General features: G+C 41.0%; 6 protein-coding genes and 1 long non-coding RNA gene across 21 annotated transcripts in view; 2 read left to right on the top strand and 5 right to left on the bottom strand.

The window, feature by feature from the left end:
• LOC111252452 (uncharacterized) overlaps window positions 1-16,735 on the bottom strand; it is a 26,919-nt gene extending 10,184 nt beyond the window's left edge. The window contains exons 1-2 of one of the 2 annotated variants that reach the window (XM_022810373.2): window positions 15,049-16,735; window positions 860-961 (exon numbers count right to left, since the gene is read on the bottom strand). In XM_022810373.2, coding sequence (XP_022666108.1) covers window positions 860-961; window positions 15,049-15,051 — 105 coding nt within the window. In that variant the 5' untranslated portion in view covers window positions 15,052-16,735. Of the gene's footprint in view, window positions 1-859; window positions 962-14,441; window positions 14,664-15,048 lie in introns of those variants that run through there. The other variant, XM_022810372.2, reaches the window with a different exon arrangement.
• A 23,654-nt stretch (window positions 16,736-40,389) lies between these two features.
• Window positions 40,390-56,837, bottom strand: LOC111253033 (uncharacterized). 2 transcript variants are annotated; one of them, XM_086993778.1, is made up of 8 exons: window positions 56,704-56,837; window positions 46,871-46,903; window positions 45,435-45,656; window positions 44,752-45,126; window positions 44,124-44,326; window positions 41,914-42,206; window positions 41,120-41,236; window positions 40,390-40,638 (listed from the first exon to the last, which is right to left on the bottom strand). In XM_086993778.1, the coding sequence occupies exons 2-8, from the start codon at window positions 46,883-46,885 to the stop codon at window positions 40,577-40,579; spliced, it is 1,287 nt and encodes a 428-aa protein (XP_086849904.1). In that variant the 5' UTR covers window positions 46,886-46,903; window positions 56,704-56,837; the 3' UTR covers window positions 40,390-40,576. The 2 variants fall into 2 exon arrangements, with proteins under 2 accessions (XP_086849904.1, XP_086849905.1); XM_086993779.1 differs by lacking the exon at window positions 56,704-56,837 and adding an exon at window positions 55,219-55,353.
• Window positions 55,522-82,138, top strand: LOC111252624 (centrin-1-like). 9 transcript variants are annotated; one of them, XR_015330695.1, is made up of 7 exons: window positions 56,733-56,995; window positions 57,956-58,199; window positions 58,334-58,384; window positions 59,350-59,452; window positions 59,852-60,104; window positions 77,433-77,491; window positions 81,757-82,138. XR_015330695.1 is itself a non-coding variant. In XM_086993782.1 (5 exons), exons 2-5 carry the CDS (start codon window positions 58,017-58,019, stop codon window positions 60,013-60,015), a joined length of 501 nt encoding a protein of 166 aa, XP_086849908.1. In that variant the 5' UTR covers window positions 55,522-55,661; window positions 57,994-58,016; the 3' UTR covers window positions 60,016-61,173. The 9 variants fall into 9 exon arrangements, 6 of the variants coding, with proteins under 6 accessions (XP_086849908.1, XP_022666559.1, XP_086849910.1 ...); XR_015330696.1 differs by lacking the exon at window positions 77,433-77,491 and having other exon boundaries at window positions 81,757-82,136; XR_015330694.1 differs by lacking the exons at window positions 77,433-77,491; window positions 81,757-82,138 and adding an exon at window positions 60,879-61,173.
• Window positions 61,481-89,747, bottom strand: LOC111252623 (uncharacterized). The gene is made up of 3 exons (XM_022810823.2): window positions 86,004-89,747; window positions 66,974-67,697; window positions 61,481-66,562 (listed from the first exon to the last, which is right to left on the bottom strand). Exons 1-3 carry the CDS (start codon window positions 86,367-86,369, stop codon window positions 65,502-65,504), a joined length of 2,151 nt encoding a protein of 716 aa, XP_022666558.1. The 5' UTR covers window positions 86,370-89,747; the 3' UTR covers window positions 61,481-65,501.
• A 1,114-nt stretch (window positions 89,748-90,861) lies between these two features.
• On the bottom strand, window positions 90,862-134,702 carry LOC111252772 (uncharacterized). 5 transcript variants are annotated; one of them, XM_086993773.1, is made up of 28 exons: window positions 133,671-134,701; window positions 113,555-113,666; window positions 112,966-113,090; window positions 112,526-112,609; window positions 111,978-112,246; window positions 111,020-111,131; window positions 110,416-110,522; window positions 110,105-110,192; window positions 109,690-109,948; window positions 102,872-103,067; window positions 102,411-102,579; window positions 100,695-100,769; window positions 100,334-100,516; window positions 99,987-100,155; window positions 99,556-99,715; window positions 99,295-99,396; window positions 99,036-99,075; window positions 97,607-98,787; window positions 96,454-97,330; window positions 95,729-95,932; window positions 95,293-95,481; window positions 94,662-94,885; window positions 94,323-94,451; window positions 93,983-94,104; window positions 93,778-93,857; window positions 93,286-93,513; window positions 92,891-93,040; window positions 90,862-92,689 (listed from the first exon to the last, which is right to left on the bottom strand). In XM_086993773.1, exons 1-28 carry the CDS (start codon window positions 133,975-133,977, stop codon window positions 92,571-92,573), a joined length of 6,060 nt encoding a protein of 2,019 aa, XP_086849899.1. In that variant the 5' UTR covers window positions 133,978-134,701; the 3' UTR covers window positions 90,862-92,570. The 5 variants fall into 5 exon arrangements, with proteins under 5 accessions (XP_086849899.1, XP_086849898.1, XP_022666916.1 ...); XM_086993772.1 differs by having other exon boundaries at window positions 90,862-92,770; window positions 96,454-98,787; window positions 133,671-134,702; XM_022811181.2 differs by having other exon boundaries at window positions 96,454-98,787.
• LOC147754959 (mitochondrial pyruvate carrier 2-like) lies at window positions 106,326-107,470 on the bottom strand. The gene has a single exon (XM_086993785.1). The coding sequence runs from the start codon at window positions 107,318-107,320 to the stop codon at window positions 106,943-106,945; it is 378 nt and encodes a 125-aa protein (XP_086849911.1). The 5' UTR covers window positions 107,321-107,470; the 3' UTR covers window positions 106,326-106,942.
• On the top strand, window positions 124,155-136,411 carry LOC147754958 (uncharacterized). The gene is made up of 2 exons (XR_015330712.1): window positions 124,155-124,529; window positions 133,495-136,411. It is a non-coding gene; the product is annotated as an uncharacterized LOC147754958 (long non-coding RNA).
• Window positions 136,412-144,179: the final 7,768 nt, after the last annotated feature.

The following is a 144,179-nucleotide window of genomic DNA, read 5'->3' as shown; positions in this document are numbered from 1 at the left end:
TTCATATACCGATAATAATAGCTGCTGAGCGTTCGGCAGCCGATTGGCGATTTTGTCACAGTGATACCGCTACTTTAGTGGTCGGCTACAGTCAAGGGTTGGCTTGACGATTTTTCAATCCTGTATACGGATCGCGTACATGTGTAAATTTCAAGGAAGTCATTTTTTTTCTATGAATGGTCGCCACCAAACGAGAAAAAATTCTGCATTGCAGAAGGACGCTATAACGATTAGCTACAGTTAATAGAAAGCTGGAGTGATTAAGATAGGGGAATATAGTTTTCTCTTGTTATCTTTCTTTCTGTCCCTTTCGATGATTCCTGTGCTGATTGAAAAATGTTTGTCCTAATAGACAAAAAGACCTTTTGATACGCTTTACTATAACGAGTTTTATCGTTAATGGAAATATTACAAGCGGGACGTTCAAAATGTATACAGGTTGTGCCAAAAAAGCCATATGTTAAAAAGGAAATCGAAGGTTAGGTGGTAGTGAATCAAAGGAAAAGGCGAGTACTCTCAGTATTAAGTACTCTATGTAAGCCATTTTATACTGTGTAATGGATAGATACCTATTGATGGATGCTGTCTGTCAAATTTTTTTGATTTGACCTCCAATTTCAGCTATACGAAACAACGTTTGAAAATCCCTATTGAATATGTCAAGCTATTTCTATTCACTCGACTTATAGCGTCACAACGTCGTCATGTCGGCTGAAAATTACAGGATTGTCCGAACAATGGGCCTATAGCTATATCTTTAATTAAATCTGTAAAAAGAGAATAAACGGTAATTTATAAGGCTTTGATAAGATTTATCCACTATAGCAAAATATATTCAGATCATGTCGGCTGCACTGACATCTTGAGATCGATGTTGGACGCTGGTACTCCCTAGACGATCTCCCTGCACTCGAGCCACTACGATCACAACAAGTAAGACAGTTACTTCGCTTAATAATTCCTGCAATCACAAAATACAATATCGAGTTAATTCTAACAATCTTTAATTGGACAGATAGGCTACAATGGATGCGGAGAGATTTCGACTGCTTTGATGCGATGCAATAAAGCCTACGTAGGACAGTGCCTTCTTCCAAGGCACTTTCGGAACACGGCCGTATTCTATAATCTCTGATTATGCATATAGTTTGGTTCATGACGAACATTACGTAGGTACACAGGGTAGCCTCTACGTGCTTCCCTAGTCACAAGTCCTAAGTCACAAAGGACAGCTGGTGGAATTAAGCTATAGTTAAACCGACCCAGAACCTGCATGCAGGAATCGATATCAGATGATACTTGGATAATACGCAGTAAGTGGCTATAATCTCAAAGACATAGACGGATCGAACGACCTGTTCGTAGAGATGTCATTTTACCAATTTTTAGCGCGATTTACCAATCTTATTAGTACCAACTATTATTGTTATAGGTCAGAGCATAATCGGTTGTCACGCAAACATCTGCCAAACATAATACAATAGCTTAAAAGATGCTTTATTAGTCGGTATGCTCCTTATCTTATTAATACATATAGCCAAACTTGCAGTTAGAAACGAATAATCGTTAACTTGCCAAGAGATCACTCGTTAGCTAAAACGCGAATGCCCTGCTTTAGAAGCGTGTAATTGATTGCAGTTGTGTCAAAAGCCTGGTGTAAAAGTTTACAAGCCACTCCGAAGACTTCTGATATTCCACACGAGGGTCAGCAATTTTCTAGGGATCGACTGCCAATTTTAGAGGTTTGCAAAGCGTCTGCAACTTCAGCAGAAGTTCAGATGCGACTGTCTAACGTCTAGGCGAAGTATCATAAACCATTAGGTTAACCTAAAACAATTATGCTGGAAATTCATTCACATTTCGGCCACGCTGTCGCAGTTACCATAATACATTGTTTAATATTTTTTTTTAGCGTTGTTAAAGCTTAATAATTGATGGTTTTTAAAACTTGCGTTATTGATATTCCCCGGTTTATCCAGGAAATTATCTAGCTAGCTATAGTCAACCATAAGGACAACAAACAATATCTACGGTCTATTCGAAGCTATCAGCTTTGTCTCACATATGCGACTATAACAATGGAGTCCTAGTGAAATTATTTGAATGAAGCCGAGAAGCATATATTAAATTTTAGCAAGGATTTACAAGAAACTCCGTAGTTTTGTTGTCTCAACATCGCAATAATCCGATCAGTCTAGTCTGGCTACCGAATCGTGCTTGTCCTAGCACGCAAGGTATAAGTCACCTTTCCACAAACTTGTATTATTAAGGTGTTGGAAGTTAGCCAACAAACTAGAAAGCCTTAATGGTGCAGAAGAAGCATTGCCTGGACTAGCCACACCGTGACCATCGATTCGAGTGGTATTTGTAGCAAACGTGATTCATCTCATCCCACACTATTAGAATTACATGGCCCAGCAACAGTCCGCCACTCTGTCTCATCTTCGATAGATACAAGCAAAAACGCTCAGAAATAGCAGCAACGGTTATCTTTGAACTTGAAATTATGCGTTACAGGTAGCTCGCTTGAAGCGTAACGATAGATTGAGAATTTCGGGTACGATTCGATGTACCAGTCATCTTTGCTCAGTCAGGAGTTGCCACACCTGCTAGGGTTACGGTTCGTCCTGCCCAGGAATCGTTAGCGGACGCCAATTTTGAGGCCGTTATTATTGAATTATCAAAGCCATTTGTCCAAAATGTAAAGAGTAGACCGTTTGAAACCTGTCACGCAGCGCACATCGTTAATGACATATTTATGTAAAATTCAAATGATTTCAGAAATAGGTTTTTATAAGTTCTGCTGAAGTATTAACAGTGACTGTTATAAAAATTTTCGAGGCTTTGCTCTTTTTCCAAGGCTTGGCAGAATTGTTCATTGTCGCCTCTGTGTTTCCTCTGAACTATCTTATAATTATTGTTGTACCACTCGTTCTCCAATCAAGTTCTGATATAAATGGTATTTTATACGTTCATATTATGACACAAGTCCGAGTATGTTTCTGGCTTATTTTATTCTGGCAAACCACACAACTAATCCCATCATTACAAAAATCGCATTAGCGAAAAGTATTAAACACGAAGCGTTGGACAAAGGAAAGACGCGAATACTAAAGGCTGTCTCTAGTTCAAGTATTTCTGATGTGTGAATCTGCAGTAATCAACTTCCTTCTTAAAGGATAAGAAGACCAGTATGACCAGTTTAGGCCTTTTTCAAGACGAGGTCAGTTATAATGGAAAATTTCCCGTACGTTGTAATCCAGGTCGGCCTATGTCCGCCTAATTCGTTAAACATATTCACTGAATGTTTCGCTACATGAAGATCTAGTTTGGCATATTATATTGTCGCTATCTATCGCAACATGGCATGATAAAAACGGCGCTAAGGTTTCCACATTGTTAATAAAACATAGTAAATATCTGATCAGCGTCTCATGTAATTGACATCGTGCCTAATGCGGAACTATGTGATTTCATTTTTTATTTCAACCATATATACAAGGAGTGTGGGCAAACTTATTGAATTGTAAATCATGCAATAAGCTCCATTTACATAAAGTCAACATTAAAGATTCGACATTTCTCTAACGAGCAATAACGCAGCTAACTTCAGGTAACCCAAACTCTCGATCACGCATCGATTAAAACGTTTAAAGCTAAAACGACACTAGCCATCTTCTGTAAGATATTTCTATTGATTTGAAGATTTGCGTTTCACTAGCGATTTGTCATGTTAACCCATGAAATCGTTTCACAATCATAAGTTGAGCTATCAACTGACATTTTGAATCGGCCGCGCTTTTTGCACGCTGTTTTAGCCGCAAATCAAGCTCCGCTCTGTACGTATTCATGCGACGAATGTCACGAAACGTCGCTACTTCTTATGATAGCCTAACATACAGGCCCGGACAGATACAGGCCAGTACACTTGTGCTCCTATGTTGATAAGTTTGTTAATAAATGATGCGAGCATTAGAAGCTGCTCTGATAATCTATATGTAATAATAGTTACGATGATCAATGCCAAAGCGCAGGGCCTTTGTGCTTTAAGGCGACAGAACTATCTTCTCATTTATCAATTAATATAACCATGCACGCTTAACTATTCCGGAAACTGCTAAAGACTGACTACGAAATGAGGAATTTGATAAAAAAAAAGAAGGTCCTTCTCCGACTGTTTAGAATATTAGGAAACGGGTAGTTATGATTAGTTTGTTTCTCATGTGTTGATATATATATATATATATATATATATATATACCTATGTCTTCAGAAAGTGTAAAGGGGTGACCCGGTGGGTCTCGAACTATGTATTTACAGTACACTCACGGATAAAATCTATTTTAAGGTGTATCCTCTCGTGAGCTTTATAAGAACGTCTCGAACCATATGCGATGTTATTTGATTCAGCGGATGCTTTAAAATATCTATCTTCATTTACTACGTTACGAGAAATTAAGTGTTGTCAAAACTGTAGTTTCTTCAACAGATTTAACTTTGTATAGTAGCGTTCTATGCACATACATATACTAGAGAAGTTTGGTCTGCAGATGATAAGTCAGTAGTTATTCGCCTAGATTATATCGGCGTCACGCATGGCACCTAACTAGGCAGCGGACCCTCAACCTTCAAACAGTGAAGTTCCTACTGGGTCTTTCAGCCGCGCCGGCCGTTACAGCCATTGAAGTCCAAGATTTGTTAGATTCCACAAGTTATATTTGATGTTTGATTTTCTATTTTTTTTTCCAATTCGGAGTAGTTCGGCTAACCACATGCCATATAGCACGTATGTGTTAACAGTACATCTGGCCCAATTAGCACCAAATGGGCTAAAGCCATCAACGAATGATAAATAGAACTAAACATATAATTTCTTTCCAGTGCACGTTCGTCGTCTGCGTTTTTGTCCCCGTCAAATACAGACACCGTGCCGACAGTAACGGCATTACACATCTGCTGACGTGAAAAAAATACGGCAGAATTTTACAAAAAAAGAAATCAGATCAAGAAGAAGTTTCTTTGACGGTATTTTTCTGTGCTTTGGTACGCTTGCGTCATTTCGTTCTTTTTCGTGGAAAGTTTTCGGGTACTGCCATTGCTGTTCATTATCGCGCTGGAGCAACTGCCCCGCGGCCGCTGTCGATTCGTGCAAGCTGCTGTTCTGTTACAAACAACATTTCTTCCTCACAATGCGTTCAACAGTCAAAGTAATGAAACTTCTCTGTCTGGTCGAGTGACCCCGACCGAGTGCAACATCTGGCGCAGAAGCAGTAGCAAGCAGGAGAAATACAAACGATAACCATTCATAATACAACATGGCCATTCTTCAGGTCTTCACGATCACGCTCTATTGCTGCAGTAGTGGCACCAGATCTTGATACAGCAAATGGAAAAGCACCAGTATGCCGATACAAAAACTCGTGAGCTTTGTGCTGCTTTAAGTATATATATATTTTTTTTGTTTAAGGAAGACTTCAGCGTCCCTAAGTAGGAACGTATCTTCTGGAAGTATTGAAAAAAACAGGACCAACTAATGTATGATGAGTGAAGGGCGACAAAAACTAAATTATAGTACGGGTAGATTCGAAAATAGCTTCAACTAAGCATTTCAAAAACGTTAGCGTAAGGTCGGAACTATGATGCGTACGGTGCTATAATTGTCGTCGTGAAACGCTACACATCGGGAACGATACAATTGGAAAAGGTAATAATGCTTTTAAAGAGAGGTCACGTAGTGATTCCTACCGAAATTTACTTTTGCCCTGCGTAACGGAAATAACGGTCAGCGACCATGATCGCAGAACACGTGACTAATCAAGCAGTACGTCAAACATACTACTACTCGTATTCGTAAGCGTACAAATAGCGCTTGGGTGCTTATCGTTTCGCGCATGTGCTTTCATCGATAATTACGTAAGTTGTTGGGAACGCTCTAGACCGGAAATTGTAGGTTATACTAGCTTCCTATTTGAAAATCTATGCATAGGAAGCACAGGCGGTATATATTCATACTTTTCTAAAAACGTGTAAAACGGTCTCCAGCGGATAGTTTGATGTTGTTTATTGTGACGAAGCAGGCGTCATGGCAGATTTGATACTCAGATATTCTGACCCACATGTCCAACCGAAACAATCTTCTTCTCTGTTCTCGTAGAGCAGCATTTAAATGCAATAGACTTCCATAATTTATTCGAATATACACTTGAATTCTGGCAGATTATAGACCGTTTCACAGAAGTCAAGACATGTCCTGTCTAATTTTACGAACGAACCTCATACAGAACGGGGTTGTCTGAATACTCAGTTACACAGGGCCTTACAGTGTATGTACCTTCGTACCTCACTGTAGGCCGGCTAGAAAAATGCATTACGCCCCGTTTTTGCAACATCATATAGCAGTTAGATTATGTATACACGGAAGCAAGAGCTGGCTATTGGACTTCACGTAAACATAAGTCAAAGTATTCGCGCTACAACAACAGGATATCCAGGTAATGTCTGTGCAAATACATTACGCCACCCAGAAAAAGCTGTTTTCTACGAAGCTAAAGGTTAGGAAATAACATGCCTCGTACGAGTTTTTTTCCCAAAAATATATGTTTGTTTCACAGATAAGTACCAGGCAGTAACTGGAAAGAAGTAGAAGAAAAAAAAACGAAGATAGCAGACCTGCGCCAGCATTTTGCTGGTATGAAGGCGATCTCGCGCCGGCCATTCGAGCTCTTCTCGGTGGGTTTCCTGATCATTTGGGAGAAAGACACAGTGTCCCTTAACCCGCCCCTAATACGACCATTGGCGCGATAGTGGCAATGCTAACTTTTACGAATCATGATTGAGCAATGGCAACAGCTGCCATCAACGTCGACTCTGTCGGATATTTATCGTCCGGACGTAAGAAAACAATTTACCATCCAAATTATATCGGAGGCCCTATAATCGATAGGCCTTGTATACCGCTCGAGTGTCATATTGCCAATTGATTAAAGTAGATAAACTAACTTAGCTGGAAATCAGTGAAACACTCCAGCCATTATCCAGGCTCAAGTTGAATGCAGCACAATCTTCTGGTGGTTACAATATTAGCTACGCTATAATGTTTATGATTTTGATCTTCTATAAAAATGAAAAAAAAAAAAACTTTTTAATAGTTCTGTAGAGACGTCTTTTCTGCCAGCATTGCACGAACAGTTTGCAATATGCATAGACAGAAAAATAGGCCAATGTAATCAAACAAGCGTAAGCACATACACTCGTTCATTATTTCAGCTAGCCACTAACAAAATAATAACACACGTTTTTCCTATACACATATATCTATGTAGAATATGTACTGAAGCTTTTTGACCCATATAGTAACGCAGCATTACACTGTTTTCTGTTGGTCCTAAGCGCAGTCCTTCATTACACTGCCACGTCGCAAGTTTCTGAATCTCAATCAGCAGCGATGAGTGGCCCATTTGTTCCCTTTTTTTAACGCTAGTGGGTAGCTCGTCGGTAAAAAGGACCTGAATTCATCATTCGCGTCTGGTTGGTGTCTTAGGTACCTTTACGCTGCTGGGGCGAAAGCGACTGGATTAGGGTGCGATCGAACATTATTTAAATAAAAAGTAAACAAAGGGCGGATTCTCGTATATAGGGTAGTGGGATATCTCCTGATCGTTCGCAAAAAAAAAGGGGTCTTTAACAGTCTTCATTTTTTGTTACTTTCAAAATAGGCGATGGATGTGTAACAAACATACGAGCAAAAGTGTTTTTTGCCCGAACCTATATTATGATCTATGTCTTATTATTGACACTAACTGCTGGCCGTCCACTCGTAAACTAAAATATGCCCATAGTAAAGCGTATACAGGTGCCAAACGCGTGTGTGCACAAATCAACAGAGACCGCTTCATGATTATTGCTAAATGTAAGCGGGGGTATATAATTCTACATTTGTATTTCGATGCAACGATAGCCCTTCAATAGACTGTACTGTTTACATGGAACTCGAAAACCCCTTCCATAGATAACCTTATGTAGATTATGCCGGATCATGACGGAACGACTCTGCATATATGCACAGCTAAGCAGATTCTTGCATTTCGATTTAGCTAGAGGCTGGATAGGTATGGTTTTCTTTCAAAGACAAAAATTGACGCCATTATATATGGTGTCAATTTTTGTTGGAAGTAATTTCAACAAGAAAAGAAAGTGATTATCTGTCAGTATAATCATAGAACAAGGTATTCGGCCCGTTGCGTACCATATTGAGGACCAGCTAAGCTCCTGAATTTTTCGAAGGAAAGCTTTTTAGCAGTATTGTTTTACACTCTCTAAAAAGAAGTATTTCGAATAGAACTACTTTTAGGTAACGACACAAAAAAGGAGAATTACACTTAAACGTACACTTTAGACAGTGTCGGATTCATTAAAACCTTAAAGGGAAAACACGTGCTGGACCTGACCCCTTTTCTTTGTTTGTTTTAAACAAATTATATTCATATAAAAAATTAAATAGGAATTTTCCTTTAGAACCGTCTAATTTCGGTTAGTTGTTCCTGTGGTTACCTAACATTTCAGATCGTCTACACCTATTCCAGTCATTGACCGATCTATGTTTTCAACGTCGAAGTAATGGTACACCAACAGGACGAACCTAATTCAATATTCTTCATAGTTTATTATGCATTCAATTAGAGGCTTCGCGAAGTATCTTCTCGACAAATAGCACGCTAATTTACTACTAGGATAAATGATCTACGTAGCGTAATGTATATATACTTCATCAGTGCACAGATCGGCCCTAAACCATGCGCATAGAAAATGTCTCCTATTAATATAAACGTCCTCCCATTGGACAAAGTCTTTTTGTACTTCAAGATATCCGATGACTATGACTCGCGACGAATGCCATACTGGCTTCTTTTAGCTAGTTCATTGTTGATACAACAATGGCTCTGAAACAACAGAAATCGATCTGAGAACCATTGTTGTTCTCTGTTTAAATATTCTTTTTTTTTATATCGTACAACTGCCCCAAGTAAATGCAGCTTCATGAAACTGTTGACACCCTACTTCATATCGTATGGCCGTAATCTAACATATAAGGACATGTTTACTACGTGAAAGATCTATCGGATTAAACGACTCCATCAACTGACGCGTACTCTGAATAAATATGAGATTCTAGTTGAGATCAAATAAACTTACAGAAATGAGGAAATTTAATGACGTCTGAGAAAACGATGAAATAGTTACCATTGAAAAATACTATGATGTTCAGGTTCAACGATTTTAATATGTTAGATCCGTAATTTTACCGAAAATTACATTTGTAATTACATACATAATAAAACACATAATCCATACCCGGACTCGAACATTCACGTACTAGCTGAGTTATTATATGGCTGTAAATTTGCATGTCATGTACTTCATGGTAAAATGTACAAGCCATCCCGTTTCTAGCACTTCAATCACACAACTTAAGTTACCTCGTATTGATCATTTAAATGCCCTGATTGAAAAACTGCGCCATGGGTTCTTAAATGTCGTGTTTTGCTATTCTTTTAACAATCATGTAGAAATCACGAAAGCTATTCGTCGGCTCGGATATTCGGATACTTCTGTCTGTGTAGTGTAGAGAGAGTAAAATTTGTACTCGTAAGAAAATCCTCATCGATGCGGTTTAACATGGTAATGACTGTGAAATTGTATAATTGCCAACGTCAACAATTAACGAAATAAGGCAGAAAAATTCTTGAACGCGGCTGCGTACTTAAGAAGAGATAACAAAATAGTTCGTGACAATCAAAACCATGAATACAAATTGAAAAAAATATGGATTTAAGTATCTTCCTAGGTTAGTGGAGATGGAAAGCGACGTACAAATCGATTTTTTGTTTGTTTTTTTTTTTTTCGCAAGTACAAAATTGGAAACAAGTGGAAAAACCAAAAGGAACACTTAAGCCAAATAGGATTGTTTACTTTAGTAGGCTGATTGTGTAACTCTAGACGAACACCGGACGTTTCTGTAAACAGACTTCCGTTAGTGGGCATCTAAGAGACAAATCGATAAATATACACCGCCACTTCGTTCACGCACAGCCTATTTAATACATACAGCTATAGTGTAAACAGTTAGCGAAGTAGGGAGGCCATCACACCGGACGCTACAGCACGCTATCCAGGCACCCGCCAAATGATATGTATCGCTATTATGAGACATCTATCTTATTTCATTGGTATTAATGCGCCATACGGTGGTCGGTGAAGGGCATATCAGTACGACTGAGATAATGATTGAATGTCATTTTAACGAAAATTAGAGCACCAATCGCGAACAGACGTAGCGAAAACAGTAATTGTAGAAAATGAAGAAGCTAAAACGAAATCTGGTGACGAGCTCGAGTTCGTATGAATAATCGATCCAATGGCACAAAGAGTATTGTTCAGGCCGAAATCGGCACCGGAACAAGTACCATATATCTGTCGATATGTGATTGATACAAGTGAAGGTTTGAATCCTGCTTCGGGACCAGCCAAATCCTTGTTTCCTTTGGACAGCATAAAACAAAGGCTGTAGCTAAAGCTGTAAAAGTCCGCCTAGGGCTTTGAAATTAAAAGCGGCCTTAATGCAATCTTTTCGGCAAAAAACATGATATGCAAATGAGTGAAGCGCAGCTTTTTGCGAATGACACTCTCCGTAAATTCAATGATCAACCACCGTACAGCGACGTATACAGTAAATTGACGTTTCTGGCTGATTGCTATTTGAGACAAAGTTACAGTTTGACAAATGCGAAGATATATCCGCAAGACGCGTCATCCGAATGAGGCCATCTGCTCCAAAACTCATCACTACCTGTATAGGTCTCTTTTAAGGTATTATAGCACCAAAATCGAACGCCTGTCTATGTGAGTGAGACGTCCCCCATCCTGCGAATGTTTGTTGCATATTAAACTACCGTACGATAGCGAACCCTCGTTCGAAATCCGCTCACGGAATAATAGGCTTCACTTCCCACTCATACGATTCAAATCCCAATTATTATTTGAGGAATTGTATTTGACTGAATCGAGTGATCGGTTACAGACGGGGGCGATAGCCCCTCGTTGCCCGAACAATGTTCATACGGACCTGTTATGGGTGAGACGAGCATTTTGGTACTATTTTAGGCTTTATTTATTTAGTTTGCGTATTTGTCTACTGAGATGCTGCGGGAATTTCAAGCGGTCAGGTCTTGCACTTGTAAAATTGTCAATCAAGTTAGAAAGAAGGATCAGCTCATTAGAACGGATCCGTAATTGGCTGTCAAAATCGAGAGGAGGCTTTGGGCTCTGATGTGCAGTAGGTGAACGTGGGCTTCGGAAATATCGGTGGTGTCTCATTTCTATAATAGGTGCCAGTGTTACAACAGAGAATGGCAGTATATTTTGATATGACGAATACTTTTTCATGTTGAAAGAAACGACCCTGAAAAAAACGATAAATTTCTCCGTTCAAAGATTTTTATAGCACGAGTTAACTAGCTTAAAAATAGTTAGTTACACAAGACAAAAATATCTAGAAACTTAATTAGTAAACGACCAGTGTGTCCACAGGCTTCTGTCTGACAGGTCTGCTATCAGTGGCAAACTTCCTATTTTATAAATCTTTTTGCGTGTTACCCGATTTTGAACAAGTTCACAACAGACTGCTATTTTCTAAAGTTGTAAGATGGTTACTTTATTAGCATAAATCAAAATTACAGTTGGGTTCGTTGATGTTATTATATACCTCGTTATGTTGAAGGACATTGTAATGAATCCTTACCCCATTTTCGACTAACGTGTGACAATAACGTTATGAAACTGGGCAAAAAATGACACTATCCATGTATCGCACGTCTTTCTATCTTCGATTTCAAATTCAATTAAATCAATTCGTTTGCCTTTGTCTTACCCTCATAAGAAGATAACTCAAAAACTCGCGGCGAAGCAATCTTCATTTTCTGTTTTTAACTAAATGGACGCCTTTCGAATATAGCGAATGTCCGTGTTTAAATATACATTGGGCCATTGTAATAGAGTATTGTTAATGACTACGAAACAAATCCAGAGTGAAGAAAAAACGTGATATAAGCCTCACTGGGCTAATACGTCACCAAATCTCACACAACAAAAATGCCATGTTCATATTAGATATGCAGATAGACACACCCATGTGCCCATAGACTGCGACTACCCCAACGGTTCCCGGCAATAGAATTCTATATTAGTACCACCCACGTATCGAGGGATACGGATCAAGTGCGCCAATCTCTTCGTTCTGTGATGCAAGGTATTGAACGAGCTAGTTACTACTGTATTGTGTTGCCGAAATCATCGTTTGTTATTTCTACTGCTGCTCGATCCCGTTTTTAATAATGGTCCATCAATTCGTGCCCAATGCACTAGCGTGACGTTCACTTCTAAATATTACTACGGTAAGATTGTACTTAATAGATGGGGCAGTTTGATAGCATTATGCAATCGTATCTGACCAAGTTAACAGCAATTTATGGGAATCCTGAAGTTAAGTTCTCACGGGACTGATGTTGCTACTATCGCCCGTTATTGCACACTCTGTAATGGATATAGCTACCATCGGTGAATGCGCCGAGAAAAATCAACCTAGTACAAACCCAAACATGAACGTTTCTCTAACATTTTCCATTTGTAAAGCAATTATTAAATATTTAGACATGTGAAACTGTCTAAGTTCAGCGTTTTGTGGCGGGAATGGTCGAGAAATCTAGTAACTGCCGGAGTTGAAGCTGGGCCACATAAAGAGACAAATACCCATTATTCGCGCCTAACGTTTAACTGCATAACTATAGCTTAATTTTGAAACGTATTGAGTAGCAACACGTATTGGGACTTTTTTTACTATTAGTTACCCTACAAACAAGAGCAGATTCAATTTTTTTGTTTCACAACTTCGGGCACTTGAACAAGTGAGCTATAAGTTTCGCGAGTAAAGGGATCGCATGTAACTAATCGAGGTTACCGGCGGATTAGGCGGAAAATGCAGGTTTGTCTATCGCTGATATTTTAATTTTCCAGTACTTAGTAATCGGCATGGTAACCATGCTTGACCTTGAAAGTAAGGGGTGCGGCGGTACGTTCATACCGACAATTTACGTTGGCTTAAATATTGCATTTCGATTTCCTTCAATGCTTCAAGATACCGTACATTAATTTTGGCTAGAAACCACTTAAAAAAGACTATACATGATAAGCTTAATACCTGTTTTACAAATGTAGGCCCTTTTATAGTTTACTGAGAATTGTGCTAAAACAGTGACATTCCTAGTCCTTTACAGGATCTCACGGTCAAATTTCGACCAAAAGAATTTGTCTTTGTCCCTGACAAGCTTCGCACAAAAGGATCCAGAATCAAGGTAGACTGAAATATTTTTCGGCCCTAAATACTTCAAGCACATTATGCTATCGATCCACAGTGTGAGTTCCTGTCAATTTAGCGTTTCTTCAAAGCGCCAAGCATAGATTAAAAAAAAAACGTAAATTTTACTATTAATTACCATTTAAAGCAGCTCCTATAGAATATATATATATATATATACACAAAGGCAAATATGCATTTTATGACTAGCGAAGCTGACGAAAAACGCGTTCAGATGTGTCAAGCATGGCCAACTAAGATATCGTTGCAGTGTCGTTGAATAGTGCAAGCCCTTTTTCACTTGGGCAGATAAATCTCAGCTTTCAGTCCTCCATTGGGTTGAGAAATGGCCAACCTTACGTACGCCTACATACGAATGTACCGAGCATAAGTAACTTATTGAATGCTATATGTATATTGTAACCTTAACAGACCTTGGGCGAATCTTGTCTCGATTACCCACGGCGCATCGTAACAATGTTAAACAAGTTCTGTAATAATGCAACACATTCTCGTACGAAGTAGTCGTTACCTTGTGCTTTCAACCTCTAACGCTCTTCCAAATGTCTCGTTATGATCTAAATAACTAAAAAGGCCTTCGACGACGATCGTTTGAACTGTTATTTAGAGCCGTGACATCGATCCTGTATCCCGAAAATTATTGACCTTTCGAATCACCTACGTTCTATGGAAGCAGAATGCGTCGACAGGCGTAGATCGGTTTAGGAATACGTCGGGGTACTTTTTTGGGGGGTAGTCAACTTGAATGTCGAAATCTGCAACGTTATCTTGGCGCCTCGTGAAGTTATGCGTGTATTTATTCGCACCACACAGACTGGAACATCTGCGTTGTAGCGAAAGCTATGATTAGACATACTAGTGTAACTACGTCATGTTTTTATTAATCTAGAGCTGTAAATGTGTGTAACTTAATAGCGGCATGTTCATGCTGACTGCGGTAAAGGCCAACCTCGGTATAGGACAACTTGAGCATGCAGCGCTATTAACGATATTGAATCGTATCTGTACTAACATTCGAGAGCCAATAACGTAGCCATGCTGGGCCACAGATCCTCATCTTGTTTCCCGATCTAGCCTGATTAGCGTTTGGGATCTGGCGGCTATACAACTGCCTCCAAACACCTTCCAACACATCCACACTTGCTGGTAAATGATTATCTTAAAACGATGTGTTCCGTCTCTCAGTGCTTAGCTGTTCGCAATCGCTCTACGACTTCACTCGGAATATAGCTTCGACTGGTTAAAATATTAGTTTGGAAATTATTCCTCCCGCGTTGTTCTCGCTCTTATCATATAATATATAATGAAGTCCATCTATGCGTACCTGAACGTTTCTCAGGTACTAAGGGTGAGCGCGTCAGACTGAGTTGCTCGCTACCAAAGACAGGCAAGCGCAATCACGATCAAATGCGAAACGTGCGCTGACGTTTTTTCAAACGGCTATTTTATGCCTGGATTCCTCATTAAGCGTTGCAATTTTTACCAGCGATTGTTAAGTCCTCTTACACGCGTCGTTCGACCTTGGTATTCATCAAATATATATATACATCCATATTTTATGCTTTCATACATTTCGCATGCATTTTTATATGAAGTAATGTATAGATAGACGTGCCTACCATATTAGCCTTATACGTGTTTATCTGACCGATATGTAAGGTTGCTGATTGGCGCGTCGTGAATCGTGTCCGTGTTTTCCAACACCAAAGTTACTTCACCACGACGACGACGACGACGACGACAGTGAACACGCTGACGACAAAACGAAAACACAGGACTCTCGTGCACATACACACACACACACACACACACACACACACATACACTGATACACAATTACGGATGTACAAGTAACGATTTTTACAAAAACACCAATACACCAAAAAGCCAACACCTTAAGAAATCCAAAAGCAGTAGACAGCCAGCGATTTCGCTTGAGTCGACGAGATTGACGTAGTTTCCCCTTGAAGCACGGGCCAGTTGGATTCACTTTTAACGTTTTTCAATCGCTCGCACAAAGTTGTTGATCTAAATATCCCGGTGTATGACTGGGATCACAACAACAGTTGGTCAGTAAGTAAATTGATTCGTCAGAACTTCCTGTCGCATGTGTGTAAGCTCCTTCTGATGCTTGTTTTCCTCGTTTGCCTGGTTGGTGCTCGTTTTTCACGCTAGGTCTACATCAGACCGACAGCCCCGACAAGGCATAACTACTATCTTTAAAATCTATTATGGTAAGTTGTTGCAAAAACCGTGGGCACGATACGAGTATAAACATGTTCGACTAGGGTAGCGGGATCTTAACGGCTCACATGATTTGCAGACCCAGCCGGCGACAGGTAGCAGTAGCTCCAATGGCTTCACCTTTTAACCTTTACCCTATGGAGACGCGCACCGAACAAGGCACTTTTTCCTAACAGAAACCTTCCCGCGTAGAGCTGACAAGGAAAATAGTCCTCACAGAGGAAAGGCCAGTCACCATAGTTTTTCCCGGGAGGAAAACGCAGCTGTCAAGCATCTGTAGGCGTATAAGGTTCTCGAGGGCAACAAACAAAAAATCTATTGTTTCGTTTGTGCTGTACGTAGAGGGCACAGTGGGAACAGTCACACATAGACAAGAATCGATGTGTGGACAGTAAACACTGCAGAGAGATAGTAGCTCGCGTAGATCGGGTGGAGTCGCACGGTAGAAGGGCTTCTGTCTATCTGGTTCAGCGACCGTTGTATGAGTCGATGGAGTCCCTATCGACGCGCGCGCGGATCGCTAAACAGCTGACTCGCCGAGGCGCGCCCCTCTATATACTATAGACTATCGACTGCGGCAGTGGCAGCAGCAGCAGCAGCAGCAGCAGCGACACACTATAACAACCACTATTACACCTAGTAGCATGTAGTAGCAGGGGGTAGTTTTGCCACACCACTCTATGCCAGTGGCGATGGCCGATGCAAGCAGGCAGTGGGCAAGCAAAAGCAGCTGTCAACAGAAGAACAATCGAACGCAATTGGGTCCCCTCCCGCCGCCTACGGGCCCTCGCCCTGACCGCTCCCAACAGCTGATACAACACCGTTATGCTGCAGCGGCGGTAGCAGGAGCAGACAATTGCAGCCAAGTTGCCGATGCAGCTGGAGCTACAACAAACAACAACAGCAACAGCAGCAGCAACAACAACAACAACAACCATGGTGATAACTGTTTCAGCCTATGATCTAACAGCGGAGGGGGTTTCTTGTACGGCGTGCGAACGTGCTCACTACGCGGCTCATGCGCTGAAAGTTCAACAGGTGACCATTGAAAAGTCGTTGAATTGCTGCGGAACTGAGCGGGTTATGAGGGTAACCATCACAGGAGTGACGTTATACCAGTACCTTCGCGCCAGACCGAAAAATAGCCCGCGCCCTTTGTATCGCTCGCGTCAAAGTCACGAGCGGCAGCAGCATCCATGTAAAGATGCCGCTACGCTGAACAAAACACGCTGCCGGACGTGTTTACTTTGGCTTTTTTTTTTTTTAAATCCAAGTGCCTAGAGTTTTTGGCGTAAAAGGTTTGCAGTAGATGAGAAATAGTTAGATGAGGGTGTTTTGGTTACTGAATTTTAGAGGAGTAGCCATTCATTAATCAATTTGTACAATTATGAAGTTCGTATGTGGCATATTCTGTAGGAATAGAAGGCGGCTATTTACCGTCAAATAAATACGCTGTATTCTGAGCAATACGTCCCATAATAATTGTTTTTTCATCCAAGCTGGACATTGTGACTGGTATTGGATTAATTAGAGCGCAGATATTTTATTTGACTCTTGATCTTCAATTATTAAAAGGTAAGTAATGTAAAAATCATTGTTAAGTCATAAATCATTCATTCTATATATATATATATATATATATAGACAAGAGGTGGCAATATTGAACCCTGGAGATTGTTAGCCTGTAAACTTTGGTCCTGTACGGTCACCTAGGCATATAGGTTATAAAAGCTACGTATATAGAACAAGAATATTGCGTCACAATTGATACACTCCATTTGGAAGGATACGTCCATCTCCTTATTTCCAATGCAAATAGTAGATTACCAAGGATACACGAAGCCTATCATCACGTGATAGAGGCCTGAAAATCAAATAAGAAACGTGTGAATGAGTGTGTGAAGGCCGCGTTAGCTTTCAGTGCCTGTTCTGACGTTAATTAACGTAACTCTTATGGATCAGCGCTATGGAGGGAAGATCGATTAGCTATTATGTTTGGGCAAGAATCATCCATCTCTATGACGGCAAATAATTTTACGACGACATTTAAATTTAATCTTCAAACTCATATACGGACACAGTCATAAAGAAATACTGTAATCGTTTTATCGAGGATACAGCCAAAATAGTCGCTTGTATCCCGTATGTAAAAGATTTTCAATAAACATAAACAATTTTCAAAGTATTCCAAAATATCTCACTGAGTGTGGTTCGGCTAAAGTAAAAACCCAGATCTACTTTTGAATTTTAGTGAGTTGATACTTTGTCGGAAACGCATCCAATTGCCAGCTTACTACCTCCAATAACGGACAAAAAAGCCGTAGTCAATTTACCTACGCTAAGATAAAACAGGAGCCGGAGATCGGTAATGAAAATTGTACGTCGATTTTAAAGCTAAGTGTCACGAGAGAAACGGCGCAAATCGCACGGAGTATAAAAAAAAAAACAGTAAACCAAATAGACAGCCAATCCAAACAGCGTCCAATCGTGCGCATTAGTAAAATCGAAGCTTGGCCAGTAAGTTTATGATTTCAGGGGCCTGCCCCACAAGGTTCTTCTATTTGCTCATCAGAAGAAGCCTACCAATGTATTTACCACGAAAAAGTATATATCTTTATACCAAGACTTTGCATATGCCATATATGATGTGTAACATAATCTCAACGTTGCCGCAGAAATTGAACCGTCGATACGTATATCAACGACAACATGCTTGTTTTATAGCAGCAATAGATAAAACGATTGTTACCCAATCAAAAATGTCTGAACTCGCAACCTTGAATATATCTTATTAATTATTATGCAGAATTAATGGAGACTAATCGACCAACAAGAAAACGTCCTAGCCCCAGGTCCCGCTTTCCTATGCCCTGCCCACAGTTCTCCCAGCTATACGAAAAAGGCGCTCACAGTTGCTATTTCGACCGCTAAAGCCACCTGCCGAGATTTTTCGATTGTCAGCTCTTTGCAACGGATTTGCCAGAGGAACGCCATTTTACTGATAACCAGATGGCATTTATTTCTGGTAGCGATATTTCTTTTTCCGTTGTTGTAGAAGTGTTTCCCGCTGTTGTAAATGCTCGATTGGTTCCTCAGCCATTTCACGATTATTCAATTTTTATTGTTGATCCGCTGATATTTATATCCATTTGGCCAAACGGCTCTTATGGAATTGGCAACATCATAGGAATCGACGTACATTTAAAGAGATTGATCACTGTAACCTTTTACTAAAGTTCCCGCCCGACGCTGTACGCTAACTTGCAAGCATTAACCGCGTGTACTCGTTAATTGTGATAGAATTTATATTGACCATGATATGTATGATATTCGTATTAGAGGACGGGTTCGGATGTAGTTATTGTCTTGCGCAATATTGTAAGTTGTCGGAAGTCCTTCGAGCATTGAAGAAGGCTGAGAATCTTCGCACTGGAGCACGTGGTGCATATAAATAGCGGTGGAGAAAAGAAGAATTATTTTTTAGTCTTGATCGACAAGTTCATGAATATTTACAGTCTATCAAAAGAAGGTCGGATGGTGGTTAATAATGCGAGTCGTTTGGCCTCTAATCTAATAACTTCTCGGTCTATTTCGTTAGTATTCTAATAAACATATTATCTATCTTCTAAAAATTGACGAACTTTTTATGTCGATCCAGTATGTTAGTATCTTTATTGCACGCGTCCAATAAGCATCTCAACAAGCCCTATCTAACTGGCCCTTGGCTCCATTCCGGTACTGCTTAGGGCCTGACTGAAAAAAAAAATATATGTATATAGATTCGAAACTTCGACTAGCAAGTACGTAAGGTATAAATGGCATCGGATCCTTTATAACAGGTGTGGAACTATCATGTATGACATTAACAGCGTTCCATTGTGATGCCGAAAATATTCTATCGCAGAGCGTCACCGGTATAGTTTTTGGCGATTAATTTTGTAGGCCCGGTTCATAGATTTCAGCTCTATCGAAGCTTATTATATCATAGGGCTCTTTTGCAAAGTGTTTTTAGGCCGATAAGACGTTACAGTTTAGGCCTCTATCGATTTGAAGTGGATATCCATACGCGAATACGAATTAATGTGTTGACGACACTTTTGCGTTCCATTTGAACTCTCAAGAATATAGGTCACCTACGAAGAAATAGCCCCCTGCTGAAACAGGAAAAGTATTACAGAAAATAATACAAAACCGTCAATATGTTAGACTTTCATTAGAACTTCAACACATGACTTCATCATTGAGAATCGTCGAAATCGAGCTATTTTGGTTTAAAAGAAAAAATTTGGATAGCTGATCTTAATTCCAGTCTTTAATAGTTTTCATGCGAAAGCTAGCCGCTTCTGTAACAAAGTACACCTAACATTTCGATGTATCGACTGCCAATTTCTTGAACGAGCGACAGACACCGAAACACCGTACTGCTAAGAGCAGAACTATTATATTTACAGAAGAACCTGTCCACCTACTGAATAGAAGACTCGGCAAATAGCTACTGCATGGACCGCGATAGCAGTGCTTGTTTCTTACGGTGACTGTCTAGAGTTAAAACTTCTAGTTAAAACTGCTATTAGATCGTAGTCGATATTACCATTATGCAACAGCCCATAACGAAATTGCCCCCCTTATTCTAATCAAGGGATTGACTATTCATCGTGAATGTGGGACTCTGGAAGCGCTAGTGCCGATTATACCTATCACAGGCGTGCTTTTTAACGAGGACGTTCTTCGAGAACGAAAACTGAAAGTCGAAATAATTTACTTAGATATCGAAGTAACTTATTGTGTCAATCCGGACTGAGGCAGCAAATTATGTGGGCGCTATCCTTGCCAATAATCGTCCTAGCCTTTACGCTCTGTACACAAGTTCATTGAAGCTGTTTCCAAACGTCTTACAAGATTTACCCCATTCGCAGTTCCTTAAGTATATATCTGGGACGTAATGCCGGCTTTTCTCAATTCGTTTACGTTTCACTATCGAATGGTTCGTACACGGTCATACGTCTAATTCGGTAGCTGCAGTTTACACACGCTTTATCTACCGGAGGTCATTAAAAAGGGCGATAATACCGAAACTTTCAGAATGACGCAACGACCTGCCGGCTAAGAAGGCCTGGCGCAGAAACAAAGCGCATGTAATTTATATCAATGACCGTGCTCCCTCAGGCGTATAATCACAAACAACAAGTTTGCTGATAAGCCAGAATTCTCTGTAACTTTTAACTTTTGTAAATCTAGCATATTTTTTGCATCAATGAAAGTAAACAAGCTGCTGTAGTTCATTTGGACTTTCGTATTGAATCCCACTGAACTCATAGATCCATACACTGGACTCGTCTTAGTCAAGGACTTGCCTGCAAAAAAAGATATTTCGTATTGAAATAAATAGTCCTTAAGGAGACGAGAAAAGGCCTACGGCCGATTGTCATTAAGAACGCTCCTTTGATGCACCTTCGTGTATTGTATCGTCTGCACTGGTTTTTTTCGAAATTTATTCGTGGGCCAAGAGTGCAGAAATGTTCGCAACATTTGTCCTTCCTTCCTTCCTTCCTAGTTTCCAGGCCAATCTCCTTTATAGAAAAGTTTGTTATCCTCTATCTTAGACATCTTAGACTCTATCTTAGGCATACTTAGTACAGTACTTAAAGCTTGGTAGACATCTCCAAGAATAACCACTGCCCAAAATCTGAGTATTATAGTGACCCTAAGGAAACGTCAAAGAAATTAATTCTGAATAGTGACTGTTATAATTGAAGGCTTGTTTTGAAATCATGTCTTGATTGTAATGAATATTTTGGCAAACGTCAGGGTTAGGGAATGGTTGTGAGGAATATATTTCCTTGGAAAGTAGTAACTTGAAGACTCCATGGAAATGTCACTGTGATAACAATTCCCAATAAAGAAACATATGCATTGATAGAGCTGTTTTGGGTCCTCATTAATCTAGCTCAATGCAGATAGTACGCAGTCAATAAATTTGGTACTTTACCAGAGTGCGAGCATCACGTGTAAGGTTTCTACTGATGCTCTGTATATGTATATATAATTTTATACAGACATAGCTTGTACTGCTACATATATTAGCGATGTCGTTTATTATATGAGCCTCAAATAAATGATCTTAATAAAACCTCTATATGAGTATTGTCATTTTGAATTATGGTCGACGCCCAGCTCTGGACCGCTAGATATTTAAAAAAAATATATATATATCTATTATGAATCGTAGTTGCTAGCTCGCGTAGTACATGTATAACGCATTTTCCGTACGTTTTCATCCTCAGATTTCGATCTCTTTATACAATAACGTAGCGGAACTTGTAATGCAAATTTATTTTTTTCATACTAAAGCTTGTTGTGCGTTTATTAAGAGACAAGCATGAATATTCACTATTTTAGTTGATTGAATATGAGTAACGTCAGACACAATATATGGGAAGTTTTCGTTGGTCTTGGAGTCATTCTTCCTTCCGGAAGAATTTCTCCGGAAGAACTCGTTGGCAAACTTTGTAAGCCATTTTTAATTGATCAGATTGTTTTCGTAAAGGGTCGTAAAAGTTCCTATTTTTTGAGGTCAGCGAAAAATCTTTATTATCCGGGCCTTCCTAAGCAGCTAGCATCGGTGTCAAATTGTAATAAAAGAGAGCATTTCAAAGCTGCGTGACATTAGCGTTATTATTACTAGCAAGAGGTGATGTAACAAGTACCACTGTTCGAGGGAACAGCTGGGGACATCTTGTCTTCATTTAGACGCAGGGCTACACTTTTAGCTCACGTTAATTGCTTTAGCGACAATCAAGATATGAACGTTCTGTCTGTTTATTTTTGTCCGATGAAACGGATTCAGTTTGTTTTGTTACCATATTAGAGGGGCATAATCATTGAATCGTTATCATAATATCCGTGCGTTCCTTCTTTCCAACGTCTTAGTCGATCGTTTTTCTAGAAAAGGAAACTCAGCCTAAGGCAAACTAATCTTTCAATATTTACTGTTTTATTATTAGCACAGTTTAGGCTACCTGCGATTGATCCTAAGGGACTTTGTCTAGCAGTGGCCGAAGTAATAATTTTAGAGTACTAATAACAACAAATGCAGTGATACGGTAATAATTTAAATAAAAAAAAAAAAAAAAACGTCGCGGACAATGAAACGTTTCGTCGAATATAACATTGACCTGACAACCATCATTTCTACTTAGTGATAATGGATGTTACGTTTTATGGCGGCTTTTTTGTCAACATTTTGCCGTGTCCGGCCAACAAGACGTGTGTTATTACAGTCAATATTAGTACTCTTATTACGTATGACATTATAAGGACTCGCCAGTGAAGTGTCAGTTTGGCTTTCAGCCGTATCGGAACTGTCATCTGTCTGGACACACAGAGTGGGCGTCTCAGTCTGACGGTGTCCTGATTCGCATTTGGTGGAGGGTGCGCAACCCGGAGCGCGGCAAAGTTAAACATTTACAGTAGGAAAAACAAAAGGCCTCCGTCCAATAAACTTTTAAAGCGATTCAACCAACGGCCTCTGAATTTCTGACAATGTCGACAAATATATTTGAGTCCCAAGTGAGAAAGAATCGGGCACAAAAAATAACGTAACGGTGATACCTAGCTCTATCGGCAAAGTTCATAGGGACGCACGTATATCCACCAGGGCGTAATTGTGTTGTTTAGTGTATAATGTGATCCGGGCAAATTTGAGTTATTCTGAATACATAGTAAACTTCTACATTACGTTCGGTAATACGGCAAATGTTTGTTATCGCGTCTATTAAGTGTAGAATACACGCTTCGTATCCGCCATACAAATGTGAGCTGGTCATTACCTATGATAGCTGCGCTTCGACGCTTTTTCAAAAAGAAAAAAAAATTACAGTTTTACTTTCAGGATCAAAAGCGTCACTGAAGTTAGCGTTTGCTCTGCTATTAATAGAAACATCATAAGTGTCATACAGGCGAGCGTCTAATTCTAACATTTAACTTAATAAACCTGAAAGTTCTTTGGCTCAATTGAAAGCAAACCAACAAATACAAAATTCGGCATTTTTATTTTAATTGTAAATAGCTAAAATAGATTGCATATTTTCTATTATTAACGTGAGGAATGTTTATAAAACTCATTGATATCGCGCGTTTAATTTGTTTGGTCTTTACATAAAGGAGGAGAAAGAATAGCTTGACCCAATATAAACACGATTGGCAATGAACTTACAATAACTATACGATCTTTGTTCATCACGTTAGAAGATCGCGGTTAATATGACCAGTGTAATTTTTTTTTACAATTCTGTATTTTGGTCTTTGTCTATTGCTATATATTGTTGTTTATTGCTTAAATATTGTCCAGCCGCACCGGAAATGTCGTCGGGAGAACGACAGCGGGATTTCTGTGGCAGCGAACGAACAGCGGCATTGCAGTGGCTTTTGTCTGATGCCGCTTGATGAAGGCCACCCCCGGGGTGACGTCCTGTCTGGCGACAGTTCGATTTGACAGAAGTATATAGGCAATTTACAAAATACAATTCAAATGCAGCCATTGGATGGTGTTCGGTGTAGAGGCTCACTCCTATTTAGCATCTGAAGCAATTGCTCACATATCAGCTCAGAAATGAAGCTTGTGAGGACGAATATTAAGCAGAATGTCTCGGTCAGATACTTACGGATACATCCGGACTGATGACCAGCATGTGCAAGTTATACGTGGTTTGAAGAGCTGTACTATCATGTTGTCCTAGCGAACGTTAAGTGACTAACAAATTAAAACAAATTAATCGATAGGTAGTTTCATACACGGAAGAGGATGGAGAACAGCGTACGCGCACGTTGGCCTGTAAGATCGTTCATTCTCGTTACGATACAAGGTGGCGTGTCCTGGGTGGTCAACATGCATCTTTTTCGGTACGTTGTCATGACAAGCATGAACATGCAAGAGGCATGTGGCAACCACTGGCTCAAATATTAGTACTTAATCACTGGTGGGTTAAAAAATACCATTAATTACTAACACCAAGATTAGGATACAAGATGTGGCTCTTGAACGAATATCATGCCCTTTTATAGCTCTGCTAAAGAAACCCCATATAACTCCAACAAGACTTATTGAAACTAGATTATTTTTTTCATACTTCATCGAAGAGGTAATTCCGATGACTTGCTTTCACAAAAAACCTATCCGCTGTTTTTCAGAGTTACATTCTATAGCTGGCCTGTAACGCGAATAGTATTAGATAAAGATTTTTACTACAATATTAGGTACCGTAACGTTAGTAGACGCGAAAAAAGCACTGTACTCGTTAATTCCGTATTAATATACATTATATAGGCGTTTACGACATCTCTATCCAACTTTTATGCAAGAAAATCTAACAGCAGACAGCAAAGGTCACAGTAGACGCCCGCAACTAAAAACTGCTAGCTGCAGTCCCTATGCCGCTAAACAGAATCGCTACCATCAATACTCATAGCTAGCTAATGCCAATGAATAATCGCAGTCGGGTAAAACATCACGTTATGTTCATATTGCTTATTACTAGCACAATCTGTCTGTCTCCACGTATAATCATAACTTGTGATGAAAGGGAAAACACTTCGCATCGTTTTATTTGAGTGATCCTATAACTAGCGCGCATTGACTACCCTTACCTCCCATAAAAAAAACATCTGCAGCGTCCCGTCCAGTCATCCATTGTGGCTAATAGCGTTTCTGGTTTACCACCGCCGCCGCCGCCGCCGCCGCCGCCGCCGCTTCTTCAAACGTTGACTTTTAGTTAATCACGGGCCGTAAGCGTCATTTAGATGATGATGATGTTCTCGTTGTGGCTCTAATCGGAGCTCATATTTCTGCTTTAGCCAGCGCCACTAGTCGTGTAAAAGGCCAATGTGATTGCCTTGTGGCCATCGTCGCGCGTCCATCCGTTACAATTTAGCGCGTTATGAAAAGTTATTTAAAATGTGGCAGCTTATTCACATGCAGATAATATTGAATCGGCAAGATATATGTAACTTCGATGAAACTGTTGCAGGTATGGTGAAATCCGCTAAACGCAACATGGCCCAACGGCCCGTCAAGCTTCGATAAAGTTAAATAATGACTTTCCTGATCCGATTTTGAATCTCACTCCGATAAACTTGGGATTGTTGACTACGTCGCGACACTGCTCACGAGAGTATTTTAGTCGTAACTGATGATTATTGCAGTACACCCTATAGAAAATCCAGTTCACGCTATTCAATCACATTTTGTTTTGGCGCGCGTTCAAAATTTTCGAAGAAGTTCCTGCTTGTAACCACCTAGATTTTGCCAGGCTTCACCCCTAGTAGACTGTTATGTGCTCCCCATCGAGGTTTGGCCTCCAACCCTCAACCCTGTGAACGGTGGCCAAGGCGGTATGGAGCCAGTCACAGTAGAAAACGAGCGTGCACCTTATCAAGCTCTTTATTCCTCTCTTCCCTTGCAAAAAAAATCTAGGTTTATCTAACACAGATCGGCTAGAAGGGTTAATTTGACTAAAACGAGAAAAGCTGCGTCCCTGTTAGACGGAACGTCAATGCGCAAGTTCGCCGTAACAAGGAACACTTATATTTACACATATGGTGTTCTTCAGTCGTGCTTTACCACTTTAATCGAAGTTACACACCTGTACAGTCCCACAGCACGTCTCGTATGATTACATGCATAACTGTCAATAGTTACTTCCGCCGTAAACAAATGTGAACTTTTTTTATTTTTTTACGGAATAAGCTCATACACCCATACCATCATAAAAACAAAATCACTATTGTTTACCACACAGCCCATATAAGGCAATACGAACAATTAAAGTATGGCGTTTGAACTAACTTTAATTATTTGACAAAAAGAAAAAAAGTAATTTGGATTTAGCTGCTTGAATCACAGAACTATTCTGCGCTAAAGCTGGGAATAAACGTTTTCGCCTGTGGTAATGAATACCTTCAGCATATAAAATGGCTATGACCTTATAAATCGAAACAGAGGCAAATGACGGTTATTAAAAAAAATAATCTTTAATTGTATAATTCTTCGTGGCAGTTGCGCGATATAGATTGTGACATTGGTAGGCTCTCTGCACGGTATCATCCGCTGCACAACCCATTTCCATTTTGCACAGTGGGCATATTCTATTCATGACCACTTAATGTAAATGGTTGATTTTTTCCTTACCTTGTACATGGCAGAATCTGTTTAGATATCCGCGATTCGCTTATAGTCATCTATCCAGATCATCTAGATCTAGACAACTCGTTCGTGCGGTAAAGTCCACAGTAGATAACGTTGATTTTTATTATATCGTGCTGCTTCAGTTAGCAGATATGTCTATATGGACATACTGTTTGTGAATGCTGAACGATATATTCCTTTGCCCTCGGTGTTTTCCACTCCTACGTTTTTTTTTTTTTTTTTTTAAATATGCGTGCGTGTGTGTGTATAATATAAATCGTCAAGCATTTTTTTTTTGGCTTTTGAGTAAACGCTAATTCAAACAGAGAAATTTCGTAGTAGCGGAGTGATGCTTGTTCGGCAGTTTTTTGCAGGTTGTTGGACGCTGTTTTAACTTGTTGTTGTTTAAGCGGGTAGTTTAAATTAGATCGATGAGGCAATTTCGCATATTGTATCCTTACCAGCTCAACCATTACAATAAATAATATAGAAGGACTGCTTAAAACAGAAACACTAAGGGCGGAGTATTCGGTATAATTTACGTTGAGTTTTACGAAAAACAAAGCTTTTCCAGAAATTAATTCTGTTTTTAGTTCTATTATTAAGCCTTTATTATCTCTCTGTTAAGATGGGCTAGATAATTAACGTTACGCTGATCCTTGCATAGTACGACAAGCTTGGTCCAGGGGTCGATGGCGCTGAGATGCCAGACGTGGATAGGAAATATATGATATATATCTGATGATATTTAACAAGCTGTGAATAATCTAACATTTAATTAGAACAGACCGAAACAGCGCGTCTTGTACATGATTTTTTAGCTTAATATTCCATATAAAAAAAAACTGAAAACGGTTGTCGGTGAATTACGGTCTAAAACTGTTAGCCCTTGTTTCTGGCTTGTTTCCCAACACCCAGATTTAATCCCTAGGGTATATTTAGCTCGTATCGTCAACTCATCGTATACTGAATATAATTAGCCCATTAGCGATAATCGCCGAAGCCCTAACTGGCTTGCAGGTTACAAGTTTTTAGGCACCAAAAGATTTGGTTTTCTTTTTTTTTTTTTTTTGATAGAAAAAATGTACACCGGAAAGCTACGTTTAACAATGTATTTGTTAAAAACTTGTTGAACCTGATAAATCTCAGAATAAAAGTTTCGTGTGAAAGTACTGAGGACCCTTTCACACACTTTGGATTGGATATAATGAAAACTATCAGCGAACGGCAGAGAAACTGATTCAATGGGTAACAACTACTTTTCAGTTTCAAAGGTAAAGAAGAAAATTGTAAATGTAATGAAGGCGTTCTGCACAATGAAGGTTGAATACCGCAAGGTAAGAAAAAATCATGTGACAGTCGGTTATTACTACTGTTGTTGGCCTGCCAGCTGAAAGCATCCTTGTCACGGAACTCCAATAGTTCAATCAAACTGTTACAGCAACAGATCTAGCCAATTCGTACGGTAAGAGCGTGGGTCGGGAATACAAATCAGTCCAACTATTATTACACTTATAAGTAATAAGTTATGGTTTAAATATTCATTCAATCACTTAATCAACTTTCAATTATTCTCATTCCTCCTCGATCCATTTTAAGCACAGTCATCATTGTTGTTCGGTAGATGAACAATGACCTAGGCAAGCGCCGATACTGCTACTTACTCATAACTTAAAATCTTGACAGTTATTAACTTCACTAGAAATAGATTTCTGGAGAAATTCAAACGAAACCTATCCTGCACGAGTGTTCGTAGACCTGACGGTCGTGACAACGTTATCGGAACGAACAACCTTTCGTGTTGTTGAAGCACTTCGCCAGCTACCTTAAATCAGTGTTACTCCTTCGAAAAATCGCTTACTCTGTCTGCGATCTCAGTAAGTTACCTATAAACATCAAAAACTACTGATAAGATTATGACTGGCAATGTTGTTAATCCCCAATAGTCCTTTCCTTTTTTTTTTTCAGAATAGACTGAGAGTTTGACACGCGTTTCTTTTCCAGTGAATTATTTCCATTGACAGATGCAGCGGGTAACTGAATTGAAACCGATTTTGTCCAGATTTGTTTACAATCAGTATTTGTTGAAATACGAGCCCGCTTTTAGGCTGACACACTGGGGGGATACAATGGGAGAGGTTGCTCTCATGCGCTGTATAATAGAGATCCTTTTCTGGCTGGCTGGCAGGCAGGCAGGCAGGCAGGCAGGGGGAATTATCAAATCAACAACGATATTAGCGCGAACGTAGCATACTGTTGTTGACTCCTTGAACTATTACTAGCGATATGCAATCGTTTTTAGAGCTCTCTTAAATATTACGCGGCATTTACAATATACAGCTTTTCGTGTACTGCCGCAAGCCTTTTGTCCTTATATTTGGCTGTCTTTTTCCTGTAAAATGCAAGGGGGTACTTGTTGGCGTTCTAGGACACAGGAACTTTTAACCACTAGGGCACCACAGATATAGCTCATACTGTAATAGCGCTTTAGAGGGCATTTGGTCATCGTCTTCGTAAAGATATCTTATCGAGTCTCTACAAAAAACTAACAAAAGCCTGGAAGTCCACCATAACCATTGCGGATAACTGTGGTTATCAGTTAAAAAAGATTGCACCATTTGCTTAAAAAGACCGAAGCTGCCGTAATGATCGTGGAAATAAGTTAGCTCAGCTTAGTACATGTAAGCCTTGCGAGACGGCGGTTTCGCTTCTAAATCACGAATTCACTGCTATTCTCTGTAGAAAATTTAAGTAGATTCAGCTTGATTTTTGATATTGCAAAGTTGGCCTTTGCAATACCAACAATGGCCGCATGAAAAAGTAGGGTATAAAATGGAAGTAGTTATTCTCTTTTTTATAATTTGCCTAAGGTTTGATAGAACGCAAGGCGAAATCGAAAAGAATCTTCAAATTTTTTCAGGTTAGGTCGTCAGCCTGAATCGTACCAAATTAGCGAACTGTATGCATTTCAGAAATGCTAACATTTTTTTTAACCCACGTTTTCCCGCTAAAGGAAAGAAATTAACTCTTATAATTCCATCATCCTGTATGCATAAAACCTGAGTTACTTCCGCTACATATGAAGACCTTTACAGCTGAGAATTAGACTTTTGCTAACTGCATTGCTATATATTACGCAATCCTATTTGCTAATGCACATTTAATATTATCACTCAGTTTTTGCATTTAGAGACTGAAACGAAAACAATTGGTTGCTATTCAAAAGCTCTCAAGGCCCAATGGGTCCAAGTGCCCTAGATGACGGAAGTCCTGTTACGGATTCTTTCGAACTACTTGTCAAAGGAACTATCGCAGTAATCGCAACCCCGCATTGAATCAGCAATGGCCAAAGCGTCGTCCGTTCCAAACCACATCAGCGACGGCTGAACATTTTACCGCGGGTTATTACTGCACCGACTACGTCTGCTACCGCCTCCAGTTGAAGATCGTTTGCTCAAACTGTGAAATTCGCTACTTTGCACTAGCTAATGATCAGGAGCCTCGTGTTGTTTTCATAGCCATTCCGCGCTCGCTCTGCGACACGTTAAGAGAGGAAAATAAGACAATCGGACACCCTGGGTCCGGTGGCAAAAGTTTTCATCGCCCCTAATCACGATACTCGGTTGGCCTTATAAAACTTGTCCAGCTGCATTATATCAAATCTAGGCTTTAAGCCTGTCCTAATATTATTATTATTCAACAGTTTGCCAACAACGCAAGCTGACTTTAGCATCAAACGATGTAAACAAATCAATCGGTTTGTTAAGCCGATAAAAAGCCAATTTGTCAAGCATGAAAAAATTACGGCTAAGCACGAACATTTTCGTTTGCAGGAAAAGTAGTAAAGCTTCACAGATCTCACTTTTCACGTGATCAATGCTCACGAAAAGTACGGCAACAATGCCTCGTTATAGCGGCGATTTTTTTTCCTATCTCTCATTCTGCTTTGTACCTCGTCCACGATATCGTGTGCCTACTGCGCTAACGTTGATTGTAAGTTGGAGATATACGTTAGGCGTACGTTCCAGATGGAGCATGGATCCACGTACAGAATGACCATCTTACGCAAGGCTCATGGAAGCTGACAAGCTACGATATCACAGCGCACAGCAGTGTCCCGGCATCAGGTTGTGACAGCGCCACGATGACCAGAAAAAATGATCAAATGACGCAACCTCAGTTCTCCTGTCATTCGAAGCAATAGCAGGGAGGAAAGGACGACAGAAAATTGGTAGTGGACGCACTTCTAATGGAAAAATTTTAACATGCAGAGTTAGGCAAAACAGCAAAGAGAAATAAGCTAAAATAGGATATTTAAAAAGCCTGAAAGTCGCCTGAAAAGTCACCGAAGAACGAATGTTGAGATAGTAACTTCGCTGACCGCTGTTGCAGTCATGTGTAAACATGTTTAAGCATCTGAAATGACCTTGCTCATTATCAGTTCATTGATCAATATGTGCCACTTAAGGGAAATTTCACAGAGTTTCTATATTATCGGTGGAGGAAGGTGGAGCAACAGGTTGACCTGGGTCATCGTCTTAGAGTATTATCTTTGCCGATTTCAAAATGATCGAATCAACAGCCTAACGATGACGTTTTCGAAAGTTTAACTAAATAAGCACTTTTTTTTTCTATACTATGCTCGATTCTACGAGTATGCCGCAATACGCAAACATTCATCCGAATCGCGTGATGTTTCTTCTGTCGTATCTCATGTCGCAAAGAAAAATGTCATGTTTTTCTAGGCCAGCTTACTGAGTGTATCAATCAGTCGGACGCTGCTGGAAATGCATAACGCTCACAAGTTTGTTTACATGCTCATCCTGAAGTTAATGTACAGTAAGTTTATTAGAAAATGCGACAGAAGCACAAGTTCACATTATAAATCACAATAATTAATTTATTAAAAAAGCCTTTCGCTGAGAATCATCACTGCTTAATAGCTGACTCTTATCAAATATTAATAGCAATCTTTGACAAAGGGCAACTTCATCCCCAATTCGTACGAAAGATTCATTTCGTCCCGTTAAAATTTTTTCGTCCTTGATCTGGCGTAGTAGTACGCCAAAATAAATGGCCTATTTTGCGTACAATTATAGCATATAGATAAGTACGGCTATATTTACGAGTATTGGTTCTCCCGATAATTACACAAAAATAATACCTGGAGGGATGGGGCGGGGTGGGGTGGGAATTGTCCGCTCCTTACTAAGTACTGGTTGAACATGTGCCGTAGCGTAATAATCGCAGTAACATTTAAAGATATCTGGGCTAATTAGTTCTAATCGTAGACGAAGCCCATCTAGCCTTTCATGCTATTCTAAGGAACTAATCAGACTGAGTTCTCTGAAGATAAGAACGAGAACTTCGTACCGATCTGCGAAAACAGATTTTTTTGTTGTCTTACCAGGATAGTAGCGTGTTTCTACTACATCTGGCGTTTCAATAAATAGGAGCTATAAAACAATGGTCAATTCAGAAAAAAAAAAAAGATCAAGTTCATAATGGACAACCATCGTCGGTTACGAGACGCGTGTTACTGTTGTAGATGTGGTGTTCGAGCGAATTACACAGGTTACCCTATAAAAATCATTAAATATATATAAAGTATGCTTAAGTGAATGAGGTACCGTTTAATGAGACCTTGAGGACAGTGAACTTGGGAGGTTATAAGGGCGCTGGGCTCGAATGGCAAATGCCGTTTCGAATACCGAAGATCTGTACCTAACGTGAGCTCTATAATAACATATGTGGACTGAGTCACGCTTCACGCGTCATCACGTATGTTCATCGATTCGAGGTTGACATAAAATCGTGTGATTTTTATAGGCAGAATTACTTGTAGTAGGAACTGAAGTTGAGTGGCTCTATTGTCATATCTGTGCAACTGCTGTCCTAGCCATACATTTTGCCTCCCATTATAAGCCCCAAGCTAATCAAATTATGACCATTATATAACGAGGACGCGTATTTAGATTCCCCCATTGAAGTTCGGCACTAAAAAGTGCTACAGATGATTATTTAACTACGGATGCTTTTCTAATATCCGGTTGTGTAAACATAATATAAATTATGTTTGATTTTTCATTCTACGGAAATTGCATCTTGTTGCAGCGTCCTGTACGTGGATTCCATATCGCCGAGTCTCGAAAACGCTTATAGCAATATCATCTCTGCACTGGTGAAGATTGTTTGATATCATTGTCTTATGCTTAAAATTGTCAGGCAACACCGCCATCGAAACTTTTCCGTAAGTTAACTGTATTTAATGTACGTAGATATTATATCAATGGAGACGGTGACACTTGGTCTTCTATTATTTGCCAGGTACGTTACCTTTCGATTGCATACTCAAATGCGTACTTGCTACCGTGTAAGACAACAACATGATACGATCAGCACAGGCTAAGCACACTGAATGTACACACGTCCGAAGGGTCTTGCTTATAAATACACAAATTCCGCCCACAAAAATAAAACTCATATCTGAATTTCATCTAGGTAGCGTGTTCTCGTACAAGCACTCACGGTTTTTCAATTGTCAGTCGATCGCTAACAGAGAATGCTTTATTGCAGAACTAGGCAAGGACGTGGCCTATCATCAAACGGTCTGGCTATGCCTTTTCTTACATAGATCATTGCGTTACTTCAGCTGTTTTGTTATACATTACTGGATCTGATTTAGTCTCGCTGAATATATCCGAACGAACACGCTTTGGAAAACGTTCAGTACGCCCCCAACATAATCGTTACTATATTACCATTGTGTCCGACTTAATTCCTTCCAAATTGACAGCTGCGATACTCCGTTATCTACGTATGTCCAATCGATTAGATCTTCCCGACTAATTATCTTAGAGTTATAGGCCCTGGACATGAGGCAGCTATTCAGTTTAGCTCGAGGTTTAATACTCGATGGCACTTTATTATATTGTTGTTTTTTTTTCTTCCCAATAAACAAATAATTATGCGTGATTTTGTGATTATTACAATTTTTTATTAAAATTATGAGACGGGCTAGCCTATTATTTGTAGAGGCTGATGTTCTATCATTGTTGTTAGGATTATTTATCATATGGGCAGGAATATTATGATCATCTTTCTGCGCTTCGTGCCTTCGCTTATGCCTTTCTGTGCACAGCTCTGATCTATACAAAAACCTTTGATTACTTAATCGCTATATAGTTGGTATAATCGGATTGTGAAATGTATCCTTACATAACTGCACCATTCCTGATGCTGTTATTGTAAATATTATCATAACCATATAGTTCCCATGGCAAATAATAATAATAAAAAAAAACAAAAAAAAAAACGTTATAACAACGCCTAAATAATCGCAGAGCTCAATGCTATTTAGTCGGTAAATTGGTAATCATATGAATTTGCGTGCTACAATGCCCGACATAGGACGGCATTACTAAACATTATAAAGCAACGGTAATTTTATCTATCCATCAATATAATACGAATTATTACTATTATATAATAGAAAAATAATAGTATGGGATCAAACTTCATCAGTGGTATAACATATTCTCGTGTCGTTTGTTGTATTTTTATTATTTCATATAAAAGGCTTCACAGGTTACTTCGTTTTGGCGAGCAATATCGGCCGAATTTTCCCAAAGTTAGCGTGATATTCTTCTGTGTTGCCCTAGTAAGATTTTTGGCGACAGTAACTATAGCATTAATAAACATATAAACAACAAATATACTGTTAGAGCGTTACTAGGCATACGTTTCTATGGCGAGAGTTTATTCTGCTATATATATATATACACAGAATTTTCTGAAAGTCTGATGTGTGATACATTATACGGCGGCGCTAATAGTCATAGAAAGTAAGGCAGCAGTAATGACAGCTATACACTGTATGAAGAATAATTCCCGCGACTGCGATATCGCCAACGTCGCTGGTGTTTGTATCGATGCTCGTACGTATCACAAACATGATTGCGGGAAACCTGGCTATGTCATGTGATAAAATCACATTTCCGAAACCTTCCTCCAACAATTGAGCCTCACACCCACTACAAGATCACGTGGGCGCTGATTGCTGGCCCTTGCGTCGCGACCCGGCCCGCCGCCAGAGAGCCGCGAGGCCTAGCCTTGGGCCACGCCCTGGGCCATCGCCCCGTCAATAACGGAGCGATGAGAATCGAGTGATTTTTTGTTCAAAAAATTCTTCGCTCGTTCGTTTTGTTCTCCATGGGTAGGGTAGTTCGTGAGATGAGTTTATTGCTACTGTGACTTTTGTTGCTATTGTTGTTTGCGTAGCTAGTTCAGTAGTGACTTTAAAGATTATGTCCCGGGTACGACGGCACTCAATACTAGGCCCATTGGAGCGAAAGTGAGATAGGTTCTACTGAATCAATTCGAATAAGGTCATATCCTAGTGGCGAATAATGCACAACGAGCCCTTCCGTAAAGCTGTATGTTTGAATCGAGCAAGACCAGCTTCTCTTACGTAGCTGCTAAAACCCGTCCGTTGGCAACCCAATTGCACAATACCCATTCAGTCCAGGATAACCGCTTTTCTGGTTCTAGCCAGTTTTCTGGTTAGCCTGCTTTGGCATTTCTTCGACAACACGACACAAACAATTGTTTTGCTTCTAACTTAGTTGAGACATTCATGTGTCCAGATTGAAATGCAGCTTTTAATCTTCTGGATGTTGAGTTAGAGCTGAATGTTTTGTGTTGGGCGGTAGCTGGCATAGTGATAATCCAGAACAGTATAGTTAGCCTATAAACTAACGCATTTGTAATAACACAAAACACATATTGCAGTTTGGCCGCCGCCGTCGTCGTCGTCGTCGCCTGAAGGTTTACGGCTTATTTAAGAAAATTAGCTATTATTTGAATGTGACGTCAGTAACAATAGCACTTATGTGCTACCTAGTAACGTCTTTTGTGCGACTTGAATTAACTGAGCCTGAATTACGGATGACAAGAAAGAAAATGTCCTGAAATAAATTTCGCCGATAACTTGTGAGCTGAAAGATACCAAGCGACTGATCATAGGCAAATTTTTCATTGTCGATAATTCTAATTCGGTTCAAATCAGCCATTGCATCTTTTTTCTACGCTACATTCCCATATGTTGTATGTACATATATATATATATATATACAACCTTTTTTTTTCTAGATTACGCGACTTAGGATATTGTACCACCAACAACAACAGATTTTGCGTTCTATCGAAAAAGCTTCAAACATGATCATTAAGCTAAGTCGAAAGCAGCCAGAATGTGAAATTTATCAACTCATAAATAAAATTTACATATTACATTATTCCATAGTTAAATTTTACTTTTGACCATTATTCCTAAAAAGTAGCGTAGTCAACCAATCGGTGCATACGTATGTTAAAAAAAAAAAACTTTATATTTATATTGTATTATTGCAGCATAATCTATTTAACAGTACCGACACTATGTGCAATCCTAGATTATAAAGATAATAACAGAATTTTTCTGCGGACTTGGAATTTTCGTATCGTATTTTTTTCATTTAATTCCCCGAAAGCGGTCTACTGACCATTTACTTTGTTTTTTTTTAGCTTTGATGACGGCTGAACATCGCGGCCTATTGATAACAGGGGATAAGTGTCTTCATTTCGAGGAGCAGCAAAGCCCGATGTTATCAAACGAGTTATCTGCCGCGTGACTGGGGACGTATTTCACGTGATACACCACTTTCTAGTCATCACGGGATATTTTTTATTGTTAACAATAGCTTCATTTTTGGTTTGTGTTGAACTGGAACTAGAGTAATTTAGGTAACGTTAAGGAAAAATAATAAGCCAAAGTACTGGTATTTTTATTTGCTTGTGTCGTTTGTTCGTTATTTGTTTGTTGTAGTCGAACTGTTCTATGCAGTAGGGAGCGCGCTTCTTTAACCTTACTTACAGGCTAGGAAAGCTAAATTGTTTCATGTAAGACCACCATTAAACACAGTGGATTCTACAAAAAGGCATATATAATATCTATTATATAGTATCTACCAAACATTATACAATACCGACGTTATATGTATATATCTTGTGACGATCCAATTTAGAAACAGAGATATAGTGATACTGAAGATATGAAGAGCTGTACGACCCTTAGACCGATATGCTCGTTCTGGTATGGTAGTTTTTGCGCTTGCGACAGGTATGACGATCCATTCTTGAAGTCATTACTGCAGCGTATGGCTATAATTGTCAGAAACACGAAAAATACCACTAAAATGCCTAAATAGTTAGGAAAAATAGGGGGCCATAAAGCGAGATCAACGTAGGCCAACCGCAATTTGCTGTGAATTGTTATGTAGTAATGTGTATCATGCTTTTTTTTTTTAAATTTTACTGGTGTTCCTTAAAACGCGTTATACGAAGCAACGCCTGTGATGACGACTGCGATCGCGAAGAATTATACGTTTTCCTCTATTGACTGAAAATTAAAAGTCCCTCACGTAAATTGGGAACAGGCCAGTGCAACGTCACTACCGGCAAAACAATCGGACTTAATCCATGAATGAGTGCAGGGGGTTGGGAAAGGCTGCCGCACATCTATAGCGATGAACTGGACACTTGCACTGGCCAGCGCGGTCGGCCTTAGGTAAATTTACAGACTAAGACGAAATAAATGTCATTATACTTTCAAAATTATGAACAATGATATTAAGTACAATTATAGTGTCATTTTATGACTTCGAAGCCTTTTTACAACAAGACACACTTGGTGACACAACTTTTTTTGAGTTCGACTGTAGAGCTTGTCTTGAGAGTGAACTAACCTCTAAGTTGTTCTCATAATCGACTAGTTTACGTTGGCAGCGAAAATGAAATCTGTAAAAACGTTTTATATACACTACTAATTTGATTATTAAACGTTAATATAATTCGTCAGTACTCCCAGTCAGAAGCCCAACTGTTACCGTTATTACGGTATACAGCTGGGCTTCGTGTCATCTGCTGCAAGTGCTCTGAACACGAATGAAGGCAGCTTTCCGGTACATAATGGGCTGACGGGCCGCTGGGTCGCGACGACATCTTTATCGTTAGCACTGGCTTTGTCTCTCGGGTATTTTCGGGAAGCGAACTCGCGGTCGCCTCGGGTCTGCGACTTAACGTCCCTCAGCTGTCTGCTTTTATCGTATACGAACGAAAAAAAGGATAAACCAGCATTCACTTAGGAACTGAATGCCAATATTCAAACAGAGACCGGGTGGTACGTTTCAATCTGTTGGTGAAAATTCTTTAGCATTTAGAAAATTTTTTTGTGCCAACTAAGCTTACGAACGGACAAAGTGGGTCGAAATTGTAACTCACACGCAAACGAGAAGAGACCAGTGAGAAACAATCCGTTCATTTCCTTAAGGGCAAAATAAGTACAACTGAGAATATTAGAATACTTCATAGAATATAGAGTATTAATGTGTGTATAGGGCTCAAATCAATAGGCTTCATTTTCAAATACAATTAAATTGATTTTTAATATATTTACAACTTAGCTTCTGTCTAGTTAAGTATGCTATTTAGTGGTTAATGAAGAACTTACACCTTATCTATATAATTAATTAGAATATCAAAAATCAGCCTAAAAGCGGTATAAACACAACTAGCGTTCCAGTTGGATATTATGGACAATCCTTCGAGTTTTTAGATATATTTTATAAGCGAAACAAAAAAACCTGAGCGGTACTAGATTGAGGTTACAATTTGCAGGAGGAATGACGGGGCGTTCATGGTATCATAGCCGTAAACACTGACGATCGATAATATGCTCGTTTGCTCACTTGAAGAAGGCTCTTTTTATATACAACTTCCGTGAACGTTTTAGCTTCGCAGACAGACAAAAATTTCAATGTGAAACTCGTATGTAATCGTTTTAATAACACTATAACGTGGCCCAATCTGATTTTGGTCGCTCATAATAATACGTTCTACTCGGAAACTTAGCTCTGTGCTGTGACGATTCGGGTACAAAAAATCTAGTAATTAATAAAGTGGCTTTTAAAACTTGCTAGAATATATGGAAAAAAAAACCGAATATGTTAGGAATCAATAGTTGAATGCGCCAGAAATCATAAAAAATAATCAACAGTGTCTCTAGAATTTAGAAAAGTCCTTATACGACCAGCAGATATTGACTGGTCACATTTGCCTCTCTACTTCACCACAGAATGGCGGGAAAAACAATGAAAATATTTGAATATTTGGTGTATACATGATACGCGCGAGAATATATGAACCTTAAAAACTTACCATACATATAACTTCAAAGTTTAACGAGTGAAGGACATATTTCTCACATCACTAAATAGTCCACGATCGACTATCAATCGTATCAACTGATCGCAGGGACGTGTTTTAATGACAAATAATTAAAGTTTATTCATAGCAATGTCCGTCAGGTATCTCTACAGGGGCGACCACAATTTCATATTTGTTGCTGCGGATCTTATTGTTTAATCGGTATTTGTTTCATGATATAAATCAATTCTTCTATTTGAACGTACGAAATGGTCGAAGTATGTTCTTCAGTGCTGCTCACTTAATCGAAGTGAGATTTATCATTACAAGCCTTACATCAGCCATCTACTTCACTTACTTGGAGTGGTTCTGCCACAACTGATACAAGACACGTCCAACGCAGGAACAGAAGTTTTAGAACGTATTGGTTAATCAGAACTTCTCTTTTCGCACTAACTTCACAAGTTGGTGTCATTGGTTATACTGAGGATAGTCCTAGCCCTCAAAGGTTACGAACGAATCATGTTTTCAAATAGACATTTAGTTTGCTGGTTGACTTTAACACTTAACTCTGCTTCGAGTAACTTTCTATCATTTATCGGATTTTATTCGCTTTAAAATTAACAACAAAAAAAAAAAGCTGTAAAACAATATAATCGTCAGAGCAAGCTGCCTAACGATAATGGCAGCTGGCGTGCGTAATTTAGACCAAGAAAATGACTCTGCGTACATACATTTCGAGAAAAGGTCTAGCCGTTAGCAAGATAAGGCTCGTTCTAGTAAACGCAAAACTTCTAGGCTATATCGTATAGCAGTTGTGTTGATAAAGCGCTTTTCGCCGTGACGTTTGAAGCGAAACTTTTTCAATAGATTCCCGTATTAAATATTTCTGCAACTGTTCTTCGTTTAGGTCAAACTGATCTCATCCTAGCTAATTTCGCACAGTTATAACATGCTTTGAGGCACATTGATATCTCTGGACTCCATTGTACACGATCACTGCGAGGACAGCAAACAAATCAACTATCTGAAATCTACCTGCTATGCGTTTCTGCTGAGTAAGCGATTCCCCTTCAAATACGCTCTTCTGACAAACGTATGAAACGCTTGCCTTCGGTATAAGGAAGTTGATTATGGTATCGTCCCACCCCGTGACCATGACTCCTGCACGATACGATGTAACTTGTATAGGAATAATCGAAAATATGGGGTGATGTAACAAATCTCATGATGAGGTTTCTTCGCCAGTAACACGATAGATTTTTAAGGTTGATGGAAATGAAGAGAACTGAGTCGCGGGTAACATTTGGAGAAAATTTCATCGCCCAATAACCTTTATTTGTCGATTTCCGGAAAATACAGGAAAATAACGGGCTATATCTATGTTCTTTTTAGTGAGGCATTCTTATATATCAAAGGCACACACACTGTTGTGAACAATAGTCTCCATTAGGCAATCGCTCTGGGGTGATTCGTTTTCAGATAGTGGGTCCATCACCGTTTCCACGAAACCACGCGTTTTTGACCGGCTGCGCCAGCTCTAAAATATTATATATATATATATATATATATGTATATATACATATATATTACTATGTAAAACACGAATCAAGTAATACTGTTTACAAGTTACATAAAAAAACTTGCTCTTAGGCCTTTTTGTTTACATTTTTATTAGAATACTCTTTCCATTAACACCCTAGACATCTAAACCTATCAAAATGACAGTATCGGATAAAAACAAAACAGTAGATGTACACTAAAAAGTATATGAAAGATTTTTTTTGTAATACCAAAGTGATTTACTATTTATCGGTATGTTTTTTTTTTTTAATGAAAAGCCGTTGTTTTCTGTTTAGAATGAACGAAGTTATTTCTTTTTTAATCGTTTTGTGGTACGTTCAATTCGCTAAATATGACGCACAATCACCAATTTGTTCGAGTTTATCGGCCCAGACTTTATATCAGGTTTGGTAGCACGTAAACCGAAAATAAAGGTGTGATAAATAAGCAGTACGTACCGTAATGATCAGTCAAAGGCGTAGCATCGCCAAGGTCGACTATAAGGTGCTGAGAACGATCGCCTGATAATATCAACGGTTTTTCGCTGATCACCATTGGCAGCGGAAGGGAATGACCTGCAGAAAATAGGCCGACGACCGAAAGTGGCGACAAAGTATTAATTAGCTTGAGTGAATAAATTACGGAAATTAATTCGAATAATTTCCGATAGAATTGTAAAAAATACCTTATAACAGGACGAAAACTTATAAGTTTTCGTTTTGTTTTTTACAACGAGAAAATGACTGAAGATATGACTTATAAGTCATATCTTCAGTCATTTTCTCGTTAAAGAAACATACCTTGAAATAGTAACTGAAACAGTGATGTTCTACCCTCAACCAACAGCCCTCATACCCAGCACAAAATATCAAATACGTTAATATTTCAAGCCTCAGATCAATCGGGGCAATCTGAAGCCCATTCTGAGTTTAAAAATTCCGTTTGATTATTCGTGTGAAGGCAATCTAGGGTAAAGGCAATGGCACTCCTTCTTCTTATCTTCACCATATCTTCTATCTTCATAATAATAACGAATGTGTTTAAATAATTCTCCCAAGCGTTTTCAGGTTTGCAATATACGGAATGTACTTCCTAATAAATAAGTGATAATTTATGCCTGCATCATGTATTGTATGACTTCTAATATAGGTTGACCTTCCTAACTTTAGGCACAGTTTTTCCATTATACCTTATTAAACGAATCCATTATGTTACCCCAAATGTTTTACATTGTCTGTAATTAAAGACTTACTGTATTCTCCATGCATATCATTCGTAAGTTTCACAGGTTTGCCGACTACAATGTTCCTGTGTTTGTGGCTCATAGCACCATGATGCAAAATACCATGACCAGGAAGATGGCCGCTATGCCTTTGTACGGCCAGAAGGTGATAGTCAACCAAAGGATGATGGTGTTCATGTTTCATGGTACGGACAGGCAGGTGATCATGTCCTATCTGGCCTTTACGATGAGTTCCATGATGCGTCTGCGTTCTATGCTGTCGTTGCGGGCGGGCGTGTCGAACGACGTGACGAGGGCGGTGCCTAACAATACAACACATGGGAAGAAAAAACATTCGACGCCGTAAAACAGATATATAATAAAGATAGGTGGGAAAAGCATTTGTTCATAGGGCTAATCGATAACCCATTGTATTTAAAAAATATTTTTGATAAAAAGCGAGGATATATTTTTATAACTGAATGAGTAAGTTTATCGAGTCTAATTTGAGACACCTTCTGCTTCCAGACAAATATTATAGTATATATCAGATCTCTTCCCCACCTATCTAAACAAATTGATCACTTCGCAAATAATAACCATACCATTACTGTGGATAAAACTTCACTAACTTATGGAACTATAACAGCTTACAGTTTGGTATATTCGGACTAATCATTGTATCTGCATAAGTTACGGTTAACACACTGTACCGTATCCATTTACATATTTTGCAAAAATTAAATTAGATGAGAACGTCCCACAAGTAGTTTTCGATAAGCATGCATGAGCCATCCATGATAATTATCCGCGGTCAGTTCAAGTTAATATGTTTAATCATAGCTCTCTTTATATAACTCTACACCCTTTTCCAAGTCCCCATACTGCGTTATGCTATAATATATTACGCTTTGTATAATAATACTTATCGCTGTGGTTGTCATCATTATATATATACTATTTCACTAGAGTTATGTTATAGAATCGAGAAGTTGGAAAATTATCTTTCGAAAAGGCCTGGCTTTTAGTGCATATCTTCCCTGGACCTTTGTATTTGTAACGATTTCCGATTCTTTTCCTCTTCATTTTCTCTTTAGCCTTGCTCTGCTTCAACAACCTTTTTAAAGGAAACAATAGCCGACACAAAAAGAAATTCACGCGAAAAAATTGTTTGAAAAAGTGGCTTTTCATCGGCCTTCTATCGACCTGCTAGATTCACTGATACAGGCTGGTGGAAAATCCAGACAAAGATAGACAATCCTTTGATGTATGATAGATCGATGACCTAAATTGCGCCATGCTCCCCGCTACAGCAGTGTTCTTGCCAACAGCTAACTTAACTGCTATAGTAATGGTGGTACCTTTCCATGCAAACCCTTCTCGTGTCCTGCTATCCATTATAGTAGTAGACTGCGACTTATCTGATTAGGGAAAAAAACCTCTGAATAACGCTTGCGTAGCCCCATTCGCTGCAGCAAATCGACGTTGCTCATGGAACAAATATCGAAAGAGGGCTGTCTTTAGCAATACGCGTAGTATATATGTATAGATTACGAACAGAGCAGAAACAAACATCTACGCGGGCGTCTAGGTGACTGAAAGGTGAAAAAAACTACCAAACAGAAACAACTCAAGTATAAAGTTTGCAAGAAGTCACGTTTGGAAAAGGGATCTTCTTCAGAATTCGTTGACCGGTATAATGGTCATCCCCAACACTCAGCGCAGAAGGAATTGTGGCCAAAATTCACCGGCAGACTGGTGTTCCCTGTTCATAGGTAAGTTAAATGATCCACACAATCCATAACTCAGATGAGAAGACTGCATAGTGAAAAGATTACAAAGAACTAACCAATACAAATTAATGTATAGATGGAACTTTTTTGTCTAAAATGATACCGAGGTAAAACTATCGTCTTATTTTTAGAATCATTTTAATGTAAAACGTAGGCGAAAATAATTCCAGTTCACCGGCACGTCATAGCAGCGACAGCATTAAAAAAGTGTCAATGAATCCTTCCATTGATATGCTCCCTTGCAAAAAATAGTATAAGAAAGGCTTTATAAACGTCGTGGAAAAGCAATTACAATATATTAGCCACAGATGCGTACTATACATGAGCGTATATGTAGAAGCATCCATTTCCAACTTTCATAAAATTTTAAAAGCGTTGTTTGTTTCTACAAGAAATATGTAAACTAAAGGTGAATTGTAAGAACTAAATCTCTTAGGTAAAGCTTACCCTTGATGGTAGCCACGATGCTTGCCATGATCACCATGGTAAGGTCCCTCATATCCACTTGTTCTATGAGAATCGTCTTTTTCATGTCCTCCACAATGGTTGAAGACGCCAGAAGGCCCAGCGTCATGGTCTTCGTCGCCATAAATACCATCGCTATGTCGAGGTCCTTCATGATGACCTCCACCATCCATCCGATAAGGATGCTTTTCATATCAGTTTAAACAACATACATTTGTGTAGATAAATCTTAACTGATGAAACTCATCGCTATGATAGATTTTTGTACAGCACTAGAGGCTAAATAATGAGATTTGTGCAATGACAAAGAGCTGTATTAGTTGATTTACTTTTTCAAACGTATCTTACGCCAATACTAAATAAACCCAGAATTTTCAACTTTGTAATTCTATTAAATGGCAACTAGATTCCTCTGGCGAACCATAAGACTAAGTATTCAAACACAGTCAATTTATCCGTAGGGTTGAGATCGCACTAATCTAATTTTGGCAAAGGAAATGACTCTGTCCTACCAGGGATAGTGACTCCTCTGACACAAAATTTAATTAATAGTATCGGCTACTTGAATCAGTTTTAGAAAAGATTCTTCGTCCTCCTAAAGAAAACGCACCTCATTAGAGTTACCGCCATAAGCTCGATGTGGTGCATCGTAGTAGTCGTTATAATCGATTTCATTGGGGATGTCGTATCTGTGGTCTCCATCCGGTCTTGGTCCATAATCAGCTTCGTGGGGCTCTGAAGGCCCGTATGGTTCTTCTTCCGCATGTCCTTCGTCATGGCCAACCAGATCAGGGTTCCCCGAAGCTCCATCGTCTCTTCCGTGATGCCCACTTGTTCGCCGATTGTAGTACACGCGGTAGGCGCGATCATTTTCATGATCACCGTCATTTCCTGAACCTCTTGGACTTCCGTGGGGTTCTACTGCACCCTGGTGAACGCGATGTTTTGACCTATCATCTATGGAGATCTCCCCGTTGTCGCTCACCTAAAAAGTAAGTACGAAGTGCCACCAGACTTCACAAACATCCTAACCTAACCTAACCTAAATTCCTCTGATAGTTGTCGCCTAAGATTTGGTTGTTCAATTTCTTAACCTAATTCAACATAGCAATTATATATATATATATATATATATATATATACATATACAAAAGATAGCTCTATGGTAAAGAAAAGGTTTCGACTCATTATTTTTCTAGAAAGGCTTTGTCAATTCAGAATTGTTGTATTCTTACGCATTCGTATATATGGCTATGTCGAGACGCGAACGAAGATGCAATCTTTAAAACCTACGTAATTGGTACACGGTCCATCGCTGTGGTGGGCTGCGCGCAGGGGTATTTGTGGATGTGCATACCGCTGCCTTTGTGTCCCAAAAGAGCCTATGTAAGCGGGACTTTTATATGGAAGTATATGTCTGGGCTTATGATTTGGGCTTGAGATCATTAAGGCCCCATGATCTCCGTAAACCCTATGCTGGCTAAGTACAGCGTAGGGATGCGACAGGAGCACCACCTGATCACCAGAGAAAGAAACGAATGTTTGCCTAATATTTGTTATATTATTTTTTAACTATTATTTCGTATCGAAGTTGATTATGGAACCGATTTGATCAAAAAATGTAAAAAGGCAATATGCCTACAAAGTTCCATTGGGAATGATGCTGTTTTAACCATAAAACTCCATAACGTATCAATAGCTTATGTATACCGATTTCAGGTAATAATCCATATTCTACACAAATACATACCCATTAGGTTACTGCAATTTAATTTGTAATATGTTCGTTCACCAGTTACGCTTTTTAGGGCATGGGAAGCTCTATAATCACACGGATTTAGATCGGGAGAGTGGACGGATTGAAGCCAACGTTGGATATTCCTTTGCACAATTTAGGGAGTAACTGACGTCATTTATGGCATCATTTAGGTGGGGCGTTGTAATTAAGTAACCATATTTTAGATTTCCATGTCAACGGTTGGCGAGTATCTCATACCAGCAGATGCCCCTGATGTCCACTGCAAGTACTATAGTTAGCCTTCGCAGAACAACGACTTAACGATGATTTACGAGACTAAAAGAGGGTTCTTCTTCTTCTTCTTCTAAACGCATTTCTCCTCGAGTGAACTGAATCAAACAAATTTCTAAAATAATCATATTTCGTCTGCTAGCTCGAAGGTCATTTAATTTCAAAATACGCCGAATTCGCTTGTGACAGCCTAATGATATGAACCGAAAATACAAAAAAAAAATCTTCGAATTGATTAAAAATAGCTGCTCGATAAGCTGGATATTAGAAATTCAAATAGATCAAAAAATAATTGGATATCGTAGATCTTTAGAATCTGCTAATCATAAGTATCGCACACTTCTCATCCTGGTACAGCAGTAACTAAAAATTGCTTCGAATAATTTTACTAAAATGCACATATATATCTAAATGCGTGTGTACGTCTTGCTTCACCCTGAAGCGCACATAGAACTCTGTTCAGTAAGTATGAAGTCAACAATTACCCAAAAAGTAAGGTAATATTCTGACAAACCTCAGGTTTCTAGACACCAAACATTGAAACGTTTTTTTCTTTTAAACTTTTCTCATAGAGACATTTAACGCGTATTTAAGAACAGTACGTCGATAAGAAGCAAACAATACCAACAGCTAACTGAATCTTATCACGTTTTTAGAACCTTCGAAAATTTTAAAAATTCTTTTCATATCCTGCCCTTACCGAGAGAGCGAACATCACGAAGAAGGTCAAGAGCTGAAATTAGCAAAGAAAACATGAGATTAGACATACTTTTTCTATTGCTTCCATAACACAACCTGATGTATGGGTAATTTGACAAGGATAGGTGTAGAAATGTGTCAAAAGTAGCCATTACACTTCATTACATTACGTATATTGTCAATGAAAGGTAGTTTCAATAATTTTTTAAGCATACACAGGATGCGACACAGAATACGTTTGCATTGGGGTTCTGCTAACACGTTAGCTAACGTCAATAATAATTTCAATATTAATGATAACAATAAAAAATAAGCACAAACTGTTGGAGTTGAAATAGATACCAAATGGCTCATTTTCGTTAAACTACAATACGACATATATATATATATATATATATATATATATATATATATATATATACATTGTCTTTAAGTAGAAAAAATATAAGTTCCCGATTTAATTACGCCTAATAAATTTATTTAGTAAAAAAAAAAGCAAGAAAAACTGGATTTCCAACGAATCTCAACCACATCCTACAAAATGATGGATCGAAAGGCAGGCATCCGCGCTATTTACGAAAGATACCCAATCATATCGGTGTACCTGACTCAGCCATGTCCCATTATTAGTTCAATAGGAATGTATAAATCGAATTAAAAGAAGGCTTTAACTCGCAGCTGGGTCTTAGCCTTTATCTTCCGTATATTAAATCCGCTCGAATTTGATCAATACCGTATTACTACGGGAGCCACGGTATAACTGGGCCGACTTTAGTCACTGGCCAAAACTCAAGAAGAGCAGGCGCAGTGTCAAGCCCGATGTGAAGTAATATATGCCAGGTTCCTTGCCATCGGTCACCCGGCCTGTTGTATGGAACCCACTTTGCCTGTACCCCTTATGGACGACAACGTGTTTACGTTCATAGGGTGCACGGGTGCCTTGTTTGATGCAGTAGTTACGATTGTTGCTATTACTAGACGTGTGTAGTTTCATACATCAAAGTGCGATAGAAAAAAGGTTCAAAAGAATAATATGGCCATGCCAGATACTTATATATTGACATCATTGATTTCCCAAAATATCTGAACAACCGTGTTGTAAATATTAACTAATGCAATCACCAAAACCAGACATTGCGGTTGCATCTTTGTCATCTAGCTGATTCCTTGTTTCGATTTCGAAGTTCGGAAGACAGACATAACCGCACTAGATGTATCAACTCGAGCAAATGAAACCTCTAGAAGGACACGTTCATTTTTTCAATCGCTCTGTTGATACGCTATAACTGTATAAAGTTGGTCTCAATGATGAAGTTGAAACAAACCTGATTCGGCCTCTGTCTAGGACCTCATTAGGAGTGTTTAAATTATTGCCAAGTTTCTTCAAGTCAGGCCGGAATCTTACGGGTTGAATACAGGTCATCCGTCCAGCTAGTCCGCTACTCGCTATTGCATCCCCAAAGTAATAGCGAAGTCACGAAACACCTATTTAGCCAACGGGAAGCTGATATTGCTTATACGATAATTCGCGCAAAACTTAGCATAAAACGTGACGCTATGTTACACAATAGGATCGTACGACGATGGGTTTTGGCCGGCTAGCAACAAAACCCCTAACATCTGCTAGCGAATATTTGGAGCCCCTTCCTAATAGGAGCTGTTTGTAAGCGTTGAAAACTTCCCACCTCAGGGCATACTAGCGAGAAGGAAAACACCAGAGAAATAACAGTATCTAGCAGTACGATGCAAGATGAAGCTGCACACATCAAAACTGTCATCAGTGTCATATTCGGATGTGCTCCGCACCGTTAAAAGTTGGGGCCGTTTTGGGACACTGGGCGCTGCTGTTTTAATAACCGAATACCAGTTAATATCAGTCTATACCCTATTTGTCGACTCTGCAAAAGACATAATGCAGTTGCTTCCAGCCAAAGTCAAATCTGATGGTGAAAATACCTGTTACTGCCAATCTGAGAACTGGACTCGGAATCAATAGGCTTTCCCTGAATCTCTTCGAAAATGGCAAATTTGGTCATCGTGATTTGGCTAGACAAAAGAGTACTTTTGAGTGCAAACATTTTCTCTTCGCCAGCATTTCAAGAATGTACAACAAACGATCTTCATAACACTGCATATATACGACACAGATTGTAAACCCGGGATCCTAAGCTCATATAAGCCTCATCGGTCCTTAAAATAAGGCCAGCTCAAAAAACCTGTTTAACGTCTGGTGTGAGCGTTGGCTTGTTGGAAAAACTGCCGAGATTATTATTTATTTATGGCAGTGCGCACGAAGTACCGTAAAACACCTAAGCGACAAAAATTTAAGGAAAGCAACCATCTTATAACGATTGATTGTAATTCTATCACGATCGGCTAACTAGCTGTTAACATATAACGGTTTAAAATAAGGAAAGAGCTTGTGCACCTTCCAAATACATCCAGACAAACCATAGAGTGTAGTCAATGTTTGACCCAAAACGAATCACAGGCATTATCTAATATGGTCCAATCAAAGGAGGTTAGGTTGCGAACAAGTAAATGGAAGAACATCAAGTGTGCACGCAATCGTGAATCCGGCCCCCGTCATTTTTCTCCGTCAAAACTTCAAAAAGTTCATCATATTGTTCTATGACGATTGCTTTGAACTTTAAACTTGTCGGTTTTGTGAGCACCAATTTCTATAGCAACTACAGCCATGGACTAAGGTGTATAAAATGACCAAAAGCGTCGAATGTAGAAATAGCTTTCTCCAAGTTGATGCATTTAAATACAACTCACATATAACTTCCAATATATAGGCGCACGCTCTATATTTAATTTATTCACCCAAAGGCCTACACATCTTGCCAAGAGATATGTAACCCTTTGACTTATTCCAGTAACAATATACTCATAAATGAGAACACAAGAAACATGTTGTAGGATTGGAACTTGGAAAAGCTACTTGTTCGTAGACATCTGAGAGTTTTAGTTTATGAACGTTTAAAGGAACTATATGTTACTACGCTTCTTAAACCGTGGCGTTTCTTATATGAAAATATGTCGACGGACACCAAAGTATGAATCCTTCGTGAGTCCTGCCGCGTTAAAATGTTTTCATCCTCATGAGGTTCCTTTTCTTTAATGCGGCCTTAATTAGCTTTTAATTGTCGTGTGATAAGATATAGCAAATTCCTGAAGTACATATAGACAATTTATGTTCTCTTCTTAAACTAAGGGGCTCCATATAATAAAAAGAAAAAAAAATGACTTTAATTTAATAGCAATAAGGCTAGATTTAATATTTTGTGAAAAATATATCATACGGTATAAACCATGCAAAAGATATAGAAGCAAAACAAAAGCATCTTTTAGAGTAGGATGATAATCAACTTACCTCCAATATTTATTTTAACTCCAATCAAAACTTTCGGTTCGAAGCTGGACTATCACTGACTTTTTCAGATCAAGAGAACTGCGACATCTTTTTAAGGTTGTATAAGGAAATGTCGATTAGCGTAACCTAAATCGTTTACATCGAGCAAGTGGCACATGGACGATATTGGGCAACGGGTGGAGAAGCATCTAGCTTCAACGCGCTCTTTCCCGACTTCATTGATTCACCATCTAAACTTCATATGTTATTATTGTTCAATACCACAACAAATGAATCAATATACAGTGTTACCTACAAATGAACTTTCTTCCTCCAAAGGCCGCTGACGATTCTTAGTTGTTTCTGATTGATACTGCTATTGCCACTCGTTATTACCTCCTACTACGCTTCAATATGTTGGAGTTCGTTGGCAGCGTTACTAACAATCATACTGTAAAAATTAGTTTACAGGTCATACAGTTCACACCGAGATGCCAAAGGCACTAAGTCGGTGTGTCTCCTTTATGTTTACTGATTTGCTTTAGCGTACGACGCAAATATATATGGTATTAAAAACGTACAACGTTGTATGTATGTATGTATGTTGATCTTGCATGCCATTTTTTTTTTGTCCTCAGAATAACCGCCTGTTATCATTCAGTTTTCATATTTGGAGCAACGATAGGCTTCCTGAATGCCGAACATGATTTTACTGTGTTTTGCTATTTCCATGAATAGGAGAATCGAGTAACTATAAGTATCTTAGCTTAAAAAAAAAAAAAAACATAAGTTAAAGAGAATGTGTCTCTAGTGTATCTAATATGTTACAGGTTTTTAAAAAGCGGTTTCGAAAAATGAACAGGTTTTTCGCTTCATCGGTGATCGTACTGAATGCGCATTTGCTGAGCTAAACGTTTTTCCTGTCCAGTGTTTTTTCTTCTGATGGCAAATGCATTAATAGGATGCCATTGGACTGTTAACATCCAGATAGGCCTTATGACAGGTCAGACGCTATTCTGCTAAAATGTCATTATATATAAATGCTCGTCGGTAGCAAAAAAAGGGGTGGCTAACAAATCTGTATAATGAAGGAAACGAATTGAACAGCTTAAGACGTTTAAGTAGCTTTACCTAGGGGGTACCTAGGGGGTACCTAGGGTAAACCTAAACAATCGCTCTTGGTCAGTGTCTTCTTAACGGCATGCGCATCTTTGCCCCTTTGTGACTGAGGCACATGGGGCAGTTGGTGCTGGCGCTGTTACATACACAATCGAGTCTGACACCTTTTTAGCGGAAAGAACGCTTTGAAAAAAATATTTTTATGAACCTGAAACTTACGACTGCTTCAGAAAGCCTCCTGTATTTTGATGACATTTTGCCAATATCGAACCACCAGTGCCGCTAACACATGCTGCTATTATAATCTGACAAAGCAATTACTTCTGGAGAGCAAACCCCCCTAGATACACAAGCGGGAAATTCTAACTCTGGTCTTTGTCACTCAGATTTAACAAAAAAAAATCAATAAACTACAAGGTTCACGAGAGTCGTTGAACGTTTTAGTCATTGTTTCTATCAGCCATACTTAAATTAACTTGGTCGGCACAAAATAGCGTACATTTGAGGCAGAATCTCCTTAAAGTGTGTTTTTTTAAGACAGAACTCATTTAGTATACGAGAGGAGTGAGTGTAAATGTGTGCAATTCTGCGTTCAACTAACTTAACTTAGCAAGTTTCCTTTCCGTACTAGCCCGAAAACGAGGTCAGTAGCCGGATATTTAAAGTTCGATAAAAACAGATTTGATACCTTTTAGATGAAAGACTTTAGTAGCATCAGTAATTTGTATCAATACAACTTGTCAAGTGAAGCGTACATTCAGTGATCGACACCTAGACGTTTTTGGAATATCTCTACTTATTTATGAAACGAAACATTTTCCTGTCACCCTACGTTTAATTTAACTTTACATCGGTCCTTCCGTTGCGCGTTAATTGAAACCTTATAGGGAATCCTAAAAATACCTTCAACTGTTTGCGTATCCCTGTGGAGTTCTCCCTATGTTTTTGAGCACGCCATTTTTTTAATTGGGCATGGTCCCAGCTCTGCGAACGGACGGCCTACCGGTACGTACCAATTCAAATATGGATTCTGTATCCGTCTATATAGTCACTATTATTACTAGAGTTCTTTAGTTAATGCACAAAGCCTTTACTCCTTGGTAAAGTCACCAGGTCTGCAGGTCGCCAGAAGATGTTACCACGTATATTATTTGCGTGTTTGAGTACCATTATTGTTTAATAAGTTTGCCACTAGATAGAATTTTATTGAGTTAAGAACTTATCAACTTGGTAGCACAAGTTTCACCTTTTCGCATAAAAATTTCTACAGGTCCTACTAAACGACTACAAAGATAGGGCGTTCTATGCGTTTGTAGCGATTGCTCTACATCGACAAGTGCTTAAAAAGTTGACACTGCTATCTTCATAGGATATCCGTAATCGGATTGATGTTTAGCAAGATTATGTATACTCTAAAGCAAGCTTAAACTATAAAACTATTGTGAGAAGTGCTTTACAGCTTTTACAAGACCCACGTATCGGTCTGACACTTGCATATCAGACGTGAGCTGCTTAAATCGCACCGTCCATCTATGTTACTTGGCCGTCTGATGGAGAGTCGAAAGTTTCCCTGGGTAAGAAGGCAGAGTCTAGCGCTGGCTTCGTCACAAAGCGATCTGAAACTGCCCTAGTGGTGCAGCCGTAATTCCCCCTTGCCTAACTGACCGTACGCGCTGACCGACGAAGATGATGGTTTTGTATTAGCTCGTTTCTTTTTTTTTTTTTGTTTGATACTTATTTTTTAGGAAATTGGCCAATGTTGTAGACAGTTTGTCCACCTCAATACTCGTTTGTCTGCTATTGAATATTTCTACGAGGTCGGCTAAACTATGCTGAGCGTCCAAAAGAGCAGCGTTGCTGTTGAAAGTGCTACCTTAGACTCGTAGCGTTTCAAAGCGACGTAATGGTCCAGGTTCGAGTCTGAGCATAGACACCTTTCGTTTCGTGCTGGAAGCCAGCTCTCTAATGAAACGCTGAACGACGATGTCAACGGTGAAAAAAATCGAATAATCGAAAATAGAATTTCTTGACGAATTCAAAAAGCCATCGATTTTCTTTAGAGTTCTCGTACAACCTTATTGTCATACCTCGTTGATCTTATTTAAAATATCAGTTTGCAATGAAATAAAAGACCAAGCTGCCAAAAGAAGAAACAGTAGCACGCATCTCTTATACGCAATGTACTGAAATTACAGCCGCAAATTAAGGAAATATCATGCACTCATAGGTCTTAACCCAAGGAGAAAATTATTGCTGTATATATCGGCTGGTGGGCTTCTATATGTGGGGCGGACTGTCGAATGTGCTTAAATTTCGGCCAAGAACATGGATATCGTATCAATACGATGTTAGCTTTCGCTACCAGTTGTTATTGGAAACGTTTCACACTGCCTCCAATCAGCCTAGAGGATTTGTTGAAGCTACATCAAACTACTTACGGATTGAACTAGGACTCTTTAGTAACCAGGGCGATGGCAAACGTGAATGCCCACATCGTGCCTAGCCATTGTCACCGTTCAGACCCGCAGGTTAGGAGGGAACTGAGGACCACTGCTGAACGTGGCAAATTTTTTTTTTCTTTTTTTATGAAATCGCTCATTGCCGTAATCGACGCAAAATACTACATGTTGAAACAAGAAGCCGGTTTTTACTTTGGCTGTCAACGGTGCCATCTGTTGTTTTTTTTCATTGTCTGTGCTAGCAGGGACTCCTTCGGTAATGGCAAAACTGGCATTGCTTTCGGCATTTTTGTTTTAGCTGGAGGACGGAGCCGAGAACCACTTTATTTGTATATGACTTCGCATGAGATTGCGTCGGTCGCTACTGTCGGTCCCACCGTCATCGCGTGCGTGACCCGTTGTGATTAATGCACTTCTCATCGGTAAAGGCGCGGGGGGGGGGGGGGGGGGGTGCGATACTTCGTCGGTTTCAGGCAGGGCAAGAATAAACAGTGGAGCTTAGATCGAATAACGTTGACGTCAGCAACTAATCCCACAGAAGTAACTAACTGGTCTTGTTGTAGTGTTTTTGGAAAACGAAACAACCGCGGTGTATACTCGGGCATGAAGAAAGTGTTTTTTTCTGTCATTGTTAGCAATTGATGACGATCAAATCATGGAGCGAATCGCTTTGTGAAATCTAGGACTGCGAGTGCCCTAAATTAAGCCTTTTACATATGGGACAGCTAGAAAATTGCCGTGCGCCCTGCTGAGAGACAGCAGACTCACAACTGCGAATAGATTTACGGAAAGCAAAACATAATTTATCCCAGGCAGAAAACTATTTTCTGATAATCATGTAGTTCGTTTGAGAGCTAAAAATGGCAAATGATCACCTATAGTTGGCCATAAAAATGGCCATATAACATATGAATTACCATTTCTCGAAACCGGCATGCCTCTTCTTACCACACGGACATCTAAAAATGACTTCATAATACACGTTTACGGCGGAAAAATTGCTAAGATAGAACTGCGCAATTTGTGCCATAACATCATTCTGAAACAAATAGATTTGTTGTAGTAGTGAACGGTAACTGAAGACTCACTCATTCAACACGTAGTTGACACACGATAAAACACGGAAACCTGACAATTAACTACATAATCCTAACAATATGGAGTCTGTGTCACGCTTTTAGTTTGGCTTATTTTAATGCTCTAGTACCTCAGAGGGGCAGAACGTGCAGTAATAACTGCTCGGAATGAACCAGTCTACGAACCGAGCAACGGAAGCAAGATCGTCTTGGCCTTCGATGTTTTTTCGATGATTCGATAGATTCCACCATCTCTCTGATTCAAACGTATATTTTTTAAAGTGGTCGACTTGTTAATATATATATTACCCTATATATATTGTATATATATATACACCTTATAAGTGATTGTTAAACGTCGTCGCAGAGACGTCGACGATGCGTTGCTTATGAAGTGCTTTGGCTGTGTCGGTGCTGGAATCAGGAATTTTTTTTTTATCTTCTCGATTGTTCTTGTTCTGAAAAGCTAAGAAAAACCAATCAGACGTTTTTGCCAGCACATCAATATACTGACATTTCTTGACAGCTGTGTTGTTTTGATTGATCCTTTTAGCAAGTGGCTGGTCCCTGGGAGAAGTCCTTAGACGTGGGCCTCTAGACTTCCGTTACGACGATGAACTGCACGTATGTACATCTATCTAATGAGGTGTTCTACCGCACGACCATGGAACTTGTGAAGCGCGGGCGGTAAACGCGCGGACGGTTAACGTGAAGTTCGCTATCCATCTACGATCACGCATCAGCTGCAACCGTGTGAAAGTTCGATTCGACCGAATTATTGTGAGCAAAACAACAGTAAAAAAGAAATTTATCATCTTCGACGTCGCAACCGCCAGGCAAACTTATTCATCACCCGTTACGTTTGTGCCAATATAATTGCTTGGCAGACATTATTGCCAACGTACGATGTGATGAATTAGCTGAAAGTGTGTAGTACTGAAGTTTTTACGATGTCATAGACACGTTACTATAACAAATATCCTTGGTAAATATGGAGCCATCGTCTTTCTAAGATCAAAATGGGCATCTAGTAGAGTTTTCATTGGAGTTAATGATCGTACTAATTGTGTACAAATCTATATCCAGCTAACGTGATCGCTAATGGCGAACTGCTACATTCCGACTCGTGACGGGACAAAGCTACATGGCAATAGGTGTTAAATTATACTTTGAATCACTTTACCGCAAATACGCTTCAGAATAATTTAGAAATCCTGTATTTCTACTTATTAGAATAAACTTAGGGCATGCTTTTCTACTCTATTGCGGCACACTAACAGTAAGAACGGTGTATACCGCACGTAGTGAACTACCATACCGAGCCAGTGTGTGAAACATGTTTAGAAGAGACGAAAGGTCAACGCTGTGAAACAAATATTAATAAAACGCATATAGATTACCTCGTACGTTAAATCGGTCCTCAAGTACAGACATTTTTTCGAATATTTTGTGCAATCGAAATGACTCAGACTAATACAATTGTATCTATGCTATATATAACTTGAAGACAGTTCATCAACAACTTCCGTAATTGTGTTCTCCTATCCAAATTATCTCCTACACCTATCCCGAACACTAGTTCACTTCCCTAATAAAGTTATTCATTTGAAAAGTATATTAACCGGATATATTTAGCTTTGTACATATGAAGTTCTTTTAATTTTTCGCTTAGCGTGACCACGCTTTCGTTTTCGAACCCCCGTTAAACTCTGCTCAGTCAGAATTCGATCGTTTTGCCAAAGGGAGAGGGCAAATCGAGAAGAGTGGAAGGTAAGCCCCGAGAAAAACATCATTCGTAGCGAATAAGAACCCTTTCGCTTACCTGCGAATCGGCTGGTAGAATGTGACGAGGTTGACCTCGGCCGTTTCGAAAGGAAAGCAAGCATACCGTGTTCGTGTACACTTGTTGGCCTAATTTGAGACCGCTCACACAGCTGTCTCTCTTCAGCTGCTGGTTTCTATTTTGTCATTCCCTCAGTGATCTGTGTTATTAATAACAAGCCGGCGATCCTCGAAACAGCTGTGAGCAACATGTGCACATGATTTTTTTCAACTGAAAAGATTAGAAACCAGCAAAACCTCAGCTGTAATACGTCCAGTGACGTTTCAAACAGGTATTAATATGCTAGAACAACTCGGTTGCTGTAGCTATCAAGCTTCCAGGATTTTGAGACCTTATGTTCCGACTGATATTCTCGAGCCTTATGTCAATTAGTAAACTAAATAAATAATCAGTGCAGAAAAACCCTTGTACCAAGCGCACTATGCGATTTGCCCTCGGTGCTCTGGTTGATGTGTGAGGATTGGTCGCTTTTGGAGATGTAGCCTATGTGTGGTCGAGTGGAACAAAAAAATCCTTTCAACTTTCAGTTCCGTAGTATCTGTCCGAAGCACTGCTATGGACTGTGTAAACAGCGATCAATACCCATGATGTGATGGAAATCAATGGCTAGCAATAGACACTTAAAAATTGTACTGCTCCGGGGCGAGACGAAACCTCACCCGATGCTCAATGACCATCACAAGACCCAATAGGGTACTCGTTGGCCTTATTTTGAATGATAACGTGATCATTGTAACGCGTCAAAGCTCAATTCGGTGAAGCTATTGCCGTAGCTACGTTACAGGTCTTTTGTGTCCAGCCTGCCAACTACGAAATGTTAGTGAAAAGTGAATGCAGGCAAAGTTACTTTGGTATCTAAACACCTCCCTAACAGAACTTGTAAAACGTGCGCAAGGAACAATTGATACTCGGTTGATACATAACTCGGTTACGACAAATCATCAAGATCCACGATGTGACATTTAACCGGTAGAAAAAGTTCGATCTTAGAAAAAAAATAGCCTAGTTTCCGTGTATAGGACGATGCTTCGCTGAGAACAACGACAGAGTAAATGCCAGCGATTAGTATCTTTTAATATCATTGCGTTCCTTCTATCTATCTTACTCATGAATCCGCAGGTCCTAATAGTTGAACCAAGTATTTTGCAAGCATGGTGGAGATGGAACTTGATTTCCGCCTAGTCAACTAGAAAGAAAACTGAAACCTTTCCATACCTTATTCCGCTTGCAGAAAGCAGACTTAAATCGTCATGTTTTTTTACCCGGTAGATCGAGTGGGGCTGTCGTACAGTATGGAGAAGATGGTCGAAGACAGTGATGGCTTGGAACGAAAAAAGTCGTTAGAAAGGACAAGCGTTGTACCTGAGGAGATACGCGCTACCTTCGCGATGTTTGACCGCAATGGCGATGGTCTGCCTGCGAAGGAACTTAAGTTTGCCATGCGAGCCCTCGGTTTAGAGCCACGCAAAGAAGAGGTAATAGAAAAAAAAACGCTTGGAGTAAATGCGAACCTTGCTAGAAAAATAACCGCCTAGCAGTGAATGAAAATTTCGAGTGATGCTTGATGGAATAATGAAATTGCACCATGTTCGTTTTTTTTTTACGATAGGTAAAAAAGCTGCTGACGGAACTTGGAAAACAAGACTCACCGCAAGCAAGGGTACGTTATGTAACCACTGAGCAGTACGCGTTGCTGAAGAGGCTTTGCTAATTAATTCAGTTTCGCCCACGAGACATGTTTCTACCAAGCCATACTGCTTCCCAGTTGAGATAGATTGGTGATCCTTCGTCAATGTGTTAGCGATCGATACTTCAAAAAACTGTGAAATTACGTTTCATTTGTGTATTTGTGTATGTACCTCAAATACATATACGGTGCGAATTCTCGTCCCGGATGAACAGCTCAATTCGAGTTGATCTATACTCATATAGTTTTTCTGCATAATAGGATGCCAGAAGAAATTTGACATATATTAAGCTAAGATCAGGTTTGCCGCTTGCCAGTTACTGCTGCCTATGCCGGCTATAGCTACGGCTTGATCGGTATTGTATACAAGGAGAAACTATATAGAATCTCTGCGACTGCTGAAGCTCCGTTTTATTTGCTCGTAAAATGTATTTACAGCGTAAGCAATCTTTAACTGTAATTTTCTAGTTCACAACATTATATGTCACGATAAGTTTATGGCGGTACCCCTATTATGAAACAGGAAAAACACATTAATAATAGGCTTACATATTTTATTGAACTACTTCCTTTCCGAAAAAAACGTCTCGAGTTGAACGACTTCAAGTTTTCATTTCGCTTAAAACATATTTACAGCTTATTTGAAAAGAAACACCCAAGAAAACGTAAGTCATTCCTGCGTGAAACGCTTGTATATACGAAGGATCGTATAGAAGTTCATTGATCCCGCTTTTTAATTCCTATTGTTTATAAGGTCAACAAAGAGCCGTGAAATAAATGCCTCAGTAATGAAACTGAAACAAGAAGGTGCATCTTAGGCTGCATGTCACGTATGTACCAAATAAGGTATAATAAAATATCGCTTTTATGGTCAGGGAACTAATTTTGCTCCCATCTAAAAGTAAATTAATATAAACGTTTTTTTCCATCCATTGCAGTTAACATTGACCGAATTTGAGGAGGTGATACGGACTCGTTTACGCGAGGATCCCAACGATGAGACGTTAAAGGCTTTCAAACTGTTCGACGAACGCAATACAGGCAAGGATGTTTACCGACCCAGGGGCCTCACACATAGGTTGTTGGCAGAGTCTACTACTACAACATACATAAAGGCTCTAAAGCTTTCAATTTGTCTAGACCTCGTATTCATACACTAGCTGGATGCAAGGAATGGTTGCAATGTTTGAAGAGCATTCGGCTTGTTATAGATGCGGTCTTGCTTTAACAAGTTGAAATATTTACATTTTGTGTGAGTCCTTCATTCGTTGTAGACAATTATCTTCATTACTCGTTAGCTAATGACCTCAAACCTTAACAGCGTAATTCTAACGATTTTCATGGGAAACGTAGCATGAGAAAGTCCGATGCTTATATGTATAAACCCTAAGCTGCATTCAATCTCATCGCGTGACCCTCACTGGTGTATATGGTGAGCAGGAATGATCTCGTTGGAAGACCTTCAACGAGTTGCTAATGAACTGGGCGCTGAGATATCGGAGGAAGAACTTCGGCAGATGATCGAAGAAGCCGACAACGATGGCGATGGATTGGTCAGCGAGATGGAGTTCCTACGTATCATGAAACGGACCTGCCTCTACTGATACAATACGAACGCGATCATCATCATCGACAACAACGACGCTGTCACTGTTTGACTTCAGCCAACTGGAAGCCTGACATAATTATTGTGGTAAGGTACAACAAAATCAAGAGTTTATAGTTGTTGGATGTTCAGGGCTGTCTTGCGACAACATTCGAATCGAAACTAATAAGACAAAGTAAAGCTGCTGATGTTAGGGATGTGCATTCAGTATTTAACCTGACTTTATTGCTAATACTTTGTTGACACCTTGTTGCTCACAGGATTTTGAAATACATCTCTGTAAGTTTTAGTGTAACTTACTTTCTACTTTGTACCAAGCCATCCTAAATAAAATAGTATCACAGCTGTATTTGCTGGCTCCTTGTGTGTAACCTGCCGAATTGGAACTGATCTCGTTTAAAGGTCACTATTATCATTGTCTCTATAGTATCCATGACCTACAACCTGAAGTAGCGTCTGATGCTCCAGCAGTCAATATAGGTAGTACGGACGTTTTGCTTAAGAGATACTGCTCACCTCAGGATATATTTATGATAGCGCAACGAGTAACTCAAATTTTAGCTTCTCCGATCGTTCTCTGACTATCTGGTAAAGGATCACTACGTTATTTTAAATGTTCGATGTTGTCTGATATTTTATCCAGCCGTCGGACTGAATCGGAAGATCAAACTTCCACAAGGTTCCTAGTACGATCGGAATCACTAGTGTCCAGTACCTTGTCTTGTTTACGTGCATAAATCGTGCAAGCAAAACACGCACATCAGAGTCTGTTAAATGTATCTACTCGAATTTTATCGAAGGCGGAAAACTTCTCGGAGTGACTTAAGTCAAATTGTTCTATTACTTTTGATTACTTAACAGAAGTTGCTGACGTTTGGCTCTACCCAGTTTTAGTCACCTTATTCTTACTGACATTGGTGCCGATCCGACATCCGACAATTGTCGTAATTGACTTGTTAGTTAAAATGTTCACTCTAACTATTAAGTGAAAAAAGATCTATGTGTTTATTAAATTGTTCTGAAAAAAAAAAAACAAAAAAAAAAAGACGCTATTCAAACGATCTCTAAGTTTAAGAATATTCAGTCTATTGAATCCGAATGCAGATAAAAGAATACGATGTAACGTTATGATGAAATAAAGCTATATTTCTATTTATTACGTGTGTTTTCTAGAATCTCTCTCATTCGAAATTGACCGCCAAAACCATAGTTGCTCCTTCTATTAAGTCGTTTAAATAGCTTTTTGAATCAAATTACGCATCGGAAATTCTGTGTCTTTTCCCTTCAACCCTGTCGCATTCGTATTATTGCAGAAAAAACCTAGATTTTATCTCAGTTTTTCAAATACGAAACACATAGCATACCTGTCTTTGACGATATCTTAGAACAACAGTTATTACGGCCATATTCATGTAGCAGCAAACACTCCTAGAGGATTAGAATAGAGGAAAAACACGCCATCATTTTATAAAAATATATATACGTAAATGCATTTTGAGCATTTATTTACATGTCGAAGTTCACATCGTTCATTACACCATGTAATCGTTGTATCATTATTTCTTGTCGAAACTGCAAGCGTTTAGTTGTTTCTCGTTCTTACATTCGATCGAAATACGTCGATTCCAACACACGTTGGACGTTCGAAATCCCACCCGTATCCTTCATTGCGCAGGTACCCGAAATCCCTCTGATTCAATTAATTTTTACGCCATTTCATGTATCTGCTTTTTTCTAATCACTGTTGATGGCCGTTGACGTAAAGGCTACAGATGCGTTTAGCGCTTTTAAATATTATGATGGAATCCAGGGAAATTATCGGTATGCTTTAAGTCACCTAAGACTTGTCTGACATTTGTTCGTTACTGCCTAACGAAAATCCACCGCTCCCATCACAAGACAACAAAATTTCTCAAACTAGGTTGACGTTTAGGTATACAGATTAGCCTTAGCGTGGCTAGAAAAATCCAGCAATTTTGTTATTACTGTTGTTATCCATGTCCGTGTTGATGTTACGCAGTTTTTTCTTTTTTTTTTTTTTCCATTTTTCTGTTTCGAAATGTGTGTCCCTTGTCTGCGTCAAAAGACATCGATAATCACGCTGCGTGTAATCGTTTGTGCATTGATTCAACTGTCACCTGTCGCATTGCAATCACATTAACATAGATATAGGGTTACGGAACACTTCTCATAATATCCCTTTGGTGTGGCCTGTATAGATTCATTTTCTTCTACAGCCTTGTTGCATTCGGTAATAGTCGTTTAGAGCTGAAGTAGTCTGCTCTTGAATGGTTCATTTGTTCGCCTTTTCGTAGATTATTCATTGGGCCATAAACACCTATGATAATTTAAAAGTATCTGAGATCAATTTTTCGAGTTCAAATAAATTGTGGGAAAAATCATCTCTCCCCAATAAATGCTATTCAAGTAGTCTCTAAAAGAGCGCATTCCTACAGGTCTCACCCCACAATAGTATGACGACAATAATACGATATTAATAATACTATTTGGCTGTAATACCTTCAGTAATAATAATAATAATAACTATTATTATCGTTATTATAATAACAACTCCAGACCACGCGAAAAAAACGGTCGTGTATTCTAGTAGATGTCACAGTATCAACTTGATCTCTGAATAGCTCGTAAAGGATTCTATTAATCTTATGTGCACGGCGGGTAGCGAAGATTGCTGTTTTTTTCAATGGCAAGAATCGTCAAAAGAAGCTGCGCCGCAGTGAAAACATGAGTCGCTTTTCATTTGATCGTATAGCACAAACGAGCAATTGTAACGCCATTGTTGCCACCCGCCTGTGTGGTTCTGCTTAAGTATTAATGTGCCTGCTAAATAGAGAAGTTCCCTTGGAAATGTGTCACACACTCCGGCCGTCCAGCTATTAGTCGATGCAGAAAACGGCCACAGACCTACTATAGATTAATGTGTCAATCTTTGTAGCGCCTGTTAAAGTACTGGAATAAAGGTCCACCGAAGAGAGGACCCTTTTGAGAAGCAAGGAAATTTACTGTGTTCGATTGCATCGAAGGAATCAAAGCCGAACATGGTCTCACTGGCGTATATCCGTTTGGGCTAACGTCAACTCGCATCGTTGCAAAATAATCATATGTTTGACAATAGCTCTGCTCGGTGAGGTATACATTGATTCGTGGTCGCTGGAAGTCATCTCAATACCGATCGTACGATTCGGCAAGTTTTTCGCGCCATATTCAAATTTAAAATTCTCATGAGGATTGTCGTGGCGCTGTTGGCGCTTTTAAATTATGTCGGATAGCACTATTTACGTCGCCATCTCACTGCAAGTTACCTCCTGAAATTTTTCTACATTATTCAATGTGACTTGTACAATGGATTGGAAACAATATTGAGCAAAGCGGTTGTCAGTACTAATAATGCCCTCAGTAGGAGTAACATATTTTCAATAAACCAATAATAATCACCATCATCATGATCGATCAATCAATTAATTAATTAATTAATCGGCTATTTAAAAACCGTGCGACATCTAGGTTATATATAAGTATGTTTATAGTGTTGTTGTTGTTGTTGTTGTTGTTGTACTTGTTACAGCACGATAGCATGATTGACACGCTGGTCCATTGATTATTAGTGTTGTTTTTATTACTTCTGCTGTGCCAACTTCGTTCGTAGTGTCACCGCACGAGTCTGGTCCTCTATCTGGTACAACGCTATAATCAATGTCTACCATCAAAAGTGATCGAATAGAGACAATGCTACAACTATGATCATTTACGCTATCTCTGCTCAGGTGTGGAATCCTGCAGACTGAAGATGTTCGATGGTCATTATCTGGAAGGCACGCTTTGATATGCTTTGATACGCTGAAAGTCTGCCGACAATTGCAATTTTCTCAGACCATTTATTTATCATTATGATCCTTATTATTATTATTCCTCAAGAGCCTTTGGTCGAACAGAGTAACCGTTACTCTGTCTCCGTATAACGCCTCATTAGCAACGGAGGCTTCTAATGTGAAATCGGTTCTCAACGATGGATCCATCGAGCTGATATCTACTTGTTATGGCAGTGTGTTGCAGCGTTTTGACCATTACTAGATAATAATATGCCTTACGGAAACCGGCAGACGCGCGTCGCTAGACAGCATTTGTTGGAAGAACTGGTATTTTGTCGGAAGACATTAGTTCCTCACTCCGGAGCTCGCTTGCTATAACAGCCGAACCTCCAGATAGTTACAAATTAGGAATTACTATAAGGACACTGCCTGCTTCCGGAACGCAGCGCGCGAAGTGGCCTCGAAAGTGTTATATAATGTTAACGCAAGCACTTGCTTATATCTGCAACAGCCACGGCGCACAATGTATAATTCCTGCAGTCTATATATATATATATATATATATATATATATATGTTGTTCTATCAATATGCTCATCGATTGTGAAGACCTTACAGGCGTTTCGCTGTTTCAAAGTGAGATATACAGAATATCTTGAGCCAGCTCCTCACTGACAAAAAATAGCAGGTTGCTGAATTTGTGCCATTAGCCGTGATCAACCAGCTCATGATTACGAGTGGTCTTCGTCTCGTATGACTCGTCATTACCACATCTTGCTGATAAAATGTGAAAAGGCTCCCATTACTGTGAAAGCGCTGATGAATATTTGTTGAACGTAGACTCGTGGGAAGCTTGAGGGAACGTTGCTATTTACGTCGAAACTAGTGGATTTGCCAGAACATCATCTCTTGTTAATAGTGGTCGCGCGATTGAGTGCGTGGCGAACGAAGAATCATCGTTTACTTGTCGGCAAACAAATGATTTGTAACAAGTAGTTGCTTGTTATATGACCAGTATCCCTTCGTCAGATTTAGCTTGTCCTGACTAGTGTGGTCGAGTGTAAAAGTCCGCTTAGTCCATCAGCTTGTATTTGGCAACCTCAAAGTGAAAATTAGGTTGGAATGATTGATTCCTTTTTTCGTAGCCAAAGTAGAACTAACTGTATCTGTCGAGATGACTCGGAGCGGGCAGATGTGTCGATGCATTTCCTCGTTGACATGCAATAATCACCTCACTATATGTAGATCTTATTGTTATGTACACTTTGGACTATTCACGAACTATTCACAGTTTCTGCTTATTTGTTATTTAGCCACGTTTAACCACGCACATGTCGAACAAAATGATTGTACACAGCAAGGATATGTATGATGGTCGAGGCCAGACGCTTTCTTTCACCGTATTCGTCAATTACCCTTCCCATTTCTTCAAACCACCATGTCTTCTATAGAGAAGCGAGAAACAGGAAGAAAATTGTGTACTCACGGTTTTCTGCAATCTGGATAACTGTGGCCAACACGCAATATTTGATGCTCATTTACATCTCATTTTGAGATCTCGACTGACCTCGGACAAGGTTGATCCTTTCCGTTGCAAACAGATTCGCTGTCTTGGCAACTTCAGCAGCTCCGGTAGTAGTTCACTACCGAGCAGCCTAGACGGCGCCATCTGTAGGATCATGTGCTCCATGGGGCAGGTGAGAAGGAATTGGGCCCATTGGCAGTTTATCACTACCGGAAGGTGGACCGTAGTCAAGCCAAGATGCTGGAGGTCCTCCGCCACTGTGGGGTCCTCCAGGACTCGCCTGGCCGGTCGTGTCCAGCTGAACGCCGCTTTGGTGAAGAGCTACTCCTGGTCCCGCGCCCTGCAATGCAGCCGCCAATTGCTGTTGCTGTTCCTGCTGTGGGCGTGGAAGTTCGTCGTGACTCCTGTCGTCCTCGCGACGCTTTAAGCAGGCCACTTTCGGGTTGAGATTGCGTTCGCGCACCTGCTGCTCGAGCGTCGTGATCACCTGTACCGCCTGGTGCAATATTCCAAGCTTGGTCTGGGCCTTGTCTGTTTTCAAATGTATCTGGCACATCCTTCCGAGTTCCTTGAAAGCGCCGTTGATATCTCGAACGCGGATGCGTTCGCGTGCGTTGTTCGCTTGTCGCCTCTCGCGTTCTCGTTCTGCTTTTGTTTCGGGATCGTCATCTGCTCCATCGTCGGATACTGAGAAGGCGTCGGCCGAATTTGAACCCCCGCCAAGACCCATTGCGGGCGCTGGTCCTGGCAATGGTAGGGCTGGATTACCGTGCGTAACCTGATTAACGGCCGCGCCGGGCCATGCCGGGTTGGCCAACGCGGCTGCGGTGAGAGGCTTCCCGCTGTAGGGCGCTGGTCGTTGATTGCGTTTCGCCGATTTAGCAACAAGTGTCGGTGATCTCGATGGTGCCACCGCGGGACTTGAAGTCTTTGACCTTTTCGCCGATTCGTCCTTTACCTCAACTTTCAACGGAGGCGGAGGGTTTGGGTATGAGTTCATCTTGAGCTCGGCAGGACTTCCCGCCTGACCATAACCTGGACTGAGAGGGTACTGCGGTGTCGGTGGAACCGCATTTGATGGACTAGCCGCTTCGGCGTGGACGCGTAAGATGTTCACTGCATCGTCCAACCTCTCCTCCATGACGCCAACACTGTGACTCGATATTAAGTCACCACCGCCTCCTTGATGAGCTGTAATTAGTCCAGCAAATCATTAATGATACGACTTATAGGAAAGCGAACTTTGGGAATCACCCTTTGGATGAATTATTGCTTCTCTATAATAGTAGTATATATATATTTCTTTTTTTCACATTATCTATACAAATGACTGCAGTAGCTTATCATCATATCAGTTCAAGCGGATTCAGAATATAGTTTCTCTAGATGTATGTTAAAACTATGTCAAGTTCACACACCTTTACTGATAACGCTACGCAATGCGGTCATAAATGACCCGAGTGAATATCATAACGATGTTCTCTTGTTTATGCTACTAGGCTACTTCTTTACTACACTCTACAGAAGCTCCAATGTTGGAAGGCTTTAGCCTTTACAAGAAGACTGTTTAGAATAACATCGTACAACATTATTCACTCGTACCTGCTGTCGTGTAAGATAACTGTAACCGCTGATCCTGTTGTTGTTGCTGAGAGGTAGGCGGGCCTTGTTGATGCTGCTGGGAGCCCTGTTGTTGTTGTGGTGAGGCCTGCGCCGGCGGTGCTGGCTGCGACCAGCTCTGGGGGGGCGACGAGCTCGCAACCGGTGAGGGTCCATAATCACCATAGAGTTTGTTTGCTAGAGCGACACTGGCAGAAATCGGATCCGCCGCTAGCGTCGTACTAGTTGAAAGTTGTTGTACTTGTTGTTGTTCTCCGTTCAGGCCAGACCCAATCCCAGCGACTCCCCCAACCCCAACACCTCCCATCGTTGTAGCGGGTGGTGGCGGTGGCGGCGTTGAGTAATCACTCACGAAGCTTGACATCGGCGGTAATGTCGAAAAATGTTGTTGTGGAGCGCCCACACCTGTGCCCATAACCCCCGTCAACTGTGAGGTCTGCTGTTGCGTCTGCTGTTGATGCTGTGGTGATTGCTGTTGGTTGAGTCCCTGACTATGCTGTGGAGCGATTTGCAAAGACGGAGGTGCTGAAGGCTCGTGGTGCAGGGGCGGCGGCGGCGGTAAATTGCTGACGCCACTGTAGTACTTGGTAGGTACCGTCGTCCGCGGGCCGTTCCACGGCTCGCTTGGTCCGGCAACGGGATCGAAGTATTCACCGCTGGATACGCAATACGTAGTTTTGGATAACGGTCCGAAGTCATTATAGCTCTGAAAGGATAGAAGTGCGAAATAAAACGTGTGGGATAGTAAGTTAATATCGAATAGTAACTGCTGAATGAAAGTCTACGTGAGAAAGGCAGCATTTATGCCTACCTGGCTCAGGGCATGGTCTGAATATCAAATTTTCAATATACGCATCCCAAAGTCCTTTTCTATAGTAGCCATAGATAACACACTTATCGACCGCTGTTGATTCATATCTCAGCGTTGGTGAAATGATAACAAAGGATTTATTGAAAAGTAAGAACAAATTAAAAGGTACGGCAAAAGAGCAACAACTGGAAGGAGTGTTAATGGGATTAGCTTGCCAAATCATAAGTCTGTTACAGAAATTCCTTATAATTCCAGCAAAACCAATTTAGGCAGTTTTGAAGGCCAGATTAGCACGTGACTCCCAGGCCTTGATATAAAAGAGCAAATGAAAGTTAGGTTAAGATACGCACGCATACTTAATTCTCTTAGTTCTTACTAAAAAACTTGGAATGTCTAAAGCTTTGTAGTCAAGTTACTTTATAACTTGATCTTATGCATTTAACTCTTCATCGAGCAAATAGGAACAAATTTAGACACGCTTTGCTATCATTGCATCAGGAGTCCCTAACTAAGCACTGCGCAATTATTTACCCTTCCTACGGACAATGTTGATTTCAGTCCCATATTGAGTTGAAGGCGGTCCCCATTTTCTTTTTTTTTTCGACTTTTTTTTTTGACTTCTGCAAGGCCAAATTACCTTGGCCTAAGGCAATGCTCGATTATGTTAAGGTGCGTTTCGTTGTTGAAAACGCCACAGTTTTAGTCTTCTTTGATGTGCCACAGCCTTTGACTGATGAGATAATGCTATCCTGACATTGCTCTCGATGTGAAGTTCGAGCTGTTGGTAGGCGTCCAAAAACCATGCAGCTTCGTCAGAGGTTTCTCTGAGCACCACGATACTGGTCCGAAGGCAAAAAGTAGCCTGTAGCTGATAATTTTCGCTCGCTAATTATCATCATGCTCTAATAATGTCAGAATGTCTACTGCTCACTAGGACTAGTACTCAAGATTAAAAAATAGTAGTGATTTTTTTAAAAATCCTCAACCTCTTCTTTTTTAATGTCTTAATAGTTTATCGATTCTGTCCCCTTACGCTGTAATTCCTTTTGGTAGTTCAGCGTCAGTCGGCGTTCTTCTTCAGAATGTTCATGTGTACACTCTACGTTCCCACACTTTGAGATTAATGGTCTTTTTCATGAAAGAGTAGCAGATTAGATACTAAATTGCTGGCCGTTCGTCTTATATGCCAGAATATGCTAGTGGGATGCAGTGAGGGGGAGCCGGCGGTCATTGTAACGTTAAGCAACTTCAAGTTTTGCGCCTTGCAAGTTACGTGGTCCGTTTACGTACCGTCAGTCGTTGCTCCTTTGTGTTAAGCTGTTCGACCTTATTGGCCGAGAATATTAATTATACATATTTGAATGCGTTCTGGTTCGAACCGGGGCTCCACGCTATTTTTTTCAATGTCGCTTTTGCAATGTGTTTTTATTTGCAGCGAAAAGCTGGAAGCACGTAATTAAATAATCTATTGTTGAACTTAATGTAATTGTACCTAACGAAAGCCTTATTGATCTTTGTTGGTACCTATAAATAACGGATTAACTACTAGGAAACTAAAGTATGAATAAAATGCTTCAATGAACGCGAATTATTTTGAGCGCTCGTACTCCTTTAATGAAACTTCAATAAGAACGGTTCTCATTCCGGAGTTGTCCTGCCTTGATGACGTCATCTTTTAACTTTTTTTGTGTTGGCTCCGAAACGATTATTTAGAACTGCTTTGAGCATCTACCGATATCTATAACCCAACATGTAGTGTTTGGTCGAATAGAGGTCTAGTTACATAAAAATTGACTAGTTACTTAGAACCCATACCTATCCCACAGGAGTACTAAAAGATGTGCACGTTAAATTATCCTAACGTAAAACCCGTTCTTTCAAAGAACTGATCCACCCCTAAGTGACCTACAATGACTAAATTCGACTTTGACAGATAGCTATACTTAATATGAGATTAGGGCATTAGCGAATAATTATGGAACGAGTTAAATTCTAGCCGGCTCTTCGGGGGTCAATTTTTACTAGATAAGGCGTTTCGTGGCGTATTTTTCTCGCTTTCGTTAATTTCATCTTTTTTTTTCCCGGCGATTTATTCTCGGCGAGAAAGGTAGCCTCCAATCGATCGGAAGCGGCCGCCTCCTCGACGACCCTGTAGAATGGTACGTCTTCGGTCCGTGTTCCATCTGCTGCCTGTTTAACCTGACTTGGGTAGGGTGACTTGAGCCTTTCAGATTCTAGCCCCGGTGCGATCGACCCGCAGGCCGGGGCCAGATGTTTCTGTGATCAATGTCTCAACAACCTGAGATAATGGTGGAGATTGCCGAGCGATCACCACGACCTCTAGTCAATCCACCGAGTGCTGAGATTTCGTTAGGGGCTCCCACCAGGCAATCGGTTCTAACGGCAGGTTTGGCGCGTGTGTGGACGCGTGCTCCACCAAGCACAAGTCGTTTCTATAGCGGCGTCACAACGGCAACACAAATCTTAGAATTCTCGCAGAAGTTTTATTGTGTTTTAGTATAGGCAACAGCTAACATGTATTTCTGATAGAACCCAAAGTCCTGCAGGGAAAAGGCACAAAAGCGATAGGCATACCGCAGGTCTTTGTTGAGTAAAAATTACAGATCGGCATGTTGTGCTCGATCTATGTATGCTTCTAGCCAAACCACTATTCCACATAAGTACTAATGGAGGATAGCTGCAGATAGAACACTAGGAATCGAAGCAGGATATCATTGTACGTACGCTATATACTGCAATGTGGGCGGTGTAATGTATATAGATAGAGATGATCGATCAGTTAGGTAATTCGGTTTTGTTCTTAGCTTTCGGGTTAAGCGGTCGACGTAGACATAGAGGTGGCCTATCTGCTCATAGCTAATCTCATAGCTTTAATGGTGGCACTTGTTGGATAGACTTATTACAGTGTTCGTATTTGTGTTCGAACAATGTATTTTTAGTGAGAGTATGAGAGAATTTTTCCAAGATACATCGAAAAAGCTTTCAAAAACCCTCCGAGAAATGAATATGCTGTAAAAACTTTTGCTTGATTCCCTTTAAGGACTTTTCATGTATGTTCTCGCGATACGCGTGCTTGAGCCAACATCGATCCGTTGTGCTTAGGGTCATGTTTTTAAAGCAGCACAACTACATCAATCTTATCAGGACGATATATTCTGTTTCACTCCCCGCAATCTAATTGGTCAAAGTAGTTCTTACGATAAGTTTTGGCAGCCTGCGATAGATCCAAACTGCTCGCGGGGTTTTGAACAGTAGTTTGTCGACCTTTGATATTAACGAAAGCTATTAAGGCATCGATAAACTTTATCGAACTCTCTGATGCCCTTCACGACTGTAGTAGCGCTTATGCTCTGCTTCTTTTTTTTTTGCCGATATACATTTATCAAGTCGGTTTTAGGCGCTTGCTTTTGTTCCAGTTGTAATATCCATACATCAGATTAGTCCATATCCATAGATTAGTACAAACTTAAACTTTGTACTTTATCAGTTTTTGGCAAAAACATAAACACCATATGATTTTAGTTTTTGGAAAAAAAAAATGTTGATATTTACTTCCATTTATTAGCTTCTATTTATTTTAACGTTAGTGACCAACTGAAGACTATTTTCACCCCCCCAATATCAGTTTCTTCTTCTACTGTATTATAACAGCCAAACAATCTTTAGTGCTCTCAATAATAGCCAACAGCCAGTCAACCTATCGGCCCCTTAACGACACGATAATGTTTCAAATTTTGCGTCTCCCCAATATGTTACCAATACAGGTTCGCTGACTGCTTTATGTATTGACTGACGCTCTCGAAATAGCTCTACGAGCGCTCTTATCATCAGCTGCGATTTGGCAACCGCAGCATCGTCACTAGCGCTTCTTGCCGTCGCTTAAAACTGCGGTATTATTACAGTTATTTTTGTCGGAAGGTGTGAGGGGCCGCCGCCACTGCCAGGCAGCACCGAAGTGACTCGTGGCAGGCCATTCGGATCTCACTTCGCCGTTTTCAGGGGGGGGCTAGATCTGGTCAGACCAACACTCTGTCACATGCGGAGTCATCAACATCAAGAACAGCCCCCAACTACGCACATGTTTGTTGCCTCAACTTGGCTTCTGCTGGGTGACTAGTGTCACGGCAATGGCGGAAACGATGCAGGCGTCTGGTCCAGACAACGACAACGCCAACGCTGCGACACAAAGAAAGGCAAAGAGCAATCTTTTTGATGCTACTGTTGCTGGCGAAGTTCTGTTAGCCAGCGGGCGCAGCATCTAATCCTGGCAAGCCACTGTGAGAGCCCGAAGATCGCCGCTTCAACCGAGACCACTCGACTGAGCCGCTCTTGGTTTTGTCTAGTGCCGCTGCTGCCGCCAGTGCGGCTCGTTCCACCGCCAATGGAGTCGATGGCGATGTCGACCGTCGTCGTTCTTCAGCAAAGTTCAGGAGGAGCTGCTTTATTCTTGATGGCATTGAGCATCAGACGTCATCGGGATAGGCCAGCAGGCATCAGGCAGGCAAGCGAGCAGGTAGGTAGTTCTCCAGGCCGCAGTATAGGGCAAATATACATACGTTATGTACGCCCTGCTGATGCCGGCGGCTCGCCTGACGGAGCCTGATGCAACTGCTGTCCGTTCTACTCAAGTCATTTTCATCTTCGTTGTGGTTCCTGATGTTGCTGCTGCCACTGCCGCTGCCTTAAGTTCAATTGTCGGTCGATGGGTTAGTGCGACGCAGACCTGAAAAAAGCCGATCTCTTCGCTGTTCTTTGAGTAAATCGGATGCTCGCTCGCTCATTCGGCCGATGCTTCGTTCCCGTCTCAGTGACGCCCGTGTCGCTTCTACTCCTAGGGAGGTTGCCGCCGCTGTTGCTATCGGCGTCACCAATGTCGATATCGTCCTCGTCGTTGCTGTTCGCTGCCATTGTCTCCAGCGACTCTTTGTCAGTTCTCTTCTTTTTCGACTTCTCCATTTTCGGATGCTGCTACCCCCCTTGCTTTTTGGCCGCATTTCGTAGGGGGCGACCATCTGTTCGCAGAAGAAACGAAACCTTCGCCGTTTCCCCGTTATTGTCTTCGTTGTAGCTGTTCTCCGCTCCGCCTGCTTCAGATGCCGCCGCCGCCGCGGTTCGTGTAGTCGTGCTCTTTGTACCAGCATCGAGTGTTCGATGCTCGTGGTTGACTGGGTTCTTCGGCTCGTCTTCCCAGCTCTGGCCTGACCGGGTTCGCTTGAATCCGGCAGCGACCCTCTCGATAGTAGCCCGTTCGCTAGCTGGTCGTCCCTGGGCTCACCACAATGTGCTTCGCTTCTCCGGTAACTCCGCTGCCGGCTGCTGCGACGTGCTGCGCTTCTACTGGTAGACATGCAGTCGGAGCTCGTCCCGGTAGAGCGGGGCTACCTGGCTGGCTGGCTGGCTGACTGGCTCGCCGAATCGCTCTCCAGCTAACAGGCAGTTTTTTCGGCACCAGCAAGAGCAGAAGCGGCGCTCCAGCCTTCCTGGTGACTCTAGTGGCATTGGTGATGGCGACGGGCGCTGCTGGGCCGTTTGACTTAACGCTTTAGTTGTTGCCGGTGTTTCGTTGCCGGCGCCGCTGGCTATGGAGGGCCGAGCGCTCCCGGGCGGTCGGTGGTGTCGACGCTGTAACGACGAAGACGACGAGGATGATTACACCGCATCGTCAACGACCGTAGCGACTATCACTGTCCAGGCTGCTGCTGCTACTGCCACAGCAGAACCGCCATTGAATGAACACAAGCAAGGCTCACTAGGCCCGTTAGGGTAACTACAACGCAACAAGTAGAACCTGAGCCTGCAGCAACGGATGCCCAAGCAACAGTTCAATCTTCATCTCCTTCAATTACTCGTATATGATCAGTAGGCAACAAAAGGCGTTGTTTGGTTACAGAATTGAATGGCAAAAACAACAGCACGGCCACCATTACCACACACCACAACAGGGCATCAGCAAAGACGTCAATATGAGCAGCAGAAATACGGACGTTGCAACGGCAATCGTGGTACGAAGGCTCGCGCCACGGTTCAATAGGAACAGAGATTCTCGTTCTGTTTCCACTGTTGTTTAACTGCTGCATGATTTTGCCCGACGTGTGTGTAGTCGACTGGACTGTTTGATACCGCTGCTTCACAACAACAGCAGCAGCAGCAAATACACACGCACACACACACAAACAAACAAACAACCGCGCACACCCATCAAGCGTCGTCGTAGGGACGTTCCAAACCATATCTATCTCAAAAAAGAGGGACGCTGAGACAGTTTGGCTGCCTCAAGAAACTTAGCTAGGAGGAAGCTGGGCGTGTTTACGGTTCTGGCTTTTGTGTCTCAATTTTTGCCTGTGTGTTCTAAAACTATAAGTTTATGTACAGTTCAAAGCAGCAGAACACTAGCGACAATTGCCGAGGTTATAATACTCCGGCTTAGCAAATTGATCAGAGGGACGAACGGCCGCCGGACGAACAGCCACAATCGCAGAATCGAAGCAAACGCTTTAGACTAAAGTACGATGAAGCAACGAGCACTCGCTAGCAAAGGGAACTGCGCCATCGGATCAGGACAACAGGGCCCCCCTTCGCCCTTCGTCGCCTCCGACATCATCGAACGCTGCGTGGTCCAACGTCAGGCTACGACTACTGAGCGTTGTTTTCAGTTATGTTACACAGCAATATATGGCAGCAGCAGCGACAGAAAACATGACAATAACATTAGAAACAGCAACAGCAGTAACGGCAGCATCATTAGGCAATGATGCTGCCGTTGCTGCTAGGGTACGGGCGGCCCATGGCAGGCCTGCGAAAGGCTGTTTTGTGTTCAGGACGACTCAAACGAGGAACAAACAAGCGTATTTATACAGAGGACCCTTGAAAAACTTTACATCTCAAACTACTAACTAAGCTGAAAATGACGCCAATGAATAACTGTATAGAGTGAACGGCGACTATTGAAAATAGTAGCCGAAAATGTAATGAGTAATGAGCCATTATAAGAACAACCTTAGATATAATAGCATATAAAACAACACTGCATGTACGCCCAAGCCGAAATAAAAAGATAAGGTTTACGTTCCACGCCTGTGATGAAAAAGCGGTCAGAAGGCGGGGAAAAAGGGGTGGGAGATGTAAATTTCCCGCCACCCAGGCTACGCACTTGCAAAGCTTTTGATCAGCAGTGAGCCGTTGAAATGTGCTTTTCACGCTTCTGAAGATGACGCCGCTGTTGTAAACAAAAAGCCTGATCTGTGGGTAGCGTCTGCAAAGGCGGTAGCAAATTGCTACTTAGCTTGCTTTCGGCGGGTGATACCTCGCAGTCGTACTGCGTGTGCTTGTTTTTAGCAGGAATCTGTCCGAAATGGTACAATACATGGCTGGATCGAAAGAGAGCAGAGGGAGCTCTGTATGCAATACAATTCTTTGTTCGTTGGCCAACATCGCTTTTCGTCCGCGGCCGTGTGTACCTGCCGAGTAATGCACCTTGTCGATTCACCATGAGTAGCAATGTGGGCGACTTCAGCATGCCGCGAAGCTTCCACATGTAGTAACAGTAGCGGTAGGAGTTTCCTGTAGTGATAAAAGCATACAACGCATACTTCTATCATTCTCGGGCAGTGAACAAGATGAAACCCTGATAAAACAGGTAAGTTGGCCTGTCTTCAAAGGGCATATCTCTTATCCGAGACCAGGCTTGGTGAGGGCGACCTCTCAATCTTTGCTCAGCTGGGCCTCGGTCCATCTCTCGCATCAGCGAAACGAGATCGACCGCCATTGCTGTTGCTGGGAAATTGCTGTGAATTTGCCCGTGACGATTGTGGAGCGTACGTTGCGCGATGCCAGCGTATAGCACTATATGATGATCACCCGCTGAGATCCGCGACCGAGAAGCGGCCCTTGTTGTCGTTCAAAATAGGTAGGCAGGTGCAAGCAAACCTTTTTCTCACCTCGGCACATATTCGAACCCGAACAGATTTACGCGAGCGGTCACCGTAGGATTTTTAACCAACGCAAAATACTCGTCCGTGGCACCGATGCCTGCCACCGTCGCCAGAACGAACCAAGAGATCTGGTTCGACCATCGTCCGATGCTCGAGAGATGAAGACGAGAAGCATTAGTTTAAAATGAATATGACCTATGGCTTTACCCACGCGAAACAACAGGTTTCAAAGAGGGCGTTAAAGAGGTAGATGTTAGGACAATAGAAGATAACAACACAGTATAGCCCTGCATCTCTAAACAGAGGGTAATTGCAGAAGTATTCTCGGTAGTTTTATAGTCACAGATATCCAGAACGGGTCGTATGATGTTTCACTAAATATTCATCTTAGGATAATGATTATTTATATGGTTAATTTTGGCTCGTTGTATTATGTAGTTGACTATTCCTGTGATGCTGAAGACTCGTTCGACAATGGTTAGATAATGGAATATCATGATGGGTCTGACGATAATTATAAGTCTATAGTTTATCGCTCTTTTTACCGTACTGTGTACCAGTAGATTTTATTGTCACGGCATAACTGAGATTTCCAACAAGGATGCTCCCTCCGGCCTCGTACTCCGAAACAACAGCAACAGCAGCGGTAGCGGCAGCGGCATACGGTAAAATCTGACTGTAACAATACGACATATTAACCGTGACACGCCAGCAAACCCATGCGTGTGTCTACGCAAAACTCCTAATAGAATAGCGATAGCAATGCAAGAATCTGCAAGTCCAATGCTATTAAACGCAAAAAGCTCTATATCTACTGTAGAGCTGAACTGGTGCAGTGAGCAAAAGTATACAATATACGGCATTAATTCAGGTTACAGGCAAGGGATGCACCATATTAGATGTATACGTAGATACGTAATCAACTCGTATTTAATCAAAGATAACGGTTCTGCTCTCAGAATATAGACATACAAGGTGTCAGTTCGGGGCAAAGAGCTCTCTTCTGCTTTATACTTCACAAACGAGATCCAACCCGATGACAGATCGTCATCTGCCATTTGCAATTTGCTTTTTTTCACCCATCAGTCGCAGGCCATGGCTCATCCGGCACAGGAAATAAATGTCCGCTATCGTTAATTGCCTACTGACTATGAACTCGGCCGGCGCTAATTCAATGCACGATCTGCGCAATACATATGAGAAATGACGCAATTGACCAGTAGTCTCCATTTGTTCTTGTGCTGGGCGACGAATTGTTTCTGCATAAACATATATTTGGTACTCAGTTACTTTCTTGACTGCGCCAGTACCTTGTCAGGACGAATAGCTTGTTTCTAAGGAGCCGCGCTTCCACGATCGAATCTTTTAAACATGAGCTACAAGTATAACCGAGAATCTAGTTGTTCGTGTAAATAAATACATACACATTTATATGTACATGTGTGTTTTCGAGTTAGCGCCAGAAGTTCTAACAATGTGCTTTGTCTCTTTCTAGCTCCAACTTTCGCCTTGTCTGACATTTCGATACGGTCGCGCATAAATCACTTTTGTTTACTATAGGATGCGCATGCACATACGTCTAGTTGTGACCAATGCATTTATCTACTGAGTATCTGTTTGTTTTTCGTTTACACGTTCGCCCTATTCGGCGCACGACGTCATTGCGAGACGCGAACAGCTTCTACAGTAGCTGCTGGGATCAGTCGCGTCAATCGACTCTGATGCTCCTCGATAAAAGTAAGGCCATTTACACATATATCTTTTTCGTTTACAATATCTTGATGTCGTTCTATCCGCGGGAACATTTACGTCCTGTAAGAATAATGCGCATGATTGAAAGCCCCTATAGGTACATGGCCGACAGAAAGAGAAATGGCTAATCACACTTCCTTTGAGACGCCTGCTAATCAGGGGAGTATTTTTCTAGAAAAAAGAAAAATGGAGCGTATTGCTGCACCCCAAAAATTATCAACAAAAGAGACAATCACAAAGATGTGACGAAAAATTCCCTCGAAAAATGATTCTGCCCCTGCCAGTCCTAAATGCAGTGCTCGGCTGCTGCAAGAGGGTGCTATCGCTTCTGGAGGCATCACTTCTGTGTACTAGGATTCTACGAGAAATGAGCGCATGCCCGTGCTAACTTTCTTGGTTGCTGTCAGCGCCGCCGTCGATGATATTGTCGCGGCCTAAACGGTCCATTTGCTAAAAATGGCCTGTACAATAGGTTTGCCTAATTTGCCCAGAACTTTTTAAACGTATCACTGTGGTGCAACGATGTATGTATTATGCTTAGGAGTAAACGGTCGGGCGGACGGAACTAGTTTTTGTATGTAATTCTATTATGTTTGTTGTGCTCGTCTGGAGCCAACGCAAGCATGGAACATACGCAACCCACGATCTCCGTACCGCTTCACACACAAGATTTAGATTTTGTCGGTTTTTATACAATCCTGTGTACGTATAGGTAACACTAGTCAAATGTAGCTCTTCTCTTCGCATGATACCACTCCTTCAATATGTTGTTGGCGGTAAACCAAGACCTGCTCGCTTTGAACGTAACCGATCGATCTAAAAGCCGTACCTTTCATCCATCGTTTACAAGGAAACCGGTATTACGAAAGGACGACTCGGGCAGCGTCAGTAACCCCAGTCGATCCAATCCCCTTCAACTGACCAAACAGTTCCCTGGAACAGCAACTCGTTTTTTCGTCGATTTTAAACCTTGCCGCCACAGCCGCAGCCGCCGGGGGTTAGCGAAGCGGCGGACCAACGGTCGGTCGTTGCGTTGCCGCTAATTGCCATCGTAAGCCAATGGTATTCGGGAATCTTCTGATTCTTCTATAACCGTTGAGAGAACATAGCCACTCTGCTAAGTACATGATCAGGATAAGAACAAATTGTCCTAACCGAATTCTAGCCCAACAGCTACGGCGCTAGTCGAAGCGGATGTGCTTGCCCCACCGACTGCTGTCACTGCGGTGCCCGTTGGCCAGTTGTGATGCTTTACAAATATGCCTAGTAGCCTTTAAACAATTAAATTATATAGAAGCGGTTGGGCTAAAAAGAGGACTTCTGAGTGTTCGCTTGTGAGACGCGCAGTTGAGTACACTTTCTTATTGTGTACAAAAATCTAGCTTCTGATGCCTGTTTCAAGTGAAGACCAATCGTATATGGAACCAAAATTGAGTTTACAAACAAACAATGGAAAGAACAAAGCTGGAGAAATGAGGACCCCTTATTACAATTGCGTTTAGTATTCGTGACATTGTTCGGGTTAGCGAAGAAAATTGATCAAATTTATTTATACAGCAACACCGATTCTAACATGATACAGTATGTTAATTAACATTGGACAATTAAAAACGTTCTTAGTAAACATCGTCATTAACAAACGCTGCTTATGTAATATAAATATGTGCAATAGCTGAATTATATGGATCGTACATTCAATGAGTAACCGGAAGAAGATCAGTAACACGGAAATAAAGTCAATGACACATTGGATTCTTATAGGATCCAAAGAAAGAAACGGTTTATTGCTAGGGTTGTCTCACGAATAATATTTTCTTTCACAGCGGCTGAGATCGTCAAAGGCAATCTGAACAATCGAGGTTGTCGATAACGATTTCATTTTCTAAAATCAACACACATTTACAATAAACATTGTATAGCTTTTTATCATTTGTAAAATTTTTCCCCAGGCGCTTAAGCATTCGATGTAGCTACCCTATTATCGTTAAGATGCTGCTATTGCCTTCAGCAATAGCGGCAACAGCAGCGCCAGCGTTTGTAAAACATATCGGGACATCTCTAGCAAAAGACAGAGCGACCCATCGCTTGAAGGTCGTTGAAACGTAGTCTTAGCGTGGATAACACAATATATCTCAACTTCTCGCGCTTTTTGGTTATATGTACTTTTAACTTTCGGTCCCTTCGTCATCGTTCCTTCACTGTATATGCCTCGTTAATTAACTTACATTTGGTCTCAAGTCGCTTACATAACCCCGTACGTACTCACACATATCATCGGACCGTCTAGTTCACTATGCTAATACCAATCATGCTGTACTACCGCGACGATATGCCACATGTGTAGCTTCGTTAAATTAATACTAGCATCCTATCTCAATTCAAATTCGAGCTTATTTTCTAGCTAATACAATTGTATGTTTCTAATTCTGTCCAGTGTTGACTCCTTGCTTGCCTGGCCTTCGTTTTTACCGTATTCTATTGACTTCTTTTAGTTTCAACAGTTCCTGGGATCGGCCTTTTCCTCTTCATGTCACCTTACCCCTTGGTCCGCTCGTATTATCGACATGCCTTATCTGTCGCCACTCCGTCTAGTTACATTGTCATTACCGTCAAACCCCGCTTGATCAGGTCTGTCCGATTGCGTCCGATAACATCCAATCTACGCGATTCCTCCTGTGGCCGCAGACGGGGTGGTTTCGCCTCCGACTCCCGATTGAAGCTGAGACCAAAACGTCATCAGCATCGCTGTCGTCTTCGACGTCATCTCCGTCTCCGCGTTCAGAAATACGTTCTCCGACATCGCCACCGTTCGTTAGCTTGCCTATTCGAATGGCCTGTCCACCGTCCCTGTATTGGCACTGCCTCGCAGGCGTATTGCCTGTACAGACAGCAGTCCCGTTCACTCACTGCTCACCTTTCGCTAGTGGCCATCTTTAACAACACTGTTACCTCCCAGGCGAAATCAACGATCGCCCGCCATTGCCAGCGCCAGCGCACCGCGCTGTGGACACTGGATAACTTGTGTGACAGAATCGTCTGCCGGAGATAATAGTGTTGGTAGTAGCGACGTTACTGCGACGCTTACGGCGACAGTAATAGCAGTAGTGGCTAAGGTACAAACGGCAGGAGCCGTAACATCAGTGGCGATACGACGATCCGATCCGAGCCTGAGCTGATGCTGCTGGCGGCCGTGGAGACGCTCCCTGGCGACAACGCCAGGTGTTTGTCGCTTCTCGCTTCCCTCCGCTGCTGCTGCTGCTGCTGCTGCTGACGTTGTTTCTGTAGTTGCCGTTTTTGTATTGCCGTAGTTGTTAGCGATCGGCGCTCGCTCGACGGACTCTTTCGGACTTGTCGAAGGCAGCGACGTCAACAGCGGCAGCGTATCGGTAGGGCAGGGTAGACTCGTCATCATTGCATTGGATCGGACGGTTTTATGGCATCGTCCGCTTGTTCGTCTGACTGTTCAGAAATGGCGGCGTTACAGCGCAGCTACTCCATGGCGGCGCTGACTCTCGGCGTAAGTCCGTTCATTAGTCGCTGGTTTGCTTGCCTGACGCTGACAGAGCACACTTAGCTAAGATTCAACAGATTAGTTCCAAGTTAGATAGCAGCGGCTGGATACAAGAGACAATGATGTCGAGTCGAGTGCCACTGCATGGCAATACGAGGTCGGGGGCTGTACGCAGAGTAGTATTCGTATAGCTAACTAGATTGGCGTCTGAAGCGACCAGGGCAACGGCAGGTGGACGGATACATAGATCGGGGATCTCTCGGGCATGGCTGTGGCAATTACGTGCCTCTATTACAACTGCCAGCGTTGTTGCTAAAAGTAATGTAGCATAAGCTATATATAACGTTTAATGAACATTTTTTGTTCGAATTCTCTAGTTGGTTGATATATGCAGAGAAGACACTTCCTTCTGTAATATATATATATATATATATATATATATATATATCATAAGATTCTTTGAACTAAAATAAAGCTAACATCGGTTTTATTGATTTTTTCATTAGGCGAAATTCATGAAAAGCTATGTGAACTTACTTGCCGACACAGAATAGCTAGGCCCTAGCTAAGTTTATTATATATGGGAATACGGGTGATGATCCTCCCTTGGTGGCTTAATCCTTTTTAACATTTAAATTGGATTTAATGAATATTGAATTATTTCGTTATAGATATTTTTAGCCTTCATTAGCACACTGGTATAGAGGAATACATGTCGATCATGCCTGATCTCTTTCAGACGTTTCTTTTTATCACGATTCGTCATAAGCGCCTAGAAGAAGCCCGTCACAGTCTACTTAGATATTCGAAGTCTTTTCTCGTCACGTGGACACGTCAATACCAAATCAGCCTGCCACTTTATCCCGCATGCCTCGAAACAATCCCAAGGTAATTGTGGTCAAAATATCTATGGCAAAAGTAACACCTAGGTCTATGTGAAACTGGCTTCGAAATTTCCCACCGTGTAACTAAAAGCCCACAAATGGGTTGCGATGCATAACAGATCAGAAAATACCTTTTAGTGGAGAATGGCGAAAAAATTTTGTTTGATTTTCTCAAAGATGTTCTTGATTCAGCAGCTTAAACATTTTTCTACTGCAAACTAAAAATAAATTTATGCTTGACACCGTACTGCTGTATTTATTGAATTGACTATATATCTGAACATCCCATCCTTCCGAAGCAGTTTCGTTGTGCCCCAATCTGCAGCAGAACATGTTGCCTTATATATTGGATAACTAGGCCACTTGGAAGCTGGACCGCAAGCTAAATGTGATCAATGAAATCCCTCAGTTAACCTGTGAAAGCCTATGCGCGTGTGTAGGTAGCAAATTAACACTAGTGTATCCAACAGGTCAGTTCTGACTACCCAGCTGAGTCTTTGCATGTACCTGAGGCATGCGGCGGTAGCAGTGGCCGATCGGTCTATTTGTCGGTCGTGAGGTAGCCAAATAGCAATTAGCTGCAAATAGACCGAGAAACAGCGGGAAACAAACTAGTGCTCTCATCACTGCGACAGTTGATATGTCTGCAGTTTCTGTGCATCTCACCGACAACCCTGCCTTGCGACTTCCGTTAGGAACAACGACTACCAACACTTTAGCTAACTGGCTGAAATTGAGTCCTCACGTTTCTTTCGATTGGTCACCCGGTACCGTCTTACCCAGCATATGTGGCTGTTCTCCAATGCGGTAACGAGCGTCTTCGACTGACTGGCCTGCATGGCTTGCAGAGTTTGTTTTTTTACTCACACTATGCCGCTGCCGTTATTATTTTTGTTGAAGCCGAAGCTTTGCTTTCCTATCTATCTTTGTTCATTTGGAGAGACTTTCCATGCCAGTTTTCATGGCAAACTGGCTGTTACAGGAAACAGAGGAAACCGTCCTCGGCGTTCACCTCTGCCTTCAGAGCAGGCCAGTATTTCCAGTATGCACTCCAAACGTACAGGAACGGCAGCAATTGGACCGGGCAGCATCCGACTAAACAGGTCCCGCGCCTGGCTAGAATGACGCAGTCCAGGTGGAACTCCACTTCGTCATCAGACCATTTTGAACATCTCCTTTAACTAGTCTGTATATGTGTGGCTGGGACGTGTGGAGGTGTATATTTAGAAATCGACTTTTCTGCATAGGTAAGGGACCTGGATAGCGCGATGATATGGTCTCAGAGTACGTAACTCCTTTTCTTACAGTAAGTCACACATGAGAGCGCGAGGTAACAGCTAACACGTTCTCTGGCGTTCTGCCATTATTCTGCAGTTATCAGAAGACGAAGACAGTTGTATACTGTTATTGACCTCTAGCTAGAGTATAAATTACTGGTCTGCTGCACCCGAAAACTAGTTCTTTAACAGCTAAGTTTGTATCAGCACTGATAGTTATATTAAAACAGGATGCATCAAGGAAGATCAAGGAAAGTTAACTTGTTGGTCGCCGAAATCCTTGCCTCTTTATTCACTTTCTATGCAATATGCGGTTAGCTAACGAAAGATGAAGATAACAACCGGCAGGACATACCAAGGGGCCTGAACGGACTGGATTCGTGATGATAGCCCCTGTGAGTCAGAGGTGATTATCCGACATTGGATAGCAAATAGTTTGCTTTTTTTTCCGCATATCTCATGTTATCTTGCTTGTGCATAGCACGAGCCATAGCTCTCGCAGCATAGATGCCCCTGCAACGACTCGTGTACAGTTATGTAACGCTGGACGGGCGCAACAGCTTAATTCAGAGCGCTGTAACGACGTTACCAGCCTGGCAGCCACCGGCCAGCCGTGAATGGCAGCGGCGTTATTGACAACATGAACTTCGCATAACGCCAGATGACCTACTTCTAACGGCATATAGAGAAATTGACAAGACAATATTGTGCAACAGCTCTCAACTCACTTGCCCGCGCGCAGGTAGCAGGCCGCGTATCTTCTATTTTTGTCGAACGTATGATCCCCGCCTTCTCTGCGTGCGTCTCTGTGCGAATCCAGTTGTCCGTCAGTGGTGCGTGCCTGCTTAGGTATGAACACTGCGTCGAAATGACAATCTGTTCCTTTGTGTTCTGCCCTCTTCCCGGATTGGACAAGGATCACCAGGAGGACAGGCATGACGCAAAGGCGGCCGCCAGCCTCGACACCACTTTTGCCTCTAATACTATTACTGCCGCTCGATATGTAAGCTGCAAGCGCCAAATAGAGACGGCCCTGTAGCCATGGCTGGATCCTGCTAGCGGCAGCGGACTCCTCTTGTTTCACGTAAGCTATCTGTCGACGAGCAATGAAGCGTTGCTGGCAGATAATTGTTGCATGCACCAGCGCAAAACGCATAAGGTGGCCCACAAGCGGCAAACAGGGTAATCTCAGCGCCAGTAACTTCAACGACAGCAGTCAATGGTATTAGAGCAAGCATCTGTCGATTGGTCGGTGTGCGTTACTTCCTACTATAATTATTGATGGATCGAGCCTGACCCTGACTGGGGAGAATCGTATTCTCATAGCAATACAATGATCTATGATAATAATTCTAAAGTGTTGATGTGTGAAAAAAACCTCTATAGGAAGTTGGCTGGGAAACGGTAACTTCTTAGCGATAGATGGAACTTATAGGGCTCTGGACTGTTGCTTCATGAAGGAAATTATTGTCACTACTGTAATATATGTAGCCGAAAATCATTTAGGTATACAGCGGTAGCCTCCTAGTTTCTCAACTGACTTTGAACTTGTTTTGAGATAATCTGCACGTATTAAAGTGTACGACATTTTTGTGGGTTTTTATAATAGAGCCCATAATACTAATGAGTATTTTGCGAAGCTTTTGATTGTACAAGCGAGGACTATGTTTGGTGGTAGATCATGGGATGGCTTTATATGTAAAATGTTGCTGAAACTCATCATTCATAATTAAGCATCACCATCTAATAATAGAGCGAAATATGCATCGTATGCTCATTGTGTTAAGGCAGTGTCACAAGAACACAATCTTCATATAAGACGGTAGCCACAATAATGCCATGCAATTTATATATTTAATTATTTGTATTAATTATCTCCTTTAACATGACCAACGGTACGTAACATGGCGAAATTAAGAACCAGTCCAAATACAACGCTCTTTAAAAAAGTCAATTTATTACTCCGTCGTTAATTCTATGTAATGGAATACGCAAGACTCTCAATACAAGTTCTGTTCGTGAGAAACATTCAATGTATTCGTTTAGTTATATGAGCAGCCTGCTTCTGGAACCCCATAAAGACTGAGCCACTATTATAGTATAGTATTGTTTTAACATCCTAGCGCCCAAAATCAGAAGCTTTTCTGTCTATCTAACATCTGGATCTATGTTATTTTCATATATAGGAACTTACGCCTTAAAATATATCAGTTAAGTTCACTGCCTTGAAGAGTATCTGGTATCGTACATGTGACGATTCCAATAGTCGTTTCCGGCAAGCCAAAAGAGACAAGGTGTACCATAGAACAGTTGTGATATCGGCAGCAATGGCTATCGGAGACGAAATTTTTTAATAACTGCAAAACGTTTACGGACACCGTCGAATAAGGACAATTGGAACGCAGTTTTGTGGGTTAAGGATTTGGGCTGACTGGCGTATGGCCACTGATACCGTCGCAAAGCCGATAAACAAGCCGTTTCCATTACAAAATTAAGCATATGATGGGAATCCAGCCCAAGCACTCAAGTGAAGACTTTGTTAGTTAAGTTTGCTTAAGTTCGCACTGTGCAGATTAAAGCCACGCGCAGTAACTTAGACAAACAACTCGCTGTCATCATTTCGAAACGACGTTTAAAAAGTTTACGCCCAACAACTTTAACGGTTAAACAAAAAAAATCTCTTGGAACTAGTAGTGATGCTTTGCAGAGACACATGCACACTATGCATTTTTAAACACTCAGAAATATGATGATAATAATTATTATTATTATTATCACTGCAGTTAATTAAGTGAACGAAGAATAAGCGTTTGTTAAAAACGTACCGCATTTTGTGGTCCCGAACTGGTCGAACTTGGTGGACCCGTGGGTGCCGTAACATACTCGTTGAAGAATCCTGAGAGTAAAGTGGTGGTGGCCATGTCAGTGCTAGGCGCAACAGTCTGTTGAAGTTGCTGCCCGCCGCTAGTCAGTGGGGGCAAAGTTATGCCGGATCCAGGACCTACCCCCATAGGGTGCAGGCCACCCCCAGGCTGAAGCGATACGGCTATCGACGACGCCGACATTAAGCTGTTATTGTTGTTGTTGTTGTTACTACTATTGTTGTTGTTGTTGTTGTTGTTTGAGATAGTGGATATAGGCTGTAGGGGCGGTAAAGGTGGCAGATCCATGGGAGTGCCAAGACGATGCATGGCAAGCAGCTATCGGCTAGCTACTGACACCTACACTTTTGCTTTCGCCAGCTAAGTCGGAGGCCGGGTAACGGCCAGCCGCCTGCGGTCAGCAACACAGGACAACCCCACCCTGCATGGGGACGGCCCGCTTGCTAGAGAGAGATTTGTGAACGAGTCCTCTTTTGTTGAAAAGAGTGAGGCTAAATAGATCAAAGATACTGCTTCAGTTCTAGGTTTGAAAGAAACAAACTTCCTTTTGGAAGTGAAACAAAGCCGCAATGTCGAGCCTGGCGTCAGCAGGTTAAAAAGGCAATAACGGCAATGTTCACCGTACAAACACGAACCCAACATGGGCTAAAATAACGGGAAGCAGTAATATAATAGCAGAAGTGCACGATGGGCTTCGAGACCGCTAGTGTTTGGATTATAACGCGGGCTATGACTCGTTGCGATGGCTTGTTTTATCGTCAAGCTCTTAGCGGCATTTAAAATGTTTCATGCTAAAAATTCTCACATGCATTTTGTATATTATCGCACACAAGATAGGAGTTTAAGTAGAACAAAAAGTAAATCCAGGTAGACTGTCGGTTCATAGCAATTTACAATTTCAAACACTAAGAGTTTATCGTTGTGTTCTTTTGTCGCTCATTTCCTTTACCTCAACACACTTTAATACACACACATTGATCCTGGCAATATCGTGTTGCGGTTCCAGACCTATGGCAAGATGAATATTTTTCTCGAACTTCTTCACGATGATGTATGATACTTCCAGCCGAAAACGAACTACAATCTGTGAATTACCCTTGTCTAACTGATTTTACCCGCCGTCTACTCAGCGACTAATTTCCAATTAACGACAGTTCTACATTGTATCGTCAGCTATTAAGCCACGAAATGTCGTGCATCCACAATGCTTCAAGTTTTCAGGTATTAAAGGCGACAGGTAACCAAATCCAACTAAGACTTCAATCAACTTTAAGCTACCATTTTTATTCGTCGGAGACTAGGCTCCGTAACCGTATTTTCTTTCACGCGGATATACACTTTTATCAAACACTTCTATTCTTTTCGTCTGTCCACGTCCACTTGTATTATTCCATTGGCGATCGCACCTATCTCGTGTGGCAGCCCCCGCTGCTGCCGTTAGCTCCAAGCACCATTGTTTCAATGTGCACGACCAGCATCACCGCCAGTATTGCTATTCAATGGCAGTAGATCGCACTTCGGGGGTATTCCTGGCTCATTGTCTGCTTGTCTGTCCAACTCGCTAGCTTCGCGAACCTCACTATCAGCGACACACTACGAGCTTCCCGCGCTGTGCCGCGCCGCGCCGCTTGCACTTGTTTTGTGTTGGCTCGGGGGTTGTTGTTGGCTGTTGGGTCGCTGTTCGCTGGGCTGATGTTGGTTGAACGATGAGGCGAGTTGAGGAGGACTGAAGCCGCTGGCTTCGTTAAGCTTCGTGCGTCGTTACAATATTCGCCTTTCTCACTATCCGTCTGAGCCGTAGTCGCGACTGGGGCCGCTGTCGGTGTCGTTATTGTTGTCGTGGCTCTTGTTGTTGTTGTTGCTGCTGCTGCTCCCGTCGTCGTCGTTGTTCTCACTACGACCGCTTCGTCTGCTGCTGCTGCTGCTGCTGCTAGTGTCGCTCACGCAGTAGCAGCAGCGGCTGCAAAAGGCGGCTATCTCCTACCGTTCTTTGCCAGCAATGGCTGCATAGCAAACGGACTCGTTGAGCGACACGGTCGTTTCCCTCTTCCCCTTGTGTTGAGGAATTTCGAAGGATCTTTAGAGAAAAAGAGCCTTAAAGGACTAGCCAGCCAGTTCCTCTTCCTGATGAGTTGTATTTGGTGCTGTGGTGGGCCAAAAACGCAAGGTAAAATCGTCAGCGGTAACAACAGCGTCGAGCGCCAGCGGCTCAGCTCACGGCGCACACACTGGCGAAAAAAGGACCACAGACACGGGGCCGGGTCGCCAGGCACAGCGGCACTCGAACGGGCCGCTGCCAAGCACAGAGCTAGTAAATGTGGTCGCCGTCAGTGTCGTAGTAGCTAGCAGCACGCGAGACGACGGACGGTTGGCGAAACGAACAGAGGGAAAGAGTCTGACACTCCGATAGAAAGAGGGAGAAAGTGAAAGAACGAGCACAACATGAACAGCAACTCCTTCTCGCTCAATTCGGCTTTCGCACTCGTTCACCCGCCGTAGTGCGTTGCTTGTGCGATGCTGCGAGCACCGGAGCACCTCCCGCTGAAGTGGAGAGGAGGAAGAGGAGGAGGCGGACGACGATGCTAACGACAACCACAACCGGCTGCTGTTGCTGGAAGAGCGGGAGGAAGAGCAAAATAAGAGAGGGCGCCACGGCCGACGAGTACACACAGTACGCCGCGCCGCCATAAGACGCTCTACCGGTAGAAATAGGCGCTGAGAGAAAGAGAAGGTGAGCTGCACGTTTGGCGGACTAGGGCCCACCAAAACCCGCGCACTTTGACTGAAACTATACTAGGTACAATGACTGAAGGTAGATGTAGGCCAAGTGTAAGCAAAGCGACCGTGCGAGGTTGCCTACCCGTTTGTAGTGTTAGGATGCTCAGAAGTTGAAAAACTGTTATGGGAAATAATGGCACGGAAGGATATGTGGCGACGAGGAGTTGCCAATGGGAATTGGAACTGCGTGGAAAAAACAAAAAAGTTTCATGAGCCGGGATATATACACATATAGACATTGGTAGAAACGTATACGAATCCGACAGGATGGAATACCGGAGCTGGCGGGCACGTTGCTTCATCGGCTGCTTCGAAGCGCCTCGCGTTCAGGCAAGGCGAATGATCAGAGGTTCTTAAACGCCGACTGTCGGAAAAATGGTTGGGGGTGGTTGGCCTGTATAGAACAAAGACCATGAAGAATTCGTAGGTTTAAAAAGCGGGAGAAAAGCAACCCCAAATAAAAGCAGTAGCTATACTCGAGCACAAATACTCCAGTCACCTACACCTGTCTAGATTGTCAACGTGCCTGTTGCGCAGCAATCTGGCTGTAAATTTAAGCCAATGTTTGTCGTTCACAAGGGTGGCATTCGTGAATACGTGATGACCTGCTTCAAGTCCTGCAGCTAGTTCTAACCACTAAGTTTATTTGGAAGAATGTCGAAAAGGCAGGTTATAATTCGGAGTTAAAACACACTGTCACTACGTTACAGACGAGCTGCATATACCTTTGACTGAATTGTTCATGGCTGGCTGTATAAGAATTAAATTTTAGATATTTTTTTCAAATCGTCTCAAAAAGCAACCTAGATTTTTTGTTTTCTAGAAAAAGAATCGAAACAGTGTTGCATCGTATATTGGCATTTCCGATTAAAACAGACTTTCGATCCTCCAAACCTTGACCCGTTATTCGCGCTGTCGCTTTCAGCAAGCTCCTTTAAACAACTCCAGCTCTACTTTCAGAAAAACTTCTCGTAAAAATATCACGCAAATAACGACAAATGAAAAAAAAAACCGAAAACGACAGCGTAAACCGTAACTCAAAAAGACACCTTTGAGTTGCGGGGCGGGAGAATGTCGAAGAAACCGTTGTGGGGGGCCTACAAAGGTGTGTGTCTGTGTATGGGGTTCTTTTAGAGAAGGGAATTAAAGGGAGAGAACTCTTGGGCGAAGAATCTCTGTTGGGAAGCTACTCTATTGGTGGCCACGATGGTACAGCAACGACGACGACGGCAACAATTTTTGGATGTAATGATAGAGTTTGTTGTTTGCTCAAGCAACGTGCGTCCTATTTAGTATTCGTGGTAGCTTGAATATTGCATGAGCGGTGCATTTCGTCTGGCAACCCTGGGCCTGAAGCGGAGAGGGCGGTGCAGGCGGTGGGGTTCTTAAAGGAAAGGGTCGCAGAGTATAAGCGGCAGATTGATCAACCATCGCATCAGGTGGGACGCGTTTCGGAAACGTTGTCGAATCGAAACTTGGTTTTTAGCATGTGCTCGTTGCTCATCAATAAAATAAGACAGTGGAAATAGCAAAACGACAGGTCAACATGACAAGCCAAATATTTCAGCTAGTTACGGAACTGGCTTATGGCAATTATATAAAGGGAAATAAATCATTAATATGCCGATCGTATAGCTCGTTCGTCACTGCATAGACATTTGCATTTTATTCAGGTTTTCATAACATGTTTTGATGGTTTCGCTCATATCCAATATTGAAAAGTATTGTTTGATCCCAGCGAAAAATCTGAACTAGCATCTGCAAGGTGAGTTAAAGACTGCTGGCTGCTTTTCTTGCTAGCTTTTTCTCCCTTGAGACGAATGTATTAAACTACTCTATAAATATTCCAAGCACAGAGTAAGCGGAAGCACTTCGGATATCACTTACGTTCGAGTATGTCAATACCGAGCCATTGTATGCTAACACACACTTTTTCAACGTGCGATTATTTTTGACGGTCGTGCTATCAGGTTTTCGAAGACCATCTGTGCTTCGTATCCAAAAAATATAAAAAATATATATATATATATGTTTAAGCATATTGCATATTTTATTGATTTTGCTTCGGTAGTAAAAAGGAAATGCAAGTCCCCGCCGTAATCATACCTAGCAATGTATAATACCGGTCAACCAAGTTGCTGCGGTGCGTTTCATTCCTTTATATATATATATATATATTTACCATTATTCGGCTATATCTCGCTTGAGCTCCCTGTTTACCCAAGGCGTCATTATCAAATGTACAAATGTCAGTAAACTAGTAATTATTACTACTAATTTTAAAATAAATAGTACTGTAAAACACGCATCAGCAGCGAATCGTGCCTGCCGTTTTAAATGAGAGTTTTCCTAGCTAGAGGTTTATCATTTTTGACCAGATTAGAGACATGTAGATGGTAATTAACTCTTCAAGCAATGGATCAAGGGCGTTATACTAGGTTTATAAGTGTTAGTACGAGAAGTCTGATAGTCACACTTAAGGTCGCAGTGGATTAAACCCGAACCGTCCATATATGTCCTAAGCTAGGCAATACAGCATGTTCCTCTCGCTACTTCGACTGGAAGTCCATTCTTACCCCTTACCTAACCTGTGCTTCATTTTTTTTGATTTAACTACGAAAACAGGTAGTTGCTTATTCACCCTTTCCTTTTTGCCCCTACATGCTGCATGATTCTACAGTGTTATCTCACGCCTTTCGGGTCAATTTATCATGCACTAATTGGTGTTCGCGACATAACTTACGCTAATTAACATTTCATTTATAATAGCTTCAATAAATCGTTGTTTTTAGTTTCCATGTCATTTGTGTGTTTTTCGGTATTGTTTACGTGTCTGGTACATGTTTCTGTCTATGTGCATAACAATTTTCGAAATCAGCATTTTGTGTAAATAATGTATAGTATATTTCGATAATATGATCTATTATATATATGTATAGCTGCTATCGTTTCACCCGTGTATAATACAACGGGCACCCCGTCCTTTTATGACCGGACCAGTCTAGATCGTTTGTGATGTCGTATTCCAATTCAATCGGAACACAGTTCGTATCTATCTTTGTTGTTACCTAGACAATATACAGTGTTAACACAGTTTACTATTTACATGTACAATTGATCTGTTAATCTCAGAAACCAGCAATACATGCTACTGCTAATAAATATATACGATAGCAAGGTCGAATCCGGCAAACATCACACCTAGGTTACAAGAAAATAAGAACTATAAAAATATTACAAGTATTATATTATAAGTAACCTTGCAAACTTTTCCGCAACTCGTCGCCAACTTAAGACCTTAAAAATTTCGGCTCTTTTAGCCAGACCTACATAGATCATGATCGTCGTCAACATTTGTGAGCGAGCTTAGCCATCCTAGGCTCAAGAAGGATTTGTGCTATTTAGCATACCTTGGATTGAAGTTTTGTAGGCTTGTGCTGGTACACGATACTCTCGATAATTTTCCACCGACTTCCAAAATTGTTAGATTAAATATAGAAATCGGGTCGAAGCGAAACAAAGGATATTTAGTACGTTTTGTTGAAACCGTCTTGAAAAAGATGCCCCAACCTCGATCCGTTCTCTCTGCAGTTGAGAAATTCGGTTGGATTTAGAAGTTTAACGGCTATTGCAGGACCGATGACGGCTCGTCGCAAGGTCATGGATACGTGGTTCATCTGTTCCATATAATTTGATGCAGGACACACGAGGCTTCACTGGTTACGTCTCACTCTATCGACAAGTCTGGATACAATGTACACCGATTGCGGTACAGGTACAGACCTTACAATGCTCGGTTAACTCGGTAACGACTTCATTAACGCGATAGAATTTGCCGTAGATGTTGCAACCTAAACAGAAGCGGAGTTAGGCAGATTGCTGTTACGCGTGTGAAGATCGCGCGAATTCAATCAGTAAAGAAAGCTGATTTGCTGAAACCACATAGAATATCCAGGACCGTTACCTCGCTATGCTAGTCCGGTATATAATCAGTTGATCCTTAACAAATAAGATTGATAAGCGTTTTCAGTTGGTCACTTGTCATCACTAACCAGATACTTTGACGAGGTTCCAAGCACCATTTAAAGTTAGCAGAGGCTGTAATTTTTGCCCACCATCGAGGTCAATGTCACTTGGCCGTGAGATTGATGCCGTGGAGCTCGGCATCACAGTTGTAAACACATTCTCGTCACGAAGGGCAGCTGTTGCACATAGGAAACATCTTGAGATTAGATAATTGTTATATTTGGAAGAAAACTATATAATGAAGCTTAGATGTGTCATAATTACTATGCACTTTAACCTCATTTGCGTTTAGCAGACGTTTAGCTCGCATACAACTGCTCCTTTCCACTAAATCTAACAGGAACCCTTGCTGAATTAAATATTGGATGATTATTGCTAACTCTTAATCTAGGTATCGTCGATTTTGCGGAAGAAAACCAACCCGGTGTAGGTGTTCTTAGGCTTGAAGAGCTGGTTATACTATGTGACGCGTGCCTGTCCCTGTTGAAGTCTGACAGCCGGTTTGTTGACAAAGCAGAAGCTTGTGGTGGGTCTTTTTTGAAGAACGATCGAATAAACGGAATGTCTGTAATAGCTGAAAACACACCTCCCCCACTTCCCCCACTGTTGCTTGATGGAGTCGCGGCAGTAGTCGTTGTTGACACAGTACCTATGTGCACAGGACGAAAATATATACCTCCTTCTAATAATAATTGTATAATTTATCAGAAACTGATTTCCATAGGACTAATAAGAATTGAAAAAGTCTTTTATCCCCATAACTTTTCCATCATCACCAGAGAACAAACTATCTTACCACTATTGTGAAGCATGTTACTAGGCCGATGCATAACACGCAGCTAGGCACGCGATAAACGGCTATTCATTAACGCTGGGAACTAACAAAGCTAGAGAAACTGTAAAGTTAACCTACTTGATGCATGTTGAAATAATGCAAGGGTCGCTGTAGGCATTGTCGTGAATTCGCCACTTCCTGGAAGCTTATTACTGAACCTGGAATGTTATAATAAAATATGTTTCTGTAAATACAACAACAATTCTTAACAGAGCATCCAAAACACTTCGCAATAGCATTTAAGTACGACCTTGATCCGTAAGGTCAATGGTGAATGACTCACGTATTTGATGTGGCAGAAATCTCGTTTTCTAAGGACAGAGCCGTCTGCCTTGTGACACTTGACGGGCTGCTAACTTTTGGCGAAACATCCACTGACGTAGGCGACGTGATTGTACTGGCCATCTTAAAATGAAAATAAAGAATTACATTCTGTCAGTAAAAAATTTCCAGTCATTGTTATTTTTCAACGACCACAAGATGCGTCCTGCAGGACATGGCAGAAGCATGGAACATGCCTTATTTTTGGAAACTCGGTTAATGTGAAAGTTATTGAAAAAAACTTTCTTTATTTAAAGGGTTAATCTTAGATACGGTTTTTCAAGATAGTTGAGTGTAAATACCTGCTGGGGGGAGGGTGTGGAACGCGGAGGCGGGGTGTCCCGTCTAGGTCCTGGAAAGAACGGATTGTACGACGGCGACGGGAGGGGACGGGTTTTCTTCCAGTTGGATGAACCTCCACGACGAAGTCCCTAAAAACAGAGGGCGGCTGGGCTTTAGTTCCAGATCAGTCTAAATGAGAAAATACTTTGTCGAAAATAAAAATATTTTGGTAACTAAAATATCTCTAAATTGGTGCATTCGAATTCTGAGTTGCTAGTAGCTGGTTTGGCAAGTTGGCAGAATAACTTGAAAGCCAATATGTTTTTTTCAAACGTGTTTTCAAGACGAAATTACCGTACCTGTTGCGACATCGTGGAGGAAGAGCGTTCGTGGTTGCTACTGCCTTTGCTCGAACTGCTTTGGTAAGTTGAATGTTGATGAAGTAAAAGCAAGCGCTGATCTCCTTGAGGTGCCATCAAAATGTCAATGTGCGGCACGAATTTCGGGTGATTGGGCTGATGAAAGCCGTCGTCTAAGGTTGAGCCTGGCATCACTGACGGAGGAAGGGTTACCGATTCGGGTCCTATCGAATTAAAAGGAAAGTCATTGACAAAGCCAACCAAGAGATAGTATGTTTCTGAGTGGTTAGTTTTTAACCATGATGACCAAGAACACTATAATTCACACAGCTGATATCGAACTGGGGTCCTAGGGTATCTGCCGCATATACCAGTCATTAGGTAGGTATCCTTCTAATTATGTTTAGATAAATAATGTCCTTTGACAGAATTTAGACATTATGTTACAGCAAATCGTTTTGCAAGCACGAAAAAATGAGTCGCAAAATAATCGACTTCCGGAATTATATTATATCTGGTATTGTGTAATAGCATTCACTTGTATACGTGTCGATGAACGTCGGAGTATTTGGCTGCGAAATTTACGAGCAGACGATCGGCTATTGAATAATAAACAATGTACAATACTTACTGCAAGTGTAACGCGGACAGCAGGATCCCGGTAGAGGTTCGGCACGACAATCGGATCCGGGAGGAGGCGGACAGCGCCGCACTGCACAGAGTTCTTCGCCGAAGTAGCAACGACATAGTTCGCATGCGTCGGTTTTCGGAATAACTTCACCATCGGCGTATGTAACTCCGCCGATAAAACAATTCGAGCCTATGAAGGATCGAATGATACGCTTTTAAAGGCGAAAGCCGAAGTAATAGTAACAATACTGATAGCAATATGCAGACAGAAAAGCACAGAAAAATCTTCAGTCAGCAATCACATAATTTATCGTAGAGATATCGCAGACAGCTGAAAAACGTCTCCACAGAGGATTTAAAGCAAACGTTGGCTAATATGAATGAGTTGGGATACTATTACCGTCAGACCGATCAGCGACATTTTCATTTCAAAGTACCTTTTTTCAATGATGTTGTTTTTTTGTTATTCTGAGGCTGGCTGGTCGATTTCTTTTTGCCGGATGCGCTTCCAGATAGCACTAACAGAGGATTGGCAATTGGCCTAAATACGGCATCATCCGCCAAGAAAGGCACTACACGTTGTCCTCCGTTTCCGACGCTTAAAGGCCCTATTGGACTTTTGGCAATCACACCGGCGGTTACTGCCAAACAAAATTTGAGTACGAGTGAGGATTGATAAGTAAAGAACAAAGACCTTACATCGTGATATCAGTAAACTCCCTATTTAGGAAGATAACTATTACTACCTAGAGTAATTACCGCAAACGGAAATATGCAGTTTCTGTATGGCGTACAAAAATTTAGGATCCTGTCTAAGGCGGCTGGAGGACATAAAAAATGTTAACTCTGCATAATATTCGGAATGATAATAGTAAAGTCAATATAAATAAATATCTTAGATAAAATGTTGAATGCTGCAATTTATCAGATAGGTTGGGGCACTCATTTTACCGTCTGCAGTGACAACAAGCCATAGCAAATTATCAGTAAAACTTTGCATCTGCCATGTTCCGCTAAGTCCCTCAAATATATATATATATATATGTATTGTTTTTTTAATTTTCTCTTTTTTATTTATTTATTTTTCAGCTTAAATAAATGTATTATGACAATATGTAATCGCTATTATGCCGGCGATTACCATTCACTAACGCCTTCATACCGTGTTGTCTATTGAATCCAGCTGGCTTCGAAGTCACACTGCTCGCTGTTGTAGCTTCCGTCGTCTCTTTTACTGAAAACCTTGTGCTCAAAGTAGTTTCAGTAGTGCTTGGTCCTTGAGTAACATTGCCAATAGTAACATTCGCACTCGGTGGAGTCGGGCGGTGTGACGTCGATTGAGTGTGAGTTCGCCCTCTGTTTGTAAAGTTCAACAGAGGGTCATCGATATAATATAGCTGTGGAGAACCTCCGTCATGTCGATCCTGCTTTTGTGGTTGATGATAGTGATATGACTGTTTATGGGGGAGTCGAACTTCATTGGCGTGCTGCTCAAAGTTCGGTATAGGATGTGCTGTCACCGGAATGGGTATTGGACTTGAAAACTGGTTCAACTGGGGCTCACCTATTACGGGCCGATGCGAATCGAATTCTACTGCAGATGGGGGGTGCAACGGCGGCCTTTGGTATCGCTTCTCCAAATTAGAAGGATTCACTGTCGATGGGGATGTGGCACTGTTCGGTGTTAGCGAGGAAATTTGTGGGGAAATCTGGGTCGAACTCGTGGGTTCCCTGCGGTTACCCATTGCCAAGCCGCTCAAGAGCAGAGTTGAGAATAATTTCACGCCTTCAGCGAAATCAATCCTACCGCTATTTGATGCGTGCGTCGATGATCCAATTGCACCGTTACCAAGGGAGGAAGAAGTAGCTCCTATAGCATTGTCCTTTCGCCTATGTTTTTCGATGTGATCCTTGATTAGCTGATTAAGTTGTTGTGAGTCTATGGATTCAACCTCGTGGCCAAGGTCTCGGTAGACGATACTGGCCGTTGTCGATGTGGGCTGTCCTAATGGTTCTAAATGCTCGGCCTGACTGCTCATCTGTAAAGTTGTAATTTGAATCGGCTTTGTAGATTTAGTCATTGTCGTGCTTGCGCTTGTTGTCTTCTTAAAGTCATGTTGTAATGGGTCTTGAGTACGAAGTCTGTACTTGCTATTGATAATGTCGGAGGGAGTGCTCGTACTGGACGATGCCTCACTTTCCCTGCCCGTTGCGTACTGTATCTCGGCTTTAAGCAGATTTGAAGGTGCGGACTTAATGAAACCAGGAGTAATTGTGACATCATCACTCTGTTTTTTAGTAAGTTTCACTGTTACCTCTGACTCGGTCGGTGTCAGATGCTCTTCGTGATGCCGCCTTTGTTGCAGTGTGAAGACGTGTCCACTCGGCCTTGGCAGTTCAGTGGTTGTGCGCGTTGCTGATGGCGTAACCCATGGTGACGATGGTCCTTCGTTAAAGTCGGTATTTTCTTGGATCGCATCTAAAACTAGGGACGCATGTGGGGGCAGCTGTGTTGTCGTGATAAAACGCCGAAGCGTTAGGTCCTGATCGAATGCAGGGCCTTTGGCGGTGGTGATCCTGCTTTCCGGTGTCAGCTTTCCCGAGTTGTACGCCACAGTCATATGAGATCCGAGATCGACGGCAAATGTAGATTTTTTGCTATTTGACGTTCGTGAACGTTTCGCATCAACGTCAACTGGATACTCCGTGTATGTGGCCAGTGTGGGGAACGAGTCTTCTTTGAGATCAATGGATTCTGTCGTTATTGCGCCGCCAATATTTATATCTGACCCTGTGATATTTTCACTACTGCCTTCCGCCGCAATTGTTGTTCCATGACGGTCACTAATCTTCAATATATCACCGCTTTTTCCGATGAAAATACTTTGCACCCTTGCTAAGGCGGGACTTGACGCCTCGGAAAGATACGCGGGTACGGTATATTTCGGTACCTCAGTGGTGTACAATACTCGTTTTAGCGGTGTGGTATACTGCGACTGAGGTAGGATTTCAGTGTCGCCCGTAAGGATTGGCCTAATAGTGGGGGCTTTATCGCGATGGCCGGGAATACGATCTACCTTTTCCTCGGCAACATATATAGGCTGATGTTGATGTAAAAGTAAGTTGTCCGGGCTCTGATTATCCGCCTTCGTTCGGAAATCGATCAAGTCAAGATTGAGTACCAAATGATTGTTCTTTGTCACCTTTGCTAATGAACCCTCATTTATGCCGTGTGATGGGTTCGTACGTCGACTTTCCTTACTAATCGTTTGATGCTCCGGGGCAAACTTGATCAATGTGTTCAAACTGATCGGAGAAGCTTCGGTCGCTGTTGTTATTTGCAGAGGATCCGTCGAAGCAGCCTCGGTGCTTGTTAACGGCTCTTTCGAGGACACCGCCAACTTCTCAGCGGTGAATGAATGTATCTGCTCGGCTGTATCGATGGTACGGTTTGACTCTAAAAGAACTTCGGGCGTATAGAATAAACTGAGTGTATCTGAAAACGACATTGTAGGGTTAATGTATAATCTGTTCCTGTGTGCTAGAATCCACTGTGCTAGATAGTCTCTCAAGATACGCTTATCTAATAAATATGAAAAGTAATATATATCTAAAAAAGAATAAGAACGCAACCGGCATCGCCGTGATCGCCTACTGTTTAAATGATAGCCTATATCTTATTTTCTAACTAAGATAATAATCAAACCAAATAAAGTGTTTGTTCTGGACGAAGTGGCTACTGACCATTGCTTGAGGGGTCAAGGTGACTAGCATCGACGTTAACCTGTGCAAAAACAGTAATGATCGTTCCTTCAGTTGCTAATACGAGAATCATTCTAGTGAACAGAAAATTGAAGAAGGAATTTTTATGGTTCTACGTACTTACGTTTTTATAGTATACACGCGAGGAACATTCAAATTGAACACATAATTTTCCTTACTGCTTGAATTATACGGTCTTACGTTCGCGTGCTCACTCAACCGGTTGTAATAGCATTCTTACTTTGTTTGAGGCAAGTTTCCATTCGTGCAGTTCCTGGCTAGAATTAATGTTTGGCTTTTTCTCCAGTTGAACTTCAGATGGGAGCAATCGTTTGTTTTTTTCCTGGGTAGAGAATCGATGTTTTTAGCATGATTTTATTATAATTCCTTCTTGCATTCATATATAACGGGTCTATACACTTCAATCAAGTTGGTATACATATGTTGTTGTGATATCCGTGAGATCATTGATGTACGTTCGCGAATTCAAGCTCCTGCGTACCTGATCATTAGGATTTAGAGATTGGCTGCTGCCTTTAGAAGATGAAAACGTTTTTTCAGTGCGATTGTCGCTCTCCTTTACTATAGAAGAGGCTTCATTTGATAGGTCAGTAGCTTCTTGAGACCGAAATGACTCGGTTGATGAAGTCGGCGTGGCGGAACTGTTTTAGCAGAGACGTTAAACATTATTAGCTAGATATCTTGTGTCATTCGAAAGCGGCTCACAATGCTATTTATATCGCGTAAGATGCTATTCTATTGTAATGTAACAATGTAAAGGGCCGCTGTGGATTGTAATATAGGTTATTTTGTTCGAAGAACGTAAACCTCTGGGCAATTTTAGTCTGATTAACATTTGAAAACAAATTGGAATTGGATGAGAGAAGCCTACAATCGTTATTCAACATGCGAAACCATTTCATCTGTATTTACCTGAACGAGGACGTTCTTTCTTGATCCTTCGATAAGATTTCCGTAACATTCGGCAGAAATGCATCGTCTTCAAGTTTACGAAACAAGTGTGTTTCTTTGAACGAACCGGGCCTGGGGTCCGGTATGATCTTCAATTGCTCTGTTTCGTTTTGTGTGTTACGGATTGTGTCTGTTCAAGCAAAGTATAAAACAGTATTCAGTGTTTACTACTGAATTATTGGGCTTTTCGGATAAACCTTTTCATTACATTAATTAAGATCAACGGTACCGGGATACGATTTGCTGGCTCAAGGGCATAAATGTAGTATTTCGATTCAATCCAAATCGAAAATTGCTAGCTTAATTACCGCAAATGTACTCAATAGGACAGCAGTGTCCAGGAGGGGTGACGCCTACACATTCAGGAGCTGCAAGAGGACACTCAACAGGCGAACAAACAAGACCCTCCGGCGAACAGATGCAAGTACGACATGGCTCTTTAGTAGATAAAACAGTACCGATCGCAGATACACGACCGTTTTGAAGACACCCTTAAATATTAAATGTACGGTATTGATTTACGTTAGATTACCTAACAATGAACATGCATTATGTGGGCACACTGTCTAGATCTGTATTTTATAAAGACTACACCTCTACTGATAACGACGTTCTTACATAATCTGAACGCGTTCCAGCAGAAACACTGTGTAGGTGTACTCGTCTCACCTGCGATAGGAACGGGCACCTGTTGAGCGCCGATAATCGGGGCTGTTGTCGTAGCTGAACCTTCAGTTAAAATAGCTGAAAAATCAATAAAAGAATGCTTGTAAAACGATGCTTGATAATAGTTGCAGTTAGTCTAGTAACACTGTGAACTGCCCCATTTTTGTTATCCGAACACCGATGTTAGGTGCCAAATAAAGTCATGTATTAATAACGTTGGCCACCTATCTTGACGAGCAAAATCATGCTTACACAAGGATACTACTCGAGACTGTATATTCATTCGACTGCTAGATCGGTTGAATAAATGTATTCATAACAATGGTTCTTGTTCACCTCCGTCAGACCCTTCGACAGCCGACGCATTCCGCTTTCCGCTGCAATTGTACGCTGCTGGACAACAATCGTTTGGATGAGCGTAACGTGGGGTGCAGCCTGGAACTCGAAGGGCACAGCGTGGCCTTACACAGCGCCTCCGGCCCCGCAAGCAATAGCAGAAAGAACATCCTTGAAAGATGATATTCGAAGTTAAGTTGGCGTCACCGTTCGCAGTACGGCGAGGTGGTAGCATGGCCGAACCTTCCATGAACCAGGCACCGTCCGAATGGCACGCTGTTGAAGTGCAATGAATGACCAAGATGGTCGGGGGACACGGAACATCAGGCGCCGGCGGAGGTGGTGCAGATGGATTGAGCAGCAATCAGATAGGCACAAGCGAATAACGCATGCAGCAAAAGACGCAATTTAAACAAATGCATGAATTAAAATTTTCATAGATGAAACTTTGCAAGATGGCCATACCACATATGGTGCTCGTGGCTCGAAGAAGACAGACGTATAAGAAAAAGATTGGGATCAAAATATGTCGGGAGTGTAACATTCGGATTCGATGTTCCTTGTACATAGCATACGAGGATGAGAATATAACACTTTTGTTTCCATTTCTACTGCTCTGTCAAAATGTCAATAAGTCCAGCTGGGAATTCGCAAGCAATACCGGCACTAACTTTTGTGCTTCAGGCAAAATAAGCAAACCTTCATGTTCTTTGCATTGTGCTTATTATTAATACATGCAGGGTGAAGGCCTTTATGCAGCGCCGTATCTTATATACTGATTGGTTCGATGTTCATAAGGAGACTGATTCAATGGATCCTCATTTTTTTTAAAGCAACAAAGGCAGACCTATGCAATAGCGATACATGCAATTAAGGCCAAAGCAAAAGCTATGAGCAATATAGATTCGCATCCAGTGGGATCGTGCGAGTTCAATTCATTTAGTCGACCGACGTTCGGCGTAAACCCCAAATGCTTCAAGGCTTTCGATGGCCATTATTCGCACCACGTATCATAGATGAGCTCCGAGATAGCTTATTAATAACTTTGCCTTGATTTCCTATCACTATTTGTTCCGATAATTTATAGTTTTCAAAGCTTTTATCTCTAAACAAGGTTCGGGAAAGGCAGCAAAAGTAGCGCACTGTAACAATTTCAATGGCTGACTTTTTATAAGTTTAGGTTTTTTTACAATTAAAAAAATCTATGGTAACATGGTGGTGTAATATGGTGGACCGAAACCACTTTCTACGGATAAAGTGTTAATAAAAATCATACACTCGAACTTGTTTCGAAAGACCAGACCTACAGACTTTGACTGCAGCTAAAGTAGGCCTTGTGAGCACATTTAATTAAATGTCACGGAACTCGTTATGATGACGCACCTCCAGGAATCGACCTATTTTGAAGGGCTGCTTCAACGTCGGAAATAGATGTGAGCTCAAGAGATGATGTAACGACCAAAGGACTATCGTCGCGAGGCGCGACAGCCGATGCCACGGACCATTGAGAGGTACCGTTTTGATCGGTGTCTTGTGCCCAGTCCGATGCCATCTGAAACGTTATATAACTTGATTATCTTAATAATAAGGTTGGTTAGAATTTCGTGTAGTTGCATAATATTTGCCAACGTTTCGTGGCATTTTGTGTGGAGTAATTCTTAAGCTCAATCAATTCAATGATTATAACTATGAAAGTGTTGTGCTTAGTTACAGTAATCCTCTCATTATAACCCAACAAGTCGTGTAATATATGTAACAACGAAAGTTGGTAGAGCAATAGAGCTAGCTATGAGCAAACCAGCTTCTGTAAATCGTCTTATATAACGGTACACAAAGATACGCACCACTGTTACTAGGTGCTCATCAATGAGGGTATCGAAATCACGGGGTGTCGTTGTGTCGTCCGAAGCAGTTCTTAGAAGCGATTGTGAACTATCTCCTGTATTAGACGTATCCGAAGTTGAAGTTTCCTCACTGCTTCCGGCTACATGTGAAGTTGTTGGCAATTTATCCTGGCTTTCTTGTTTGTTGTCATTTTCACTAATCAAGGTGAACGAGGTAAGCAAAACACTTGTGATTTCAATGACTATTCACTTTATTTTATAATAGAACAATCCTTACATATATATATATATATATATATATATATATATATATATATAAACAGCCAGCTATTCTACATCGAAGTATAAATGATGAGTACATAACCTTACGTAGTCCATTCAATGAGAATATAAGTAAAACTATTGGCAGTCTTTAGCTGCAATGAATCGGTGACTGAATTTGGTGACGATAAAAATTACTTTGGGATCTGGTTCGGCACGAGTAGTAGGTTGGATTATTTGTAACTTGTCATTGATCTTGGTTCATTTTTTGATTTAGAAAATAAAGTAACAAAGGAGCACAATGATTAAATAAACCAAAAGCTAACTGTCAAAATCATTCAATTTTGCTGAAGTGAAATAGATTCCTTAAGCACTGCCGCGTTGTGAACCGGAAATTTCGTATAATATTTGGCATTTTCAGGCAGGCGAGAGGACCCAGTATGATGACACAAATTACCAGTTTCATTTGCTAGCACGGGCCTTACTGGGGTGGGTTCATTTGTCAAGTTCCCTTCAAAACGGTTCCCGAAGTGTAAATGATATCTAATATTTATACCTGGTTAGCACCATTTTGCAACTTTCTCATTTACGGCTTCGTTGAATCTTTTACATCGAACAAACGGTACCACCTAATCGTTCTTTTTTATTATTTATTACTGTAATTGTGCAAGACACAGCGTTAACTGTTGCTTTCATATTTTCGTTGTAACATGTATGTGAGGTATGGCTCTATTAGCGTAGACGTAGAAACCGATGTGTATATTTTTTTTAATCAATCTAGATATTATTCGTAGGCTTGAATATTATTTTATATGATCTAATTATTTCATTAAATGTGTGATTTATTTACATATTTATCGTAAAAATTAGCAAAAAAATACTTAGTTATTGTAGTAAAGAACGTTTACTTCTTTTAGGAACCACCGTAGCACGTCAGCCATCAGCGTTTTAACTTGAAAGATAAATTTTATTATTTTTCATGTTTATTTTAATTTACAATTGAGTAAATACTATTTAAATGTTTCTTTATCATATTAAGATTTGAGCATTGTAAATTCTGTTATTTGACATTCCTTCTTTTCTGTATGTATATAGTTATAGGGACACCATAATTCACAGTATTTCTAGGTACAGTTCTTATTTAGTTCGTGGTAATTGTCGATTGTATGGTGTAGATAATAAAAGCTATGGGCTGTGTATCTATAATAGTTACGACACTTTTAGATATATTCATTAGTGACTACTTACCGCTTTCATATACTTGACGTTAACCTTAACAAATGTTCACAAGCTGTTAATATCTCGATGCATGGGGTAATGCGTGCTTTCTGCGAATGGACTAGCTAGTTCTTTGTTGACCGGCTAATACCTACAGTATTTTTCGGAAAGCCGTTCGATTCTTTCGATGGATCAAAAATTTAATTTTTGTCGGTACAGCTGGATACAACACGTTACCGTTGGTGCTATCTTCACCTGAACAAAATACGATGCCATTTTCGACAAGAACCGTTTTTGACTTTCTTTTCGAAACGCCAGAGGTAAAAAAATTCGTGAGCTCTGGTTTTCCATGCGTGCTTCGAACGATTTCACGCTTGACATCAATGTGACTCCCAAATAGATGAGTCTGACAAAATGTGGTCATTTAAAGAGAAAGCATCCGACCTTTTTCACCGTAAATCACACCGTTAATTTCACCCTTTCTGTACTCCGTGTGTTCAGTATTTCAATACATCGTTCAATATTTGTGACGTAAAAGGCCAAATTCGATTAGCGCTTATTGCAGGTAAAGTCGGTTGCTAATATACAGCGTAAAATCATCCACGTACATAATGATCTTAATTTACTAATAATTGTTGTTAATTCCTGTGGGAAATTGGCGACCAGTGACGCGGCTAACAATGAGCCAAAATTGTATAAACTGAACAAAATCGCTCGTTTGGATAAAAGCTCGGTTTCTGGTGACTCTGTCAATATGATCGTATTGGATTGCAGTACCATATTAAAGGATTATTAGGATCTTTATCGGTACTTCAAAAAATATCAAATTTTGGAGTGCCTAAGTTCACGAGGCAGAACCAAATGCAACGTGCAAAACTATGAATAGACTATACGTAAATTACCCTTTCCCTATGTTCTCTCAACATTATCGAAAAATGTGAAGCACAGGGATAAGGTAAACCGCTTCATTCGTCCGACGGTTTTTTTTTCGACATGTTTGTTATAGAACTAGAGTTTGCTAAAACTCTATTTACACGGCAATGATGTATGCCCGTTACCCTTCAATCATAATGTGGTTACCTCACGCACCTTGCCAATACGTGAGCGACCCCATAACATATGCACACCGACTTATGCTGCCAACAGCATAGAAGCTTAATATGATAGAAGCGCTCGATTCCAGGCTTCGATGAAGACAATCGTATATATTCTTTCGAAAGCAAACACCCATAGGACTTCAACAGTTCCTTTGCATGATTTTTTGTACATCTTCCCGGTGGTGAGTAGGAGACTGTCTACATGCTGTAGAACGCTTAGCCCGTCATTAACGCTAAATTGCTCGTAATGTGAATGTATCGATTCGTACCGTCTATCCCTTGTGTATATCGCTGACTATATATGAGTAGTTTTAAAAGCACGGCGGCAGGAAAACACGTACAGGAAGATGAAACACATTGATGCAGCAGTAATATGGCTATGCGACGCCAGCGACAGTTGACATAATAGTTGAAAAAGCGTCTTCTCTTTAGCTAATTGTAAGCTCTTATCTTTTATTTATGATACGTCGCATCATTCATTTTCAAAAATCTCAGTCTTTTTCAAGTCCTACGATCGTATATATGTAGAACACTTCATAGGACTAAGATTTTTTTAAAAATGTCCCGTGCATTTAAAAAAAGCGGGGTTTTGTATTAACTATCCTGCTATTTAGCTATTCAAATTGTACAGATCATGTTTCTCGGTTTGCGTTATTACGATCGATGAAATGAAAGCAAGCCTGAGCATATACCTGGTATTTCCTACAAAATTTTCCTCGCATCTAACAGTTGGTGATGCAGCTTGAACAAGGATTTAAATATAACGAAATAACTTGCTTTTAACAGATATCCTCATTGCTTTCGGATTCAACTTAGTTAAGAACTAACTTTTGCATGGACAATAGCCGCGATTAAACACTACAGTATAGAAATAGGCCTTTTTTCATTCACTAAACGGCAGATTTTATTTATTTTTCTAGTATCGGTAACATATACAATAACCAAAAAGCAGCAGTTAAGCAATACAAAGTTGTTTACGTGTCCACAGAACATGTTTTCGGTCCTCCGCTTGAACATACTCCTGTGAGGCACGACGATAGGAAACTTTATGGGTATGATACATCGTTCGGCAATTTGTTTTATACGTTGTGATCTATTGTGCCATTGAAAGAAATCTGAGTTGATATTACAAAGTATATCGTGTTTTAAACGTTGAAGAATTTAAAACGTTACCTTATTATTAACTGATTCGGAAATATATTTCGCCACTATGTCGTAACCTTCAATCTGTCTTATCATCTGACAGGTCAAATTGTTTTTGTGAAACGCCTACGTCCGCGGACATAGCAGTCTCTACGCTCTTTAGAATCTTACGTGTCCTTACATGACACTTTGTCACTCGTCATTTATTCAACAGCGCCAGCGACGCTCTCGTAGAAGTTTTCCTTTTCCGGGAAGGATCGAATACATCCAACACTTCGCTCTTGGAACTAGTTGGAGTTGAATGTTTCGTTGCCATAGAAAATTTCTTTACTATATCATGCCGTAGTATTATTCAGACGTTTTTTTGTTCGAGACCTGGCAGCTCCTTTCGCTTCTGACGGTAGTTCATGATTCTAAAAAGCTGATAAAGGCCAGTAGCAGCGACAAAGAGGTTGACTGAGAAAAGCGAATAGTTCTTCGGCTTAATCACCAATGAGTATCTGCTCCAGATAAGGCCCGTGGCAGCAAGAGCGGTGCTTTGTGTAGCTGATAACTTTTCAGCAGGCCGTTTTAGGTCGCCTAGACCGGCAATCACTAAACACCATTTGAATAGTGGTGCCCAGAAAAACACTGTCTTTGGGCCTGCAGGATGCTCCCAGAGTGGCCGGAATTTGGCAGGCACATACGGGTCAACTCGTCCTACCAACGCGCGATATGCAGCACTTGCCATAACGTAGCGTTATGCTACGGCAACCCTAGTTATATACCAGACAAGGCCGCTACGCAATTGCGGCTGCAGGTGGTGATATAACGGGTAACCTTATTCATACGACTGGCTGGAAAGTCATCCGCACCGAGCGAGGGGTTCGCAATCATAATAATAACAACAACGACGACAGTGGCGGAGAAGGCTAGGAGTATTCAAATTAACTGTTGGCGCCAAGCGGAACAACATCGTAGATTCGATGTAGACTGCCGTGTATCAGTCGTCTAAACATACCCTAATGGCTAGTTATAAATATATTGTGCATAAAATTTCATTGAAAATCCATCCGTTTTTCTTGCCAAGAGCTTAATAAAATTGATCTTGGGTGGGGAAGGGTCATAAAAGAGAGGGTTGAATATGATAAAGGGTAATATCGAAGCACTCCTTTCAGAATTGTCATGCGTGCGAGAAATTATCACAAATTTCTTTATTTGCAAATAATGAAAAATTGGATTTTGATAGGTGTGAAAGCCGCTTTAAACGAACGTTAGATTAAGAAGAAAAGGCTTTTAGGTACAGGTCTCATTCACGTTTATGATGATTTCGCAAGTAGCAGGCAAAGATCATTGTTCTCCTTTGCCGCGCGCAAACTTTATCTAATAAGCAGGACACAAATGTTTCATTGTTTGTTCATTGTCCTAATGGCTAGCCATAAATATATGGAATTCGATGGATTTTGAAGACCCTCTTATTTTTTCTATCACAAACTTCGTAAGGTTAATTCAGTCACGAGAACATTTTTTTTACCCTGAACTTTTTTTGCTATGAACATTGCAAGCAAAATGCAACGTATCAGGTGCGATACTAATGTTTGCTTGCCAGGTAGTAAATCGTAGGTGAATCTAATCCTAGTAACATAATAATAAGCCGGTTTTTCTGGGCCAATCATCTGGGCCACTATGGGAAAAATCTACAGGGGTCCTGAAAATATTGGACGGGTTCGCCGTCCTTGGCGATAACACACTGTTTATTGTTAAAGCAATCAACTGGGAATTTTAAAAGCACAGAAGCCAGTTTGACTCGCAGAATGACGTATCATAAGGTTTTTCAATATCTTTGTATGTTCTGTCAGTGGTAATTTGTTTGTCAGCTGAGAGCTGGGAACATATGGTAGCGTAGATTCGAGACACATTTTATTCAGAACCAGCTGTCTAAATAATGGTTAACGAGTGAAATACTGGACGTAAAGCTCGAAAAATTTACTTTTCGTTTATCATGCTCGTAGAGCTGGAAAGGAGGGCGCTCTGTATGCAACGCGCTCACAACAACGCATCTGGACCTTCAGTTTTACCACACTTTTCGCAAGTCCAAAATTTATACTCGTAACTTGCATTTTTAAGCATTTTACAAAGTAACAAACGAAACTATATGCGTGACGTATAGTTTGACGTTTAGCGACTAAGATATTCTCTCCACAGGGTAGATCTTTCTGCCTAAGAAAAATTTGCCAATAAGATGTGACAACCGGGAAACCTAACGGAACGTGTCTACAAGAGGTTGTCTACGGTAGCGACGTAGACAGAAAAATTCTACCTTAAAGCGGAAATTTAGCTTCCTAGGGAAATTATCTTTGTCTTGTTAGAATAGCTGGTACCCGCGTGTGCATATTGACCAAGCGGGTTGAGAGAACACTATACGGCGGCCCCGCAACAGTGTAAGACCATGCCTAACATCAGCAATTTTAGATTCGGAAGAAATAGACTTCTTGTGTCGGTAGTTCAGTTGATTAGCCGTTTTTAGGGCTCCGGCATGAAGTACAGTTGGAAATAAGAACAGATTTAAAGTTCCTGGGAATTGCTTACGTTTAAAACCTGCAGGATCTTCATGATGAGTACGTTCTATGTGTAGCTAGTACCATCCAAACTATGTGACAATAAGCAATGCCCAAAGTCGCATACGGTGCTCCTAATACTGGTGATGGTTCTTCAGCTATTAACGCCGTGTGCTTTCAATTAAACCAACTGTACAAGAAGAAACCTTGAGAGCTCTGGTTGCAGAATAGAAGGCCGTACCTTCAGAGATTTCGGACGCTACTCTAAGAACCCTAAACATTTGGAAGTGAATTTAACGGCCGGGAAGCGAATTTGATTAACTTCATAATACTGTCGCTTATCGGACATGGTAATCTTCAAAGTTACCTCTTAGAAATTGACGAGATCTTATCGAGCGTATGGGGACACTGTGATTGGAGCCTCGAAGACAGTATTATTGTTATTATTATTATTATCGAGTTAAAGTACCTGGACAGTTTGAGTGTGTAAGATTAGCTGGCCGGTATTTAACGTTACTTGCTAAGATCAAGATGTGCTGAATAAAAGTACACGACAACGTACCTGGAGATTGTTGTATTCATTCCAGTGGAAGCTGGTTCTTGTGCGTCATAGAAGAGTTGAATTGTCGCGGGTAGTGACACCGACGACTTTTGCGGGGTAGCCGTGAATGGCGTTTGTTCGCCACTATGACCAATGGCATTGCGTGACTCATCAATATCCTCCGATGAAGAATTATTAGTAGTGCCTTCATCATCACCATAATCGTCGTCCTTGCTCCTATTTGTCGATTGGTCATCGTCTGAGGCAGTATTTTCATTATCTGCGAAAATGTATAAAGAAGAAATGTTTATATCTAGACAAAAGAAGTTTTTCCTTCCCTTTTTTTTCTTTTTTTTTTTTTTCTATGACAACGTTTTTAAAAACCTAGGAAAATATCTGCTAGTGAAGGATCGCTATTATCTCGCGAAGAATTTACCTTTGTTACAGAGAACTGTAGGACAACATTGATGGGCCTCACGAGCCGAGAAGCATCCTTCAGGAACCATCGTTACTGCAGGACACACCTGTTGAAATTTTTAGAAATTGATATCTCATTATGTCTGCTGTAAGCTATTAGAGTGCTGTTCAAACTTGCTTTAGCTCTGGAGGCAGAAAATAAAACTTGGGTTAACTTAGTGTTGCTTTGATTATTTTCATATTTCTTGACTTCCACGGAGCGTGTTAGTTTATTGAACTTATTCCTCTATGCTACTACATCGCTTAGAGATTTGCGAGGCTCTGCCTTACCCGAAGGAAGCAAACCAGAACTCCAGCTCTGCAGGTACAGTTTAAACAAGGTTCGGGTGTAGTCACAAATGATCCGTGATCAAACTTCTGACCAGCGTATAAACAATCTGAAATTGTATATTTTTGGTAATCATAGTATTCAAGAATAATTCAAACAAATATGTTAGGATTGTCATTATGATTATGATTCTGTCACCTTTTAAATGGATATGGAGGACGTAAACAATAATTGTATAAAGAACCTCATTTCCTTAAAAAAAATTTCAATTTCTACCACATTTATTTACTATCAGCGTAACAATATTTATAAAAAGCGTACGTTAGTGAGAGAAAACACTAATCTCTGGGCGGTAACAATCCCGAAACATACGTAATGTAAGAGCTAGCGTGAACTTGAATTAAATCTTGTTGTAAATTGTTCCAGAGAAACGTGGACTTCTTGGTTTTTCAGTCACCTCTATGAGCTAACGGTGTGTTACGCTTGTATTATGGCCGATAAAAAAAAAACTATCAGCATACGCGGGCCAGCAAAAATCAGAATTATTGTTCATTTAACGTCTGTCGTGCTGGAACGTCATATAACTTATAATAACAGTTTACTTACTTGGTGGGACGACAAAAGGGACCTGAAGGGTTTGGGATCTCGGTGGAACATTTGCAGATGTTACGTTTCTTGTTCCAGATGGATTCCTCCTTTTCCACGGTGGAATTGGCAACTGCATCAGAAGCAATTATCATTAACTGGTCATTATAGTCTTACCTGTCTAAGAGTGCCAGTCTGATGTCCATATAAATATTGACTTTTCTCAATGTGACTTCGAGAGCACGGATTATAGCTTTACAAGTAGATCACAATGTCAGGGCTCTGATGTGCTGCGTCTATCGTCGTCGAAATAATTTTTCTTTGGCTTAAGAACGACGAATCGTGTTTACGTTATACACAGTATAAACATTGTTAGCATTGCTATCATACGTCTAACGAGCATGATGAATTGGGTTTCATAACCATGTATTAAATTACAATAACAAGGCCAAATTATAATTTAATAAAACATAGTCCTGAAAACATTTTACGAGGATATATCTTTAAATCTACAAGGGTCTCATGTGAAATAAGAACTGTTGGTGACACGTTCAATTAATGATTAGGAGAACGGCTGAACGCTTGAAATTTGGGGTGTAGAAGTTAAACTTATCTTGTCGAGTTCCCTGCGTTAGATAGAAAGCTCTATTTCGAACAAAAATAGTTTTCAGTTTTTTTTTTAGGTGGCACCTGTGTGGTGCTTTTCCATAATTGTAAGTAGTCCGACGTTCCAAGGCGAGACTTTGAATGTTGCAAAAATAACGGAATCATATTCCGGTTTGAAAGTCTGATTCAGGCAAGAAGATCGGAATTGACTCTAGATTAAATTGCAAAGGGCATCTTATCTTATTAATTAAATTACCCTATCCAATGAATATTTTTCGGTAACAGCAGGTAAATGCTGCACATGTGCACTGGTGTTTGGTACCACGGAGCGCTCTAGCGGTGGCAGCCACCTCACTTCGATACTGTAACTGACCTTTGCTGAGGTGGTTCCAGGATCAGGTTTAGGGATTATAGTCTGTTGCGATGACGACTTCGGTGCAGGAGTACCCCCAGTTACATGATGCTGAAAATTAGCTGAGGATGGCTTCCGCCGACGCAGGCTTGAAATTATGCTCAGGTCGTCGTTTACAGATTTAGGCGGTTCATTGGAACCATCTAATTCTCGCTGACCGTTAAGCCCACTACCTTTTTCATACTCCTGAGAGATCTGAGGACGTTCATTCCACCACTGGCCTTGTCGGACTGTAAATCGGATTTGGTAAATTACAACGAAGCATTGGCAAAAATGTACGCCGTTGAAAGATACCATATTGTACATATATACACATAAAGTTGCACAGCCATGTTCGTTGAACATTTCCTTGTGTTTGTGGATGATCAGAAGAAAAGAGGCTTAAAAAAGAAGCGCATAGATAAAGGGTTGAGCTGTAGTATTTTGTTTCATATTTTGACATAGATATCAATTTAAAGCTATAAGGTATCGTTGCATAATAGCTTTCTTTTATCGATTCTACTACGCACAATCAGGAATGTCTTCAAAACGGTATCTTCTTCGAACGGCGTCGACGTGCGGGAGCTGAGGTCGTCCATTGGGCTCCTTCGGATCTAGAAGATCATGATAAGATTTGTACCAAGGTTTAGCAGGAAACTTGTGTAAAGCCTATTGAAAGACCTGACACTAAGGTTTGCTTCTAGCAACCGTTTCTGTTCTTTGTATGTAGAAAGACTCTGTCCTCTATTTGTCATGGTCTCAAATCTGATCGCTTTTCCGGAGGGAGTACTGCGATATTACGACAGTGTGGCACTCCCTCTGAAGACGACAACATATCAACGACGGCTCCGAGCCCATAGCTGACATACGTGAGATGTGAAAAGTATAATTTCCGAGAAGAGTCAGTGTGAATTTCTTTTTTTAATTCAATTATATTTAGTTATATTGTGTTTATTTGTATATATTGTACCTGAGTTCTTAATATAAATGATTTGGGGTTTCTCCATTTTGTGTTGGTCGCGATCCTTAGTATTGTCGTATTCCGGCTGGAATCGATTCTTTGAAGAAGATTCCTGCAGTGCGTCCGGCTGTGGTCTGAAGCAAGAAAAGTTAATCAAGCAGAAATGCTTGAATGAATGCAAAATACGCAGAATGTAGAGTAAATGAGGAACTGCTACCTAAAATCGCGAATCTACATCGGGAGATAGCTGATAACAAACCAGAGGCCAGTAACGTCTAACCGGAATTCGTCTTTTAGCGTTACTTGTACATAATAGCTTAATCTCGACCTTTTTAATTGAAATTTAGCAATTATTTTCTTTTTCTTTCAACAATTTACAAAATTACAATGAATCTCACAATTTAGCGACAACAACGAGAGCGCAAAAGAACAGAAGTTGTTTTAAGTATAGGCATAACCTATGTGTTAACCACGATCCAAGCAACCACGGTATGTATTTAAATATTTATTTCTACATTTTGCTATTTATTTCAACATAGATATATTAACACATAAATTAAATCGAATATTTGACCAGAACTATGAATTTTTAAATTACCCGCTGATCACTTGAGGCCCCTCAAGCTGTTCGTTCATATTTGGTGTCTGTTCCGTAAACGGCGTCTTGGCAGAGGTGTTCGTCTGATCGCTGAAAGCGACCGCAGCGGTTTCTAAAAATGAGCAGACAATAGCGATAAATGATAGCGTGTAGCTAGCTATACAGCGGCCTGCTAAACAGGCCTAGTGCTCCAGAAATCAAAATTCCAACGTCCAGTATCGGAATTTAGTCTTTAATGGGCAGAATTCTACCTTTGATGAGTAGAATTGGCGTTGGCAATTCTACGTTGGAGCGTAGTCATTCTAGAACCCCCGGCTAACTAGAGTAAAACGCAAAGTAAAAAAGGAAACAGAAAAATTACTTTTTTGTTAAAAAAAAAAAATGCACTAAAACGAGGTATTCTTCTAGGGCAAGTACTACACGTGTAGTTGTCGCAATAACTTATACTAATAAAATCGAGACCGAGGGGTTGCGTGGTAACGAATTGAAATATATATATATATATATATATATATATAAATCGTATCTGCTATCTCTTGTTTCTGAAAAGCCAAGCTCACTGAAAATGAGTTGTTTGTTCTCCAACAGCGAACACTCTCCGGCATTTTCCCATTGCTTATTTTCATCCAGCCTACTCGAGTTTGCAGCTTATCAATTGTAAGGTCCGAATTTTAAACCTGAACCACGTTAAATTATTCCATTGTGCTCCGTCACAATAATTTGTTTTCATTACGTTATAACTTCTACGTTGTGGCAATAATTTCGTTAGCTTGCTTTAATTTTCTATCGTATTCCGCCGTTGTAACATCGCACTGGTCCCGGGTTTTTGTGATGGATTTCCCCTATTTCACGTGCCATCTATCCCAAGCTGCTCAACGACTGCGAAGCTATTACTGTGTTGCTATTGATCTTTTGCTCCCTTAAGATTATTTTGCGTTCTCCAGGTAAAACTAATTCTATCTTCGGAAACGATGTAAGTTAACATTACGAAGACATCGACATTTAGATTGCTTAATCGTTGTACGTAGAAAGCGCTGCGACATGAAGTTAGAACTTAACAGCGAAGTAATAGGGTAGGATGTTTGAACCCGGAAAATTTTGGCGGATGATTTGTTGTAGGGACATCCGTTCATTTGCGACTTTTGTTATCATACGAAGACCAGTTATTTCTGGAATAAAAAACTAATTGTTTCCAAAACCGGGCGGCGCTTCTGGAATTAAACGCAAATAGTCTATCGTCCAATCTTTTCGCGCTAGACGAAGAGTTGGTGAAACTAAAAATTTCCTTTTTTGCCCAAGAGCGTCAATCTACGACAAAGCCAGTTTTAATACAAGTTCTAAGAAACCCAAGAAATATATTCATGGAGAAAACCAAAAGCTTTTCAATAAGGTTTAGATTCAAAGTGCTAGGAAATTAACGAAAAGGACTCGTTGAAACACCTGGATTTTTTGAACAGGACTTTATGACCGGTTTAAATATTAAATACTAGGGCTTCGGATCCGCTCTGCAACTCGACTTTGTCTAAAAGTAGATCTGAATTCGCTTTAGCTTAGATCGAGAACGGGGCAGTACTAGATACCATCCCTATGAATAGTATGGATCATGTGTGAAGAAAAAATTTTTTTCCCCATTGATTAATGAAACTCTTTGTAGGTAATACAGAAGCGTGTGGTTGTTTTTACACGTAATTTCAGTGGAAATAGTCACTCAATCTCGATATATACATTCGTATATATATATATATATATATATATATACTTGTTGAAGAGTATCAAACATTGATATACAGAAAATTAAGGAATATACTGTGCTTATTGTGTAGTTTTTTGGCTGCAGCTAAAATAATTCACGGGATAAATAAAAAATAAAATACGAGAATGTTTAACTCTATTTTTCCGAAGTGCATGCGTGTGACATGAGGCCAGATTTTTATATTATTTGAAGTACTATTACTGTAGAATTCGACGCCATATAGCATACCCCTTAGAAATAAGCTCTCATGGGTAAAGTGCGGGTTAACTTTTTCTGATTTTTCTACGTTTTATTATGTAGCTGTAGAAGGTCACCGTATATCTATTGGCAGTAAAAACGGCATCGAAAAGCCGTTTTCTCGACGAAATAAATTGACATTTTTATAATCCTCTATACTTTGGCGGACCCTCGGTTTCGAAGAGCCCATAGTTTGCTGTTCTGGAATGTGTTTGACCGTAACGTGCGGAGGCGTAACGTGCGGAGGCGTAACGTGCACGCGCTCAGTCTCGTAGCCTCTCAGATGTTTACGTGCAACTGAATAAAACTGTCCCAATACCGGTCATCGACGATTGATGAACGAAGTAGGCGATATCTTTGACTTCGCAAGGTAACTCTTCTACACGGTTTTTTCCTTCGTTATGTACTGCGTTTTGCAACTATTTTATGTAATTATAGCAAATAAGTATCAACGTCTTACAATTGATGGTTTAATTACGTCCTAAAACCACGCAAGTCTTCGTCTTTATTCATCTTTTGTTTCTGATAAGGATTGAATATATATCACCGTTTCAATATGCTCCGACTCGAGTTTGCTTGTCATTGTTTATACAGAATGACCTAACGCGTTCCTGCGGTAGTCCTGTTGCCATGCGTTAACACTAAAAATGCCCGTTATGAGAAGTGACACCCATCAGCCAGTATCCTATTGCTCTTAATAGATTCCGCGATGGTGATATTCAACACAACAGACGATTGATTTACGACAGTGGTTGAAACATGCTCGGTTTGTCCCTACTTCGACCTGTGGCCAGAACCACGTCGAGAGACCTCCTGTGGCCATCTGGGCATCTGTTCGAAGCGTACAAATCAGCCACTGAAATAAAATCATTAAGGGATCTTGCGATAAACATTGAACCAACTAGTAGCTAAGTTAGACGACGAACGAACTGTGTCCCTGTACGATTTTCTGTTTCTGCAGTAAAAAAAGCTGATGCGCCCCTTTTGTGTTATTCATCTCAAGGATGACGTACGTCTTTAGCATACGTTCGGTACAATTTAACATGGCGTGAAATGGGCGCGTAATTTGAAATGGAGGTGTAATCTCTGTTGGGCAGCTTCGATTTCTACTCGAAATGAAAACGTAATGTCATCGCTTCGCGCTGTTGTCTAAAAATGATATAGCCTGAAACCATCACAGAAGCCTTATTTTCACTGATCAATCTCTTCATCCCTAATTCGTATTGCCTTAACTCCATCGAACGGTTTCGATAAGTTTCAACTATAGCAATAGATTTTCAAGTACGCCGCTAAAATACTTACGTATGCTTGCCATAAGCAATTATCTCGGCGCCCAAAGAAGTACTGATTCGTTTTCCTATAATAGAATAATCTAATAGATAGAAAGAAATAGCATTAGCGTCTCCTCTGCCATGGCGCTGGTGCGAAATTACAGCGAAAAAGCTGGAAATCTATGATTTTTATAATAAAAAAATCGACGTATCCCGATAAGCATTCATAGAATTACATAAATAAGTATATAAGTGAAATTTGCTGGCCAATAATATGATAGTGATAATCATTCATTCAACCAAGCAAGTGGGAATCGTTGCTAGGTTTTACGCGAAACTGGAAGACAAAAAATTGTATGCAGTAAAAGAACATGGCTTCAAGTTCTAGTTAATGAAAGCATTTGGGTGGAAAACCTTAGATGTAGATGTTACACCAGCATCTGTTTTCTAAGGAAAAACCCAGTTGAGAAATTGAAACCCATTAATTCCTATTTTAATGGGTTTGTAGTTATCAAATATTATTTGAAGAAATGACACACGGAGAGTGTGTCAATCTCTTGTTAACTTAACATTTGTTCAAATGGGGCGTGCCATCTAGATACGCGTATTATATTCATGAGGTATCTTCACATATGTAAAAATATGTAAATTTGATGACATTCGTAATCGTAAATCGATCACGTAAATTCGTATATGTACAGGTGCGTCGATTCAACGGCTATAGAGAAACTTTGTACACATGTTGCATACGTATGGTTGTAATTCTAAAAGGCTGTTTGTTGTACTCCTCTAGTCTTTGCTGGTTAAATTGTCCAGTCGATATTCCGAATAACTATATAAAAAATGCTAGAAGCAAGAAGAAGAAGAAGAAAAAGAAGATGTCCTGGGAAAGCCTCTATTGAAGCATGGAACGCTCCGGCACGATGATACGAAGTGTACTAATGTTCAGGTTTGTACCTGTGGGTGATTCGCGTTCGGCATGATCTGAGTCGACGCAGTGCTATACATCGGACAGCATGTCGTTCAAATATGCCAAAACTTTGCAATAATGAAGATTTTATGTTATTTCATTATGGCTATACATACGCTGTTTCCGTGATTTTTTTTTCTCTATAGTTTAGTAAATTAATAAATATAAAAAAAATAAATTAAAAAAAAATAAAAAACTACACTAGTTTTTATTTAGTTTAGTATCTCAGGACTCTGCACAATTAATCTCATCAAAAATTGATTAGTTGATCGTTGATTGCAACGGCGACAATGAAGTTACGCCGCATCTCTGTCGTCGTCGTCGTCGTCAAAAATCACTGCGAACTAGTACCCTAATCATATCAGTTTATCGGCATCCCCTTGATAATCGTTCCAAGCTGCTACCGTTAATTTCAACATTGTTCACTTGCCGCATTGAGCGGAACATGGCGGAAACTTCACAACAATTACGCAGTCCTCTTAGACTCGCAAATTGGACGCGTAGATCTTCTCAAGCGATGAAGCCGGTAAAATCTGTGTATTGTTTTCTTCTTCATGTAGACTTTATCAGTGGAGACAAGCCAGCAATAATAACAATAAATTCACTGGAGTTGTGTTTGCTACAACGAAAAATCTACTAGCGTTAATAGATTTTTTCTGGCTGTTTCCGTGCTGGCGCACGCTGTTTTGGCATCCGTTGCCATGCACAACCCCATTAGGCCTCGTTTACAAGACGATCACGAGGTAATGAGAGTGCCAAAGAACGTAGAATGGTTTAGGGATCGACAGCGATAAGTTCAGAGCCGCACACACGGACACAAAAACGTACCGTATTCGAAAAGGTTTATTTCGCCGATATCAATTTTAACTTATCGATGTATATTTTCCATTTCTGAAAAACAGAGAAGACGTGGTGAACAGTACCTCTTAACAGCACGTTCTTTACATGCCAAAATTACATGCATAGAGCGACAAGTCCTGCATGAGCATGGTGACTCCGTGCCGGTGGCAGGCCCGACCGAGAAATCGAATTGACTCTTAACTGCCTGGATGGACGTAAACAATTATGTAGTTTAAGAAGAACACTGTGAAGGGGAAGGCTAAAAGGTAGCGGCGGCATCTTGACGTTTGTTGAACAATATTGTCTTAACAACTTCACAGATGTGGAAGTATTCGTCGCAGCTTTGCTCACACTATAAGTTAATTGTTGCAGATAAACCCTTAAATCGGCTTCTGCACATCGACTACCTGTGATGTTCTACCTATAACTTGTTCCCGCTATTCCTTCTGGAGAGGACAACCTATACCACACACCATACTATATACCCCCACATCATGTTATGGCTTATTCCATATTCCGTGTGTAGACTAATCACAAGTTAACGTCCACAACGTATTTGTTTCCTTCCTCTGCACGTTGTTGCCATGGGCCCCGCACGTGCTTGTGCCGCCTCTCTCGTCATCAAACCGCCTGCCTCTGCCAGTGTTTCCGATATTAGCATTATTTCGCCTTTCAACGTCGTTGCATTTTCGAATGATTCACGATCTCATTTAATTAATGGCCCCTAGTTGAATAGACTGGTTACGTGTTCACAAATGTCTCAGCCGTGCGTTCATCTGTGTCGACTGATACCTCTGCGCTGCCGTATGCTTACCCCATGCTGGCACCGCCTGTCTCCGCTTACCTCGCGCACCTCCACTTACCTCAAAGTTAGTCGGCCTCTATGGACAGCATCTGCGGCTCCAGTTGTTCCGGCTCTGATAACTCGATGAGGTGCTGCATGTGTTTTGTGCTTTACGGCAACGAAGATATGCAGAAGAAGCTCCTCCTTTTCGGCCAAGCAGCGTCAGGTCAAGTTATATTCCCTTGCGTCGGGCGATATATATACGTACTGTTGCGTTTTAGAGGTAGTTGCTCCATGTCGCTTCTAAGCTGAAGGCAGCAGTCCAGAAGATCGAGCTAGCAAAGAGAATTGTCTCTGTGGATATGTGTGAGCGTTATGCCGACAGATAACGTCGCGCACTGCGTTTGAATAATAGATCGCAGAAGGCGCAATAGACGAAGTATCTATGCATTCTTGAAATCCGCCACTTTAGGGTGCCTATATGAAGATACACAGATTGAGGGAGAGGGGACTATGGACAGGGAACGAATCTCCAAATATCAGACGAGTCGAAGCAGTTCGTCCTCGCGCTACTGCATCATAAGTTAGAAACGAAAGCAGCGACGTAATAGCGGCGATCGCTACGGTGCACGTGGCACACGCAATACACAACAGTAGATATGACAGTAGTAATAGTAGCAGCGACGGGACACCGATGATGAAAAAGAAAGGACTCCAGATGAGAACAAGCACGGTTAGTGATGTTAATGTCGCCGTCGCCACTGAAGAACGGCGACGACGTCAGCGCCCGCAACGACCACAGGGAGTAGCAAGAACAGGCAAAAGCAACAACGGACGAGTTCGTTGACTTGATCCTACAGTCAAAATCAGACCCGTATTTGGCCATGCTTATGATGGCGCTGCTGCTGGTGGGAGGGAAAGAACTCTGAGCTCGCAACGATGAGTCCTTGTTGGCGATTTTGCGCCAGCAGTTGCCAATGCAGGCGGGCGCGCCAGCAAACAACAATCACAACGGCTGCCGTTACCGCGACGGCTTTTTACACTGCATGCAAGCTCGGGCCGTCCGCATGGCGCACCAGTCTGCAACTATCAGCTGGGGAATCGTTTTGTCTCCTACGTCTGTTACTGGTAGCCCTCTTTGAACATGGGCCAGCAACAGAAAACTTGGGACCAACGATCAGAGAAAGAGACAAATCATGATAGAGCGTTGATTGTCGACAGAAGTTGGCCGATTACTCTATATATTTCTCGAGGGAGGGGAATAGCGGTGTCAGCTGAGGTTCTAGAAGAATAGGACAGATAACGAGAACCTGGACTTCGTCTGATGACTGTGACGTATAGACGACACAACAAAGAAGGAGAAAGGCCGGTTCTGTATTTTTTCAGTGCTTCATAGCGGGTGCTCGTGTCATCGCTCTAACGGGCGGGGGTGAATGTTTGCTGCGTAACGGTTGCGAAGTAATGTTTGCCCTTCGTAAACGCCTTTTGGTCAGTAGTACGTAATGCGATGAGGTTACCTCGTAGTTACGATACATTTGCAGCCGTATCCGACGTCAAACGTAGCAAGGGCACGCAACAATCGTGCTATGATCACTTAAGTGGGTTAAAGCAAACAAACAAATTGCGTTAAACATGCCCATCTTTACTTTTTTTCTGCTAAATGTAACGACACGATAGTGACTGACAGTTTAAAGTACTCAAGACTTTTGCAGTCCCCTGACCAGTACCACAATGATGAGTGTTTCAAGTGATGATACACGATGGCCGACTGACGGGCAGCCCTTCCTTAACCTAACCCACGTCTGTCGATATTAGGTATAAGTCACAGTACTAGTTTCATCAGTAAAACTAGTTGAATCCGTTCCATATATCAGTTATTTTCATCCGACGTGTTATTAAGACCGAAGTGGCAAATTTTACCGGTTATTGAAATAACACATCAACACATTTTCGCTTATTCTTTACTTTGGCCAAACTATGGCATTAGATCGCGAGCGATGGACAGCGGAAGGGTACGGCATTCTCCATCTTTGAAAAACTATGGAAGTATAGCCTAACTGTTAATGGCTACCATGACGCAGTGATGCTTAGAATCTGCTCTATGTAAAGATACACAGCCCAAACTGACTCCCAACAACGGACTTTCTTTAGTTGTTAGCTAATCGAAAATCCTAAGAATGCCTAAATATTTGAAAAATTTCTAAGCCTAACCTAGGTGAGAAGAATTTGCGTATAAAAGTATCGCTGAATAATTAAATTCCAGTCCATTAAAATGTATTTCTAGTTATTTTGAGATATTTTTCTAACTTTGCGAACTTAACTTCTACTACGAATCTTTTGCTTTGGCTCATGGAACTATTCTTCGTAACCTTAGAAATACGTATAGCGCATGAACTGGTGATTTCAAGTTTAACTAAGGAAGTGAGCTTATTATCTTGCGTAAGGAACTTATGGCTGAAAAGAATCAATAGAGTCTTATTTCAAACCGTGCTCAGAACGCCATGCGGCACGTTTACTATTCCTATGCTAACTGAATGGATCGTTCTGTGGAGAAACGTTCAATAACACGTACTTTCAATTCAGTTGGTCCAGCTAAGTATATCGCTTATTATATTGGAAGTAACAAAAATACATAGAATAATAGCATCGGCAAGTAGAAGGGGCGAATGTAAACGAGTTCAATGGAACGCTATTATCTTACACTCAGCGTTTAGCCAGCCACACGTTTAAAAGTACGTTTGGTCAGAAAAATTCAATCTTGTTTCTACAGCTTTGTCGATTTCTGAAGATACGGGCACCAGACTTACGGGGCTATTGATCTAAAGTTTCCACCCCTCGCCTCGCTATTCATACCGACTCGGGCATTATTCAAGCAGTGACTCTGGGCAAATTGGGCGTGAGAAGAGTGAGTGCCCTGGCAAACAGGGCAATCGTAAATCAGCTTGAATGATGTGCCCACATTAGAAACAATGGTCTATGGCACACATTTTTACAAATTACCACAGAAATTCATATGTAAAATTTTGTGTGTATAATACTTGACGATACTTTGTCTTGTCGGGAATGTGGACATCTGAAGTTCAAACATCGAGGCATATGCCATGAGGACATCCTGCCAGCTTTGTTCAATTCCGATAGAAAAACATACATCACTTTGTATCAAAACTCCGCCATCGTACGCCGTGACGCTTATTTTCCAAATAAACTTTGTTCGAATGATTATAGCTACAGTATGAGGCACTTCTGCTTTAATTTTATGTAACAATTAGGCACACTCGCCTCATTTGATTCTCGCAAAGGCCCTTGGATTTTTTTAGGCATTAAAGAAAGACGAAGTTCGTTTTAGTTCTTTAGCCGTTCTCATTTTGCTTGACAAGTATAGAGATCACGGGTTTAGATTCGTTCGAGGTATCCAGTTCTGTGCATGTTGCAAGAAGTCCAAATGCGCCATCGCACGCTTGTAAAACCGTACGATATATAAGTAGATTAGCGTGAACTTCCACTTACCTACCATTCACACGTTAATCATACGTGACATAATATGATAGAATTATAATGACATAACATAATCATAATAAAACTTTTCTGCTCTACAATTTTGTGTGAATACGGAAAAGCGAAAAGAGAACGATTAAAATTAATTATCAAGAATGCCTTAATGTCTATATCGCGGTCGACGACGTCGGTCTATCGACTCTTAACAGGCAGCCTCGTTCCGAAGACGCGAAGAACGGTTCTTTGCCCGCAATATTACCCTATTAATCCTATCGTTGAAACTGCACTCGTTCGTCAGGTACGGCTGCGCGATCTTCTTGTAACACCAAGTGATGTTCTATAGTCTAGTCTTATTGAAGTTTTATACGAACAAAGCAGTAATCACGAAAAGTGTCTCGGAGCACATCTGCATGACGTAAATTGGCGACATTATCGTTGTCCATGTGTTCGTGTGTCTGGCAAATACCAAGCTATCAAACAGCTAGGCACCAACGAGTATGATTTTTCGACTGACCATCAATCATAGTCTTGCACCGTCTCCTTGGTGCCTATCGATTCGGTTTAAGGGCTTTCATTAGCTCGCACGTGTCGCTGCGAGCGTACACACACACACACACACATACATACAAAAACACATAGATATTAAATGAAATCTGATTGCTCAAAGTAAAGGCAAGGTCTTCTTCGAATGGATCTGCCTTCGCTTTTTACATTATTATCGCAAACCCATGACAGCAAGCGGCAACGCGGGCCTCGACAAAGGACATTGAACTATTCCAGCTTCGTCGCCGCAGCCGTCGTCGTCGTCGTCGTCGATTGACGCGCGCCCTTCAGAATTCCTTCGAGAATCGTGTATTTTTTTTATTGTGCCTTGAAAAGGTACTATTTTTTTCTGTTTCCTATGTGAACAGAGTTTAAGCTCTATTCATTTTGAAGGAACAGACTAGTGGGAGACGCATATATATGCGAGGCGTCTCTGTGTTTGGACAGCTGTTTCCATTTCTGGTTCTGTATCGCGAGTAGATGGTAGCGTCAGCCAGTCGTCGCCGTGACCAGTACGTAGCGCGATTCTTGGCATGCAATACGTCTATATTCATTACATAAGTACCGCACGCAGCTGCAGTCGCGCTCAATTAAACTTGTTACATTGTGTGTGAAGCATCGATGATAGAGGCAGCACTAGTCTCATCATCAGGATGTATTTGTGGTATCTGGGAACCTGTGTGTTTGTGTGTGTGTGTGTGTGTGTGTGTGTGTGTGTGTAACTGTAGCATTATTGACAACGCAAACGGCTTACGACCTGGCGAGAGATACAGAGTCCTTTGTGAAAGGAGGGTGGGAGGAGAACAGATGAATCGAGCTGCCGTTGCTATTGTTATCTGGTGGTAACAGTTGCTGGCCTTGTCGCCCTGTCAGGGATCCTTTTCTGCTTGTAGCCAAAAACTACGTCTTATTTCGGTGACGGCAACGGCGTTGACGCTAACGATTAACGGGGCTGTCATCAGTGTATTACCGATAGAGCGATCTAGCGACGCGGCTCTCATTGACGCACAAACGACTCTAATAACGTTTATTATAGATGTGTCTCTCTTCCTTTTTGGGAAGCGCAGGTCTTCTCGCGACACGTACGTAATATCTACGAATATTAACGTCCTAATGCAAAAATACAAGTGTTTGTTGATAACGTGGGTTGATATTGATGGTTTCATTAGACTAACCGTTGAATGAACGGGCATTAGCCATGGGAAAATTAAGCACTATATTATTAAGCGGGACCGACTTTTATGTGAGTTGACTTCTTGACAATGCAAAATTTGAACATAGGTAAAACAGTAAATCTTGCCAGTCTTTCGAGCCGCTTAAACATCGGGGAATACATGACTGCTCTGCCCTGTGGCGAGGACAGGATGAAAATTGGATTGTATGTTGCAATATAAAGCGTTTCGGCGTGTCCTTTGAGCCTGAATCAGCTTATTTTCGTAGACTAAACCGGAGATAGAAAAGATAAGCTTGTAATAATGGCTGTCTTTTAGTTAATAGACGACTTTGGAATCAGGATTGTTTATCATGGATTTGGCAATGACCTTTTTCGTTACCTCTCAGCAGCAAGAACAGGCCAACATACTATGTTTGTTATTATTCTGTAGTTTAGAGAACAAAGACATCGTGTGGATAAACGTGTTATAACAACAGGGTCGTAGATTACCCTAGCAGACGTAGATTGGTCTACACGCTACGACAAGTCCTTTGTGGCGTTTCCCGTTAAATCAGTTTTGGAAAAATTTAGATCATCCGAATGAGCTTCACAGAGCAGAAAAGAACGGGCACACGACGACGTAGCCAATTTAATTCATCGAAAAAAAACTGATTTACAAAAAAAAAAAGACATTTCATTTGTTAGGAATTTACATAGTTGCCAGTCTTTCCGATGACTCACGACACCCACCGTTAAAAGAATTTATCGTTGGACGAACTGTTACTATTGCTACCGCTATACGCTTGAACGTATTGAACGTAAAAATATTTCTCGCTGATTTTCTGTGAGATTCCCATTAAGTTTTAACGCTTTCGAAACGGTACGACTCCGGTCGAATTTAGTGCGCCTTACGGAAATACGAGCAAGCGTACGTAATAGGTCGAATAGCTTTGACCTTACGCCTACCTAATTGCTTTATTTTGCCTCTAAGGCAACTATAGCCACGATCCACATCCGAATTGGTTAAATAAACATAGATTTTTTTTTCTTTTTACTACTATTACGTGTTCTGTTTGTTTAAATTTTGTAAACGCCTGAGTTTATCGTAATCGTTTTCCAACCATTTTGAAACGTGCTTGCATGCGACTGGGTCGATGCACATAAACGCCATTTTGGTTCACCTTAATAATATCCCTTTACGTACATATACGTCAGGCACCCTAACGGGATGTAGCACGTGTCGTCACGGCAATACAGGCCGCATATCAATGGCTTACTTAAGATTCGACTGGCAGAGCTCGAACTCAGGCCTTTTCGCCATTCGCAAGCGTTTGTGTCGCATCGCAATAGGTCGCTGATGAACAACAGACTCAGCTGACGGGTCAGTGATCGCAGACGTGAAACGTTGGCAAATGTACATAAACCATTTTCCGACACGAACAAATTTTCGTTGATTTTTATGCGCGATTTTTTGTGCTTAAAGCACGCATTTATCTGGCTTACATAAGCGAAGCAGGGGAATTAAATGTGCACAACAGAACAGAACAGATATTTTATGCTAATGCCGGTAGTTACTTCAAACAACTGACCACCACGATACCCATATGATACCCTTATATGTGCGAAAGGCTTCATTTCAGAATTTCAGAGGAGGACCAGTTTGTCTGGACTATTGCGGCTAAAAGTCTTGTTAACCAGGCTGGAGGTGATATGATGGCTGTTTATGGTAGCTAGCGAAACTAGCTCCTACGGAGCGATTATAACGAACGTCGAATGTCCGAGACGACTCTTGGTGGCGGAAAAGTCATCATATTGCTGGAAAAGCGTTTTCGCCGGATAAACATTAGTCCTATTCGGGACGGAATGACATCCTTACGGGAGCAACGGTTGCAGAGGCAGATGGGATCAATTATAGTGTCAACTCGTTTGGGCTTGCAGTCGGCCAACGAAACACGGAACAGAGATTGACTGATACCATAACATTGCCGTTATCAAGCTAGACAACAGTGCAATAAAACGTGATTCACCACCCCAGCATCGGAGTGACGAAGGAACGAAAGATCTTTCAGTATATACTGAAAAAGGAAAAACGCATAAAAGCAACACACGACGGTTACACTGGAAGAATATTATACTTTAAAACTTTTCCATTTGCTTATTTTAACTATTACTTACTAACAAGTTAATGGCGCTGATGCAAGCCCCCTTTCGTGCAGAAAATTTGCCGTAGGATCGAGAAAAGGTTCCCGTGGATGTAGAAAGTAACTCCGGCGTATCATATCTAAGTTATATGAAAACTTGCATAGAAGTTTTAAGAGTTGCGCAACAGTCAGCACTATAAACGATATGATTTACCCACATCAATTCATACTTTAGGAAAATATTACGCTTGAAGAAGTACACTGTCTTCATCTTATCTGATGTCGTGATCGGTCTAAGCGTGTGAGTGGACGATCCAGAGCTTGAAACCGTGTAAAAGTTCTGTGGTTCAATCACTCCACTCGCTGAAATCTCAGCTCGACGGAGAGACACGGATGCGAACTTCTATCGTTCAGTGAAGTTCTCATAAGAGTGTATCAACGGAACTAATTCCAAGTTACATTACACCCGCCTACATTGTCTAAAATTAATTGAAACAGGGTAATGGCCGACTAAGACCGCTTAACCGAAATAACAAGACGCTGTATAGAAAAGTTTTCCGAGCCGCATAACATATATATATATATATACCTACATACATATATCATACATTTACCGTTTTCTGCCTCCTTACGAGGCTCCTCTGTCTCTCACTAAGCTGCCCGAAGCTCTTTAATGACTTCCAAAAAAAATCCGTCCCCTAATATCGCTATTTAGAACACCTCCGCATTACCTCTCCATGCTCTTGTTACTTAAATGTGTAGTTATCATCATCACCATCTTTAAATGTAAAAGTATTATTCATTCTTTTTTTCGTCCACAAACGAATTCTACTCGTAAATGAGGCTTGTCTAGGTTGGACGATTTCAGTCAGACGATACGGATTCAAGCCATGCTGCTACCTACGAACCAGCCGCTGCGGCCGTGACAGAGCTTAAGCGCAGCTGTCAGACCGAGAAACAAACAGACAGCCAGCCGAATTACGTGTTTTTTCACACACTTCCCACAGTTTTACGGTGACTTTGCTCGTTCACGGGTACGTCATTCGTGTCTGGTCTGCTATCACTTGGTTATGCAATAAAGGTTCACCAACAGCGCAGCGCTATTGTTGCAACGGCTTTAATATCAGAGGGTACCGTTGCATTATAGGGATAATTGTGCGGATTAGGGCTTCTAGAAAGAAATAGCATAAAAAAGGGGACTTTAGGAGAAGCAATCAAATGATACTATTGTATTTGTCTAAACTGGCTTTACGACTACAGTTCTGATCGACGCTTTGTTTAGCTGCCGCTCGTGCAGACCACACTTTTCGTATGACGACGACGACGACGACTCCTCGAGATGTTTGTAAGTTGAATCGGTCAACTTTACGGAGGAAAATCACAGAAGTAACTATATTCGTGCGGTACATACGTACGTATTGCCTCTGTGGCTGGAGTTGTTGGTGGCGCTGAACTCGCTGTTGTTGCTGGCATAGTGCAATGGTAAAAGAAAAATATCGTTACCTTTTAGTTAGCTCATTAGCTGTAGCTCAGGGCGTGATCACGCCGTTGCCATGATTATACTGTTGTGTGGGAAATAGGACTGTTGTATAATGCGATAGATTGGTCAGTGGGTATAAAATTGTGCTAACGATGGCTGATATAGTGTGGAACAGGGTCGAGCATGCCAACAAAGTTGGAACCGATTGATACTGCAAAAACACGTTACTCTAAATTAAACTTACGAAGCTCACCAAGCGTAGACGTTACGTCAGCCTAATTGATTGCGGGTCATATCTATTAAATGGCTTAAACAGAAACGTTCATTAAGTAATGTTTGTCTCTTGATACTGTGCTTTCAAAAACGATCTTCTTTCTTATCCGATTTCTGAAGTTTACAGGTCAATTCTTCTTATGCTTATTTCTTATTCGGTATATGCTTTTCTGTCAATGTGTACCTTGTTCTCATCTTCTGAGTACTTGCGATTGTTTTCGATGTACAATGACGGATTTATCTATTTCACGAATCTACAAATTGTACAACCGTTGTATTTTCAGCTATATGTAAAAGTGACAGGATTTACAGTAGATCATTTGACCATCTCTCCACCCTTGTAATGCTACCTAGGATAGAAGAGTGTCTGTACGAAATTATTGTTTGTATTGAAAACGAAGGATTGTTCCGCCTTGAAGAGTCCGCTGCTGCTGGTACTTGCAAAGCAGGAGACGCGTTTCGATTTAGGCAAACCAGGCATCATAATTGTACGCTGGAGGGACATTACGAACAATAGCCAATCATCTCTAGGTTCAATAAAATCAGCAGTTGCTAGTGGTGATACTGATAGTAACTGTCTCATGTCGGGTGTTTTAGTCGCATTTACGCATGATCTAGCGAGGCCTGTCCTACCTAACCTATTCTAGGCCGTGCTAGTTTCATTTGGGCGGCCAAGTGTTCCTTGTTCAACGACACCTGGTTGCCGGATGCAGTTGTGCAATGAGCCTTTTTTTCACCGTGAGTCAAAGCGATCAGGTAAGGCAAAATGACATATCACCAAACCCATACTATAATTTCGTTTTTCGACATCATTTTAGCCATTGGCCGTCGTTCTCATATACGCGGTCAGTTTCATTAGGTATCAGAAGTTACGCTATACATTATCTCCAGGGTACACACTATATATTATCCTATAGTAATCATTATATTCAAACGACTCCCGGGCGTCGAAACGCTTTATTTTCTAACAGTGATTGACGCCATCAAATCACGAACGCATAACATGTCTAATCGGCGTAGTCATCTCTTGTATATACGTATTTGGCTATAAGGCATTCTATAAAAACGTGAACGGCTCCACGTGGGTCTGATGATCCGTGACGAATTCAATGGGTATCAGTAAATGGAGGACTAGGACTAATAGTGAGGCTTAGTGACAACATTGACTATCGTTGCCCATATTGAAGTTTTTGACTGGCAGCATTGCGCTCGCCTTTAGCGAAAAGCGGTTTTAGTGAAGAACGGGAGTACAACAACAATGTTGGGCCATCGTGATTTAGAAAGCGTCGTTTACTTAGCTGAACTTAGATCCAACAAAAAATTTTGCTCGTATTGTTGGAGGAGACATTTCGTCCGTCCCATTCTCAGCATAGATAAAGTAATACAATAGCACAAAGTAACAGTATATATAATTATGTCAGTGTTTGCCATACATACATACATACATATATCACTTTATCTGCTTTGATGCTGTTTCGGCATGTGGGCGGCGAGCCCACTTTTTCACAGGTACTCACAAGTGAATAGTCAATTACAAATTAAAAACTCCTCAATTACAAAAATATGTATTTCTGTAATTGTGGAATTTTCGTCGCACCTCGTTCTGTACAGGCAGAGTGAGAAAGGCGGAATTGAAGTATTCTGTGAATCGGTATGGTCAAATGCTAGCGTTATTGAGCATAGCGGGAATATTGCTAATGTAACAGCTGGCTGTCTGGTACGGTAATGTATCGTTTCGACAATATATACCAAACCAATATTGACTAGGTCAAATGAAGCTGATTAGGACAGTGATGAATCAGTCGGTCCTTCGATGCATCGAATATTTTCAAGCAAAATATAGCTTCCACAACGTTTGAATATGTTGTAACAACATGATGATGTACGGCGTTCGTGAATGCATAAAGGAAAGGTGAAATGGGAACAGCCGCAGGAAAAGGTCCCGCATCCTATTTTGCCGTGAAAACATACGATGATAACCGCCAGTCGCCGGTCATGCTCCTATTAGGCGTGTTCTCTGTATATGGACCAACAAGGGCGGCTCTAAAATTTACGATTCGCTACGATCTAAGTCGCACGACGCTTCGTTTGGTAGTTAGATTCTGACATCCCGCCCAACCCACAACGAAGTGCTTTGACCACTTCAGTACCGATTTTTATTGAAGAAGTAATTTCGCTCTCACTTGTAATTACAGTAATTACATTCAAATAAAATGATCGTCACTGTTATTGATTGTTATTATCAAATAAGTGTCGAATGGCGTTACTGCCAAACGGGTCGGCCCTCTCGGATCGCCCCACAGATAATTCGGTTTCTGAACCGCATCGTCGTCGGATGGCAAACGAAGTTCTCGTCCCGTCACAATAATACGAAAGCAACTACCCAACCTAATTGCCCCGATGCCAGTTTGCGTGTTCGGGCGTCTGTTCGCCAAAGCAGCTTCCGTCATGCCTAGGTGGCATAAAGTTGGCAGTGATCCTATTCGAATCAACAGTGTTTGTATAACGTTGAAGCAAATATATGCACGATCTTACTAAGCAGAGATTGAACTTTTTATGGGGCTCGATTTCTGCGTGGAAGAATCGATCGGGGATTTAGTAAAACAATATGTCTCGTTAGCATATAGCAACCTGCGGATTTCGATGACGCTATTCAACAGTAATTCATGTTCTATACTCTGATACTAGAACATGAACGACTAGCAGTTCAATGAAGGAATATACGAGAAATATTTCGCATTTTATGATCCATACCGTTGTCAAACGCCAGCTCAGGCGGCTCGTTCCCAGCACGAAGCGAGGTGTTTCTAGGCTCGTTTTTAGGCCGTTTTAGAACTTAGGCCGTCATGTGTCCAGGCAAATACGTTACCGCTGGACTGTTACGAGCGCAAGACGTGTACACAGAATGTTTAACAGTGGCCGAGATAAGTCTAGTGCATCGAGTATTCCAAGCGTGAGAAATGTCCGAGCGTCTCAGAGCGGAAGCGAAAAATCATCAATGACATTTTATATTCTATTCAATTGAGTTAAACGCGATCAGGTGTTTTTGTTCTGACACTGTAAATTACAAACGAAGCTATGTATATCCGTCATTTGTTACGGAGCTAAGAAGTAACTTGTATGCGAGGATCGATGGAAAGCTGGAAAATCATTTTTACATCTATTTTTTCACTATTTATACTGTCCTTAATTTCGAAAAACTATTCGAACAGTTATTTATATATATATATACATATATATATATATATATATATACATATATATATATATATACATCCTTATGAACCACCTATTCGCGGCGTCGCTTAGGTGCGTAGCTCCCACACTTGAAAGCGTGATCTTCGGCTTCACTTTGAACGAGAGACAAATTCGTCTTAACCATCGCGATGACACGACGCGAACCGAAAACAGAAACACTTACTTAGACGTCATTTGCTGTATGTATGCTACCCAGAACTTACTAGTTCTGAATTACAGACTCAGAAATTACTAATGATGCGTAAGATAATTGCAGCTCTTACACTACTATCATGTTATATTGGTCATCATAAGAAAATTGGAAATGTAGGAGTCTTAGATATGAAGATTCTGTCGTAACTTATGAGTGAACAATCAAAACTGGAAGTGTTTCATTTTCTTAGCGTTTTGTACACTATTATAAGCAAGTTTCATTATACTGCTGAGGGGTTTCATTCATAGCGAATTACGTCCTAATAGGCATCGCCAGGAACCGAGTGAAGTCAGAAGCACCATGTTACGTCTTTTGAGACGAAAGAACAATCGCACATTCAGAATAGAGCTAATTTCCTTAGAGAAACAATATTGCACGAGAAAATAAAAACAACTAAATAGCCAAAGGGCTAATTGATGCAGTTGCCTCCGGCTGAACGTTTCCGCAATATCTGAATTGAGCCCTAGACTTTGAATATACCCAAATATCAACAGCTAAAGTTTTCTTTTGTCTGTCAGAGTTGCCCCGTTTCAGTGGTAACTCCGTCCCACCTGATTCGTTTACTTTACCCTTTGTGCATTTACCAAGCACGTTCACCTGGTGGCAGTTTGAAGGTGCCCATTTACTTTATTTACCATATTTATTTAAATATATGAAATTGACCCATACGTCTGACATGGACAGGGTATACAATATAACCGTGTGCTGTAAATATTTTATAATGTTATTTGGAATCTATATTTGTTATACTGATCCGCACGTCTAAAAAGCGGACGTTTGTGTCTTTCAAAGCGCAAATATTATATTGACGCCCCTCGAACCCAAGTCCACCGATCGACGGCAGCAACCTTCGTAGTAGACCTGTACGACGCAGAGGTAATAATCGGCACGTCCTCTCAATAGTAAATTAGTACTCTAGAAGATGCTCAAAGCTAAAACGCGCAACGATCTTGTGACCTTTGTCAGGCTCAAACAGAAACAACTTCCTTAAATCTGTCCCGTTGACCGTCTCGGCGAGTATCTCGTTCGTTAGCTAAGTTTCCAGTTAGGCAATTCACTTGGGACGCTAATGGCGTTCTACGTTATTCTCAATAAGAGAGTGGTCAGCTTTATTTGTCTGCAGTAGTTTGTGTTGCTAAGGAAACATTCTGGGTGTTTATTAACCTCGTAATCAGTAGCGCCTTAAGGACACATTATGCCACGCAGAAATAAATGCATAGTTAAATTTATTTTCTACGTAGACACACATATAATGTTGGTTATTGATAGGCATCACGGGGCTTGCTGTTTCACATAAATACTATATGGTGTACGTAAGCGAAGATAGCCATTTACATGTGTAGAAAATATTGAGCGGAACAAACCCGTATCAAAATATAGTCTACTGCTCAATATTTGGTACTCTCTGCTGCTGCTATTACTGCAATAGTAGATTCTATTAAACATTAACGCTCCTATTCGATATTTAGTCACCTTATTATATCAATACGTTCACACTTGAATCAACTAACTAATTAATTCTAACATAGAGCTCTCGGTTTCTTCTCAGTTTATGTGCCATTTTCAACTTTGTCAACGTCTGGGTAGTGAAGTTTCATATGCTGAAGTTCGCGTCGCATGGTAACTATCAAGGAACTCCAACAACGTGCCACCAGCTCACACTTTGTGACCATCCGCCAAAGACTCGGGTGATATCTGTCAAATCGCAATAAACATTGCACTTACCGCCAGCAATGCTAACACCCCATAGCGTCAGCAGGTTAGCGCAGAGAAAAACCACGTGATCCCTTGTCCGTGAATCAACCATCTTTACTCTAGATCGAAGAAAATAAGCTTTCAAAGACCCACGCTGTTGTAATTTTCTGGCAGATGCTTGACAAACACTTAACACAATTATCACATTTGAATGAACACCTTCTCTGCACCTATGCAGCTGTGCCTGCTGCTGAACTCTTAGAATAATGGCGTCCAATACTACTTTACCCTGCGGGTAGTCACAACTCTTGTTCAGCTTCGCAGGCTGGTCAGTCATGTAAAATGGCTAGGTGCACGAAGTTCTTCAAGGCATACAGCTACAGCGGTCTTCAACTGTTTCTTCACCTATACGACTCAATGATTTGTTTCCAGAACGTGTTGAAATGTTTGTAGTGCACGCACCCTGTCAGGCCGTAAGGTAAACGCACACGGCCGTGTCGGCCTCGACCTGTTACCGATCTGAGTGACGCTGTCTAGTAAAGAGCTGCGCATGCCGATTCGACGTTGCCCCTCATACGTTCGACTGCACGTAACTGTAGGAGAGCCATAAGGCAATTTACGCACTTAACTATCTCATAAGATCAGTAATGGGTAGCAAGAGTCCTGGTCCACATGAAGTCTCTATTCTCTGAACTGTTTCTGTTACTTCGGCTCTATGATGTTAAGCAGAGGTTATCAGTGGCAAATAATGAGCGGATCATGTGCCGGAGTGTCCCACCAACGTATGATAGCTGCGCGTGAATCGGAGTAAACACAGAGGTGACTACGGCGGTCGCCCTTTGTATCCACTTGACTGGCTCGCTGGCAGAAGTGTGAAGGCACCCAGTAAAGGTGGCCAAGCGCGAAGACTTCGGGCACTCTGGCGTCAACGCCGCGGGGAGATGCATCTGAAGCTTCGGGAGCTAACTTCATTCTTCGTCGGTCGGGAGAGAGGGTATGATTGTCGCGGGTGAGGACAGACAGACTGACTGAGGAGTCCGATAGCGTCTTCATAGCGGTGTCTCCATCGTTGCCTGATAGATTGGCGCTTATCGAGGCAGCCTCACGATAGACGAACACCGTGATGAGCCGAAATAAAAGGCAGAAGCAAAGGAAAGAGAATGGAATTGGCAACAGAACCAAAGGAAGAGAACAAGCAGAAAATAAGGGGGGCCTCGTGTCCTAAACGGGGTGAACAGCCATCGCCCGCATGGGTTCAAAATTTACACTTACACTAGTCAGCGCCATGTGCTAGACACTCAAATCGGCAGCTAAATCGCTATCCATACACACGATAGATGCCACATTGTTTATGTTGAACTATCTCTTCGGGGATCGAGTTATTTTTACTATAAACCTTCGCTGTTCGGTCCATTTAAGGACAAAGTGCATTTTTGCTCAACCTTCCGACCACCATATTTAGTTTACGCAGCTGTATGTTCTATCTACCGGATTTTAGATGGTTGATATGACAGGATTTACAAGATACACATTACGGGCGCGTGCTTGCTGGATGTCAACAGATGTAGAGAGAAACCTATTTATTCAACAAAGTTGACTACAATTGAAAGCTACGAGCCTGTCGGATACTATAAACAGATTAAGAATCGGAATGAAGTTTATGAGAAACATGTACGTTTCGAAATTAACATCTATGAGGAGGATGACAATATTCATAACATTAGAAACGAATGAATGAAATTGATTTTATTGATAAATCCATATTTACGCCAGTTAATTGAACTCAACGTAAGCTTCGATATAGAACCCGTGACGGCGGAGCTGTTCCGGTAGCCTGTCTTTGGAAAAGCAAATATCATTAATGTACCAATATGATTATTTAGTAGTAACAATCTAATGATCGGAAACTATTTCTATAAACAGAAGTAACTTCAGATGAATATTTATTTCATACAAAACAAATACTTAGATATATGTGAGCAATAGTCTATATATTTAGCAAAGAATGTTCTTCTATCCTATCGCTCACGCACCTAATCGAGTGTTTAGGTTGCGTATTCACGCGTACATCCTTAAAATAACAAATACAACGTCTCAATGTCCAGCTTGTCTATATACGTAACCATCTAGCGGGACCTAGATCTCTATCTACAGGCACATTCAATATAGACGATAAACATTACCCTCTACGGAGTAAATATTTAGTGAAATTGGTTGTGCTGTTTTCGGCGAAGGATTCGTTCCATCCAAAAAAAACTCAGTCCCGGTTAAGGATAACGACGTTAAAGCTAACGAAAGAATAATGAAGTACAACGGCGAAGTCAACTCGAACAGCTATGACTCTACATAACGACACCTTTATAGCGTCGGATACACTTCAATCAAGTTAATCCGGCCTGGGCCAGTTCTTTGCTGATGACCATCTGAGGCTCAGTAGTAATTAATGACCAGAGTAACTGTATTAACATCGTACGACGTCAGGACCGGTTCATTGTGACTTAGCTATTTTCCAGTATTACCTATAGCGCCTTCATGGATGAAGCTGAAAGGAATGGATAGTTTCAAAATGCTGTCCAGCGGCTCACTAGAAAAACATTGCCAGTGAATAAGCTGAATATAGTGCACTTACATCTGTTGATTCGTAAATCGACCTTGATATTTGCTATAACCTGACTGCTTGAGCGTCTCTCACACTCAATGTTTTGCACTTTGTCGCTTGTACCTTTCCTATAACGCTCTACAATAAAAACATAAACAAATTTCTTTATTTACACATATGTATTTAGTACGTGCCATTGGCGAGACTTGAAGCGATTTATTGTGTCTGTCAACCTTATCTTCTGGTTTAACTTCAATGCCTAGGTAGGTTGTCAGTGATTTTTGTTTAGATGACGGCGTAGAACCTGCGTTCTCGTCTCCTGTTTTCTACGAAGGTTGTCACCGTAGACCCTCGTATTTAGCTAATATTTATAACCAAAGCTGTAGGAAATCCGTCAAACCATCATGGTGAGGCCACCGTTTCTATATTTACCAGTTCAACTCAAACGGTTTTCTATACTCCCGGAAATGGCAAATAGTTAGCTTCAGTATTAGCAGCTCTGCGACGCTTGCGGCATTAATCTTCAACAAAGGCCCGTTCAGGCCTCCCACACAACACAACGTTGAACAAAGGATGAAACAATCATCGGGCTACCGCAAGGTGGTCGATGAGTCCACTACAGCCTAAATGTAAGTTTAATGATAAGTTGACTATAAAAAGTTAGAATTTGGCATTCTAAATTACCATCCATATACTTAACTATCAGTTTAGCAATACCGTAAGTGAGTCGTTTACAGAATACCGGATTAACGTAGCAGTCTATGACATCTTCAATGATCAAGATTTCGTCTGTTCATAGGGAGTAACGCTTCGCTATGATAGCATGCTACTTTATCGCCGTTGCGCATCTTATTCGACCCAGTCGTTTCTCTGTGGCCTTCGTCCTGTCGTCGCGAAGGACGCGTCGTCAAGACAACAAGCAAACAGGAGCGGGAGCTATAGTATCCGTTGTACACAGAGCCATAACTTTTAACAGCTTGATAAAACAAGAGTGTGGCTTATCTTCCGGGGTACGAGAGCTTCGCGTAGAATTATGTCTCTTTCTGGTATCTAGATAATGGTCATTGTTACGTGGCAGGCCTTTGTTTTGAAAATATGAAATAACTTTCTGAGTAGTATATATCGCGTAGCCTTGGTTCGATGGTCATACACACACAATGTTTCATCGACCGCTGCCACGACTAGAAAACACAGAACTAAATGAAACAAATCACCATATTACTATTTGAAGGAGCGCTAAGAAAATGCAGTGCAGATCCTCCTCAAAAATAAGTAGGCTATCTCAAATTGCATTTCGCATTGCACGGACGTTCCTTTTTACGTGCAAAAAAAAAGCTACGCCAGCTAAGTTAAGTCGATATTGAGTTTAGGTCATTAAAACAATGTTGCGAAATACAAAGCCTTCTATTCGGATAATTAAAAGGCCTCATAGATTATCGAAGCATAGAAAAATTTTCTTTTAAAAAGATATCACCGTTATTGTTTTCGACGAGCCACTTCCTAAACGAGTGAACATCTGTGACCAAATGACAGAACTTTATGTCAATAATAAGTATTTTAATTTTTCGTTCTCGTTGTAGTTAGTCTTCGAAACCAGTTCCTCAGCGGAATTTTTTTTTTTAGATTTTTCTCTACTATTTTGCAATCGTCATTTTTTTTTCGATGGCAGAATTTAATTAATGATTAATAAGGGTCGTTTATGAGTTTGCCAAATCGAAACTATCTATCTCAGTGTTCAAGCTTTTTGTAGGATCAAAATCGACGACGATTTCAACTGTAAATTTCATTCAAAAACGCTTCCATGAGATCCCGGAATGGTTTATAACGCGACTAGTACAAGTATATCTGGCGTTACAATATTGGTATTATATATTAATGTCGTCTCTCTATGATACGAATGAGTCACGAAAAGCCTCATAATTATCGTGAGTACTTTTACTTATTGCTAATGTCAGACGATAACAACTATTATTATTATAGTTGTTGTCGTCTGCTAGAGACGCTAGGTGGATCACGGCTGTACTCGACGTATTCATCGAAACTTTCGATTTTAGCTATGGCAATAGCAGACACAGGTCGTTCATTTCGAAGATACTTAGCAGATGAATAACATACCGTGTGGCGCTAAACATGCAGCTAAATAAGGGAAGTGCATTAACGTAAACCATGCTAGCTGCTTGCTACACGAATGTGTACATTTTTACTGAATTGACTATAATCCAGGCAGGTTATTTGTGCTGCACGAAGCACACCCGTTTGTGCCAACATCCATCGATCCTTATTATGGGACATTGAGGGTTAATCCTCATAACCGCCGCTGACTCATTAGTGAAGATATATAATGTAAACGTGAACCATTGTCCTGAAAAGTCTTGAAACAATTATTTATCATCGTAATTAAGGAGAAAAAACACTTTTGGCGGAAACTTCACCGGTTAAATGTTAAAGGTCTATCTATTTGTGAGCATTTTATTACCACACTCTTTGATTGCTGATACTGAATCTCATGGATACACTTGTTTGCCTTAATTTAATTGCCTTAATTCTTATAACCTAAGAAGGTCGTACATGACCGTTAGGCCGCTTTCTTACGACTTTCAACCTCATTGTCGCTGGACAGATGTTGCTCGTCTCCAGCACCATAGATATCATTGACCTAAAAGCTGGTTCTAAGAAAGGCGCCGCATCATGACTTACTATTATCTTATATTAGGCCAAAACGGGAATGTAGTCAATAGTTTTTTCATAAAATGAATTAAGAGACGAAACACACGACGCAATAAAAACAAGAGATTTGTTGAGTTTATGAAGAGGCCTAGGCTAATAATTTTATTAAGCGCTTCGTGAGATGATCGTTGGCACCCTCTGCATCGCGGCTTTCAGAGGCAAATGAAGCTTGTGACTTTTGACAGAGGCTTCTGCGCAGAGAAAAATTGAAATCATACGTTTTCTGGCAACACTGTACATTGGAGACTGTTAAGTGCTAAGCTCTAGACCGCTCCGTGTGCCCTTATAGTAAAGACACTTGACCGATGAGCAAAATTAAGGTTACGATTTGGTTCATTAGTCTGACGTAAACAATACACCATTTTAAGCCGTACTTCCGAACGGCTTGTAGAAGTTATCCCAGTGAAGCTGTGTTGTTACCAGATAGATAGAGTAAACACAACTGTATTTGTGAATGTTCTTTGGCACTGTGAAAGCCATCACCTACAGTTATCAAAGCTTCATAGCTGATTCAACAGAGCCGCTTGTAATCTGTCGTCTGTGCTCGCGATTAGCTCAGACTAACCTTTTCCGCAGTCTTCTTTCATTCGAATTCCAAACTCTGTAACTGAGCACATCATATGGTTGTCTGGGCTAAGGGTCGCCGGTTCTCTGTCATGAAACTCTCGAAGATTCTCTTGTTGATAGCGTCAATTAGCTTACTGTGCCAAGCTCGTTATAGGCTGTGCTCGAAGTCATATCTTCTTGAGTTTGCAGTAACTGGCTGGAGACAACAATAATGAGTTTAAGTGTTGCATCTCTAAGTGTTGCATTCTTGACAACATTAAAGATGTTGTCGTAAGCCTCGAGGTTTGGACCTTCGACGCAACCAAGATGAACGATCATCAAAAAAAAAATGGCTATGGATAAACCTTCCGAATTCGGCCAATAGTGGGCGTTACCGCAGTTCATCGATTCATTAAGAAGCCAACAAGTTCAATGTTTGAAAAGACAGTCTCCAAATATGACAACTAACTTATCAAACTTTGTCTTGTTGAAGCATCAGTGCACATTTCGCTACACAAGGAAGTGGTGAAAAAACGAGCGGCGCTGCGTACGGCTGTTAAGAGATCCAGTCGCGATTGCGGAAATTTTCCCCTTATGACTCATCTGTGTATATTGTCCTCGCACAACTTTCACCTCTGATAGCTGGCAAGAGCAGGATCTTCGCGGCGCGTTCCTCGACAAGCAGAAAATTGTAAACACAGCAATCACAGATGCAACGATTCTTGTTTATTTATCATTGTTTGTAGTTGCTTCGCACACAGTTCGCAGCATATACACGCATTATCTCATTGGGCTATATTTTTGTTAGAATATTAGTGTTTCTTTACCTTTATGTTGCTAACTGTTCGAAGATAGCTAGAAATCTGTCACGCGAAAAATACACCGAGTGTGACTCTCCGTAGGACAACCTCCACACAGATTGCTCTAGCTTCGAGATTCACGCTTGACCTGGACACGGACTCTAGAGACGGGATGCAGTTACAAAAAAACCGTAAATGTGTTTAACTATTCTATTGATGGTTGCCCGTTGGAAACGTCGTGCTTTTTTGTTACTCAAATGTTCGAAGTTTTAACGATGTCATAGGTTGCATCCAGCCTAGTACGCGATTCGAGTGTGGTAAAGGTTTCGAGCTGCAATCGCATGGTTCCCTAATCACCTCACTTACGACCTCAAAGGCTGTACTCTAGAAAATCTGTTAGATAAAAAAAAAAATGGCACAGCCATATTTATGTATAATTAGGCAAGATATCAAGGAAAGAAATGAGCCACATGAGTAGCCCTACATGTTGTCAATAAACTTTGTTTCTTTAATTCAAAGCAGAGGACAGATCCATAATTTAATATACAGATGCGAGAATACGTGTTAAATTGTCTACTCATAAAGTTGTTGAAAACCCATTGGATCTACCTCTTTCTGTTATCCGATTTACGCCTGATCGATAACGGTATGAGCTAACAGTCTCTAATTTACAGAGCTATAGATATCAGCAACCAAAAAGATACCGTAATGTTAAATAGGTCACAACCAAATAAAGCAGGTGACAATTTCTGACTGCTTTTTGGTTCTGCTGCATGCGGGTCGCTATTAAATCAAAGCACGGCAAAAATTCTACAATAAACATATTTCAAGCTAATTGTTAAATTCGGAAAATCAAATCAGTTGATAAATTATAACATTAAATAGACAAGCAAGAACATATCTTGGCTTAAAATTTGCCGAACAGGAAACATTATTTCTATTTAGAAAAAAAATTAGCAAGAAGTTCAGAATAACTTAAAGGAAGCTAGCTGCAGTACTTTCAAGCTAATATTAACGGTTAACCTAGAACGCCGAATATGTGCGACGCCTTCGGGTGTTTCTCAATCCAGCTGGTGTCGATTTTGTTGTAAAATGAATACGGAAAGTATGGCCGTTTTGGCCTTTTGAGGTATCAGGACAACTTCTTACACACACTCTGCGAATGAAGTGCCAAGATGGTGTGCTGTTAATGATACGCTGAGTTCCATTGTAAGCTTTCCCATTTGCGCTTCGTCAATAAGGCCTGTGAATATATAAAAAAAATTGTATATCAATCGTCACCAAAAGTTTATATTTGCATTTTGACCAACACATAGCTAATATTGTAGAACCTGCTGCTGTATTTGTTGAAGCCATCTTTAAATATTTTTGTTGTGCAAAGGTCCAAATGGCATGTACATTTCTACAAAAATTTCGTAATAGCTTGCGGACTACTGCAGAGTATGGTGACATTCCCTAAGAAGACGTTTTGAAGCGATAATATACAATCTAATTGCACCGAACGGTTGCCAGAGAAGCAATGTATTCTAAAGAAACTGTATCCCCGGTCTGCCAATGTGAAAAATCGTTAGAAAAAAAAAGCTCAATATGTCCTACGATAACCCTTGAGGCAGGACAGAGTTCTGATAATAACGCAGACCTAGTTGGGTCGATAGTCCTTTTTCTTCTGTCCTGTGCCAAGACAATTAGGCAAATCAAATTACTGTGTTTTAGAAATATTGCAACTGTACGTGCTATCTACCATTCTATACGAAAAAAAAATATATATATTTTCCTACAGAATTGTCTGCATATTGTATGTACAGCTCACTGCACGGATTCGAAGTATTAAAATTGCTTCTACATTAAGGTATAACTTAAAATATTTCCAACCTCGATTCACCATATGTTCATCCACATGGTACAAAATATCTGCCACCTATGGTAATTTATTCTTTTTCCGCATATTGGTTGTCCACTTATTCCAGCTCCGACAGTGTCAAGTACATTTGTTCAAATTAGATACTAGCTAGAGTCCCAAATACATCATTTTAAAAAAGAGCTCTTACTGAATTCTAGCACTCAATAAATCCCCTTTTCTCAACTATACCGAGCCTGGCAGGTTCTCATTGCGAGTCCCAACTACAAAAATCTCTCTGTACTTATCAAAACCAAATCAGAGAAGTCAATTCGATTAAAAACGAGAATCTCGAAATCCGATTTCTCATGCGTCACAAAAATCAGTGTCTAAGTATAGTTTTCAGGGTGTCAATCTTAGGAACCTAGGTATAAGCCGTCACCCGAATGGGTGACGGCTTGTACCTAGGTCCTAGTTCAATATAACGTACTCTGTCATGCATCGTATATTTCTTTGACCGAACTTCTTTTCCCTAGATGATTGGCGTTTTTCTGAGAAGACACGATTTGATTACTCCTGCTTTTATTTGCATCTACAGCATCTGGCTTGTACAATCTACATTTGTCGCGTATCTCGCAAAACAAACAGCAGTCTTCCGTTCCGTCTGCTAGCTATCCATTTATATCACATGATTAATTCGTGTGTTAAAGTTATTTCTCTATTATACTCTGATTAATTTTTTGGGTGGGGCTTTGAACCATTTAATTTCCACCCTTCTCCGGCGTACTTTTTGATACTAGTAAAACAGCCTCTATTTTACAAAATATTCAAACCTGTTAGATGTGTCTATTATTAGGGTGTTCGCTTTCGTATTCTGCAATAGCGAAAAAAGTTAAAAAAAAAATCGTTCTGTACTGCTTAATCGCAAATTTGTACAAGTCATTTTGAAGTCCGAAAGGCAATTGCACGCGGATGTCCTGAGGAGGCTATCCTGCAAATTGGAGGTACCTATAATATAAGCAATTTGAATTTCGGTTCAATATATTTAGTATACTTTTGAAAGTATATACCTCCTGAGGCTAGTTGGACTTCTGCAAATGGTGTACAGATAGAATAATGTTGATCTTACTCCCCGTCGTGTGTCAAGCATCTCAATATGTGTCCTCAGCCCGCACATAAGAAGGGTCTAACTGCTGTTGGCGTTCTTATATAGGTGCTGCTAGTCCATTCCGCGGCGGCCATTCCTCATGTACTTTGCGCATGGGTTCTGGACTCGGTTACACAAAATGTGCTTTAAGCTGTACCCTATTCAGTGTGCAATATGTAGCTTGCAGAAAACAATACCTCCGAAGTAAAAAGAAAAATATGGTATAGATTATATAATAGTATGTGCTGCCAACAAAAGGGCTTGTCATGGGGAACGTTAAGGGCCAATACCGTTTGAGCTTTGACGAGCTGAAGGTCAGTAAAGCTGTCTAATCAACTGTGGCAAAAGACCGAGGAATAACAGAAGACAGGTCACGATACAGCACGTAATGAACTGAGCTGCCCCTTTGTCAGCCAAAATATACACTATTAATTTGCGCCTTTTACCAATTATAAATGATATGAAAGTAAAATTTAATTCTAAGTATCGTATTTTTGATACTATAGCTTCGAAAAGATGCGCATATTAGAATTTAGCGCTTTGTATAAAAGTAGATTACTTAGAACTTTTACATGAAGACGAGAAGCCGAAGTCAGCTGTTTTGTAGTCTCTATGGATTTTATTTATGCATGGCCTTATGTTAACTTGTTAGGTTTATTTAACGAAGTCTAGCAATGACTTGTACATAGGAAGTGCCTCAGACTGCAGTATGACTACCGTTTTGGCTGTGCTGCATATATAAACAATAAAACATGTGGGATTAAATTATTAAATAAAGATGAACGCCTTAATGTCTTTGTCAGCATAACCTTTTTTTTCGCTCTCAAAAAAGTCGATATTTTCCGGCATTTGGCCTAATCCTTACCATGAGTGAGACGCGACG

Source organism: Varroa destructor, unplaced genomic scaffold (genome assembly GCF_002443255.2).
Source record: "Varroa destructor unplaced genomic scaffold, Vdes_3.0 BEIS01000006.1, whole genome shotgun sequence".
Taxonomy (NCBI): domain Eukaryota; kingdom Metazoa; phylum Arthropoda; class Arachnida; order Mesostigmata; family Varroidae; genus Varroa; species Varroa destructor.
Note: the sequence above shows the minus strand (reverse complement) of the source record. Positions and strands in the feature narration are given on the sequence as shown.

Coding starts and splice junctions, on each gene's coding strand:
- LOC111253033 (XM_086993778.1), bottom strand. Junction 44,327..44,751: donor ATGGCGGTAACTCTAATGAG/GTGCGTTTTCTT, acceptor TGATATGAAAAG/CATCCTTATCGGATGGATGG. Junction 40,639..41,119: donor GCCTTTGACTGATCATTACG/GTACGTACTGCT, acceptor ATAATATTTTAG/AGCTGGCGCAGCCGGTCAAA.
- LOC111252624 (XM_086993780.1), top strand. CDS start 57,975: ATGTTTTTTTACCCGGTAGATCGAGTGGGGCTGTCGTACAGTATGGAG. Junction 58,200..58,333: donor TAGAGCCACGCAAAGAAGAG/GTAATAGAAAAA, acceptor TTTTTACGATAG/GTAAAAAAGCTGCTGACGGA. Junction 59,453..59,851: donor GTTCGACGAACGCAATACAG/GCAAGGATGTTT, acceptor TATGGTGAGCAG/GAATGATCTCGTTGGAAGAC.
- LOC111252623 (XM_022810823.2), bottom strand. CDS start 86,369: ATGCATCGTCTTGGCACTCCCATGGATCTGCCACCTTTACCGCCCCTA. Junction 67,698..86,003: donor GTTCGGGACCACAAAATGCG/GTACGTTTTTAA, acceptor CTATCCTTTCAG/AGCTATAATGACTTCGGACC. Junction 66,563..66,973: donor GTTATCTTACACGACAGCAG/GTACGAGTGAAT, acceptor GACTAATTACAG/CTCATCAAGGAGGCGGTGGT.
- LOC147754959 (XM_086993785.1), bottom strand. CDS start 107,320: ATGGCAAGTGCTGCATATCGCGCGTTGGTAGGACGAGTTGACCCGTAT.
- LOC111252772 (XM_022811181.2), bottom strand. CDS start 133,977: ATGACTGACCAGCCTGCGAAGCTGAACAAGAGTTGTGACTACCCGCAG. Junction 100,517..100,694: donor GGTGCCCGTTCCTATCGCAG/GTGAGACGAGTA, acceptor TTAATATTTAAG/GGTGTCTTCAAAACGGTCGT. Junction 94,452..94,661: donor CCTCCACGATGTCGCAACAG/GTACGGTAATTT, acceptor CTCTGTTTTTAG/GGACTTCGTCGTGGAGGTTC.